The sequence below is a fragment of the Phyllobates terribilis genome, unplaced genomic scaffold (genome assembly GCF_046119375.1).
Source record: "Phyllobates terribilis strain yellow unplaced genomic scaffold, ASM4611937v1 Scaffold_665__1_contigs__length_859303, whole genome shotgun sequence".
Taxonomy (NCBI): Eukaryota; Metazoa; Chordata; class Amphibia; order Anura; family Dendrobatidae; genus Phyllobates; species Phyllobates terribilis.
Window position 1 is genome coordinate 500218 of NW_027363425.1, and position 144179 is coordinate 644396.

At 46.1% G+C, this 144179-nt stretch overlaps 1 pseudogene; it reads left to right on the plus strand.

Annotated features, from left to right (window-relative positions):
* The first annotated feature begins 551 nt into the window (after window positions 1-551).
* Window positions 552-65086, plus strand: LOC141235438 (uncharacterized; annotated as a pseudogene).
* Window positions 65087-144179: the final 79093 nt, after the last annotated feature.

Consider the following 144179-nt stretch of genomic DNA (forward strand, 5'->3'; position numbering starts at 1 on the left):
CCGTCCTCCGCTGGCGGTGTAGTTACCACGGTGGCCGTCCTCCGCTGGAGGTGGAGTTACCACGGTGACCGTCCTCCGCTGGAGGTGGAGTTACCACGGTGACCGTCCCCCGCTGGAGGTGGAGTTACCACGGTGACCGTCCCCCGCTGGAGGTGGAGTTACCACGGTGACCGTCCCCCGCTGGAGGTGGAGTTACCACGGTGACCGCCCCCGCTGGAAGTGGAGTTACCACGGTGACCGTCCTCCGCTGGAGGTGTAGTTACCATGGTGACCGCCCCCACTGGAGGTGTAGTTACCACACTGACCGTCCCCTGCTGGAGGTGTAGTTACCACGGTGACCGACCTCTGCTGGCGGTGTGGTTACCACAGTGACTGTCCTCCTACGAGGCTGATAATGAACGGTCAGGTCGGCGGAGGAGGCCGCGGTGGAGTTTGTGGCTTTTCCTCCAGATTCTTCCTGATAAATGTCGGATATTTGGGGCAGAATTCAGTGATTGTCGTTATATCGTCCCTGTGATCTCCATCTTCTCGTTTATCATGAAGGCGCCGGCAGGACGAGATCCCTCCAGCTGATCCAGTGTTCATCCCTCCTTCTCCTGAATGACCCCCCGAGGATGGACGAGGACGAGACCACCAGAAGATTATTACACTTCACCCTGGAGATCATCTCCCTGCTGAGCAGAGAGGTAACTCCTCTACATTTCTATCAGCTTTATTGTGTTATGTAACAAGTCCGACATCGGGAAGAGGAAATCCAGAGGAGGAAGAGAAGGATTCTTTACTGTAAGAGCAGTGATTGTGTGCAGCTCTCTGCCAGGAGGAGTTGTCATGGGGATTCCCTATAAGAGCTGTAGAGGGGCCTGGATGTCTGTCCTGAGTGTAATAATATTCCAGGTTATGGCCCTAGATTACTGGAGACGGTTATTGATCCCGGGATTTCTACTGATTGTCAGATCTGGAGTCGGGAAGGAATTCTTCTCCCTAAGTGTCTCTCTCCATACACAGGATTACACAATAGTGAGGAAGACACCAGGGGAGGGTGTGACTCCCATCATCCATCTCCAGGAGTCAGGAGGGCGGAGCCCGGACCCCATCACAGAGCCTCCCCCGCACCCCCCGATACATGAGAGGAAGAAGAAGAAGATCCTAGAGCTCAGCAACAAGATGATTGAGCTGCTGAGCGGAGAGGTGACTGCTGGGACATTATACAGGACAGCACTGGAGGATTCTGGGTAATGACCCGAGAGGTGACTGCTGGGACATTATACAGGACAGCACTGGAGGATTCTGGGTGATGACTGGAGAGGTGACTGCTGGGACATTATACAGGACAGCACTGGAGGATTCTGGGTGATGACCGGAGAGGTGACTGCTGGGACATTATACAGGACAGCACTGGAGGATTCTGGGTGATGACCGGAGAGGTGACTGCTGGGACATTATACAGGGCAGCACTGGAGGATTCTGGGTGATGACAGGAGAGGTGACTGCTGGGACATTATACAGGACAGCACTGGAGGATTCTGGGTGATGAGTGGAGAGGTGACTGCTGGGACATTATACAGGACAGCACTGGAGGATTCTGGGTGATGAGCAGAGAGGTGACTGCTGGGACATTATACAGGACAGCACTGGAGGATTCTGGGTGATGAGCAGAGAGGAGACTGCTGGGACATTATACAGGACAGCACTGGAGGATTCTGGGGGATGAGTGGAGAGGTGACTGCTGGGACATTATACAGGACAGCACTGGAGGATTCTGGGTGATGACTGGAGAGGTGACTGCTGGGACATTATACAGGACAGCACTGGAGGATTCTGGGTGATGACCGGAGAGGTGACTGCTGGGACATTATACAGGACAGTACTGGAGGATTCTGGGTGATGAGCGGAGAGGTGACTGCTGGGACATTATACAGGACAGCACTGGAGGATTCTGGGTGATGAGCGGAGAGGTGACTGTTGGAACATTATACAGGACAGCACTGGAGGATTCTGGGTGATGACCGGAGAGGTGACTGCTGGGACATTATACAGGACAGCACTGGAGGATTCTGGGTGATGACCGGAGAGGTGACTGTTGGAACATTATACAGGACAGCACTGGAGGATTCTGGGTGATGACCGGAGAGGTGACTGCTGGGACATTATACAGGACAGCACTGGAGGATTCTGGGTGATGAGCGGAGAGGTGACTGCTGGGACATTATACAGGACAGCACTGGGGGATTCTGGGTGATGAGCGGAGAGGTGACTGCTGGGACATTATACAGGACAGCACTGGAGGATTCTGGGTGATGAGCGGAGAGGTGACTGCTGGGACATTATACAGGACAGCACTGGAGGATTCTGGGTGATGAGCGGAGAGGTGACTGTTGGAACATTATACAGGACAGCACTGGAGGATTCTGGGTGATGACCGGAGAGGTGACTGCTGGGACATTATACAGGACAGCACTGGAGGATTCTGGGTGATGAGTGGAGAGGTGACTGCTGGGACATTATACAGGACAGCACTGGAGGATTCTGGGTGATGACCGGAGAGGTGACTGCTCGGACATTATACAGGACAGCACTGGAGGATTCTGGGTGATGACTGGAGAGGTGACTGCTGGGACATTATACAGGACAGCACTGGAGGATTCTGGGTGATGAGCGGAGAGGTGACTGCTGGGACATTATACAGGACAGCACTGAAGGATTCTGGGTGATGACCGGAGAGGTGACTGCTGGGACATTATACAGGACAGCACTGGAGGATTCTGGGTGATGACCGGAGAGGTGACTGCTGGGACATTATACAGGACAGCACTGAAGGATTCTGGGTGATGACCGGAGAGGTGACTGCTGGGACATTATACAGGACAGCACTGAAGGATTCTGGGTGATGAGCGGAGAGGTGACTGCTGGGACATTATACAGGACAGCACTGGAGGATTCTGGGTGATGAGCGGAGAGGTGACTGCTGGGACATTATACAGGACAGCACTGGAGGATTCTGGGTGATGAGCGGAGAGGTGACTGCTGGGACATTATACAGGACAGCACTGGAGGATTCTGGGTGATGAGCGGAGAGGTGACTGCTCGGACATTATACAGGACAGCACTGGAGGATTCTGGGTGATGAGCGGAGAGGTGACTGCTGGGACATTGTACAGGACAGCACTGGAGGATTCTGGGTGATGACCGGAGAGGTGACTGCTGGGACATTATACTGGACAGCACTGGAGGATTCTGGGTGATGAGCGGAGAGGTGACTGCTGGGACATTATACAGGACAGCACTGGAGGATTCTGGGTGATGAGCGGAGAGGTGACTGCTGGGACATTATACAGGACAGCACTGGAGGATTCTGGGTGATGAGCGGAGAGGTGACTGCTCGGACATTATACAGGACAGCACTGGAGGATTCTGGGTGATGAGCGGAGAGGTGACTGCTGGGACATTGTACAGGACAGCACTGGAGGATTCTGGGTGGTGACAGGAGAGCTGACTGCTGGGACATTATACAGGACAGCACTGGAGGATTCTGGGTGATGGTGGTGTCGTTGTTGTCAGGTTCCTATAAGGTGTCAGGACGTCGCTGTCTATCTCTCCATGGAGGAGTGGGAGTATCTAGAAGGACACCAGGATCGGTACCAGGAGGTGATGATGGAGGAGCTCCGGCCTCTGACATCACCAGGTGAGAGGAGACTCTTGTTGGCTCCGGTGGATGTGATGACGTCTCTCGGCCTCGTCCTATAATAGATGATTTTTCTCCAGACTTGCTCTGGTTTTCTCTACATTTTCTCACAGCTTTCATTCCCTGATTCTTCTCTTCTGATCTGTGAGTCGCGGTTTCTCCCCTGTCGTCTTCATCAGTCTTGAGTCTTCGTCCTCGGCGGCTTCTTTCAGAATCTTTCACCTTCCTTAGAGCATCGGTCACATTTTGTCTGCAGATGTCCCAGCGCTTCTGTCCGTTCTCTCCTGTGAGATCTTTCGGTACCTGAGTCTGTCGTGGATTGTTACTCAGCAGAGTCGGGGTTAATTTACTGATGATTTTCCTCCTAATCCGCTGTCGCTCGTCTGTCCCTCAGAATCGGTGCCGGCTCAATGTCGTCATCAGTCGTGGTCGGGCGTCCGGCTCCTCCCTCTTGGCTGACACTTGTGTGACCTTCCTTGGTCTCCTCCGTTCATTCTTCTTCTTTGTGACAAATCACTTTCTCCGTACTGAGCACAAAGTCCTGGATAAATATCGGCACCGGACCGTCCCTCAGACCCCGAAACACGAGTCCTGACATGAAGATGGAGCGTGGTGGAGCCGATCACCCCCCAGAGCCGGACATGGAGGCTCCAGCAGTTCTCCGGCCCCCGCGTCTATTCACCACTCGCTCTGCAGGCGGAGAAGCACAGAACTTTCCGCACTGGAGGAGACGGTCTCATCACCGCGCACTCCTCTCTATAGGGGGAATGTGTCTCCTGGAGGACAGCGGAGATTCTGAGTACGGAGAGTTATAGGCCATGTAATGCCCCATGGGAAATAAGATATGCAAATTTCCTTTTGCCAGATGCAGAGAACATGGTCTCTAGCGCCATCTACAGGATTCAGAAATCCTAGGAGTCAATGTCAAAGTTTCAAACCCATCCTGATAGGGCAAATTTCCATTTTTTTCCTCCCCTTCTTCTATAGGCCATAATATTTATATTTTTCCATCCACAGATGTTTGAGCTCTTCTGTTTTTTACATGACATTTTACCATATAATGTGCTGAAAAACAGGAAAAATTCCAGATGAGGCCAAACAGTTAATAAAAAGAAAACAAAAATCCTATTCCACATTTATGTTTTGGGTTTTGTGACCTCGCTGTGAATTTCCAGGTCATTACAGTTACGGTGATTCCAAACTTCCATTTTTTTTTTTTTAGAATATATTTTATGGGTTAAATATTCAGAACTGTTCCTGACACCCAGGGCCGGCGTCAGCACCCGGGCAAGTGCTGGGGCCCTGAGCAGGCAGGGGGGCCCACTGGCGGTCGCGCACCCCGCTGGGCCATGGGCGGAGGAGAGCGGTGTCAGTGCCCACCCTTCTCCGCCGCTTGCTCAGGGCCCCGGCAGCCGGATAATTACCTCTCCCCGTGCCTCCGCAGATCCGCCGTCTTCCTGCTGTGCGCTTCCTGTGACGTCTCAGGTCAGAGGGTACGGTGACGTCTTTCCACCGGGCGCTCCCCTGAGCCGTCACAGGCAGCGCAGAGAGGGACGACGCCGGCCACGCTGGAGTCCGGACCCGAGCAGCGGCTGGAGGAGGGAGGTGAGTATTTGATTTTTTTTTTTTTTAATGTATGGAGACATGGGGCATAATATGGGGAGGGGGGTGACATCCTGCATGGGGCATAATATGGGGGGGTGACATCTTGCATGGGGCATTATAAAGAGAGGGGGGGATGACATCCTGCATGGGGCATTATAAAGAGAGGGGGGGTGACATCCTGCATGTGGCATTATAAAGAGAGGGGGGGTGACATCCTGTATGGGGCATTATAAAGAGAGGGGAGGGGTGACATCCTGCATGGGGCATTATAAAGAGAGGGGAGGGGTGACATCCTGCATGGGCATTGTAAAGAGAGGGGGGGTGACATCCTGCATGGAGCATTATAAAGAGAGGGGAGGGGTGACATCCTGCATGGGGCATTATAAAGAGAGGGGGGGTGACATCCTGTATGGGGCATTGTAAAGAGAGGGGGGGGTGACATCCTGCATGGGGCATTATAAAGAGAAGGGGGTGACATCCTCCATGGGGCCTTATATGGGGGCCAGTATTCCGTATGGAGCTTTATATGGGGGCCAGTATACTGTGTGGAGCGATTCGCTGGTTTCTGAGCTATTGTGGAATTTACAATAGATATCACTCATGTAATGTAAGAAGTGAAATCTTTGCATTGTACTATATATATATATATATATATATATATATATATATATATATATTTCTCTGCGGTATCTGTGCATCATGAATCGTGGTATGTGTTAAAGGGGCCACTGAGACTCTTTCGCCCGGGGCCCAGAAAAACCTGGAGCCGGCCCTGCTGACACCCATCACTATCTTCCTTTATCGGAGCTGTGTGAGGGCTTCTCTTCTTGAATGGCCGCTGACCTTTTTATTGGTACCATTTTAGGGGTATCTGTGACTTTTTGATCTTTGTATTTTTATTGCAGTTTTGGGGAGGTGTTTTTGAGGTTTTGATGTTTTTTTCCTTATGGCGTTTACTGTGTGGGATAAATCCTGAAGTGAAAATGCCAAATATGTTTGTTTTTTTTTAAAAAAAAAATAAATAAAATTCTTCTCATTTTGGGAGACAAAGCAAAAATAATGGCGACTTCAACCTAAGATCCTTGTTGCGGATCCGGGTGGTGGAACCTTTGTGCTGTGGTGCAAGGAGGGACCAGAGGAGCGTGACTAAGGTCGCACAGCGGCTCAGTCGACTCCGTGAACCAGGGAGGGACCGAGCAGAGGGACCAGGTGCCACTCTGGGACCGACCTTGTATGAGAGCAGGTGATTCCCACGGGTCAGATGGCAGGAACTGACCGGTACAGCGGATGAGCACAGCAGGCAGGCTGACTTGTAGACAAGCAGGCTGATTCGGCTGATAGCCAGACGGGTGCTCCAGGTAGGCAAACTGGCGGGCACAACAGGTAACTGGTAGAGACGCCGATGCTACAATCCTATTCATACCGGGCTTCATAGGAAACCCATGGAGGCAGAGACGGGGGTCTTCTGCAGGCCGCTGGTAGTCATGGCAAACCGTTGTTGGGATCCTCCGATTTATTGACTGATTGGCAGAAGAATGGGACACCCAACCACATAAAGGGAACCTGTCATGTAAAATAACACTATTAACCTGCAGATGTTCCCTAGCAGTGTTCGGTTTCCAGTCATAGTTTCGGCCGGCGCAGCTACAGTCACTGTTGAGTGTATAGAGAGCAGCTTATGTTACCGCGCCCCCGGCACTGACTGACAGCCGGGTCAACATTTGAGCTGGCTATCAGTCAGTACCTGGGGGCGCGGATTCAGTCTCTCCTCAGTATACAGTGAGCAGCGGCTGAATCCGCACCCCCGGCACTGACTGACTGCCAGCTCTAATGCTGAGCCGGCTGTCAGTCAGTGCCGGGGTGCGGTAAGTGCTGCCGCTCTCTTTACACTGAGCAGTGACTGTAGCTGCTCCGACCCAAACTCTATGACCGAAGCCAAACACTGGGGAGTGGAATAAGGTTCATTTCCTACCGGCAGCGTGGCTGTAAATGTGGGCGCCAAGCAGGTTCAAAATGCTATTAACCTGTAGATTAGCCTGATGTCTGCAGGTTAATAGCATTGTTTTACATAACGGGTTCCCTTTAAATGGCACTGTCAGGCTGTCAGCAGCAGTGAAGTGGTTAAATGGCAGCAATTGGAGCTCTCTCCACATACGTGCACCTGGCATGCTCCATGCATGAACACCAGATATCAGCAAGGGGTTAAAGAGCGTTATCACATGACATCAGAATGCGCGGGACGGGGTGTTCTCGCCTCAAGGACTCAACGATGGCAAAATGTCAGGTGGTCCGCTCCTCCTCTTCATGGGGTCTGATCAGAACGATATAAGTGGGATGATGACGCAGGTGTTGGCCCTGCAGGAACATCGGGCAGCACAAGGGTGGTAATAATAAGTGTAAGTCTCCCTTACAGGGATGTTTGTTCAGAAGAATATGTATTATGGAGCTTTTCTGTGGAGTCTGACCAGACAATCTCTCCTTGGCTCCCCGTGTGCATCAGTAAGCGCCCATGACCCCGGTGCCTGCTCTCTAGTTGTCCTTTCTACACATTGATGGGCACTAACCGCTGTGTACCGGGTGCTCCCCACAACACCGTCCTTCCGGGCGCTGTGACTTCATCCGTCAGCCGTACATGTGCCTTTTTTCCTCCTTTAGAGACAAACGCTGCACTTGCTGCCTATTTTAGTGTTTATATCGAGGCGGATGTTGAGATTTATCTCTATTTAAAGAAGAATAAAAAAGCGGTAACTTATCTTTTAATAGGAGGATGTCAGGTTCTCTCCTCTTAGTGATCCCAGAGGATCCTGTCCAGGAGGGAGGCCACATCCACATAGTGACATTGTGAGCTCTCAAAAAAACAATCACTGGTAAATGGTCACCGTCCTTCCCCCAATCTCCATAATGGCGAATTAGGAAAGGAACCGATGGATAGAAGTGTGGAGCTTTCTCCAGCTCCTCTGTGGTTCCATCCCTGGTGGAGATGAATCTTGGAGAAGTTGTGTTTCTTAGTACGGCTCCTCCATCTGACTGACGAGGGTCTTCTCCAGGGCTGTGGAGTCGGTAAGCCAAACCTCCGACTCCTCAATTTCCATGACTCCGACTCCCTCATACACGGCTCATGTTTAAGTGATAAATTTACTGTAGCACAGATTCATCTCATCTAAAAGTCTAGACCCTTAGATCAGGAATAGGACGGACATTTATAGGACATTTCATAACTTTCCCAAATTCTTATGAAAAAATATTTCCCACAAACTGCATTGAACTACTGTACCCAATTTATTATATATTTTAGGAGTCAGTCGGTCCATTTTATATCGACTCCAGCAAAATGGGCTCCAACTCCACAGCCCTGATCTTCTCTGTCCCTCTCCTCAGGGTCCTCATCCTCCGAGTGCAGAGCAGAGAGCATTAGGCTTTGGCCTCGCTGATTATCACTTCATACTTGAGGCCCACAATGTGCTGGGACCTCTGTACCGGTGGTGAGGACCACAACAATGTAATTTAGTCCCTGATACATAAATATAGAATTACCGGTTCTGAGAGACGAGTCTCATATATAGACCGATACACGGCAGGTCATGTATTCAGTCTGTGTGTCTCCACAGATGGATCCAGGAGGAGAAATCCACCAGAGAGATGTCCCCGTCCTCTGTATCCCCAGGACTGTCCAGAGGAGAATCACAACATCCCGGAGGATCATCAGGTAGATGACACTGAAGTCCCCACAACATCTGACCATGAAGTGATGGGACCTGAGCTCATCTTACATTGTTCTTTTTAGGGTGAAGATCTGATTGATATTAAGGTTGAGGTTATACATGGAGTAAAAGAGGCGACTGCAATATGGGCCGATCAGCAGGGTGAGGAGGGAGACTATCATGTCTGTTCTGCGGTCAGCTACTACTACTCCCATCATCACATGACACAATCTGCAGTGTCATGTAAAAGTTCGGTCACCCCTGGTCAAAATGACTTATTGTGAACAGTTAAGCAAGTTGAAGATGAAATGATCTAAATGGCCTAAAGTTAAAGATGACACATTTCCTTTGTATTTTAGGAAAAAATAAGAAATATTGTCATTTTTTACAGTTTAAAAACTACTAAAAGGAAAATGGGCTGATGTAAAAGTTTGGGCGCCCTTGGAGATTTGTGTGCTCAGATGACTTCAACCAAGGTCTCAGACCTTACTTAGCCTGTTAGGGTTATGACTCGTTCACTATCATCGATAGTAAAGACCAGGTGATGCCAATTTCTTAGCTTTATAAAAACCCAGCCTCCTCTAACATTGTGCCAAAACCAGCAGCCATGGGTTCTTCTAAACAGCTGCCAAGTACTCAGAAAATGGTGGAGGCCACAAAGCAGGAGAAGGCTATAAGAAGATAGCAAAGCGTTTTCAAGTTGCCCTTTCCTCAGAAATGTAATTTAGAAATAGCAGTTACCAGGCACAGTGGAGGTCAATATAAGGTCTGGAAGACCAAGCAAAATTTCAGTGAGAGCTGCTCGTAGGATTGCTAGAGAGGCAAATCAGAACACCCAGCTGACTGCAAAAGACTTTCACAAAGATTTAGCAGACTCTGGAGTTGAGGTACATTGTTCTACTGTTCAGAGACACCTGCACAAATATGGCCGTCATGGAAGAGTCATCAGAAGAAAACCTCTCCTGCATTCTCACCATAAAATTCAGTGTCAGAAGTACAAAAGAACATCTAAACAAGCCTGATGCATTATGGAAGCAAGTTCTGTGGACTGATGAGGGTAAAATAGAAAATGATCAGAGGTATGTGTGGAGGAAAAAGGGCACAGAATTTTAGGAAAAGAACATCTCGCCAACTATTAAGCATGGGGGTGGATCAATCATGCTTTGGGGTTCTGTTTCAGTCAGTGGCACAGGGAACATTTCACGGGTAGAGGGAAGAATGGGTTCAATGAAATTTCAACAAATTCTTGATGCAAACATAACAGCATCTGTAAAAAAGCTGAAGGTGAAAAGAAGATGGCTTCTACAAAAGGATAATGATCCTAAAAACAGGTCAAAATCCACAATAGAAGACCTGAAAAGGCGCAAACTGAAGGTTTTACAATGGCCCTCACAGTCCCCTGATCTGAACATCTTGAAAATCTGTGGCTAGACCTCAAAATAGCAGAGGAGGCAAGACGACCCAAGAATCTCACAGAACTGGAAGAATTCTCAAAGGAAGAAAGGATGAAAATCCCTCAAATAAGAATTTGGCCAAAAAAGGGTTTACAAGCTGTGATACTTGCAAAAGGGGGCGCTACTAGGTACTAACCATGCAGGGTGCCTAAACTTTTGCATTATTTATTTATTATTTGCCTAAAATACAAAGGAAATGTGTCATCTTTAACTTTAGGCCTTTTAGAGATCATTTCATCTTCAACTTGCTTGTTCACAATAACAGTAATTTTAACCATTGGTGCCCAAACTTTTACATGTCACTGTATTCTGTCACTATGTGTTTCCTACAGATGGACTCATGGAAAGAAATCCACCAGAGAGATGTCCCCGTCCTCTGTATCCCCAGGACTGTCCAGAGGAGAATCACAACATCCCGGAGAGTCATCAGGTAGACGGTGCTGAGCCCTGTACCGGATCTGTATATGGGGGAACATTTCTGATCGAGGTCATAGATGTCACAGATTTTGGTGGTTTCTTGTATTGTGCTGATTGTTGCATCTGATATATCAGGAGGAAGATCCAACTAAGAATAAAGAGGAGGACGAGACAGAAGAAGAAGCGATGACGAGGGGGGATCAGCCGTGTGTGAATGACGGGAAGGAGGAGATTCCGGTAGATGTTTCCACAGGTGTGTAATAATGTCCAGTGTATAATAATTACTGGCTTTAATATTACTTCCATCCTTTACTTCCATATTGTTCTTACACAAGTCCCGTGCTGCCATGTAAATGATTGAGCTTGTGATTCAGACAGACAGATTCCCTATAATGAGGCAGATGGAGACATTGTGGACGCCGTCTGACCTGTGATCCGTCGGTGTCCGTCTTTTTAAGCGTGCATAAAAGCACGGTCCGCCACAGCTTTGTGCACTTTTGAAAAAAAGGACACCGCTGATCAGAGCCAACACAGACTCCAATGTAACTCTGCTGCCTCATTATATGAATGGATCCCTCGGAGGTGTCATCTGAAACACGTATTTTGTAAATATTGATTGAAGCCCCGATGTAAGTGCTCAGCGTAGAGCACAGGATAAATGTGATCCAAAATGCCACCAATAAAAGCTTCTACTCAACCCACAAAAAACAAGTCCCTACTCAGGTTCATCATCTGTTAACAGAAGTATAGGGGGCATCCATATTACTGGTAGAACAAAGGCTCTGGAAAAGTGACGTGGCTCCCACTAAAAGAAATCCAGCAAAATCTGCGCTCCCAAATCCAAATACCCCCCTCCTCCTAGGCCCCACAGTGTGCCAAAACCGCTGTTAGCGTCCACATGTTTGTCATTAATGTAGATAGAAGAGCCCACTTAATTTCCAGGGTGTGTGACTCCATAAGCACGAGCCGGGCATAATGTACTGGGCGCTACAAAGTACTGAGCGCTACAAAGTACCGGGCACGACAATGTACCAGTCACTACAATGTACCAGTCACTACAATGTACCAGGCACTACAATGTACCAGACACTGCAATGTACCAGGCACTACAATGTACCAGACACTACAATGTACCAGGCACTACAATGTACCAGGCACTACAATGTACCAGGCACTATAATGTACCAGTCACTACAATGTACCAGTCACTACAATGTACCAGGCACTATAATGTACCAGGCACTATAATGTACCAGTCACTACAATGTACCAGTCACTACAATGTACCAGTCACTACAATGTACCAGTCACTACAATGTACCAGGCACTACAATGTACCAGACACTACAATGTACCAGGCACTATAATGGCATATTTGCATTTTCACTTGGCAACATTCATTGCTGATAGTTTCTGGAAAACATTCATGGAGTCAAATTCATCACTACAATAGTAGATAAATTCTTAAAGGGTTATAATTTTCAAAATAGGGTCACTTGAGGGGGGATTCTGCTCTTCTGCCACTTAGGGGCTCTGTATATGGAGTCTGCAAATTATTCTATGAAAATTTGTTCTCCAAGAGTCAAATATTGCTCCTTCCCTCCCGAGTCTCACCATGTGGCTAAGCAGTACAGTACAGACACATATGGGGTATTGCCCCGTTTAGCAGAAATTGTATAACAAATTATGTGGTCATGTTTGCCCATTTCCCCTTGTGAAAATGTAAAATCTGGGGCTAAAACAACATTTTAGTGGTAAATATGTCATTTTTGTTCTTCTCCGTTCAATGGTATAACATTTTGTGAAACACATATGGAGTCAATATGATCACTGCACCCCTGGATGATTTCTTTGTGAAAATGAAAAATTCGTGGCTAAAACAACATTTTTGGAGAAAAAACATAATTTTTAATTTTCACAGTCCAATTTCTTAAAATTTTGTGAAACACCTGTGGTTTTAAAATGTTCACCATACCTTTAGATAAATTCCTTGAGCGTTGTAGTTTCCAAAATGGGGTCAGTTGTGGGGGGTTTCCACTGTTTAGGCACATCAGGGGCTCTGCAAACGTGACATGGCGTCCGCTATCTATTTAGACGATTTTGTACTCCAAAAGTCAAATGGCGCTCCTTCCCTTCTGAGCCCTGCCATGCACCCAAACAGTAGGTTTTCCCCCACATATGGGGTATCAGTGTACTCAGGAGAAAGTGCACATCAAATTGTATGATGCATTTTCTCCTTTCATTCTTGTAAAAATGCAAAATCTGGGGCTAAAGCAACATTTTTGTGGGAAAAAAATAATTTTTCATTTTTCTCTTCCACATTGCTTTAATTCCTGTAAAGCACCTAAAGGGTTAATAAACTTCTTGAATGTGGTTTTGAGCAATTTTGATTGGTGCAGTTTCTCAAATCGTGTCACTTTTGGGTATTTTCTGTCACACAGGCCCCTCAAAGTCAAACATGATGTGGTCCCTAAAAAATAGGTTTTGTAAATATTCTTGTAAAAATGAGAAACTTCTGATAAATTTCTAACCCTCTAATTTCGTAACAAAAAATATATTTGTTTTAAAAATGACTCTGATGTAAAGTAGACATGTAGTAAATGTTAGTTTTACCACCAAAAATAGTTAATAAATATCTGGTTTAAAGGCATAAAAATTCAATGTTGGAAAATTGCAAAACTCTCAATTTTTTTGGGTGAAATTTTTGATATTTTCATAAATGCAAATAATAACGACCAAAATTTACCACTAACATGAAGAGCAATGTGTCACGAAAAACATTCTCAGAATCGCTGGGATGTGCGGAAGCTCCAGAGTTATTACCACATAAAGTGACGCCGGTCAGAATTGTAAAATGAGGCCGGGTCATTAACATACAAAGTGGCTCGGTCCTTAAGTGGTTAATGTGTCTTCAGTGCTATTGCAGTCTTCTAAGGTTTCCTATCATGCTGGTAGACATACTGTGGACATGATTACTGATAAGAGATAAAGTAAATCCAACTCACCTGTGTGGTTCATGATTGGAGCTCGGGAGAAGGTGCTGATCAAAACGTGATGAATAGCCAAAGAAGATGTGGTATCCAGCTCCAAGTAAAAACATGCGTTTAATTAGTCCATGTGTAAAAATTACATCCATGGGGCGTGGCCGGACATGTGAGTGGAAGTGTGCTAGGAGAGCCCCTGGGATAACTAGCCTGCCGGAGGATCCATTGGTCCCCTAACGTAATAAAAAGCGGTATTACCCCTTTTATACATGTCATAGCACTTACCGGTGTGCATAGGAGGAGCCATCATGGCCAGAGGAGCAGCAGCGAGACGACGGGGAGCAGGAGGGAATGGAGGCACCCAAGATGGCGCAGGCTCCTCTGCAGCAGGTAACAGAACAGGGAAGTCAGTGGCTGCAGGCACAGCACTGAGGCTGGCTGGATGTGTTAGAGCTTCAGACACAGGAGCCTGCACTGACAATGAGGCACAGACACAAATCATTGAGGTGTCTAATCCATTCTCTGTGCTTTCAGAGGAATTCAATAACACTGCTGATAAGGTCTCTGCAAGTTCCCGTGCCCGGCAGCCTCAGCCAGAAATCACTGCTTCCCACCATAATACTGATCAGAACATTAATGACCCCACGATAAAGGATGTGTTTGTGGCTGTAACACAGTATGAAGCTGCTTTAGCCTCACTTAACAGTCAGATGGGAGAGATTAAAGAGGAACTTTGTTTTATGAGGCAAGGGCTACAAAAGGTTAACGACCGCACTACAGCAGCAGAGGGCAGAACCAGTGATCTGGAGGATAAACAGTCTCAGATATCACAGGACAGCCACAGACATGGACAGCCGATCATGACCCTATTACCTAAAACTGATGATTTGGAGAACAGACTCCTGCAAAATAATATAAGAGTGATGGGTGTCCCTGAAAAAACTGTGAGCAATAATCTGAATGAGTACTTTGAGACATGGTTACGTTGTTTGGGGCTGATTGCCTGTCTGCCTTCTTTGCTGTGGAAAGGGCGCACAGGGTGCCAACCCGGCCACTGTCACCAGGGTCCCCTCCACGTCCAGTATTAATAAAGCTGCTGCACTACAAAGACAGAGATGCCACCCTTAAGGCCGCCCGTGATAAAGGGGACATCTCTATTAACGGCCAAAGAATTTCTTTTTTCCGGATTACCCCATTGAAATTTCAAAACGTAGGGCGCAGTTTCTTGATGTAAACTGAACTCTGCGTAGTCTGCAAACCTCATACTCCATGATTTACCCTGCGAAACTTAGAGCGGCGGCTCTGGGAGAGACTTTCTTTTTTGAACATCTGAAAGACGCACTCCGCTGGATTGATCTGAATGAGCCGAGGAACCATCAAAATCAGTAACTTTGAACCTGGATAATTAAAGATATATACGATCAGAGTTTCCCGATTGACTGTTGGGGTCATATCCTTTACTGCCTAGCCCACGGCCCAGTGGACACAACTATCCTGAGCTATATCTGAATATTGCAGGCCCCCAGGAAGTGTTTAACCCTTTTCGTTTTAGGTTGATTGTTCGCTTGCCTTGAATACGGCTACAGGATGGACTGGTGCCTTTCTTCATTCGCTTGCCTTGTATACGGCTACAGGATGGACTGGTGCCTTTCTTCATTCGCTTGCCTTGTATACGGCTACAGGATGGACTGGTGCCTTTCTTCATTCGCTTGCCTTGTATACGGCTACAGGATGGACTGGTGGCTTTCTTCATTCGCTTGCCTTGTATACGGCTGCAGGATGGACTGGTGCCTCTCTTCATTCGCTTGCCTTGTATACGGCTACAGGATGGACTGGTGGCTTTCTTCATTCGCTTGCCTTGTATACGGCTACAGGATGGACTGGTGCCTTTCTTCATTCGCTTGCCTTGTATACGGCTACAGGATGGACTGGTGACTTTCTTCATTTGCTTGCCTTGTATACGGCTACAGGATGGACTGGTGACTTTCTTCATTCGCTTGCCTTTTATACGGCTACAGGATGGACTGGTGGCTTTCTTCATTCGCTTGCCTTGTATACGGCTACAGGATGGACTGGTGACTTTCTTCATTCGCTTGTCTTGTATACGGCTACAGGATGGACTGGTGGCTTTCTTCATTCGCTTGCCTTGTATACGGCTACAGGATGGACTGGTGCCTTTCTTCATTCGCTTGCCTTGTATACGGCTACAGGATGGACTGGTGACTTTCTTCATTCGCTTGCCTTGTATACGGCTACAGGATGGACTGGTGACTTCCTTCATTCGCTTGCCTTGAATACGGCTACAGGATGGACTGGTGACTTTCTTAATTCGCTTGCCTTGTATACGGCTACAGGATGGACTGGTGACTTTCTTCATTCGCTTGCCTTGTATACGGCTACAGGATGGATTTGTGGCTTTCTTCATTCGCTTGCCTTGTATATGGCTACAGGATGGACTGGTGCCTTTCTTCATTCTCTTGCCTTGTATATGGCTACAGGATGGACTGGTGGCTTTCTTCATTCGCTTGCCTTGTATACGGCTACAGGATGGACTGGTGACTTTCTTCATTCGCTTGTCTTGTATACGGCTACAGGATGGACTGGTGGCTTTCTTCATTCGCTTGCCTTGTATACGGCTACAGGATGGACTGGTGACTTTCTTCATTCGCTTGTCTTGTATACGGCTACAGGATGGACTGGTGGCTTTCTTCATTCGCTTGCCTTGTATACGGCTACAGGATGGACTGGTGCGTTTCTTCATTCGCTTGCCTTGTATACGGCTACAGGATGGACTGGTGACTTTCTTCATTCGCTTGCCTTGTATACGGCTACAGGATGGACTGGTGACTTCCTTCATTCGCTTGCCTTGAATACGGCTACAGGATGGACTGGTGACTTTCTTCATTCGCTTGCCTTGTATACGGCTACAGGATGGACTGGTGCCTTTCTTCATTCGCTTGCCTTGTATACGGCTACAGGATGGACTGGTGGCTTTCTTCATTCGCTTGCCTTGTATACGGCTACAGGATGGACTGGTGCCTTTCTTCATTCTCTTGCCTTGTATATGGCTACAGGATGGACTGGTGACTTTCTTCATTCGCTTGCCTTGTATATGGCTACAGGATGGACTGGTGCCTTTCTTCATTCGCTTGCCTTGTATACGGCTACAGGATGGACTGGTGGCTTTCTTCATTCGCTTGCCTTGTATACGGCTACAGGATGGACTGGTGCCTTTCTTCATTTGCTTGCCTTGTATATGACTACAGGATAGACTGGTGCCTTTCTTCATTCGCTTGCCTTGTATACGGCTACAGGATGGACTGGTGCCTTTCTTCATTCGCTTGCCTTGTATACGGCTACAGGATGGACTGGTGGCTTTCTTCATTCGCTTGCCTTTTATACGGCTACAGGATGGACTGGTGCCTTTCTTCATTCGCTTGCCTTGTATACGGCTACAGGATGGACTGGTGACTTTCTTCATTCGCTTGCCTTGTATACGGCTACAGGATGGACTGGTGCCTTTCTTCATTCGCTTGCCTTGTATACGGCTACAGGATGGACTGGTGACTTTCTTCATTCGCTTGCCTTGTATACGGCTACAGGATGGACTGGTGACTTCCTTCATTCGCTTGCCTTGAATACGGCTACAGGATGGACTGGTGACTTTCTTCATTCGCTTGCCTTGTATACGGCTACTGGATGGACTGGTGACTTTCTTCATTCTCTTGCCTTGTATATGGCTACAGGATGGACTGGTGACTTTCTTCATTCGCTTGCCTTGTATATGGCTACAGGATGAACTGGTGCCTTTCTTCATTCGCTTGCCTTGTATACGGCTACAGGATGGACTGGTGGCTTTCTTCATTCGCTTGCCTTGTATACGGCTACAGGATGGACTGGTGCCTTTCTTCATTTGATTGCCTTGTATATGTCTACAGGATGGACTGGTGCCTTTCTTCATTCGCTTGCCTTGTATATGGCTATAGGATGGACTGGTGCCTTTCTTCATTCGCTTGCCTTGTATACGGCTACAGGATGGACTGGTGACTTTCTTCATTCGCTTGCCTTGTATACGGCTACAGGATGGACTGGTGACTTCCTTCATTCTCTTGCCTTGAATACGGCTACAGGATGGACTGGTGACTTTCTTCATTCGCTTGCCTTGTATACGGCTACAGGATGGACTGGTGACTTTCTTCATTCGCTTGCCTTGTATACGGCTACAGGATGGACTGGTGGCTTTCTTCATTCGCTTGCCTTGTATACGGCTACAGGATGGACTGGTGCCTTTCTTCATTCTCTTGCCTTGTATATGGCTACAGGATGGACTGGTGACTTTCTTCATTCGCTTGCCTTGTATATGGCTACAGGATGGACTGGTGCCTTTCTTCATTCGCTTGCCTTGTATACGGCTACAGGATGGACTGGTGGCTTTCTTCATTCGCTTGCCTTGTATACGGCTACAGGATGGACTGGTGCCTTTCTTCATTTGCTTGCCTTGTATATGACTACAGGATAGACTGGTGCCTTTCTTCATTCGCTTGCCTTGTATACGGCTACAGGATGGACTGGTGCCTTTCTTCATTCGCTTGCCTTGTATACGGCTACAGGATGGACTGGTGGCTTTCTTCATTCGCTTGCCTTGTATACGGCTACAGGATGGACTGGTGCCTTTCTTCATTCGCTTGCCTTGTATACGGCTACAGGATGGACTGGTGACTTTCTTCATTCGCTTGCCTTGTATACGGCTACAGGATGGACTGGTGCCTTTCTTCATTCGCTTGCCTTGTATACGGCTACAGAATGGACTGGTGGCTTTCTTCATTCGCTTGCCTTGTATACAGCTACAGGATGGACTGGTGGCTTTCTTCATTCGCTTGCCTTGTATACGGCTACAGGATGGACTGGTGGCTTTCTTCATTCGCTTGCCTTGTATACGGCTACAGGATGGACTGGTGCCTTTCTTCATTCGCTTGCCTTGTATACGGCTACAGGATGGACTGGTGCCTTTCTTCATTCGCTTGCCTTGTATACGGCTACAGGATGGACTGGTGACTTTCTTCATTCGCTTGCCTTGTATACGGCTACAGGATGGACTGGTGGCTTTCTTCATTCGCTTGCCTTGTATACGGCTACAGGATGGACTGGTGCCTTTCTTCATTCACTTGCCTTGTATACGTCTACAGGATGGACTGGTGCCTTTCTTCATTCGCTTGCCTTGTATACGGCTACAGGATGGACTGGTGGCTTTCTTCATTCGCTTGCCTTGTATACGGCTACAGGATGGACTGGTGCCTTTCTTCATTCGCTTGCCTTGTATACGGCTACAGGATGGACTGGTGACTTTCTTCATTCGCTTGCCTTGTATACGGCTACAGGATGGACTGGTGACTTTCTTCATTCGCTTGCCTTGTATACGGCTACAGGATGGACTGGTGGCTTTCTTCATTCGCTTGCCTTGTATACGGCTACAGGATGGACTGGTGCCTTTCTTCATTCGCTTGCCTTGTATACGGCTACAGGATGGACTGGTGGCTTTCTTCATTCGCTTGCCTTGTATACGGCTACAGGATGGACTGGTGGCTTTCTTCATTCGCTTGCCTTGTATACGGCTACAGGATGGACTGGTGGCTTTCTTCATTCGCTTGCCTTGTATACGGCTACAGGATGGACTGGTGCCTTTCTTCATTCGCTTGCCTTGTATACGGCTACAGGATGGACTGGTGCCTTTCTTCATTCGCTTGCCTTGTATACGGCTACAGGATGGACTGGTGACTTTCTTCATTCGCTTGCCTTGTATACGGCTACAGGATGGACTGGTGGCTTTCTTCATTCGCTTGCCTTGTATACGGCTACAGGATGGACTGGTGCCTTTCTTCATTCACTTGCCTTGTATACGTCTACAGGATGGACTGGTGCCTTTCTTCATTCGCTTGCCTTGTATACGGCTACAGGATGGACTGGTGGCTTTCTTCATTCGCTTGCCTTGTATACGGCTACAGGATGGACTGGTGACTTTCTTCATTCGCTTGCCTTGTATACGGCTACAGGATGGACTGGTGGCTTTCTTCATTCGCTTGCCTTGTATACGGCTACAGGATGGGCTGGTGCCTTTCTTCATTCTCTTGCCTTGTATATGGCTACAGGATGGACTGGTGACTTTCTTCATTCGCTTGCCTTGTATATGGCTACAGGATGGACTGGTGCCTTTCTTCATTCGCTTGCCTTGTATACGGCTACAGGATGGACTGGTGGCTTTCTTCATTCGCTTGCCTTGTATACGGCTACAGGATGGACTGGTGCCTTTCTTCATTTGCTTGCCTTGTATATGACTACAGGATAGACTGGTGCCTTTCTTCATTCGCTTGCCTTGTATACGGCTACAGGATGGACTGGTGCCTTTCTTCATTCGCTTGCCTTGTATACGGCTACAGGATGGACTGGTGCCTTTCTTCATTCGCTTGCCTTGTATACGGCTACAGGATGGACTGGTGGCTTTCTTCATTCGCTTGCCTTGTATACGGCTACAGGATGGACTGGTGCCTTTCTTCATTCGCTTGCCTTGTATACGGCTACAGGATGGACTGGTGACTTTCTTCATTCGCTTGCCTTGTATACGGCTACAGGATGGACTGGTGCCTTTCTTCATTCGCTTGCCTTGTATACGGCTACAGGATGGACTGGTGCCTTTCTTCATTCGCTTGCCTTGTATACAGCTACAGGATGGACTGGTGGCTTTCTTCATTCGCTTGCCTTGTATACGGCTACAGGATGGACTGGTGGCTTTCTTCATTCGCTTGCCTTGTATACGGCTACAGGATGGACTGGTGCCTTTCTTCATTCGCTTGCCTTGTATACGGCTACAGGATGGACTGGTGCCTTTCTTCATTCGCTTGCCTTGTATACGGCTACAGGATGGACTGGTGACTTTCTTCATTCGCTTGCCTTGTATACGGCTACCGGATGGACTGGTGGCTTTCTTCATTCGCTTGCCTTGTATACGTCTACAGGATGGACTGGTGCCTTTCTTCATTCGCTTGCCTTGTATACGTCTACAGGATGGACTGGTGCCTTTCTTCATTCGCTTGCCTTGTATACGGCTACAGGATGGACTGGTGGCTTTCTTCATTCGCTTGCCTTGTATACGGCTACAGGATGGACTGGTGCCTTTCTTCATTCGCTTGCCTTGTATACGGCTACAGGATGGACTGGTGCCTTTCTTCATTCGCTTGCCTTGTATACGGCTACAGGATGGACTGGTGGCTTTCTTCATTCGCTTGCCTTGTATACGGCTACAGGATGGACTGGTGCCTTTCTTCATTCGCTTGCCTTGTATACGACTACAGGATGGACTGGTGCCTTTCTTCATTCGCTTGCCTTGTATACGGCTACAGGATGGACTGGTGGCTTTCTTCATTCGCTTGCCTTGTATACGGCTACAGGATGGACTGGTGGCTTTCTTCATTCGCTTGCCTTGTATACGGCTACAGGATGGACTGGTGACTTTCTTCATTCGCTTGCCTTGTATACGGCTAAAGGATGGACTGGTGCCTTTCTTCATTCGCTTGCCTTGTATACGGCTACAGGATGGACTGGTGCCTTTCTTCATTCGCTTGCCTTGTATACGGCTACAGGATGGACTGGTGACTTTCTTCATTCGCTTGCCTTGTATACGGCTACAGGATGGACTGGTGACTTTCTTCATTCGCTTGCCTTGTATACGGCTACAGGATGGACTGGTGCCTTTCTTCATTCGCTTGCCTTGTATACGGCTACAGGATGGACTGGTGGCTTTCTTCATTCGCTTGCCTTGTATACGGCTACAGGATGGACTGGTGGCTTTCTTCATTCGCTTGCCTTGTATACGGCTACAGGATGGACTGGTGCCTTTCTTCATTCGCTTGCCTTGTATACGTCTACAGGATGGACTGGTGCCTTTCTTCATTCGCTTGCCTTGTATACGGCTACAGGATGGACTGGTGGCTTTCTTCATTCGCTTGCCTTGTATACGGCTACAGGATGGACTGGTGGCTTTCTTCATTCGCTTGCCTTGTATACGGCTACAGGATGGACTGGTGACTTTCTTCATTCGCTTGCCTTGTATACGGCTACAGGATGGACTGGTGACTTTCTTCATTCGCTTGCCTTGTATACGGCTACAGGATGGACTGGTGCCTTTCTTCATTCGCTTGCCTTGTATACGGCTACAGGATGGACTGGTGCCTTTCTTCATTCGCTTGCCTTGTATACGGCTACAGGATGGACTGGTGCCTTTCTTCATTCGCTTGCCTTGTATACGGCTACAGGATGGACTGGTGCCTTTCTTCATTCGCTTGCCTTGTATACGGCTACAGGATGGACTGGTGCCTTTCTTCATTTGCTTGCCTTGTATACGGCTACAGGATGGACTGGTGACTTTCTTCATTCTCTTGCCTTGTATATGGCTACAGGATGGACTGGTGGCTTTCTTCATTCGCTTGCCTTGTATACGGCTACAGGATGGACTGGTGCCTTTCTTCATTCGCTTGCCTTGTATACGGCTACAGGATGGACTGGTGCCTTTCTTCATTCGCTTGCCTTGTATATGGCTACAGGATGGACTGGTGGCTTTCTTCATTCGCTTGCCTTGTATAAGGCTGCAGGATGGACTGGTGCCTTTCTTCATTCGCTTGCCTTGTATATGGCTGCAGGATGGACTGGTGCCTTTCTTCATTCTCTTGCCTTGTATACGGCTACAGGATGGACTGGTGGCTTTCTTCATTCGCTTGCCTTGTATACGGCTACAGGATGGACTGGTGCCTTTCTTCATTCGCTTGCCTTGTATACGGCTACAGGATGGACTGGTGCCTTTCTTCATTCGCTTGCCTTGTATACGGCTACAGGATGGACTGGTGCCTTTCTTCATTCTCTTGCCTTGTATACGGCTACAGGATGGACTGGTGGCTTTCTTCATTCGCTTGCCTTGTATACTGCTACAGGATGGACTGGTGCCTTTCTTCATTCGCTTGCCTTGTATATGGCTGCAGGATGGACTGGTGCCTTTCTTCATTCTCTTGCCTTGTATACGGCTACAGGATGGACTGGTGGCTTTCTTCATTCGCTTGCCTTGTATACTGCTACAGGATGGACTGGTGGCTTTCTTCATTCGCTTGCCTTGTATACGGCTACAGGATGGACTGGTGCCTTTCTTCATTCGCTTGCCTTGTATACGGCTACAGGATGGACTGGTGCCTTTCTTCATTCGCTTGCCTTGTATACGGCTACAGGATGGACTGGTGCCTTTCTTCATTCTCTTGCCTTGTATACGGCTACAGGATAGACTGGTGGCTTTCTTCATTCGCTTGCCTTGTATACGGCTACAGGATGGACTGGTGCCTTTCTTCATTCGCTTGCCTTGTATACGGCTACAGGATGGACTGGTGCCTTTCTTCATTCGCTTGCCTTGTATACAGCTACAGGATGGACTGGTGGCTTTCTTCATTCGCTTGCCTTGTATACGGCTACAGGATGGACTGGTGGCTTTCTTCATTCGCTTGCCTTGTATACGGCTACAGGATGGACTGGTGCCTTTCTTCATTCGCTTGCCTTGTATACGGCTACAGGATGGACTGGTGCCTTTCTTCATTCGCTTGCCTTGTATACGGCTACAGGATGGACTGGTGACTTTCTTCATTCGCTTGCCTTGTATACGGCTACCGGATGGACTGGTGGCTTTCTTCATTCGCTTGCCTTGTATACGTCTACAGGATGGACTGGTGCCTTTCTTCATTCGCTTGCCTTGTATACGTCTACAGGATGGACTGGTGCCTTTCTTCATTCGCTTGCCTTGTATACGGCTACAGGATGGACTGGTGGCTTTCTTCATTCGCTTGCCTTGTATACGGCTACAGGATGGACTGGTGCCTTTCTTCATTCGCTTGCCTTGTATACGGCTACAGGATGGACTGGTGCCTTTCTTCATTCGCTTGCCTTGTATACGGCTACAGGATGGACTGGTGGCTTTCTTCATTCGCTTGCCTTGTATACGGCTACAGGATGGACTGGTGCCTTTCTTCATTCGCTTGCCTTGTATACGACTACAGGATGGACTGGTGCCTTTCTTCATTCGCTTGCCTTGTATACGGCTACAGGATGGACTGGTGGCTTTCTTCATTCGCTTGCCTTGTATACGGCTACAGGATGGACTGGTGGCTTTCTTCATTCGCTTGCCTTGTATACGGCTACAGGATGGACTGGTGACTTTCTTCATTCGCTTGCCTTGTATACGGCTAAAGGATGGACTGGTGCCTTTCTTCATTCGCTTGCCTTGTATACGGCTACAGGATGGACTGGTGCCTTTCTTCATTCGCTTGCCTTGTATACGGCTACAGGATGGACTGGTGACTTTCTTCATTCGCTTGCCTTGTATACGGCTACAGGATGGACTGGTGACTTTCTTCATTCGCTTGCCTTGTATACGGCTACAGGATGGACTGGTGCCTTTCTTCATTCGCTTGCCTTGTATACGGCTACAGGATGGACTGGTGGCTTTCTTCATTCGCTTGCCTTGTATACGGCTACAGGATGGACTGGTGGCTTTCTTCATTCGCTTGCCTTGTATACGGCTACAGGATGGACTGGTGCCTTTCTTCATTCGCTTGCCTTGTATACGTCTACAGGATGGACTGGTGCCTTTCTTCATTCGCTTGCCTTGTATACGGCTACAGGATGGACTGGTGGCTTTCTTCATTCGCTTGCCTTGTATACGGCTACAGGATGGACTGGTGGCTTTCTTCATTCGCTTGCCTTGTATACGGCTACAGGATGGACTGGTGACTTTCTTCATTCGCTTGCCTTGTATACGGCTACAGGATGGACTGGTGACTTTCTTCATTCGCTTGCCTTGTATACGGCTACAGGATGGACTGGTGCCTTTCTTCATTCGCTTGCCTTGTATACGGCTACAGGATGGACTGGTGCCTTTCTTCATTCGCTTGCCTTGTATACGGCTACAGGATGGACTGGTGCCTTTCTTCATTCGCTTGCCTTGTATACGGCTACAGGATGGACTGGTGCCTTTCTTCATTCGCTTGCCTTGTATACGGCTACAGGATGGACTGGTGCCTTTCTTCATTTGCTTGCCTTGTATACGGCTACAGGATGGACTGGTGACTTTCTTCATTCTCTTGCCTTGTATATGGCTACAGGATGGACTGGTGGCTTTCTTCATTCGCTTGCCTTGTATACGGCTACAGGATGGACTGGTGCCTTTCTTCATTCGCTTGCCTTGTATACGGCTACAGGATGGACTGGTGCCTTTCTTCATTCGCTTGCCTTGTATATGGCTACAGGATGGACTGGTGGCTTTCTTCATTCGCTTGCCTTGTATAAGGCTGCAGGATGGACTGGTGCCTTTCTTCATTCGCTTGCCTTGTATATGGCTGCAGGATGGACTGGTGCCTTTCTTCATTCTCTTGCCTTGTATACGGCTACAGGATGGACTGGTGGCTTTCTTCATTCGCTTGCCTTGTATACGGCTACAGGATGGACTGGTGCCTTTCTTCATTCGCTTGCCTTGTATACGGCTACAGGATGGACTGGTGCCTTTCTTCATTCGCTTGCCTTGTATACGGCTACAGGATGGACTGGTGCCTTTCTTCATTCTCTTGCCTTGTATACGGCTACAGGATGGACTGGTGGCTTTCTTCATTCGCTTGCCTTGTATACTGCTACAGGATGGACTGGTGCCTTTCTTCATTCGCTTGCCTTGTATATGGCTGCAGGATGGACTGGTGCCTTTCTTCATTCTCTTGCCTTGTATACGGCTACAGGATGGACTGGTGGCTTTCTTCATTCGCTTGCCTTGTATACTGCTACAGGATGGACTGGTGGCTTTCTTCATTCGCTTGCCTTGTATACGGCTACAGGATGGACTGGTGCCTTTCTTCATTCGCTTGCCTTGTATACGGCTACAGGATGGACTGGTGCCTTTCTTCATTCGCTTGCCTTGTATACGGCTACAGGATGGACTGGTGCCTTTCTTCATTCTCTTGCCTTGTATACGGCTACAGGATAGACTGGTGGCTTTCTTCATTCGCTTGCCTTGTATACGGCTACAGGATGGACTGGTGCCTTTCTTCATTCGCTTGCCTTGTATACGGCTACAGGACGGACTGGTGGCTTTCTTCATCCAGATTGAACGGATGGATTAATATTTACTTGTTTAAATGTGTTTGTGGGGTTTTTGTTTCTATAACTTGTTGTTTGCTTCTGCAAATACTAGTGGTCAAGCCGACTAAGTGGAAATACTGTAAAGAGGGTTATAAAAGGGAAGAGAAAGGCGAGATACCTTACAAGTCACCTGTATTTTTCAATCCCTTATAGCTATATATAATGGCTGATAAAGTAAAATTCCTTACATGGAATGTCAGAGGTCTGGGGGACTCCTTAAAGAGAGCGGCGGTCATGGAGTATATCCGGGATCACCTGCCTGCAGTGGTGCCATCCTTAAGGCTGCCCGGGTCAGAGGTCTGGGGGAATCCTTAAAGAGAGCGGCGGTCATGGAGCATATCCGGGATCACCTGCCTGCAGTGGTGCCATCCTTAAGGCTGCCTGGGTCAGAGGTCTGGGGGAATCCTTAAAGAGAGCGGCGGTCATGGAGCATATCCGGGATCACCTGCCTGCAGTGGTGCCATCCTTAAGGCTGCCCGGGTCAGAGGTCTGGGGGAATCCTTAAAGAGAGCGGCGGTCATGGAGCATATCCGGGATCACCTGCCTGCAGTGGTGCCATCCTTAAGGCTGCCTGGGTCAGAGGTCTGGGGGACTCCTTAAAGAGAGCGGCGGTCATGGAGCATATCCGGGATCACCTGTCTGCAGTGGTGCCATCCTTAAGGCTGCATGGGTCAGAGGTCTGGGGGACTCCTTAAAGAGAGCGGCGGTCATGGAGCATATCCGGGATCACCTGTCTGCAGTGATGCCATCCTTAAGGCTGCCCGGGTCAGAGGTCTGGGGGACTCCTTAAAGAGAGCGGCGGTCATGGAGCATATCCGGGATCACCCGCCTGCAGTGGTGCCATCCTTATGGCTGCCCGGGTCAGAGGTCTGGGGGACTCCTTAAAGAGAGCGGTGGTCATGGCGCATATCCGGGATCATCTGCCTGCAGTGGTGTCATCCTTAAGGCTGCCCGGGTCAGAGGTCTGGGGGACTCCTTAAAGACAGCGGCGGTCATGGAGCATATCCGGGATCATCTGCCTGCAGTGGTGTCATCCTTAAGGCTGCTTGGGTTGGAGGTCTGGGGGACTCCTTAAAGAGAGCGGCGGTCATGGAGCATATCCGGGATCATCTGCCTGCAGTGGTGTCATCCTTAAGGCTGCCCGGGTCAGAGGTCTGGGGGACTCCTTAAAGAGAGCGGCGGTCATGGAGCATATCCGGGATCATCTGCCTGCAGTGGTGTCATCCTTAAGGCTGCCCGGGTCAGAGGTCTGGGGGACTTCTTAAAGAGAGCGGCGGTCATGGAGCATATCCGGGATCATCTCCCTTCAGTGGTGTCATCCTTAAGGCTGCCTGGGTTGGAGGTCTGGGGGACTCCTTAAAGAGAGCGGTGGTCATGGCGCATATCCGGGATCACCTGCCTGCAGTGGTGCCATCCTTAAGGCTGCCCGGGTCAGAGGTCTGGGGGACTCCTTAAAGAGAGCAGCAGTCATGGAGCATATCCGGGATCACCTGCCTGCAGTGGTGCCATCCTTAAGGCTGCCCGGGTCAGAGGTCTGGGGGACTCCTTAAAGAGAGCGGCAGTCATGGAGCATATCTGGGATCACCTGCCTGCAGTGGTGCCATCCTTAAGGCTGCTCAGGTCAGAGATCTGGGGGACTCCTTAAAGAGAGCGGCGGTCATGGAGCATATCCGGGATCACCTGCCTGCAGTGGTGCCATCCTTAAGGCTGCCCGGGTCAGAGGTCTGGGGGACTCCTTAAAGAGAGCGACGGTCATGGAGCATATCCGGGATCACCTGCCTGCAGTGGTGCCATCCTTAAGGCTGCACGGGTCAGAGGTCTGGGGGACTCCTTAAAGAGAGCGGCAGTCATGGAGCATATCTGGGATCACCTGCCTGCAGTGGTGCCATCCTTAAGGCTGCTCGGGTCAGAGATCTGGGGGACTCCTTAAAGAGAGCGGTGGTCATGGAGCATATCCGGGATCACCTGCCTGCAGTGGTGCCATCCTTAAGGCTGCTCGTGTCAGAGATCTGGGGGACTCCTTAAAGAGAGCGGTGGTCATGGAGCATATCCGGGATCACCTGCCTGCAGTGGTGCCATCCTTAAGGCTGCCCGGGTCAGAGATCTGGGGGACTCCTTAAAGAGAGCTGTGGTCATGGAGCATATCTGGGATCATCTGCCTGCAGTGGTGCCATCCTTAAGGCTGCCCGGGTCAGAGGTCTGGGGGACTCCTTAAAGAGAGCGGTGGTCATGGAGCATATCCGGGATCACCTGCCTGCAGTGGTGTTTGCAGCAAACGCACTTTGGGAAAAACAGTGTTGTGGGCATGAAATACTCATGGATCGGCCACAGCTTCCACTCTACCTTGTCCACATACTCTAGGGGGGTCAGCATCCTAGTACATAGGACTATCCCTTTTGAATTCATTGATTCCAAGATAGATGGATGGAGATTTGTGGGGATCCACTGTAAAAATATTTACAAAAGAAATTCTACTTGTGGCCGTCTATGTTCCTCCTCCATATAACAACATTAGTGTGAAAAATATGGCTTCACTAATGAATAAGAGACCGGGAGTTCCAGTCCTTTGTATGGGAGATTTCAATAATGGTGTTCATCCATATTGGGATAGAGATAAATCAGACACTGCTACAAAAACTGCCCCATAACTAAGTTAGGAGAAATAATATCAGAACTATCATTAGTGGACAAATGGCGTCTCACATATCCTAACACTAGACAGTTTTCTTGCTATTCTAAGACACATAAAACATTATGGCGTATTGATCTGGTATTGAGCACAGAACATATTTCCCCCTTGGTGAGAACAGTGGACTATCTGCCCAGACGCTATCAGATCATTCACCCTCGCTGACTACTCTCTGTTTGTTACCCAGGCCGCTGGATTCTCTGACTATATCGGCCATGAATCCCTTCTGGCTTCAAATTATAGATATTACACGGATCACATCGACCTTAGAACATTATTATAAGGAAAACGACAAACGAGTGTCGCAAACACATTATGGGATGCCATGAAAGCGGCTTACGAGGAGTCTTAATACAGGCCAATAACAGATCCAAAACTAAGACAAAACAGTTTGGGGAGTTTTTACAGGATAGAGTTAGATCTACAGAAGAGAAATTTGTACTAACCATGTAAAAGAGGACCTGATGGAGTGGGGAGAGGCACAAGAAGCATACACCACACATATTAGGAAAAAAGCTAAAAACAAACGCATGTTTCACCCAGACACACTTCATCGAGGAGGGGGAGAAGGCAGGAGACTTATTGGCCATGATGGCAAGAGCCCAGACGGGGAGGGCTTTTATTGGTGCTGAAGGACTGGGAAGGAGCGGTAGTAAACCAGACTGACCAGATCTCAAACACTCTGCTAGAATTTTATAAAGATTTATATACACCCAAACAGCAATTTAATAGAGAACAAATCTTATCTTACTTGAGGGAAATCAAACGACCGACATTCAGCGGTAAAGATCAAGAATTATTAAACAGACCACTACAGCTGGAGGAGGTACAAATGGCAGTAGCCTCTATGGCTAATAACAAATCACCAGGACTAGACGGGCTTCCCACAGAAATATATAAGAAATTTGGAGATATTCTACTTCCCCACTTACTGGCTACCTGCGGAGACGGTGAGGGGGTAAAACCCTACCCCATTCAATGCTAGAGGCGGTGATAGTAGTCATACCTAAGCCAGGTAAAGACCCTTTAATCCCTGACTCATACAGACCCATATCTTTATTGTCAACTGACGTTAAAATCATTGCGAAGGTTCTGGCGTCTAGATTGAATACAATAATTTCTACAGTAATTCATACCGACCAGTCAGGCTTCATGCCGGCTAGATCCACAGCTGTTAATATCCGGAGATTGTTTCTTAATCTTCAGTTGCCGGTGGATGGTGATGGGGACAGAGCTGTATGTTCTCTGGACGCCGCTAAGGCGTTCGATTCTGTTGAGTGGGAATATTTATGGGCGATGTTGGAGAAGTTTGGTATAGCACATAGTTTTATTTCATGGGTTAAATTGCTGTATGGTAAGCCGGTGGCTAGAATACGGGTAATTGGACACCTCTCCCCGGCTTTTGGACTGAGTAGAGGTACGAGGCAGGGGTGCCCATTGTCCCCCCTGCTCTTTGCACTGGCCATTGAACCCCTGGCATCGGTTATCAGGGAACATCCAGGAATAGTTGGGTTTCGTAGAGGGATCAGTGAAGAGAAGGTCGCTTTATTATACGCTGATGACACTTTATTATTTCTGGCTAAAACTTCTGAGTCCCTTCCTATAGCAATGGAAACGATAGAAATATTTGGAAAATACTCCGGTCTGAAGATAAACTGGAGCAAATCAGTCATACTTCCATTGGACAATACAGATGAGAATGCTTCCCACTACATTAACTCGGGTTCACAATTGGTGTCGGAGTTTAAATATTTAGGCATCAATATATCGGCAAAAATAAATGATTATGAGAAGTTGAACCTTGACCCCGTCTTGATTGAATTTAGAGGTAAACGAGGTGCCTGGTCTAAGTTACCGTTGTCGGTGGTGGGCCGTGCTAACCTGGTCACACTGATCCGGATGCCACAACTGCTGTATGTTCTACACAACCCCCCAATATGGATAAATCAGAGGCTTTTCTTTAAAGTCGGTCAGGAGTTTAGAAAATTAATATGGGGCAAACAGACTCCGAGAATTAAACTGAAAACATTGCAAAGAAACTAAACAATGGGAGGGCTTGCAGTTCCTAACCCATGGGTGTATTATCCGGCATCTCAGCTTCAACCTATCCGGGGATGGGACGACCCTGGGGGAGGGGGGGCTCAGCGTATGTGGAGATGGGACGACCCTGGGGGAGGGGGGGGCTCAGCGTATGTGGAGATGGGACGACCCTGGGGGAGGGGAGCTCAGCGTATGTGGAGATGGGACGACCCTGGGGGAGGGGGGGCTCAGCATATGTGGGGATGGGATGACCCTGGGGGAGGGGGGGCTCAGCATATGTGGGGATGGGACGACCCTGGGGGAGGGGGGGGCTCAGCGTATGTGGAGATGGGACGACCCTGGGGGAGGGGGGGGCTCAGCGTATGTGGAGATGGGACGACCCTGGGGGAGGGGGGGGCTCAGCGTATGTGGAGATGGGACGACCCTGGGGGAGGGGAGCTCAGCGTATGTGGAGATGGGACGACCCTGGGGGAGGGGGGGGCTCAGCGTATGTGGAGATGGGACGACCCTGGGGGAGGGGAGCTCAGCGTATGTGGAGATGGGACGACCCTGGGGGAGGGGGGGCTCAGCATATGTGGGGATGGGACGACCCTGGGGGAGGGGGGGCTCAGCGTATGTGGGGATGGGACGACCCTGGGGGAGGGGGAGCTCAGCGTATGTGGAGATGGGACGACCCTGGGGGAGGGGGGGCTCAGCGTATGTGGAGATGGGACGACCCTGGGGGAGGGGGGGGCTCAGCGTATGTGGGGATGGGACGACTCTGGGGGAGGGGGGGGCTCAGCTTATGTGGGGATGGGACGACCCTGGGGGAGGGGGAGCTCAGCGTATGTGGAGATGGGATGACCCTGGGGGAGGGGGGGCTCAGCGTATGTGGAGATGGGACGACCCGGGGGGAGGGGGGGTCTCAGCGTATGTGGGGATGGGACGACCCTGGGGGAGGGGGAGCTCAGCGTATGTGGGGATGGGATGACCCTGGGGGAGGGGAGCTCAGCGTATGTGGGGATGGGACGACCCTGGGGGAGGGGAGCTCAGCGTATGTGGGGATGGGATGACCCTGGGGGAGGGGGGGCTCAGTGTATGTGGGGATGGGACGACCCTGGGGGAGGGGGGGGCTTAGCGTATGTGGGGATGGGACGACCCTGGGGGAGGGGGGGGGGCTCAGCGTATCTGGGGATGGGACGACCCTGGGGGAGGGGGGGCTCAGCGTATGTGGGGATGGGACGACCCTGGGGGAGAGGAGCTCAGCGGATGTGGGGATGGGACGACCCTGGGGGAGGGGGGGCTCAGCATATGTGGGGATGGGACGACCCTGGGGGAGGGGGGGCTCAGCGTATGTGGAGATGGGACGACCCTGGGGGAGGGGGGCTCAGCGTATGTTGCTACAGCATTATTTCCAATCAGATAAACTCTATGAGGTATTGGAGGCGCATAAGTTTGGGACACTTGGAGGCAAAATACCGACTATGCTGTTATGTCACAAACTTTGGGGGACGGTGAAAGAATTACAAGGAATAGAAGGTGTTTCGCAATTTTCTTCATTATGGAACACTCCATGCCTTCCAAATCTACAGCAAGTGGTGGGATTTAACTCCTGGAGCTCCAAGGGTTTAAACAGACTTAATCAATCAAGTGCTGATAGGTGATGTGATTAAGGAATTCTCACAGCTGCACAATGAATATGAGTTACCTCCTCTGAATTCTATAGATACTTACAATTTAGGCACGCGTATCGGGGGGAAGGCATTGTTCTGGAAGGAGGGATACCCCGAAACTCAATAATACAGAGAATAGCTAATCTACACAGTTCTCGTGGACTGATCTCATTACTTTATAACATTATATTGACAAACCAGCCGACGCGATGAAAAGAGAAATGGGAGAGTGTAATGGGACCATAGAGGAAAATCACTGGTCAGATCTACTGGAAAGAGTTCCACAATTGTCTGTAAGAGAATCCCATAGACTGTCCCATATATATGTGATACACCGGGTATACAGGACACCTCAATTCTTATTAAACATCGGATTTCGTTCAAGTCCCCACTGTCCTAGATGCAAAACTACCATAGCAGAGCTGCTTCATATGATGTGGAACGGTCCTAACCTGGTGTCCTTCTGGAAGAGTGTTGTAGCAATGGTTAACAGGGTTTATTCAGTTGACGTAGAGCTTTCCCCATTACTATGTATACTGGGATATGTTGAAGATCTGACTATTGAGGAGTACGGCAAAATTGCCGTGACATGTATGTTATATATGGCAAGAAAATAGATAGCAGATGAGGAGCCCATGATATCAGAATGATAAAGGTAACTGGCTAGTAAACTTATACTAAAGGCATATACCTAAAAGGAGATGCTGTCTGTAAATGTGACAAGATCTGGGGTCTATGGAGTGACGGCTCTGGTCTGACATCTAGAGACCTGAGGGGCTTTCGCTTGCTTTGAGTTACGTTTATACGATGCCTCAAATGAAACTTCTTTGAAAATTAATATAAATGTTATTATCACTTCCACCGGTTATATGTAATTGGACGGAGTATTGTTACTATCTTCAGATGTCTCTTCATCTAATTCTGCTGGTTTTGCGGAGCCGATGTCGGTGCATCTTACATTCCATTGATAATGACAAACCGGTGCTGATGTATCAGACGGTTAGGCGCGTCCACAGACGCCATCACTGAGAAGAAACCCGCATGGATTCCGGAACAGTGTGTCAGCGCAGCCTGAATGCTCTCAACGAGCTGCAGACTGGCATCTAAACATTTAATGTCTCCACATAATAGACAGATCTCATCTTTACGTGTTATGGGTATAGAAGGAGTTATTACATCTACCCGGGGCGGCGATCGTATGAGACGACTGTGCACCACAGAAGCCTTCTGGAGTTACAGTTTGGGCTCGTGTGTTCCCCGGTCTGAACCTGCGCAGAGAGGTAATGCTTCACTACTCAATAATCCAGAGAGGTAATGCTTCACTACTCAATAATCCAGAGAGGTAATGCTTCACTACTCAATAATCCAGAGAGGTAATGCTTCACTACTCAATAATCCAGAGAGGTAATGCTTCACTACTCAATAATCCAGAGAGGTAATGCTTCACTGCTCAATAATCCAGAGAGGTAATGCTTCACTACTCAATAATCCAGAGAGGTAATGCTTCACTGCTCAATAACCCAGAGAGGTAATGCTTCACTGCTCAATAATCCAGAGAGGTAATGCTTCACTACTCAATAATCCAGAGAGGTAATGCTTCACTGCTCAATAATCCAGAGAGGTAATGCTTCACTACTCAATAATCCAGAGAGGTAATGCTTCACTACTCAATAATCCAGAGAGGTAATGCTTCACTACTCAATAATCCAGAGAGGTAATGCTTCACTACTCAATAATCCAGAGAGGTAATGCTTCACTGCTCAATAACCCAGAGAGGTAATGCTTCACTGCTCAATAATCCAGAGAGGTAATGCTTCACTACTCAATAATCCAGAGAGGTAATGCTTCACTACTCAATAATCCAGAGAGGTAATGCTTCACCACTAAATAATCCAGAGAGGTAATGCTTCACTGCTCAATAATCCAGAGAGGTAATGCTTCACTACTCAATAATCCAGAGAGGTAATGCTTCACTACTCAATAATCCAGAGAGGTAATGCTTCACTGCTCAATAATCCAGAGAGGTAATGCTTCACTGCTCAATAATCCAGAGAGGTAATGCTTCACTACTCAATAATCCAGAGAGGTAATGCTTCACTGCTCAATAATCCAGAGAGGTAATGCTTCACTACTCAATAATCCAGAGAGGTAATGCTTCACTGCTCAATAATCCAGAGAGGTAATGCTTCACTGCTCAATAATCCAGAGAGGTAATGCTTCACTGCTCAATAATCCAGAGAGGTAATGCTTCACTACTCAATAATCCAGAGAGGTAATGCTTCACTACTCAATAATCCAGAGAGGTAATGCTTCACTACTCAATAATCCAGAGAGGTAATGCTTCACTACTCAATAATCCAGAGAGGTAATGCTTCACTACTCAATAATCCAGAGAGGTAATGCTTCACTGCTCAATAATCCAGAGAGGTAATGCTTCACTGCTCAATAATCCAGAGAGGTAATGCTTCACTGCTCAATAATCCAGAGAGGTAATGCTTCACTGCTCAATAATCCAGAGAGGTAATGCTTCACTACTCAATAATCCAGAGAGGTAATGCTTCACTACTCAATAATCCAGAGAGGTATGCATCTCTCCTCTGTATGTTTCTCCTTAGATGGGGTTTTTGGATGTTTTTTTATACTCATTCCCATTTTTCATTGTATATTTGTTTTTCACTTTTTGTATTTGCACTTATTCTCAGTGGATAGCACTGCACGGTGGCTCAGTGGTTAGCACTGTATGGTGGCTCAGTGGTTAGCACTGCACGGTGGCTCAGTGGTTGGCACTGCACGGTGGCTCAGTGGTTAGCACTGCACGGTGGCTCAGTGGTTAGCATTGCACGGTGGCTCAGTGGTTAGCATTGCACGGTGGCTCAGTGGTTAGCACTATATACGGTGGCTCAGTGGTTAGCACTGCACGGTGGCTCAGTGGTTAGCATTGCACGGTGGCTCAGTGGTTAGCACTATATACGGTGGCTCAGTGGTTAGCATTGCACGGTGGCTCAGTGGTTAGCATTGCACGGTGGCTCATTGGTTAGCACTATATACGGTGGCTCAGTGGTTAGCACTGCAGCCCTACAGCACTGGGGTCCTGGGTTCAAATCCCACCAAGGACAACATCTGCAAGGCATTTGTATGTTCTCCCCGTGTTTGTGTGAGTTTCCTCCGGGTTCTCCGGTTTCCTCCCACACTCCAAAGACACACTTATAGGGAATTTAGATTGTGAGCCCCAATGGGGACAGTGCCCATAATGTCTGGAAAGCGCTGTGGAATTAGTGGTGCTATATAAGTGAGCAAAATAAATAAAAAATGTGAACTAATTATTTCACCGGTCTGCAGTTGTTGTTAGATCCTTCAGGATGCGCTGACACACTGTTCCGGAATCCATGCTGATTTCTTTTCAGTGATGAGGTCTGTGGACATGGCGAACCATCTGATTAAATCACACACTGTTCCAGAAGCTGTGACAAAGAACGCCAGATCGTTAAAAACGCGTAGCACTGTCCACCTAACCCCCATACCCTTTCCTCATGGGTGTAATTTTTAACATGGAGTAATTAAAAGCATCTTTTTCCTTGGAGCTGGATACCACATCTTCTGTGACATCATTACTGAGGCCGGAGCTCCACTGCTCCTGGATGTGCGGCCGCCTTTGTGATTAGTCAATCTCATTTATATATGATACTGAAATATTAAAAAGTAATTTTTAATTGCGTGGACACTTTTCTACACTGAGGGCGAGATAGGAAGCTTGAGACAGTGAAATGTCACTGGTGCTACATTAAGGGGTAAATGCTGATGACAGGTTCCCTTTAAGAACTGTCTATTTGCTGTCTAATCTCTGCCACCCCTGACTTGTGCCAATGTCACCAGTTTATAAGTGTTATTCACTTTACCTGTCATTGTGTTAATGTTATGGCATGTAGTTGTCCCCCTTATTACCGGTACTTTCACTGACGAGGGTCTTCATTGTGAGCTCCATAAAATACATTCAGAAATCTCCTTTGTGTTGAAGAAAAAAATCACATCTAATCTGTCTTTCATCCTAATAGGAAATCCTTGTGAGAATAACGGTTCATCACTAAATTGTAAAAAAGAAGATATTAGGAAGCACTCTAATGGAGGAAACCTCATCACCCTTCCTGCACCTCCTGGACTTCACAGCACTTCACCTTCTTATAATCCTCCTGATCATGAGGAATCCTCTCCTGAACAATCTCACATTGTTACCACAACTCCAGGTGACACAGATACAAGATTTCAGTGTGACAAGCAACTTACTAAAAGCTCAGATTCTTTAACACAAAGAAAACACAAAGGAGAAAAGCCATACTCCTGTTCAGAATGTGATAAATCCTACCCAGATAAAGGGAATCTTACTACACATCACAGAATTCATACAGGTGAGAAGTCGTATTCATGTTCAGAATGTGGGAAATGCTTTAGAGATAAATCAGATCTTATTAGACATCAAAAAACTCACACAGATGAGAAACCATATTCATGTTCACTATGTAGGAAATCCTTCACAGGTAAGGGGCATCTTAATAGACATCAGAGCATTCATACTGGAGAGAAGCCATACTCCTGTTCAGAATGTGGGAAATGCTTTAGAGATAAATCAGATCTTATTAGACATCAGAGAATTCACACAGGAGAAAAGCCATTTTCATGTTCAGAATGTGATAAATCCTACCCAGATAAAGGGAATCTTACTACACATCAGAGAATTCATACAGGTGAGAAGTCGTATTCATGTTCAGAATGTGGGAAATGCTTTAGAGATAAATCAGATCTTATTAGACATCAAAAAACTCACACAAATGAGAAACCATATTCATGTTCACTATGTGGGAAATCCTTCACAGGTAAGGGGCATCTTAATAGACATCAGAGCATTCATACTGGAGAAAAGCCATATTCATGTTCAGAATGTGAGAAATGCTTTAGATATAAATCAGATCTTGTTAAACATCAGAGAATTCACACCGGGGAGAAACCATATTCATGTTCAGAATGTGGGAAATCTTTTATATATAAATCAGTCCTTGTTGCACATGAGGAAATTCATACAGGAGAAAAATCATTTTCCTGTTCAGAATGTGGGAAATGTTTTATATATAAATCAAATCTTGCAACACATGAGAAAATTCATACAGGAAAGAAGCCATTTGCATGTTCAGAATGTGGGAAATGTTTTGGAAGTAAATCAGAGCTTGTTAAACATCAAAGAATTCACACAGGGGAAAAACCATTTTCATGTTTAGAATGTGGAAGGTGCTTTGCCGATAAATCACATCTTGTTAGACATCAGAAAATCCACACAGGACAGAAGTCATATTCATGTTCACTATGTGAGAAGTCCTTCACAGATAAAGGAAGTCTTATTAGACATCAGAGAATTCACACAGGAGAGAAGCCATATTCATGTTCAGAATGTGGGAAATGCTTTACATATAAATCAAGTCTTGTGATGCACGAGAGAAGTCACACAGGAGAGAAGCCGTATTCATGTTCAGAATGTGGGAAATCTTTTATACATAAATCATATCTTGTAAAACATGAGAGAAGTCATACAGGAAAAAAACTGTAATTATGTTCACTGTGTTTCATAAATTTAATAAACATTGCTCAGCATAAATAAGTACACCCCCTTTGATAAGTAAGATTGTATTTAATATCTCACTGAATAAATTTCTAAAATTTTGCCACCACTGAATTTCATTGAACATTTTTTTTGTAATCAAAACATGAAAGTAAGGTTAATAATATAACTCATTACAAAATCTTCAGTTTTACTCAAATTAGTTGGTGTAAAAATGAGTACACCCCACATCAAAAGCTACTACATCTAGTATTTTGTATGGCCTTCATGATTTTTTAAGGACGGCACCAGCCTGGATGCTGGATGGAGTGATGACAACTTGTCTCTTCAAAATTCCCCATAGGTGTTTGGTTGGGTTCAGATCAGGAGACACTTGGCCACTGAATCACTGTCACCCTGTTCTTCAGAAATGTAACAGTGGCCTTAGATGTGTGTTTTGGATCATTGTCGTGTTGGAGAAGTGCAGGTCTACCAATGGCACGGAGTGATGGCAGCATCTTCTCTTCCACTATAGAGTAACGCTGATGCCGGCGCCCTCACATGGTGTCTTCTTCTCCCTCCATGCAAAGACGCTTTCTCACCGCTCCGGCCGTGGACTTGGTTCCTGGCGCTCTCCTTGTCCTCTGTTCCTGTGACTGCATCCCGGCGGCGTCTAGTACACGCTTGTTTCCCTGTTCTTAAAGGGGCAGCGTGCGCCTTATGCTAAATGCCTCAGCTGGTTGCTGAGAGGCATTAGCTTAACTAGTACACCTGCAAGATGGCTCCCAACCAATAGCTGGGAGGCAGCTTGTATAAAAGACTCACTCTCCCCTTACTAAGGTGTACTGCTTGTGACTTGTGAGGTCTCCTGGTCTTGGCGTGGCCAGGGTCCTGAGTCCGTAAACCCTTGGTCCCCCTGTGGCCAGAGTCCTGTACCTGAATCACTGGTCCTAGAGTAGCCCGTGCTGAAAACCTCGTCCCCTGGTCCTGGAGCAGCCAGTCCCTGAACCCTTGCCCCCTGGTCCTGGAGCGGCCAGTGCCTGAACCCTCATCCCCTGGTTCTGGAGTGGCCGGTACCTGTACCATCGTCCCTTGGTCCTTGAGAGATCAATGCCTGTACCCTTGTCCCCTGGTTCTGGAGAGACCAGTGCTGGTACCCTCATCCCCTGGACCTGGAGAGGCCAGTGTCTGTACCCTCGTCCCGTGGTCCTGTAGCGGCCAGTGCCTGAACCCTCATCCCCTGGTTCCAGAGCGGCCAGTGCCTGTACTCTTGTCCCTTGGTCCCGGAGTAGTCAGTGCCTGAACCCTTGTCAAATGGTCCTGGTTCGGCCAGAGCCCTGAACATTGTTCCCTGGTCCTAGTGTGGCCATTCCTGTTCCTGAAGTCCCCTGGTCACAGTGCATCCAGTGTCTGAACATTCCCCTAAGTCTCCGTGTCAGTGATCCTGGACTGTATTTACTGAGTCTGAATGGAGCTGTAATCAGTGTCAGCTAACCTGACCCCTGGGGTCAGCAGCTACTGCCGGACACCACCCTGGAGTTGTACTTGGCAGCTACCTGCCGCACAAGCCTGACCTCACCACTAGAGGCTCCAGTGAACACCAAAGTAGCTGCTTAGTTACGCCCCTCCAGGGTCGGCCCGGTGGGTCCAGAAGTCCACTTGCACCACCAGTGGGCGTAACAAAGCAGAACATCTATGAATTCATGATGTCATCAATGACCTGTAGCTCCCCGACACCAGCAGCGCTCATGCAGCCCCACATAAGGACACGGCCACCACCAGGTCTCACTGTAGACACCATGCATTCTCATTGTATTCCTCACCTCTTCAATGTCATACAGTTTTGAAGCCATCAGTTCCAAAAAAAACCTTTATCTTGGTCTCATCACTCCAGAGTATAAAGTCCCAGGAGTCTTCATATGTTTCCGCATGTGTCCTGGCAGATTGTAGGGCGGCTTTTTTGTGTATGGGATTTAGGAGAGGCTTTCTATGTGGACAACACCCATGTCTGCCATTCCTCTATAGAAAACATTGTCTGCTTTCAGCTCATCTCTCAATGCTTGGATGAAAAATCACAGTTGGGAAGGAATGGACGGGACAAAGAAAGTTACTGATAATCCAGCACTTGTTTTCCAGTGTGAATAAAAACAAAAACTTATATGGAAACATACAAATTAAAATCATAGAAACATTAAAAAGCAATGTGCACACTGTGCGTCTTTGATGTGTTTTCGCTGCGTTTTTTCCGCTCGGAAATGCACCAAAAACGCTAGGTAATCCGTGTGCCAGCTAATGCAATGACAATCCTGAAGTGCTGTGCACATGATCAGGAATTATCTTGACCGGATTGTCATTGCGTTTAAATCTGCAGCATGTCAATTCTTTGTGCGTTTCTGCAGCGTTTTTCACCCATAGACTTGAATTGAGTCAGTCAAATCTGCAACAAAAACTTCATCTACACTGTGTTCCAAATTATTATGCAAATAATATTTTCTCAGATTTTCCCAAATTACCTATATGAATTGCAGTCATTGTAATTTTCCAGTCATATAACTATTAGAGTACAATTGAAAGGTTTTTGTACAAACTGCCTATGATAACAGGATATTTTTAAAAAAATAAAAAACTCAAACTGCACTCAAAATGCATGTTCCACATTATTATGCACAGCAGAGTTTTCAACCTTTTCATTTTAATAAAGAACAAAAAAATGGTCATTTTTTAAATTATAAGCATTAGCAGGTTATTACACACTGAAATCAAACAGTTTTCACCTCAAAACTTTATTCTAGGTGATGTTACATTTGCACATAGGACCGCTTGTTCGAAAGGAGCTTCTGAACTCTCTCGTCCATTGAATTTGTCAGGTTTTGGATGGTTTCTGCTTTAATTGTTTTGCATGAGGACAGAATACCCTCCCAGAGCTGTTGCTTAGATGTGAACTGCCTCCCGCCATCATAGACACTCCTTTTGATGATGCTCCAGAGGTTCTCCATGGGGTTGAGGTCAGGGGAGCATGGGGGCCACACCATAAGTTTGTCCCCTTTTATGCCCATAGCAGCCAGAGATGCAGATGTGTTATGTGCAGCATGAGACGGGGCATTATCATGCATGAAAATGATCTTGCTGCGGAATGCACGGTTCTTCTTCTTGAACCATGGAAGGAAGTGCTGTTTGAGAAACTCAACATACATTATGGAGTTCATCTTTACCCCTTCAGGAATCCTAAAAGGGCCGACAATCTCTCTCCCCATGATTCCAGCTCAAAACATTACTCCACCTCCTCCTTGTTAGCGCCATAGCCTTGTTTGCATGGGGTGTCCATCAACCAGCCATCCTCCACTCCATCCATCTGGACCATCGAGATCATTTTCATGCATGATAATGCCCCGTCTCATGCTGCACATAACACATCTGCATCTCTGGCTGCTATGGGCATAAAAGGGGACAAACTTATGGTGTGGTACCCATGCTCCCCTGACCTCAACCCCATGGAGAACCTCTGGAGCATCATCAAAAGGAGTGTCTATGATGGCGGGAGGCAGTTCACATCTAAGCAACAGCTCTGGGAGGGTATTCTGTCCTCATGCAAAACAATTAAAGCAGAAACCATCCAAAACCTGACAAATTCAATGGACAAGAGAGTTCAGAAGCTCCTTTCGAACAAAGGGTCCTATGTGCAAATGTAACATCACCTAGAATAAAGTTTTGAGTTCAAAACTGTTTGATTTCAGTTTGTAATAACCTGCTAATGCTTATAATTTCAAAAATGACCATTTTTTTGTTCTTTATTAAAATGAAAAGGTTGAAAACTCTGCTGTGCATAATTATTTGGAACATGCATTTTGAGTGCAGTTTGAGCTTTTTATTTTTTTAAAAATATCCTGTTATCATAGGCAGTTTGTACAAAAACCTTTCAATTGTACTCTAATAGTTATTTGACTGGAAAATTACAATGACTGCAATTCATATAGGTAATTTGAGAAAATATTATTTGCATAATAATTTGGAACACAGTGTATAAATATATTTGTGGATTTACTGCGGATGTTTGCTGCATATTTGACTGACTCAATTCAAGTCAATGAGTCAAAAACGCCGCAAAACCGCACAAAGAATGGACCACGGAAGACTACTCCTCCCATCATCCGATGGCCGATCCCGCTGATAACAGCGGGAGCAGGCGCAGCTGAGGGGAGAAGTAGTCTTCTCAGCTGGCGTCTGTGCGCAGGGTAAAAAAAAAAAAAGTAAAAAATCAATATTAAATAAAAACACTGTATTCTCACCTGTCCGCCATCCTCCCGATGTCTCACGGCAACCCGACCACCCGACAATCGCTCTCGGCAGTGTACATCGCTGTGCTTCTGGGAATGAGTTCACCAGAGTTCATCAGCTGAGATCATCTGACGAGCTCCGGTGACCTCACATGCGGCATCAGTGCTGCTTGGGAGTTTTGCCACGCAACACTGATGCAGTGTATGAGGGCACCAGGGCTTATCAGCTGATCTTCAGCTGATGAACTCAGGTGAACTCAGTCCCAGCAGCGCAGCGATGTACACTGACAGGAGTGATTACACTCCTGTCAGTGTATACAGAGCTGTCTTCTACAACAGTCACATCAGTGATTGATGTGGATGCTGTAGAAGTTAACCGGATTGCCGTGGGACACTGGGATTAGATCATGAAGGCAGGTAAGGGATATGGTTGTTTTTTATTTTTGGTTTCTTACAGGAGACAAGGGCTTCAGGGACTGGGCGTTAGGTGAGTATCCACTGTTTTTTTATTTTCAAATAAAAGATTAAAACCGTGTAATTTTATTTCAATAAAACACATTATTCTAGCTGTGTCTTTATTGTAAAATGACAAAAACATTACTACGGTGTTAGTAATGGGGGCGTCTATAACCTGGGCTTCATGTCAGCTGTCAATACAAGGCTGACATGAACCCCGCGCCAGTTCTGGGGCAGCTGAGAGCTGATATTATTAGCCGCGGAGGGGGCCAGGATCCATGGCCCCTTCCCTGGCTTTTAGTATCAACCCGCAGATGTCTGTATAGCCTTTGCTGGTTAGATTTTATAGGGGACCCTACGTCAATTTTTTTCTGGGGTCCCCCTGTAATCTAGCCAGTAAAGGATAAGCAAATAGCTGTGTGCTGTTAATAGCCAGGAAACATTTTTGGCTAATGGCCCCTTCCCCGGCTACTAATATCACCTCACAGCGGTTGGCTTTCCTTTGGCTGATTATGAAAATAATGGATCCCACGCCATTTTTTTTTTTAATATAAGGCTATGTGCCCATGGTCCGGACGTGGCAACACTTTGGACGCAACATATGTTTGCTGCGTCCAAAACACTGCTTCTATTGAACGCAGGTAAGTCCGCATGTGTTCACTGAATACAATACAATACATTCTAGTGGTCAAATTTATGTTGCGGAGACAAGCGACTCCACAGGAGAATTTGACATACTGCGGTCCTGAAAAACACACCGCATGTCAGTTTCCGCAGCCTCAGATGCACACATAGTGGAAATAGGATTTCTAGAAATCCCATCCACTATGCTGTAACATCTGAACACTGCGGGTTTGACACTGCATAAATACACAGCTCCAAACCCACAGCGGCTCCTGATCATGGGCATACCCAAATTCACCTGCAGAAAATCAATTTCTGGGTCTCCGCTGCAGATTTTGACTGATTGAAATGTCATTATATGCGGTGGATCCGCATGTATTGAGAACAAAAGTGCGGCTTTAGAACACAGGGTTTTGGGGGACGTAGCGGCTAAACAAACAACTGTGAGCTGTTATTAATAGCCAGGGAACATGGTTGCCTAATGGCACCTTCCTAGGCTAAAAAGAGCAGCTCTCAGCTGCCCCAGAAATGACATGAATGGGAATACTAATGGGATTAACCCGTATGGGATTAGCTGACACCTAGCCCTTTTGTTTAGTGATGAAAAAGTGTCAATCAGGCCATCTCATTACTAAACTTAAGTAAAGAGCTAAATAAACCCACACACAGAGTAAAACACTTTATTTGAACTACAACTGACACATTCTTTAATCATTTAAATTAACCAATATACAGGTCTGACAGTAATCCAAGGGTTAAAGCGATGTCCCACATTTCTTTTTTCAAATATCTTTATTTGGCTCCAAAAAGGATTTATTGCTGTACAAAACGCATCAAAATAGCTGTAAAACGCGTGTTTTTTTCTGCAGTGTTTTTCCTGCCAAGAGATGCAGAAACCTGAAGGAATTTTCTGCATTCAAATCCTGAACGTGCGCACATAGCCAAGAACAGGATCTCCTGGGGAAAGTCGCAAAAGCTACGTGTTTAGAACTGTTATATGTGTTTGATTCATAGTCATGGAACAAAAAATAACCAGTAACCGGCTTCTTATACACATCATAGTGTCTAATGCACAGTGGAGACCCCCAGCCCCAAATGGACATGTGCAAGTATGTCTACATTACCCCTATGGATGATCATATGTCCACAACAAAAAGCATCCGTGCAATAGAAGAATGAAGTGTCTGCATCTATAATGTGTATATTATGTATAATTACTATAAAAGAGGAAAAAACACAATTCAGTAAATGGATACAAGGTCTGAAGGAAGATTCATATCACTGGGGAATCTGGGGTCCAATTCCAGAATCCACAAGGCTTCTCGGGGGTGTACTTTTTATACCAATCTCCCCCCTTAGCTGGTCTGGTGACATATTCAATACCCACAACTGTAAAGTGATTAATCCCTATTGTGTTGTATGAGATGTTGTGATGCAGCAGATGTATTACGTGTTGTGGGGCCAAGAACGTCCCTAACGTGTCCCCCAATGCGGTGACTAGTGATGTGTAGCTCCTGAACGAGCCGGCTCTTTATAGTGAATGATATGAGTCGTCTCCTGGCAGGGAGCAAATTGAAATGTAAACGGCTCTTTGCCAGTTCACGTTCCACAGTCAGTCCCCTCTGGCCCCTCCCGGCAGTAGTCACTCTGATCTTATCCAGGAGACTGAGGATGCCTGCTCCTCCTGCTGCTGCACATAGCACTGACTCACAGCCCCGCCCCTCCTCCCCTCTGGCCCCGCCCCTCCCGGCCCCGCCCTCCCGGCAGTAGTCACTCTGATCCTGAGGATGCCTGCTCCTCCTGCTGCCGCACATAGCACTGACTCACAGCCCCGCCCCTCCTCCCCTCTGGCCCCGCCCCTCCTCCCCTCTGGCCCCGCCCCTCCTCCCCTCTGGCCCCGCCCTCCCGGCAGTAGTCACTCTGATCCTGAGGATGCCTGCTCCTCCTGCTGCTGCACATAGCACTGACTCACAGCCCCGCCCCCCTCCAATCTGTGACAAGCAGCAGTCAGGCAGTCAGGCACTTTATTAAAGGAACACTGACATCTGGATTTAGCCTGATTATAGTTATTTACCGCCAGCTGAGCGAGGGAGAAACAGCGGATGTAAATGTGCGTCCCTTGTTCTCTCTCATTCACTTGAATGGAAGAGAACAAATGATCCAGCGATGCATATGGGCAGATCAGGATCTCCTCTGCAGACACCATCGCTGGATTGAGCATCACTGGAGCGCAGGCTCGGGGGCTGCATGCTCCATGCGCTCAGTCAGCGAGCGCTGCCCGACAACATGGTCGCATCCTGAATAGGGCTCCGGCACAGGACGACTTCCATGGAAACCCGTGTAAACAGTTCCATAGGGTTTTATGGAATACCAGCAGGATTGAAGCAGAATTTTTAAAATAAGTCTATGGAGAATAAACCTATTGTACAAAGTTCTCTTCAATTAATGGCACTAATGCCCATGTGATCCAACCCCTTTAATGACATTATATTAGTGATGGCAAAAGACATTGCTCCTTGATGGGACCCCAAAAAAACAGATAATAACAGAGGAAATAAACGGCGTCAGTCCATCCAAGCGATGGCACTGAGTTTATCCAATGGGCCCTGCAGACAATTCTAGGCGGCGTTCACACTGTGTGGATTTGCAGCGCAGTTTCCCTGCAGATCATCAGCCTGGACGTTCCACGGCATTTACAGAAGCCGACAGCGGCCATGGTCTCTACCCAAAACACATTCTCACTTCCTGGAAAAACTCAGCATCTGCCATGAGGTGTGAAATGGTCTTCAGCAGCAGCGTGTGAATATGTGCCGAATATCCGAGCTGCGGAATTCATTGCAGTCAATGGACGGGTGAATCCGCCTGGATGCAGATGCCACAGTTCACACTGCAGACGGCCCACAGCCAACCTGCCCAGTGTGAACGCAGCTTTACAATGTGGCGCTGATCATTACTAGCTTGTTGCTATTTTGCATCTTCATTTTGTGTTTGTTAAAGTTTTTACAGCAAATAATATAAAATCCGGTTATTCTGGAAACTATTCTGTTTTATGTCAGAAATTGTCAGATGTGGAGATTCTACTAAAAGGCTAAAACATCCCAGAATATGGCTTCAAACGTAAAGCCAAAGGGAACAGGAAATGAGGAGCCGGCTCCCCAAAAATCACACTTTACCCATCACTAGCGGTGACGTAAGGGTCTGAACGTGCCCCCCACATATTGCAGCAGACGTCACCACAGGTCCTTCACGTCTCTCCTGAGCTCCGCCCCCTGATCACATGGCGTTGACGTCACCACAGGTCCTTCAACACTTCTCTCCTGAGCTCCGCCCCCTGATCACATGGCGTTGACGTCACCACAGGTCCTTCACCTCTTCTCTCCTGAGCTCCGCCCCCTGATCACATGGCGGTGACGTCACCACAAGACCTTCACCACTTCTCTACTGAGCTCCGCCCCTGATCACATGGCGGTGACGTCACCACAAGACCTTCACCACTTCTCTACTGAGCTCCGCCCCTGATCACATGGCGGTGACGTCACCACAGGTCCTCCCGCTCTCAGTGCAGCAGCTCCGTCCTGGTTGTGCGCAGCTCTTGCTCTCTGGTATCAGCCAGCAGCAGGTTTCCGCTTCCCGCCATTCCGGTGAGATTACAGGGAGGGTTTGTGGTGAATCTGTGAGAGGAGAGTGTGGGGTGAGATCAGAGCTGTTCCTGTGGAGGCTCCTGCTCCATGTGACTGCGGCTCCTCAGTGTTGTATGGGGGATGTGCAGCGGCTCCTCCTCACCTCACCGCCCCCGCTGGAGGTGGAGTTACCACGGTGACCGCCCCCGCTGGAGGTGGAGTTACCACGGTGACCGCCCCCGCTGGAGGTGGAGTTACCACGGTGACCGCCCCCGCTGGAGGTGGAGTTACCACGGTGACCGCCCCCGCTGGAGGTGCAGTTACCACGGTGACCGTCCTCTGCTGGAGGTGGAGTTACCACGGTGACCGTCCCCCGCTGGAGGTGGAGTTACCACGGTGACCGTCCCCCGCTGGAGGTGGAGTTACCACGGTGACCGTCCCCCGCTAGAGGTGGAGTTACCACGGTGACAGTCCCCGCTGGAGGTGGAGTTACCACGGTGATCGTCCTCCGCTGGAGGTGGAGTTACCACGGTGACCGTCCCCCGCTGGAGGTGGAGTTACCACGGTGACCGTTCCCCGCTGGAGGTGGAGTTACCACGGTGACCGTCCCCCGCTGGAGGTGGAGTTACCACGGTGACCGTCCCCCGCTGGAGGTGGAGTTACCACGGTGACCGCCCCCCGCTGGAGGTGGAGTTACCACGGTGACCGCCCCCGCTGGAGGTGGAGTTACCACGGTGACCGCCCCCGCTGGAGGTGGAGTTACCACGGTGACCGCTGGAGATGGAGTTACCACGGTGACCGCCCCCCCGCTGGAGGTGGAGTTACCACGGTGACCGTCCCCCGCTGGAGGTGGAGTTACCACGGTGACCGCCCCCCGCTGGAGGTGGAGTTACCACGGTGACCGCCCCCCGCTGGAGGTGGAGTTACCACGGTGACCGCCCCCCGCTGGAGGTGGAGTTACCACGGTGACCGCCCCCCGCTGGAGGTGGAGTTACCACGGTGACCGTCCCCCGCTGGAGGTTTAGTTACCACGGTGACCGCCCCCACTGGAGGTGTAGTTACCACGGTGACCGTCCTCCTACGAGGCTGATAATGAGCGGTCAGATCGGTGGAGTTTGTGGCTTTTCCTCCAGATTCTTCCTGATAAATGTCGGATATTTGGGGCAGAATTCAGTGATTGTCGTTATATCGTCCCCTGTGATCTCCATCTTCTCCTTTATCATGAAGACGCCGGCAGGACGAGATCCCTCCAGCTGATCCAGTGCTCATCCCTCCTTCTCCTGAATGACCCCGAGGATGGACGAGGACGAGACCACCAGAAGATTATTACACTTCACCCTGGAGATCATCTCCCTGCTGAGCGGAGAGGTAACTCCTCTACATTTCTATCAGCTTTATTGTGTTATGTAACAAGTCCGACATCAGGAAGAGGAAATCCAGAAGAGGAAGAGAAGGATTCTTTACTGTAAGAGCAGTGATTGTGTGCAGCTCTCTGCCAGGAGGAGTTGTCATGGGGATTCCCTATAAGAGCTGTAGAGGGGCCTGGATGTCTGTCCTGAGTGTAATAATATCCAGGTTATGGCCCCAGATTACTGGAGACGGTTATTGATCCCGGGATTTCTACTGATTGTCAGATCTGGAGTCGGGAAGGAATTCTTCCCCCTAAGTGTCTCTCTCCATACACAGGATTACACAATAGTGAGGAAGACACCGGGGGAGTGACTCCCATCATCCATCTCCAGGAGTCAGGAGGGCGGAGCCCGGGCCCCATCACAGAGCCTCCCCCGCACCCCCCGATACATGAGAGGAGGAAGAAGAAGATCCTAGAGCTCAGCAACAAGATGAATGAGCTGCTGAGCGGAGAGGTGACTGCTGGGACATTATACAGGACGGCACTGGAGGATTCTGGGTGATGAGCGGAGAGGTGACTGCTGGGACATTATACAGGACAGCACTGGAGGATTCTGGGTGATGACCGGAGAGGTGACTGCTGGGACATTATACAGGACAGCACTGGAGGATTCTGGGTGATGACCGGAGAGGTGACTGCTGGGACATTATACAGGACAGCACTGGAGGATTCTGGGTGATGAGCGGAGAGGTGACTGCTGGGACATTATACAGGACAGCACTGGAGGATTCTGGGTGATGAGCGGAGAGGTGACTGCTGGGACATTATACAGGACAGCACTGGAGGATTCTGGGTGATGAGCGGAGAGGTGACTGCTGGGACATTATACAGGATGGCACTGGAGGATTCTGGGTGATGACCGGAGAGGTGACTGCTGGGACATTATACAGGACAGCACTGGAGGATTCTGGGTGATGACCGGATAGGTGATTGCTGGGACATTATACAGAACAGCACTGGAGGATTCTGGGTGATGACCGGAGAGGTGACTGCTGGGATATTATACAGGACAGCACTGGAGGATTCTGGGTGATGACCGGAGAGGTGACTGCTGGGACATTATACAGAACAGCACTGGAGGATTCTGGGTGACTGCTGGGACATTATACAGGACAGCACTGGAGGATTCTGGGTGATGAACGGAGAGGTGACTGCTGGAACATTATACAGGACAGCACTGGAGGATTCTGGGTGATGACCGGAGAGGTGACTGCTGGGACATTATACAGGACAGCACTGGAGGATTCCGGGTGATGACCGGAGAGGTGACTGCTGGGACATTATACAAGACAGCACTGGAGGATTCTGGGTGATGACCGGAGAGGTGACTGCTGGGACATTATACAGAACAGCACTGGAGGATTCTGGGTGATGTCCGGAGAGGTGACTGCTGGGACATTATACAGGACAGCACTGGAGGATTCTGGTGATGACCGGAGAGGTGACTGCTGGGACATTATACAGGACAGCACTGGAGGATTCTGGGTGATGACCGGAGAGGTGACTGCTGGGACATTATACAGGAGAGCACAGGAGGATTCTGGTGATGACCGGAGAGGTGACTGCTGGGACATTATACAGGACAGCACTGGAGGATTCTGGTGATAACCGGAGAGGTGACTGCTGGGACATTATACAGGACAGCACTGGAGGATTCTGGGTCATGATCGGAGAGGTGACTGTTGGGACATTATACAGAACAGAACTGGGGGATTCTGGGTGATGACCGGAGAGGTGACTGCTGGGACATTATACAGGACAGCATTGGAGGATTCTGGCTAATGACCGGAGAGATGACTGCTGGGACATTATGCAGGATGGCACTGGAGGATTCTGGGTGATCAGCGGAGAGGTGACTGCTGGGACATTATACAGGACGGCAGTGGGGAATTCTGGGTGATCAGCGGAGAGGTGACTGCTGGGACATTATACAGGACGGCACTGGAGGATTCTGGGTGATGACCGGAGAGATGACTGCTGGGACATTATGCAGGACGGCACTGGAGGATTCTGGGTGATCAGCGGAGAGGTGACTGCTGGGACATTATACAGGACAGCACTGGAGGATTCTGGGTGATCACCGGAGAGGTGACTGCTGGGACATTATACAGGACGGCACTGGAGGATTCTGGGTGATGACCGGAGAGGTGACTGCGGGGACATTATACTGGACAGCACTGGAGGATTCTGGGTCATGACCGGAGAGGTGACTGCTGGGACATTATACAGGACGGCACTGGAGGATTCTGGGTGATCAGCGGAGAGGTGACGGTTCGGACATTATACAGGACGGCACTGGAGGATTCTGAGTGATGACCGGAGAGGTGACTGCTGGGACATTATACAGGATCGCACTGGAGGATTCTGGGTGATGACCGGAGAGGTGACTGCGGGGGACATTATACAGGACAGCACTGGATGATTCTGGGTGATGAGTGGAAAGGTGACTGCTGGGACATTATACAGGACCGCACTGGATGATTCTGGGTGATGAGTGGAAAGGTGACTGCTGGGACATTATACAGGACAGCACTGGAGGATTCTGGGTGATGAGTGGAGAGGTGACTGCTGGGATATTATACAGGACAGCACTGGAGGATTCTGGGTGATGACCGGACAGGTGACTGCTGGGACATTATACAGGACAGCACTGGAGGATTCTGGGTGATGACTGGAGAGGTGACTGCTGGGACATTATACAGGATGGCACTGGAGGATTCTGGGTGATGACCGGAGAGGTGACTGCTGGGACATTATACAGGACGGCACTGGAGGATTTTGGGTGATGAGTGGAGAGGTGACTGCTGGGACATTATACAGGACAGCACTGGAGGATTCTGGGTGATGACCGGAGAGGTGACTGCTGGGACATTATACAGGACAGCACTGGAGCATTCTGGGTGATGAGCGGAGAGGTGACTGCTGGGACATTATACAGGACGGCACTGGAGGATTTTGGGTGATGACCGGAGAGGTGACTGCTGGGACATTATACAGGACAGCACTGGAGGATTCTGGGTGATGACTGGAGAGGTGACTGCTGGGACATTATACAGGACAGCACTGGAGGATTCTGGGTGATGAGCGGCGAGGTGACTGCTGGGATATTATACAGGACAGCACTGTAGGATTCGGGGTGATGAGCGGAGAGGTGACTGCTGGGACATTATACAGGACAGCAGTGGAGGATTCTGGGTGATGACGGTGTCGTTGTCAGGTTCCTATAAGGTGTCAGGACGTCGCTGTCTATCTCTCCATGGAGGAGTGGGAGTATCTAGAAGGACACCAGGATCGGTACCAGGAGGTGATGATGGAGGAGCTCCGGCCTCTGACATCACCAGGTGAGAGGAGACTCTTGTTGGCTCCGGTGGATGTGATGACGTCTCTCGGCCTCGTCCTATAATAGATGATTTTTCTCCAGACTTGCTCTGGTTTTCTCTACATTTTCTCACAGCTTTCATTCCCTGATTCTTCTCTTCTGATCTGTGAGTCGCGGTTTCTCCGCTGTCGTCTTCATCAGTCTTGAGTCTTCGTCCTCGGCGGCTTCTTTCAGAATCTTTCACCTTCGTTAGAGCATCGGTCACATTTTGTCTGCAGATGTCCCAGCGCTTCTGTCCGTTCTCTCCTGTGAGATCTTTCGGTTCCTGAGTCTGTCGTGGATCGTTACTCAGCAGAGTCGGGGTTAATTTACTGCTGATTTTCCCCCTAATCCGCTGTCGCTTGTCCGTCCCTCAGAATCGGTGCCAGCTCAATGTCGTCATCAGTCGTGGTCGGGCTTCTGGCTTTTTGGGTTTTGTTTCTCAGCATTTATTGGGTGGTAAGAACGACGTTGCTGCCATTTTCAGAATTGTTCCTGACACCCATCGCTTTATCTTCCGTTATCGGAGCTGTGTGAGGGCTTCTCTTCTTGAATGGCCGTTGACCTTTTTATTGGTGACTTTTTTTGATTGTTGTTTTTTCATTGCAGTTTTGGGGAGGTGTTTCTGATGTGTTTTTTTCTTTTGGCATTTACCGTGCAAGATAAATCCTGACATGAAAATGCCAAATAATATAATATATATATATGTGTGTAGATAGTTAGATTTATTTTTATTAAAAAAAAAACATTCGTTCTCATTTTGGGAGACAAAGCAAAAATAATGGGGACTTCAATCTGAGATCCGGGTGTGGTGGTAATAAGTGTAAGTCTCCCTTACAGGGTTGTTTGTTTAGAAGAATATGTATTATGGAGCTTTTCTGTGGAGTCTGACCAGACAATCTCTCCTTGGCTCCCCGTGTGCATCAGTAAGCGCCCATGACCCCGGTGCCGGCTCTCTAGTTGTCCTTTCTACACATTGATGGGCACTAACCGCTGTGTACCGGGTGCTCCCCACAACACCGTCCTTCCGGGTTCTGTGACTTCGTACGTTAGTCGTACATGTGCCTTTTTTTTCATCCTTTAGAGACAAACGCAGAACTTGCTGCCTATTTTAGTGTTTATACCGAGGCGGATGTGGAGATTTATCTCTATTTAAAGGAGAAGAAAAACACGGTAACTCGTCTTTTAATAGATCAGGTTCTCTCCTCTTAGTGATCCCAGAGGATCCTGTCCAGGAGGGAGGCCGTGTCCACATGGTGACGTCATGAGCTCTCAAAAAAACAATCACTGGTAAATGGTCACCGTCCTTCCCCCAATCTCCATACAGTAAATCAGGAGAGGAAACCAATGGATAGAAATGTGGAGCTTTCCCCAGCTCCTCTGTGGTTCCATCCCTGGTGGAGCTGAATCTTGGAGAAGTTGTGTTTCTTAGTACGGTTCCTTCATCTGACTGATGAGGGTCTTCTCTGTCCCTCTCCTCAGGGTCCTCATCCTCCGAGTGCAGAGCATTAGGCTTAGGCCTCGCTGATTATCACTTCATACTTGAGGCCCACAATGTGCTGGGACCTCTGTATCGGTGGTGAGGACCACAACAATGTAATTTATTCCCAGATACATACACATAGAATTACCGGTTCTGAGAGACGGATCTCATATATAGACAGATACACGGCAGGTCATGTATTCAGTCTGTGTGTCTCCACAGATGGATCCAGGAGGAGAAATCCACCAGAGAGATGTCCCCGTCCTCTGAATCCGCAGGACTATCCAGAGGAGAATCACCACATCCCGGAGGATCATCAGGTAGATGACACTGAAGTCCCCACAACATCTGACCATGAAGTGATGGGACCTGAGCTCATCTTCCATTTTTATTTTTAGGGTGAAGATCTGATTGATATTAAGATTGAGGTTATACATGGAGCACAAGAGGCGACCGCAATATGGGCCGATCAGCAGGGTGAGGAGGGCAGACTGTCATGTCGGTTCTGTGGCCATCTACTACTACTCCCATCATCTCATGATCACATGATACAATCTACAGTGGCATGTAAAAGTTTGGGCACCCCTGGTCAAAATTACTGTTATTGTGACCAGTTAAGCAAGTTGAAGATGAAATGATCTCTAAAAGACCTAAAGTTAAAGATGACACATTTCCTTTGTGTTACCCTTGGACATTTGTGTGCTCAGATAACTTTGACCAATGATTCAGACCTTACTTAGCCTGTTAGGGTTATGGCTCGTTCACTATCATCGTTAGGAAAGGCCAGGTGATGCAAATTTCCAGCTTTATAAAAACACAGCTTACTCTAACATTGTGCCAAAATAACCGCAGCCATGGCTTTTTCTAAGCAGCTGTCTAGCACTCTAACAATGGTGGAGGCCCACAAAGCAGGAGAAGGCTATGAGCAAAGCGTTTTCAAGTTGCCTTTTCCTTGGTTCAAAATGTAATAAAGAAATGGCAGTTAACAGAAAGAATGGAGGTCAAGATAAGGTCTGGAAGACCAAGCAAATTTTCAGTAGGATTGCTAGAGAGGCAAATCAGAACCCCCGCCTGACTGCAAAAGACCTTCAGAAAGATTTAGCAGACTCTGTAGTTGTGGAACATTGTTGTACTCTTCAGAGACACCTGCACAAATATGGCCTTCATGGAACAGTCATCAGAAGAAAACCTCTCCTGCGACCTCACCATAAAATTCAGCGTCAGAAGTATGCAAAAGTACATCTAAGAAGGTCTGATGCATTTTGTAAACAAGTCTTGTAGACCGATGAGGTTAAAATAGAGCAATGATCAAAGTTGTGTGGAGAAAAAAGGGCACAGAATTTTAGTAAAAGAACATCTCGCCAGCCATTAAGCATGGTGGTGGATCAGTCATGCTTTTGGGTTGTGTTGCAGCCAATGGCACAGGGAACGGGTAGAGGGAAGAATGGATTCCATGAAATTTCAGCAAATTCTTGATACAAACATAACACCATCTGCAAAAAAGCTGAAGGTAAAAAGAGGATGGCAAATGATAATGGTACTAAACACACGTCAAAAGGCACAAGCTGAAGGTTTTACAATGGCCCTCATAGTCCCCTGATCTGAACATCATTGAAAATCTGTGGCTAGACCTCAAAATAGCTGAGGATGCAAGACGACCCAAGAATCTCACAGAACTGGAAGAATTCCTCCAAGGAAGAAAGGATGAAAATCCCTCAAACAAGAATTGAAAGACTATTGTCTGGCTACAAAAAGCATTTACAAGCTGTGATACTTTCAAAAGGGGGCGATACTGGGTACTAACCTTGCCAGGTGCCAAAACTTTTGCATTTATCCATTTTTCCTCATTGAAATTTTTTTTAAATGTAAAAGATGAAAATACAGTGGTGGCCAAAAGTATTGGCACCCCTGCAATTCTGTCAGATAATACTCAGTTTCTTCCTGAAAATGATTGCAATCACAAATTCTTTGGTCTTATTATCTTCATTTAATTTGTCTTCAGTGAAAAAAACACAAAAGAGAATGAAGCAAAAATGAAATCATTGATCATTTCACACAAAACTCCAAAAATGGGCCCGACAAAAGTATTGGCACCCTCAGCCTAATACTTGGTTGCACAACCTTTAGCCAAAATAACTGCAAACAACTGCTTCCGGTAACCATCAATGAGTTTCTTACAATGCTCTGCTGGAATTGTAGACCATTCTTCATTGGCAAACTGCTCCAGATCCCTGATATTTGAAGGGTGCCTTCTCCAAACTGCCATTTTGAGATCTCTGCACAGGTGTTCTATGGGATTCAGGTCTGGACTCATTGCTGGCCACCTTAGAAGTCTCCAGTGCTTTCTCTCAAACTATTGTATAGTGCTTTTGGAAGTGTGTTTTGGGTCATTGTCCTGCTGGAAGACCCATGACCTCTGAGGGAGACCCAGCTTTCTCACACTGGACCCTACATTATGCTGCAAAATTTGTTGGTAGTCTTCAGACTTCATAATGCCATGCACACGGTCAAGCAGTCCAGTGCCAGAGGCAGCAAAGCAACCCCAAAACATCAGGGAACCTCCGCCATGTTTGACTGTAGGGACCGTTTTCTTTTCTTTGAATGCCTCTTTTTTTTCCTGTACACTCTATGTTGATGATTTTTCCCAAAAAGCTCTACTTTTGTCTCATCTGACCAGAGAACATTCTTCCAAAACGTTTTAGGCTTTCTCAGGTAAGTTTTGGCAAACTCCAGCCTGGCTTTTTTATGTCTCGGGGTAAGAAGTGGGGTCTTCCTGGGTATCCTACCATACAGTTCCTTTTCATTCAGACGCCAACGGATAGTACGGGTTGACACTGTTGTACCCTCGGACTGCAGGGCAGCTTGAACTTGTTTGGATGTTAGTCGAGGTTCTTTATCCACCATCCACACAATCTTGCGTTGAAATCTCTCGTCAATTTTTCTTTTCCGTCCACATCTAGGGAGGTTAGCCACAGCGCCATGGGCTTTACACTTCTTGATGAAACTGCGCACAGAAGACACAGGAACATTCAGGTCTTTGGAGATGGACTTGTAGCCTTGAGATTGCTCATGCTTCCTCACAATTTGGTTTCTCAAGTCCTCAAACAGTTCTTTGGTCTTTTTTCTTTTCTCCATGCTCAATGTGGTACACACAAGGACACAGGACAGAGGTTGAGTCAACTTTAATCCATGTTAACTGGCTGCAAGTGTGATTTAGTTATTGCCAACACCTGTTAGGTGCCACAGGTAAGTTACAGGTGCTGTTAATTACACCAATTACAGAAGCATCACAGGATTTTTAAAAGGGTGCCAATACTTTTGTCCACCCCCTTTTTTAGGTTTGGTGTGAAATTATATCCAATTTGGCTTTAGGACAATTCTTTTTGTGTTTTTTCATTGAAGACTAATTAAATGAAGAGAATAATACCAAAGAATTTGTGATTGCAATCATTTTCAGGAAGAAACTGAGTATTATCTGACAGAATTGCAGGGGTGCCAATACTTTTGGCCACCACTGTATATATAGTTTATTATTTATTATTTTGCCTGAAATACAAAGGAAATGTAATCTTTAACTTTAGGCAGTTTAGAGATTATTTCATCTTCAACTCAACTGTTCACAATAACAGTAATTTTGACCATTGGTGCCCAAACTTTTACATGTCACTGTATTCTGTCACTATGTGTTTCCTACAGATGGACTCATGGAAAGAAATCCACCAGAGAGATGTCCCCGTCCTCTGTATCCCCAGGACTGTCCAGAAGAGAATCACAACATCCCGGAGAGTCATCAGGTAGACGGTGCTGAGCCCTGTACCGGATCTGTATATGGGGGGACATTTCTGATCGAGGTCATAGATGTCACAGATTTTGGTGGTTTCTTGTATTGTGCTGATTGTTACATCTGATATATCAGGAGGAAGATCCGACTAAGAATAAAGTGAAGGACGAGACAGAAGAAGAAGTGATGACGAGGAGGGATCAGCCGTGTGTGAGCGACGGGAAGGAGGAGATTCCTGTAGATGTTTCCACAGGTGTGTAATAATGACCGGCGTGTGATGATGATGATGACTGGCGTATGACGATGATGATTGGCATGTGACTATGATTAGCGGCGTGTGATGATGATGACTGGCGTATGACGATGGCGATTGGCATGTGACTATGATTAGCTGCGTGTGATGATGATGACTGGCGTATGATGATGATGATTGGCATGTGACTATGATTAGCGGTGTGTGATGATGATGACTGGCGTATGACGATGATGATTGGCATGTGACTATGATTAGCGGCGCCTGACGATTATGACTGGCGTATGACGATGACGATTGGCATGTGACTATGATTAGCGGCGTGTGATGATGATGACCGGCTTGTGATGATGATGACTGGCGTATGACGATGATGATTGGCATGTGACTATGATTAGCGGCGTGTGATGATGATGACTGGCGTATGACGATGATGATTGGCTTGTGACTATGATTAGCGGCGTGTGATGATGATGACTGGCGTATGATGATGATGATTGGCATGTGACTATGATTAGCGGCGTGTGATGATGATGACTGGCGTATGACGATGATGATTGGCATGTGACTATGATTAGCGGCGTGTGATGATGATGACTGGCGTATGATGATGATGATAGGCATGTGACTATGATTAGCGGCGTGTGATGATGATGACTAGCGTATGACGATGATGATTGGCATGTGACTATGATTAGCGGCGTGTGATGATGATGACTGGCGTATGACGATGATGATTGGCATGTGACTATGATTAGCGGCGTGTGATGATGATGACCGGTGTGTGATGATGATGACTGGCGTATGACGATGGCGATTGGCATGTGACTATGATTAGCTGCGTGTGATGATGATGACCGGTGTGTGATGATGATGACTGGCGTATGACGATGATGATTGGCATGTGACTATGATTAGCGGCGCCTGACGATTATGACTGGCGTATGACGATGACGATTGGCATGTGACTATGATTAGCGGCGTGTGATGATGATGACCGGCTTGTGATGATGATGACTGGCGTATGACGATGATGATTGGCATGTGACTATGATTAGCGGCGTGTGATGATGATGACTGGCGTATGATGATGATGATAGGCATGTGACTATGATTAGCGGCGTGTGATGATGATGATTGGCATGTGACTATGATTAGCGGCGTGTGATGATGATGACTGGCGTATGACGATGATGATTGGCATGTGACTATGATTAGCGGCGTGTGATGATGATGACTGGCGTATGATGATGATGATTGGCATGTGACTATGATTAGCGGCGTGTGATGATGATGACCGGCTTGTGATGATGATGACTGGCGTATGACGATGATGATTGGCATGTGACTATGATTAGCGTCGTGTGATGATGATGACTGGCGTATGATGATGATGATTGGCATGTGACTATGATTAGCGGCGTGTGATGATAATGACTGGCGTATGATGATGATGATTGGCATGTGACTATGATTAGCGGCGTGTGATGATGATGACTGGCGTATGATGATGATGATAGGCATCTGACTATGATTAGAGGCGTGTGATGATGATGACTGGCGTATGACGATGATGATTGGCATGTGACTATGATTAGTGGCGTGTGATGATGATGACTGGCGTATGACGATGGCGATTGGCATGTGACTATGATTAGTGGCGTGTGATGATGATGACTGGCGTATGACGATGATGACTGGCATGTGACTATGATTAGCGGCGTGTGATGATGATGACTGGAGTATGATGATGATGATTGGCATGTGACTATGATTAGCGGCGTGTGATGATGATGATGATTGGCGTATGATGATGATGATTGGCATGTGACTATGATTAGCGGCGTGTGATGATGATGACTGGCGTATGACGATGATGATTGGCATGTGACTATGATTAGCGGCGTGTGATGATGATGACTGGCATATGATGATGATGATTGGCATGTGATTATGATTAGCGGCGTGTGATGATGATGACTGGCGTATGATGATGATGATTGGCATGTGACTATTATTAGCGGTGTGTGATGATGATGACTGGCGTATGACGATGATGATTGGCATGTGACTATGATTAGCGGTGTGTGATGATGATGACTGGCGTATGATGATGATGATTGGCATGTGACTATGATTAGCGGTGTGTGATGATGATGACTGGCGTATGACGATGATGATTGGCATGTGACTATGATTAGTGGCGTGTGATGATGATGACTGGCGTATGACGATGATGATTGGCATGTGACTATGATTAGCGGTGTGTGATGATGATGACTGGCGTATGATGATGATGATTGGCATGTGACTATGATTAGCGGTGTGTGATGATGATGACTGGCGTATGACGATGATGATTGGCATGTGACTATGATTAGTGGCGTGTGATGATGATGACTGGCGTATGACGATGATGATTGGCATGTGACTATGATTAGCGGCGTGTGATGATGATGACGATGATTGGCATGTGACTATGATTAGCGGCGTGTGATGATGACCGGTGTGTGATATTGTATGAAGTCTCCGGTGCAGTGAAGCTTTATCCGCCGTCCACATCACAGCAGAAGCGTCCGGTGATGGCGCGGCTGCTCTTGTACAGAGTCCGGTTGCGCACCGATGAATAACTGGGCCGCATTCACACCTCTTCTTAATGATTTAATAAGCACATTTTTAATTTTCCTAATTGTGTTTTTTAATATTACTTCCATCTTTTACTTTCATATTATTCTTACACAAGTCTCTTGCTGCCATATAAATGACTGAGCTTGCGATTCGGACAGAACCCCGGGGGAAGATTCCGTATAATGAGGCGCTGTGGACGCCGTCTGGCCTATGATCCAGTGATGTCCATCTTTTTCAGCGTGCATAAAAGCGCAGTCGACCAGAGGCTAGACGGAGTCCGGTGTAACTCTGCTGCCTCATTATTCTGAATGGATCCCTCGGGGGTGTCATCTGAATCATGTATTTTGTAGATTTAGATGGAAACCCCGATGTACAGTGGGTACGGAAAGTATTCAGACCCCTTTAGATTTTTCACTCTTTGTTTCATTGCAGCCATTTTGTAAATTGTAAAAAGTCATTTTTTTCTCATTATAGTACACTCTGCACCCCATCTTGACTGAAAAAAACAAGAAATGTAGAAATTTTTGCAAATTTATTAAAAAAGAAAAACTGAAATATCACATGGTCATAAGTATTCAGACCCTTTGCTCAGTATTGAATAGAAGCACCTTTTGAGCTAGTACAGCCATGAGTCTTCTTGGGAATGATGCAACAAGTTTTTCACCCCTGGATTTGGGGATCCTCTTCCATTCTTCCTTGCAGATCCTCTCCAGTTCCGTCAGGTTGGATGGTGAACGTTGGTGTACAGACATTTTCAGGTCTCTCCAGAGATGCTCAATTGGGTTTAGGTCAGGGCTCTGGCTGGGCCAGTCAAGAATAGTCACAGAGTTGTTCTGAAGCCACTCCTTTGTCATTTTAGCTGTGTGCTTAGGGTCATTGTCTTGTTGGAAGGTGAACCTTTTGCCAAGTCTGAGGTCCAGAGCACTTTGTAAGAGGTTTTCATCCAGGATATCTCTGTGCTTGGCTGCATTCATGTTTCCTTCATTTACAACCAGTCATCCTGTGCCTGCAGCTGAAAAATACCCCCATAGCATGATGCTGCCACCACCATGTTTCACTGTAGGGATTGTATTGGGCAGGTGATAAGCAGTGCCTGGTTTTCTCCACACATACCGCTTAGAATGATCACCAAAAAGTTCTATCTTCGTGTCATCAGACCATATAATCTTATTTCTCATAGTCTGGGAGTTCTTCATGTGTTGTGAGCAAACTCTATGCGGGCTTTCATATGTCTTGCACTGAGGAGAGGCTTCCATCTGGCCACTCTGCCATAAAGGCCCGACTGGTGGAGGGCTGCAGTGATAGTTGACTTTGTGGAACTTTCTCCCATCTCCCTACTGCATCTCTGGAGCTCAGCCACAGTGATCTTGGGGTTCTTTTTTACCTCTCTCACCAAGGCTCTTCTCCCACGATTGTTCAGTTTGGCTGGACGGCCAGGTCTAGGAAGACTTCTGGTGGTCCCAAACTTTTTCCATTTAAGGATTATGGAGGCCACTGTGCTCTTAGGAACCTTCAATTCAATAATGCAGAAATTCTTTTGTAACCTTGGCCAGATCTGTGCCTTGCCACAATTCTGTCTCTGAGCTCCTTGGGCAGTTCCTTTGAGCTCATGATTCTCATTTGGTCTGACATGCACTGTGAGCGGTGAGGTCTTATATAGACAGGTGTGTGTCTTTCCAAATCAAGTCCTATGAGTTTCTTTAGACACAGCTGGACTCAAATAAATGAGTAGAACCATCTCAAGGAGGATCACAAGGAAATGGACAGCATGTGACTTAAATATGAGTGTCTGAGCAAAGGGTCTGAATACTTATGACCATGTGATATTTCAGTTTTTCTTTTTTAATAAATCTGCAAAATTGTCTGCATTTCTGCTTTTTTTCAGTCAAGATGGGGTGCAGAGTGTACTTTAGTGAGAAAAATAAATGAACTGTTTCGAATTTACCAAATGGCTGCAATGAAACAAAGAGTGAAAAATGTAAAGGGGTCTGAATACTTCCCGTACCCACTGTAAGTGTTCAGTGTACAGCACAGGATAAATATGCTCCAAAATGTTCTGTACCCCAAAATGCCACCATTAAGAGCTTCTACTCAACCCACAAAAAACAAGTCCCCACTCAGGTTCATCATCTGTAAACAGTAATATAGGGGGTGTCCATATCACTGGTAGCACAAAGGCTCTGGAAAAGTGACTTGGCTCCCACTTAAAGAAATCCAGTGACATCTGCGCTCCCAAATCCAAATGCCCCCTCCTCCTGAGCCCCACCGTGTGCAGTTAGCATCCACATGTTTGGCATTACTGTAGCGAGGAGAGCCAATTTATTTCTCCAGAAAGCACTAGCTGGGAATCATGTACTGGGCGCTACAACGTAAGGGCACTGCAATGTACCGGACGCTACAATGTACTGACCACTATAAGGAAATATTTGCATTTTCACTTCGCAACATCCATTACTGCTCGTTTCTGGAAAGCACCCATGGAGTCAAATTCATCACTATTCCTGTAGATACATTTCCATAGGGGTGTAATTTCCAAACTGGTGTCACTTGAGGGGGGATTCTGCTCTTCTGCCACTTAGGGGCTCTGTATATGGAGTCTGCAAACTGTTCTACTAAAGTTTGTTCTCCAAGAGTCAAATAGCGCTCCGTCCCTCCCGAGTCTCGCCATGTGGCTAAGCAGTACAGTACAGACACATATGGGGTATTGCCCCGTTCAGCAGAAATTGTATAAAATTATGTGGTCATCTTTACCCAGTTTCCCTTGTGAAAATGTAAAATCTGGGGCTAAAATAACATTATAGTGGTAAAAATGTAATTTTTTTTTTTCCTTCACCGTTCAATTGTATAACATTTTGTGAATCACAATTACCTTGTATTCATTGGGAAACTGAGCGGTGGATGCTGGGTGTGACGCGTGGGGAAACCCCACCCACAGCCCACCGAGTCACGCCTCACTTGACGTGACATCAGACATCAGGTGAAGCAAGAGCCGGCTGCAGCCGGGGGTCGCGTGATGCCTGTGAGTGTCCAGCGATAGCGCCGCTCACAGCCAATAAAGACAAAGCTAGGTAATTAAAAGAAATCTTCTCTCAACGGGTTAATTACATTGGGGGCATTTTTAATAGTAGTGGACAACTTCTTTAATTACGTGGACACTTTTCTATACTGAGGGCAAGATACGAAGCTTGAGAGAGTGAAATGGCACTGGAGGTACATTAAGGGAACCGGTCATCAGTAATTACCACTTAAAGAACTATTTGCTGTCTAATCTCTGCCACCCCTGACTTGTGCCAATGTCACCAGTTTATAAGTGTCATTCACTTTACCCGTCATTGTGTTAATGTTATGGCATGTAGTTGTCCTCCTTATTCCCGGTACTTTCACTGACGAGGGTCTTCACTGTGAGATCCAGAAAATACATTCAGAAATCTCTTTTGTGTTGAAGAAAAAACTCACATCTAATTTATCTTTCATCCTAATAGGAAATCCTTGTGAGAATAACGGTTCATCACTAAATTATAAAAAAGAAGATATCAGGAAGCACTCTAATGGAGAAAACCTCATCACCCTTCCTGCACCTCCTGGACTTCACAGCACTTCACTTTCCTATAATCCACCTGATCATGAGGAATCATCTCCTGAGCAATCTCACATTGTTACCAAAAGTCCAGGGGGCAAAGTGGATTCAAGATTTCAGTGTGACAAGCAATTTACAAAAAGCTCAGATTTTTTAACACACAGAAAACATAAAGGAGAGAAGCCATACTCCTGTTCAGAATGTGAGAAATGCTTTACATATAAATCACAATTTATTATACATGAGAGAATTCACACAGGAGAGAAGCCATTTTCATGTTCGGAATGTGGGAAGGCCTTTAAACATAAAGGAGATCTTATTACACATCAGAGAATTCATACAGGAGAGAAGCCATTTTCATGTTCGGAATGTGGGAAATGTTGTAGAAGTAAATCAGTCCTTGTTAAACATCAAAGAATTCACACAGGAGAAAAACCTTTTTCATGTTTACAATGTAGAAGGTGCTTTCCAGATAAATCACAGCTTGTTATACATCAGAGAATTCACACAGGAGAAAAGCCATATTCATGTTCGGAATGTGGGAAATGCTTTACATTTAAAGGGAGTCTTATTATACATCAGAGAATTCACACAGGAGAGAAGCCGTATTCATGTTCAGAATGTGGGAAGTCCTTTACAGATAAAAGGAGTCTTATTCCACATCAGCGAATTCACACAGGAGAGAAGCCATATTCGTGTTCAGAATGTGGGAAATGCTTTACAAATAAAGGGAATCTTATTACACATCAGAGAAATCACACAGGAGAAAAAACATTTTTGTGTTCACTATGTGGGAAGACCTTCACAGCTAAAGGGCATTTTAATAGACATCAGAGCATTCATACTGGAAAGTCGCCATATTCATGCTCAGAATGTGGGAAGTGTTTTAGTTATAAATCACATCTTGTTAAACATCACAGAATTCACACAGGAGTAAAGCCATTTTCTTGTTCAGAATGTGGGAAATGTTTTAAAAGTAAATCAGATCTGGTTTTACATCAAAGAATTCACACCGGGGAGAAACCGTTTTCATGTTTACAATGTGGAAAATGTTTTACAGAGAAATCATATCTTGTTAGACATCAGAAAACTCACACAGGAGAGCAGCCGTATTCATGTTCAGAATGTAGGAAATCTTTTATACATAAATATCAACTTGCTGCACATAAGAGAATTCATACAGGAGAAAACACATTTTCATGTTCAGAATGTGGGAAATCTTTTATATATCAATCAGAGCTTGTTATACATCACAGAATTCACACAGGAGAGAAGCCGTATTCATGTTCAGAATGTGGGAAATCTTTTATACATAAATCAAATCTTTCTGCTCATAAGAGAATTCATACAGGAGAGAAGCCGTATTCATGTTCATTCTGTGAGAAATGCTTTACAAAAAAAACTTATCTTGTGCAGCATGAGAGAAGTCACACAGGAGAGAAGCCGTATTCATGTTCAGAATGTGGGAAATCTTTTATACAAAAATCACACCTTGTAAAACATGAGAGAAGTCATATGGGAAAGAAAGTGTAATTATGTTCACTGTGTTTTATAAAGTTTAATAAATATTGTTCAGCATAAATGAGTACACCCCCTTTGATGAGTAAGATTTTATTTAATAGCTCACTGAACACAAGATCAATTCCTACAATTTTGCCAACACTAAGTTTCATAGAACATTTTTTTGTAATCAAAACATGAAAGTAAGGGTAATAATATAACTCTCATTAGAAAACCTTCAGTTTTACTCAATATAGTTGATGCAAAAATGAGTACACCCCACATTAAAAGCTACTACATCTATTATTTTGTATGGCCTCCATAATTTTAAAGGACGGCACCAAGTTTTCTAGGCCTGGAATGAACAAGTTAGTGACAATACTATATCTATTTTTTATCTCTTTTTCGATAACGAGCTCTTAGAGCCTGGATGCTGGATGGAGCGATGACAACTTGTCTCTTCAGAATTCCCCATAGGTGTTTGGTTGGGTTCAGATCAGGAGACACTTGGCCACTGAATCACTGTCACCCTGTTCTTCAGAAATGTAACAGTGGCCTACCAAGGGAACAGAGTGATGGCAGCATCTTTTCTGTCACTATAGAGCAGAACATCTGTGAATTCAAGATACCATCAATGAAATGTAGCCCCTCATGCAGCCGCACATAAGGACACGGCCACCACCAGGTCTCACTGTAGACACCATGCATTCTCATTGTATTCCTCACCTCTTCAATGTTATACAGTTTTGAAGCCATCAGTTCCAAAAAAAACCTTTATCTTGGTCTCATCACTCCAGAGTATAAAGTCCCAGGAGTCTTCATATGTTTCCGCATGTGTCCTGGCAGATTGTAGGGCGGCTTTTTTGTGCATGGGATTTAGGAGAGGCTTTCTATGTGGACAACACCCATGTCTGCCATTCCTCTATAGAAAACATTGTCTGCTTTCAGCTCATCTCTCAATGCTTGGATGAAAAATCACAGTTGGGAAGGAATGGACGGGACAAAGAAAGTTACTGATAATCCAGCACTTGTTTTCCAGTGTGAATAAAACCAAAAACTTTTATTGAAAAATCCAAATTAAAATCATAGAAACATTAAAAAACAGATAGGAGCAAAACATCTCTGCGTTTCTACCTGGTATTTGTGTTCAGTTCTTCTTCATGACATAATAAATCAACAGTAACCGGCTTCTTATACACATCATAGGGTCTAATGCACAGCGGAGACCCCCAGCCCCAAATGGACATGTGCAAGTATGTCTACATTACCCCTATGGATGATCATATGTCCACAACAAAAAGCATCCGTGCAATAGAAGAATGAAGTGTCTGCATCTATAATGTGTATATTATGTATAATTACTATAAAAGAGGAAAAACACAATTCAGTAAATGGATGCAAGGTCTGAACGAAGCTTCATATCACTGGGGAATCTGGAGTCCAATTCCAGAATCCACAAGGCTTCTCGGGGGTGTACTTTTTATACCAATCTCCCCCTTAGCTGGTCTGGTGACATATTCAATACCCACAACTGTAAAGGGATTAATCCCTATTGTGTTGTATGAGATGTTGTGATGTATTACGTGTTGTGGGGCCAAGAACGTCCCTAACGTGTCCCCCAATGCGGTGACGTAAGGGTCTGACCGTGCCCCCCACATATTGCAGCAGACAAGCTTCACATTGTATGGTGTCAATGACGTGTGGAGCTACAACTAATGAGATGTCGGATATTATAGGGTTTATTATGGTTAGTAGATGCAGACATTTTTGCTTTGTGCACAGACTTGCACAAACCACATTTATTTCTCCCACATTCAATGAAATCTTTGGTGTTTGTCCTCCACGTGTCAGTTGTCTTTCTTGTTGCTGGATCCTTGTCAGTGTATAACATAGGTAAATGTTTTCTGGTAATATTCACTATATTATAGGAATCTTCTCTGCAGCCAGTATTGAATGTATCTCTAGACTGATGGATGTTTCCTTCTTTGTGAGTTTTCGGTAATGTATGAAATATTGGACATTGTGGGTGATTTTCCTTTAATCGTTCTATTTGTTTGGCATTAAGTACAGCCGATACCAAACCCTCCTCCAAAAGACAATGTAAGGGGGTATTGTATGAATTAGTAGGATCTCCATCTAGAGTGCGGCATATATTAGTATCGTCATCCATGTACATAACCTCCGGCTCATACAACCCACTATCCAGAGCTGTGATCGAGCCCCCTTTATCTGCAGCTCTAATGACTTTATTAGGGCTGTGCTCAGGGCCGTATCTGGCATTCATGCTGCCCTAGGCACTTTAAGTGGTCACGCCCCCTACTGGTAACTCTTACTAGAAGTGCTCATACCCTTTAGGCCCCCTTCACACGTACCGGAGACACACACGTACACCCATTATAATCTATAGGCTGCGCACATGGTCACACGGACCGGACATGTCCGTTTTTTGCCGGCAGCTCGGACGTCAGTACGTCCTGCACACAGATGACATAAAGTGTGACATCCGCACACACGTCTGTGTGACACGTGCCGGAAGAGAGCGCAGAATAGAAATGACAGATATTTAGGTGTTAGATGTGCAAATATTGAGATAGATGATAGATATCCGTGAGATATATAATTAGTAGTGTTGAGCATTCCGATAATGAAATATCGGGTATCGGCCGATATTCGCGGTATCGGAATTCCGATACTTAATTCCGATACTTTTACAATATCGAATACCGGAATCGGAAGTTCCCATAATGCCTGCGCTCTGCAGTGTCTCTGAAGGATGACAAGCTGGATGGCAGCGCTCAGCTGAGATCCAGCCTGTCATCAGAATGCCATCCCAGCGTGAGAGAATTCTCCTGATTGTTTAACCCCTTAACAACATCTGACGTACTAATACGCGTCTGTGCCCTGGGACTTAAAAGCCAGACCCGTATTAGTACGTCATGGCGATCGCGCGCGCACACAGACTGTGCGGGCGCGATCGCCGCCGGGTGTCAGCTGATTGTCACAGCTGACACCCGATACTATGTGCAGGGAGCGGTCCTGCACCGCTCCCAGCACATTAACCGCGGCATTGCGGGGCAAGGGGAGGTGATCGGCGACACCATGTTGCGTTTGGCAAGCCCCTGTGTGCTCAAACTTTGGAGCTCCCCCACAAGTGACCCCATTTTGGAAACTAGACCCCCGAAGGCACCTATCTAGTTGCATAGTGAGCACTTGGAACCCCAGGTGCTTCACAAATTGATTCATAAAAATGAAAAAGTGTTTTTTTTTTCACTTTTTCATTTTTACTAATCAATTTGTGAAGCACCTGGGGGTTCCAAGTGCTCACTATGCATCTAGAAAGGTGCCTTGGGGGGTCTAGTTTCCAAAATGGGGTCACTTGTGGGGGAGCTCCAAAGTTTGGGCACAGAGGGGCTCTCCAAACGCAACGTGGTGTCCGCTAACAATTTGAGCTGATTTTCCATTCAATTTGTTAGCGGATATCATGTTGCATTTGGAGAGTCCCTGTGTGCCCAAACATTGGAGCTCCCCCACAAGTGACCCCATTTTGGAAACTAGACCCCCCCAAGGCACCTATCTAGATTCATAGTGAGCACTTGGAACCCCAGGTGCTTCACAAATTGATTCATAAAAATGAAAAAGTGTTTTTTTTTTCACTTTTTCATTTTTACAAATCAATTTGTGAAGCACCTTGGGGTTCCAAGTGCTCACTATGCATCTAGAAAGGTGCCTTGGGGGGTCTAGTTTCCAAAATGGGGTCACTTGTGGGGGAGCTCCAAAGTTTGGGCACAGAGGGGCTCTCCAAACGCAACGTGGTGTCCGCTAACAATTTGAGCTGATTTTCCATTCAATTTGTTAGCGGATATCATGTTGCATTTGGAGAGTCCCTGTGTGCCCAAACATTGGAGCTCCCCCACAAGTGACCCCATTTTGGAAACTAGACCCCCCCAAGGCACCTATCTAGATTCATAGTGAGCACTTGGAACCCCAGGTGCTTCACAAATTGATTCATAAAAATGAAAAAGTGTTTTTTTTTTCACTTTTTCATTTTTACAAATCAATTTGTGAAGCACCTTGGGGTTCCAAGTGCTCACTATGCATCTAGAAAGGTGCCTTGGGGGGTCTAGTTTCCAAAATGGGGTCACTTGTGGGGGAGCTCCAAAGTTTGGGCACAGAGGGGCTCTCCAAACGCAATGTGGTGTCCGCTAACAATTTGAGCCGATTTTCCATTCAATTTGTTAGCGGATATCATGTTGCATTTGGAGAGTCCCTGTGTGCCCAAACATTGGAGCTCCCCCACAAGTGACCCCATTTTGGAAACTAGACCCCCCAAGGCACCTATCTAGATGCATAGTGAGCACTTGGAACCCCAGGTGCTTCACAAATTGATTCATAAAAATGAAAAAGTGTTTTTTTTTTCAATTTTTCATTTTTACGACTCAATTTGTGAAGCACCTGGGGGTTCCAAGTGCTCACTATGCATCTAGAAAGGTGCCTTGGGGGGTCTAGTTTCCAAAATGGGGTCACTTGTGGGGGAGCTCCAAAGTTTGGGCACACAGGGACTCTCCAAACACAACATGGCGTCCGCTAATTATTCAAGCAAATTTTACAATCAAAAAGTCAAATGGCGCTCCTTCCCTTCCGAGCCCTGCCGTGCGCCCAAACAGTGTTTTTTCCCCAAATATTGGGTATCTGCGTGCCCAGGGGAAATTGCACAACAAATTTTGGGGTCCATTTTTTCTTGTTACCCCTGTGAAAATAAAAAAAATTGGGTCTAAAGTAACATTTTTGTGAAAAAAGTTAAATGTTCATTTTTTTCTTCCACATTCAAAAAATTCCTGTGAAGCACCTGAAGGGTTAATAAAGTTCTTGAATGTGGTTTTGAGCTCCTTGAGGGGTGCAGTTTTTAGAATGGTGTCACTTTTGGGTATTTTCTGTCATAAAGACCTCTCAAAGTGACTTCAAATGTGATGCGGTCCCTAAAAAATGGTTTTGTAAATTTTGTTGGAAAAATGAGAAATCGCTGGTCAACTTTTAACCCTTATAGCTCCCTAACAAAAAAAAAATTTGGTTCCAAAATTGTGCTGATGTAAAGTAGACATGTGGGAAATGTTATTTATTAACTCTTTTGTGTGACATATCGCTCTGATTTCAGGGCTTAAAAATTCAAATTTTGAAAATTGCAAAATTTTCAAAATTTTCGCCAAATTTCCGTTTTTTTCACAAATAAACGCAAGTGATATCGAAGAAATTTTTCCACAATCATGAAGTACAATATGTCACGAAAAAACAGTCTCAGAATCAGGGGGATCCGTTGAAGCGTTCCAGAGTAATTACCTCATAAAGTGACAGTGGTCAGAATTGTAAAAATTGGCCTGGTCATTAACGTGCAAACCACCCGCGGGGCTTAAGGGGTTAAAAGCTGGTGGGCGGTAAAAAGCTGGTGGGCGGTAAAAAGCTGGCGGGCGGTAAAATGCTGGCGGGCGGTAAAAATCCGCCGGCTTTTAAACAATCACACAGCCCCATACTGCTTCCCCGCAGCCTCCCACCCCGATCCTCCACTCCCCTCGCCACCTCCCATCCCGATCGTAAGTTAGGACCGGGCGGGGAGTGCAGCACCAAGGAGCGGGGAGCGAAGGACCCGGGCGGGGAAGCCGGCAGTGAAAAGACTTCACCGCCGGCTTTCCCGTTCTGTGCTGCGCTTTCCCGCCGGTTATTTCAACTGAACAGCTGAGGTATCAGGTGATGCCGATCAGCTGTTCATTGAAGTAGCCGCGGTGCCCTCAGAGGGTTCATGTGAGTTCATGCTTGACTGCATTGCATGAACTCACATGAACTTTCCCACGGCCGCACAGGGCAGCCTCACCTCCCAGACCATCAGCCCGTCATGATTGGTGTGTGTGGGTGTCTGTGCGATGTGTGCGGGTGTGCACGCTGTCTGTGCGATGTCTGCGAGTGTGTGCGGGTGTGCGCGGTGTCTGTGCGATGTCTGCGGGTGAACGCGGTGTCTGCGAGTGTGTGCGGGTGTGCGCGGTGTCTGTGCGATGTCTGTGAGGGTGTGCGCGGTGTCTGTGCGATGTCTGCGAGTGTGTGCGGGTGTGCGCGGTGTCTGTGCGATGTCTGCGGGTGTGCGCGTGCAGGCAGACATAGGCCGATGTGACACTACTACTCCCATCGGCCTATGTCTGTCCCCCGTCCACTCCTGCCAGCAGGATCAGCTCGATGGGAGCAGTAGTTCCCATCAGCCTGATCCTGCTATTTAAATTACCCTACTGTGTCCCCAATAAATTTTAAATACATGTCATTGGTGGCCAGTGGTTGCCTACAATAAATTAGTTCATACATTACCTGTCCCTGCCGATCGCCACCTAAAATAAAGTAAAAAATAAAAAACTACACCTATGCTCACCTAGACACCTAATTCCCCGAAGCCATCGATCTCCTGTAATAAAATATAAAATAATAAACCACAACCTTATCCTTACCCCTCCGTAGTAGTCCACGAGTGTCCCACGATGATCTCCAGTTTAGAGCAGCCACATAGAATATAACCGCTCTGAACCGCTGCCGCCGCTACAATGATGGGGCCGTAGAGCAGCCCCTTCATTGCATAAGCGGGTTCGCCGGAGTTCAGGCAGCGCTGCTCCGGTTAGCTCCTTTACGGCCCTGCTGTATCGTGAGAAATTCCCACGGTACAGCAGTGCCGTAAAGGAGGTCTCCGGAGCTACGCTGCCTGAATGCACTCCGGTGACCTCAGTCAGTGGCTCCCGCTGCCGGGAGCGGACGTGTTCCCGGCAGTGTGAGCTTACAGCAGCCATGCACAGCTGTCACCATCTCCAGATGTGACAGCTGTGCATGGGAGATCAGCGCAGGAACGTGGACAGGTAACTATTTTTTTTTTAGTAAACTAAGAATTAAATAAAATTGTGTGTTTTATTTCAAATAAATTATTTTTTTCTGGGTGTAGTGTGAGTTTTTTATTTTTAACACTTTGTAGGTTAGTAATGGGGGTGTCTTATAGATGCCCATCATTACTAACCTGGGCTTCATGGCAGCTGGCGCTGACATGAACCCCACCACTATTACCCCCTGCCACCGCACCAGGGCAGCGTGGAAGAGCGAGGCTAAGTGCCAGAATTGGCGCATCCTATGGATGCGCCATTTCTGGGGCGGCTGACGGCTGGTGTTTCTAGCCTGGGAGGGGGCCAATATTCATGGCACCCTTCCTGGGCTATTAATATCAGCCCCCAGCTGTCTGCCTAGCCTTTGCTAGCTATTAAAATAGGGGGGACCCCACATCATTTTTTTGGGGGGTCTCCCATTTTAATAGCTAGTAAAGGCTAGGTATTCAGCTGGGGGCTGATATTAGTAGCCTGGGAAGCTCCGTGAGTATTACCCCCTTCCCAGGCTTCAAACATCTGCCCCAGCCGTCTGCTTAACCTCCGCTAGAGACTAAAATTATGGGGGATCCCACGCCAATTTTATTTTTAATAAATCCTTTATTTTAACAGTAAATGACACTTGAGGGATTAATAAAGATGCAGTCCCTAAATTATTATTTATTTTTTAATTATTTTCTCCCAAAAATTTTGACGTGGGCTTTGCCATATTTTTGTATGCCAGCCAGGTACAGCAGGCAGGAACGGGCTGCCCCCAACTGCCAGCTGCCTATTTGTACCTGGCAGGACACAACAATATAGGGAAGCCCTTTTTTTCTAAATTATTTCATGAAATAATTAAAAAAAAATTGACGTGGGGCTTCGCCCTATTTTTGTGTCCAGCCAGGTACAACTAGGCAGCTGGGGGCTGGAATCCGCAGCGCTGGGAGGCCCAAGATTTCTGGGCCACCCCCTCTGCAAATTGCAGTCCGCAGCCACCCCAGAAAATGGCGCGTTCATAGAAGCGCCATCTTCTGGCGCTGTACCCAACTCATCCAGGGCCCTGGTGCGGTGGCTCACTGGGTAATAAAGGGGTTAGGGCAAGCTTGATATTATCAGCTGGCCCTAAGCCTGAAATTCATGGGGTCACGCCAATATTAGACATGACCACCATGATTTTCTAGTAAAGTATTTAAAAAAAACACAACACCGAGAAAAAAGTCCTTTAATTGAAATAAAGACACAACTCTTTATTGTTCTAAATTAAACCATACTTACCATCACGCCCATTCCAGCTGAAGCCAACGATCTCCTGCAATAAAAGAAAAATAATAAAGCAACCTCATCCTTACCTTTCCATGGTTCCCACGACAGCTTCAGCTCTGCTACATCGAGATGACAGGCTGGACCGCAGCAGAACGCTGCCATCCAGCCTGTCATCCCGCAGACACTGAGAAGCGCAGTGACGGCATCCAGATGAGCCGAGTTCATGTCCAATGAACTCGGCTCACCTCATGCATTTCTGAGGTGGCTGACGGCTGGTGTTTCTAGCCTGGGAGGGGGCCAATATTCATGGCTCCCTTCCTGGGCTATTAATATCAGCACCCAGCTGTCTGCCTAGCCTTTGCTAGCTATTAAATTAGGGGGGACCCCACGTCATTTTTTTGGGGGGGTCCCCCATTTTAATAGCTAGTAAAGGCTAGGTATTCAGCTGGGGGCTGATATTAGTAGCCTGGGAAGCTCTGTGGGTATTACCCCCTTCCCAGGCTTCAAACATCTGCCCCAGCAGTCTGCTTAACCTCCGCTAGAGCCTAAAATTACGGCGAACCCCTCGCCAATTTTTTTTAAAATAAATCCTTTATTTTAACACTAAATGACAAGTAGAGTAATCAACACTGTCACTGTACTTCTTATATATGTGACTGACATGTTTCTATCTATCTAATCTATGTATGATTCTCTATTCCTTCTATTCTAAATTGTCGGGTACCGCTGCTGAATTGCATTTCCGGTGACGACCTCTTGAAGCTGATCAAGAGAATGCCAAGAGTGTGCAAAGCAGTCATCAAAGCAAAAGGTGGCTACGTTGAAGAACCTAGAATATAAGACATATTTTCAGTTGTTTCACACTTTTTTGTTAAGTATATAATTCCACATGTGTTAATTCATAGTTTTGATGCCTTCAGTGTGAATGTACAATTTTCAAAGTCATGAAAATACAGGAAAATCTTTAAATGAGAAGGTGTGTCCAAACTTTTGGTCTGTACTGTACTGGTTCTCTGCGCCATCATTCCTTCTACTCATTCTCTATATGTCAACCAGGGCTGCTTCTGTCATGAGGTGAGATGAGCATCTTGCCCCAGGCGCTTGTTGGAGCTGTCTGAAAGGGGTGGCAGAATGCGGTTGCTGCTCCCTCAGAGACACTAGACACAGGCCTGTAGGCAGCTGCTGCCCCCTCAGAGACACTAGACACAGGCCTGTAGGCAGCTGTTGCCCACTCAGAGACACTAGACACAGGCCTGTAGGCAGCTGTTGCCCACTCAGAGACACTAGACACAGGCCTGTAGGCGGCTGCTGCCCCCTTAGAGACACTAGACACAGGCCTGTAGGCGGCTGCTGCCCCCTCAGAGACACTAGACACAGGCCTGTAGGCGGCTGCTGCCCCCTCAGAGACACTAGACACAGGCCTGTAGGCGGCTGCTGCCCCCTCAGAGACACTAGACACAGGCCTGTAGGCGGCTGCTGCCCCCTCAGAGACACTAGACACAGGCCTGTAGGCGGCTGCTGCCCCCTCAGAGACACTAGACACAGGCCTGTAGGCGGCTGCTGCCCCCTCAGAGACACTAGACACAGGCCTGTAGGCGGCTGCTGCCCCCTCAGAGACACTAGACACAGGCCTGTAGGCAGCTGCTGCCCCCTCAGAGACACTAGACACAGGCCTGTAGGCAGCTGTTGCCCACTCAGAGACACTAGACACAGGCCTGTAGGCAGCTGTTGCCCACTCAGAGACACTAGACACAGGCCTGTAGGCGGCTGCTGCCCCCTCAGAGACACTAGACACAGGCCTGTAGGCGGCTGCTGCCCCCTCAGAGACACTAGACACAGGCCTGTAGGCGGCTGCTGCCCCCTCAGAGACACTAGACACAGGCCTGTAGGCGGCTGCTGCCCCCTCAGAGACACTAGACACAGGCCTGTAGGCGGCTGCTGCCCCCTCAGAGACACTAGACACAGGCCTGTAGGCGGCTGCTGCCCCCTCAGAGACACTAGACACAGGACTGTAGGCAGCTGCTGCCCCCTCAGAGACACTAGACACAGGCCTGTAGGCGGCTGCTGCCCCCTCAGAGACACTAGACACAGGCCTGTAGGCGGCTGCTGCCCCCTCAGAGACACTAGACACAGACCTGTAGGCGGCTGCTGCCGCCTCAGAGACACTAGACACAGGCCTGTAGGCAGCTGCTGCCCCCTCAGAGACACTAGACACAGGCCTGTAGGCAGCTGCTGTCCCCTCAGAGACACTAGACACAGGCCTGTAGGCGGCTGCTGTCCCATCAGAGACACTAGACACAGGCCTGTAGGCGGCTGCTGCCCCCTCAGAGACACTAGACACAGGCCTGTAGGCTGCTGCTGCCCCCTCAGAGACACTAGACACAGGCCTGTAGGCGGCTGCTGCCCCCTCAGGGACACTAGACACAGGCCTGTAGGCGGCTGCTGCCCCCTCAGAGACACTAGACACAGGCCTGTAGGCGGCTGCTGCCCCCTCAGAGACACTAGACACAGGCCTGTAGGCGGCTGCTGCCCCCTCAGAGACACTAGACACAGGCCTGTAGGCGGCTGCTGCCCCCTCAGAGACACTAGACACAGGCCTGTAGGCGGCTGCTGCCCCCTCAGAGACACTAGACACAGGCCTGTAGGCAGCTGCTGCCCCTTCAGAGACACTAGACACAGGCCTGTAGGCGGCTGCTGCCCCGCACAGACACTAGACACAGGCCTGTAGGCGGCTGCTGCCCCCTCAGAGACACTAGACACAGGCCTGTAGGTGGCTGCTGCCCCCTCAGAGACAATAGACACAGGCCTGTAGGCGGCTGCTGCCCTCTCAGAGACACTAGACACAGGCCTGTAGGCGGCTGCTGCCCCCTCAGAGACACTAGACACAGGCCTGTAGGCAGCTGCTTCCCCCTCAGAGACACTAGACACAGGCCTGTAGGCGGCTGCTGCCCCCCATAGACACTAGACACAGGCCTGTAGGCGGCTGCTGCCCCCTCAGAGACACTAGACACAGGCCTGTAGGCGGCTGCTGCCCCCTCAGAGAAACTAGACACAGGCCTGTAGGCGGCTGCTGCCCCCTCAGAGACACTAGACACAGGCCTGTAGGCGGCTGCTGCCCCCTCAGAGACACTAGACACAGGCCTGTAGGCGGCTGCTGCCCCCTCAGAGACACTAGACACAGGCCTGTAGGCGGCTGCTGCCCCCTCAGAGACACTAGACACAGGCCTGTAGGCAGCTGCTGCCCCCTCAGAGACACTAGACACAGGCCTGTAGGCAGCTGCTGCCCCCTCAGAGACACTAGACACAGGCCTGTAGGCGGCTGCTGCCCCCTCAGAGACACTAGACACAGGCCTGTAGGCGGCTGCTGCCCCCTCAGAGACACTAGACACAGGCCTGTAGGCTGCTGCTGCCCCCTCAGAGACACTAGACACAGGCCTGTAGGCGGCTGCTGCCCCCTCAGAGACACTAGACACAGGCCTGTAGGCAGCTGCTGCTCCCTCAGAGACACTAGACACAGGCCTGTAGGCAGCTGCTGCCCCCTTAGAGACACTAGACACAGGACTGTAGGCGGCTGCTGCCCCCTCAGAGACACTAGACACAGGCCTGTAGGCGGCTGCTGCCACCTCAGAGACACTAGACACAGGCCTGTAGGCGGCTGCTGCCCCCTCAGAGACACTAGACACAGGCCTGTAGGCTGCTGCTGCCCCCTCAGAGACACTAGACACAGGCCTGTAGGCAGCTGCTGCCCCCTCAGAGACACTAGACACAGGCCTGTAGGCAGCTGTTGCCCACTCAGAGACGCTAGACACAGGCCTGTAGGCAGCTGTTGCCCCCTCAGAGACACTAGACACAGGCCTGTAGGCGGCTGCTGCCCCCTCAGAGACACTAGACACAGGCCTGTAGGCGGCTGCTGCCCCCTCAGAGACACTAGACACAGGCCTGTAGGCGGCTGCTGCCCCCTCAGAGACACTAGACACAGGCCTGTAGGCGGCTGCTGCCCCCTCAGAGACACTAGACACAGGCCTGTAGGCGGCTGCTGCCCCCTCAGAGACACTAGACACAGGCCTGTAGGCAGCTGCTGCCCCCTCAGAGACACTAGACACAGGCCTGTAGGCGGCTGCTGCCCCCTCAGAGACACTAGACACAGGCCTGTAGACGGCTGCTGCCCCCTCAGAGACACTAGACACAGGCCTGTAGGCGGCTGCTGCCCCCTCAGAGACACTAGACACAGGCCTGTAGGCGGCTGCTGCCCCCTCAGAGACACTAGACACAGGCCTGTAGGCGGCTGCTGCTGCCCCCTCAGAGACACTAGACACAGGCCTGTAGGCAGCTGCTGCCCCCTCAGAGACACTAGACACAGGCCTGTAGGCAGCTGCTGCCCCCTCAGAGACACTAGACACAGGCCTGTAGGCAGCTGCTGTCCCCTCAGAGACACTAGACACAGGCCTGTAGGCGGCTGCTGTCCCATCAGAGACACTAGACACAGGCCTGTAGGCAGCTGCTGCCCCCTCAGAGACACTAGACACAGGCCTGTAGGCGGCTGCTGCCCCCTCAGAGACACTAGACACAGGCCTGTAGGCAGCTGCTGCCCCCTCAGAGACACTAGACACAGGTCTGTAGGCGGCTGCTGCCCCCTCAGAGACACTAGACACAGGCCTGTAGGCGGCTGCCAGTCACAGTGTATCAGACAGAGGGGCGAGATCGCAGAGCAGAGGGGGGCGCTCCAATGCTAGCTCCATACTCAGGTGCAGCCTCGTACTGCTGAGCCTCGGACCCACCAGAGGAAATTATTCCTGGGGCCCAATATGTAACTACATAGAAATAATACAAGCCCACCAATTGTGAGATAAAATATGCTAGTATTGTGGTGTAACATAAAAACACAATGGTTCACATTTATCAAAAATGGCAGAATTTGAGCAAAATCTTTTGTACTCGCTTCAACTCCATTATTCCATATTTATCACATTTCGTCACTAATGATACATTTGGTGCAAATTATTTAAGCAGAACATTTTAAGCATGGTAGCACACGTCTCAATGCTAAAAAAGAGCTGACATCCAGTGGGTCAAATGTTGCATAGTAATATAATTTTGTACAAATTGCAACTTTTTTTGCATGTAAAAATGGTTTTAATATGAATGCATTTGTTCCGTGCCTTTTTTAAGACAGCCGGTGCCAGGGTGCTCCTGTCCCCAGGCACATACATAAAATCAATTAGAAATATATTAATCCCTTGGCACAGATGAACATACAGTACCAGTACGTCCACAGCAGGGTCCACGTGTGCGGAGTTGGCTCAGGAGTGGAGACCACTTCACACGCAACATACAGCGGGCATGTGCCTGTATGGTGACCATTCAGCTGTGCACACACAACATACAGCGGGCATGTGCCTGTATGGTGACCATTCAGCTGAGCACACGCAACATACAGCGGGCATGTGCCTGTATGGTGACCATTCAGCTGTGCACACGCAACATACAGCGGGCATGTGCCTGTATGGTGACCATTCAGCTGTGCACACACAACATACAGCGGGCATGTGCCTGTATGGTGACCATTCATCTGTGCACACGCAACATACAGCGGGCATGTGCCTGTATGGTGACCATTCAGCTGTGCACACGCAACATACAGCGGGCATGTGCCAGTATGGTGACCATTCAACTGTGCGCACGCAACATACAGCGGGCATGTGCCAGTATGGTGACCATTCAGCTGTGCACACGCAACATACAGTGGGCATGTGCCTGTATGGTGACCATTCAACTGTGCGCACGCAACATACAGCGGGCATGTGCCAGTATGGTGACCATTCAGCTGTGCACACGCAACATACAGCGGGCATGTGCCTGTATGGTGACCATTCAGCTGTGCGCACGCAACATACAGCGGGCATGTGCCGGTATGGTGACCATTCAGCTGTGCACACGCAACATACAGCGGGCATGTGCCTGTATGGTGACCATTCAGCTGTGCACACGCAACATACAGCGGGCATGTGCCTGTATGGTGACCATTCAGCTGTGCGCACACAACATACAGCGGGCATGTGCCTATATGGTGACCATTCAGCTGTGCGCACACAACATACAGCGGGCATGTGCCTGTATGGTGACCATTCAGCTGTGCGCACACAACATACAGCGGGCATGTGCCTGTATGGTGACCATTCAGCTGTGCGCACCCATCTTGATACTCCTGTGATATCCAGCATTAGGCTGGATTCATATGGGATCATTATTTCCACTATATCCTGCAATACTGTTACTGTTATATTAAAACATACAAAACAAGCAGGGGCGTAATGATCGCGGTCATAGAGGGTACAACCGGGACCAAACCCATGCTTGTGCGTGGCCCGACGACACCGATTTCACCTGGATGTGCATTCTCTGACACACATTCTGCTGAAATGTATTGTGACGCAGAGACCCGCCGGCTCCCTGCACTTCAAGACATGCTGCCAGCCAATCAGAGGCAAGCAGCAGGTGCTGGCGGCCCGCAGAAGTCAGCTACCGGCTGGGGGAACATTATACCAGGATGGCGGACCTTATACCAGGATGGCGGACCTTATACCAGGATGGCGGACCTTATACCAGGATGGCGGACATTATATCAGGATGGGAGATAAGATACCAGGCTGGGAACATTATATTAAGATGGGCACAATATACCAGGATGAGTGACATTACACCAGAAGGGGGACATGGTTATAGCATGGAGCCCACGATGGGGGACATTATATCAGTCAGGGGTGGTACAGGGTGGGCATCAGTCAGGGTTGATACAGGGGCACTCAGGGGTAATACAGGGGAGGCTCAGTCAGTCAGGGGTGAAACAAAACATTGAGGGAAATCCTCCCTTAGTGACTGAGCCCTCTCACCCTCTATCACCAATGAGTAAAGCCCCTCACTGTTGGTGTTGATGGGGGTCACTTAGTTATGTGATAATCCTGCTCAGCTACATATATCTGACCTTTGGTGAGTGGTGTAGCAGGCAGCCATCCATCTCCCTGTGCTTCTCACTGTCAGCCTGTGACACAGTTAGGGAGGAGCGCTGTTACTCAGCACATCATGGCTCATTACCTCAGCTCTGCTGTTAGCACGGGGAAGAGGCCACAAACAAAACTAACACTGATTGGCTGCGATGCTGCCAATCACTATTAGACTTACCAGCAGCAGCACCGCTCTCCCTGGTTGCTCCAGGTGCGGTATCGCAGAGGCAGAGATTCAGCATTATTGATCAGCGATCAGTCAGTCCCTGAAGTGAGCTGCTGTCTGCACTGCAGCAGAACAGATCCAGTGACTCCCGTACTCTGCCGGGATGTCTAATGCTGGGAGGAGCGGTGAATAGTAATCAGTGACACGTGTGAGCTGCCGTGCTTGCAGCATGTCATGTGCTAGTGCGCTGAGTGCTGCTGACTGCTCCTCCCAGCATTAGACATCCCGGGAGAGCAGTGCACGGGTCACTGAATCTCTCCAGCTGCAGACAGCGGATCACTCCTCATACTGACCAGAACACTGATCCATCCTGCTGGATCCTGAACACTGTGATATCGCACCTGGAACTGAATCACTGGAATCAGTAAGTCATAAAAATGCCTGAAAACCTTCTCTCTCTCTCATTATTCTGGCATTTGGCAAATATTAAAAATGATGGTAAAATCCTAATTGACCTAAAACGGGAAAGGTTTATTCTGATTTCATGTCAGATATTGAGAAAAACCTGCGTCTTTTTATATAGTGTATGGAAACTTCTGGTTTCAGCTGTGTGTGTATGTGTCCCTATAGTTATAGTTTTGGATGATTACTATTGTCCCTTCATTGTCTGCGTCGTTGCATCCAAATAACCTGTTCACAAAATCAAAGTATGTCATTGGGTTGGAAGGGGTTAAACAGGCAGTTCTGATGACATCACAAAGCACATAGACATCATAGGCATCCTATGACATCACAATTGGTATAGAATGTACAGAGTGTAACTCCTGAGCCATCTTGTGTCATTCCAGGCTGACTGCTGGAAGGTGACAAGTCCAGGTCGGGAACTCTTCACCTATGACCTCACTCATACATTGTATAGATGGGGGGCTAGTAGTCGGATTCAGAACTGCATCATTAACCTGAAAATCTCAGCAGATGGCGCTGGATCCTGTGTCCCGTGCTGGGATTGTTAGAATGAGTCTATGATTTACAAAAAAATGTTATTGAGCAGATTCCATGGAAAATCATTTGGGGGCTTTAGTAAAGCAGTGTGAGCCCGGCCTAACAGGGGCTACCAATCTGGACCAACCCTTCCCTGAATGAGGACTTGCTGGCCATCAACTGATCATGTGTCACTGGTCTTGAAGACCCTCAGCAATCGGCTGGCTTTGCCCTCTATGACACCCATGTGCTGTAATAAAAGCATATAGAAAGGGGAGCACCGGCTGACACCCCCCCATTTGGCTCCATTTTTGGGCAGCTTTGCCATTAATGTTGTCAGAACCTAGCGTTTTCAGAACATCCATTTAATAGCAGACGGGTCCAGTTCTCCATTATCCGCTCTCATGGTCCTGCTGGATCAGGAGTGACCGGGAGCTGACGGTTTATGGTGATCAGGAGTTGCAGGATGGCGCCGGTGTTTCCCTTTAGGTCATAGAGCAGTAGATGATGCGGATTAGAATAAAAGAGTGGAAATGTTTAGGTTATTATCTGCGTCATGACTCAATTAATAATGAGGCTGGTGGTTATTTGCAGCCGGTGATTTCTTTTTATTAATTCAACTCTTCCTTGATGTTGGAAACTCGATACATAACACAGCAGTGGCAGTTATTATGACATCACAGGGCACATGACATCATAGATATCACATGACATCACAGTTGGTACAGAATGTGTAAAGTTCTAATCCTGAACCATCTTGTGTCCCAGAGGCGGCATTTTGAGGAAGACAAGTCTATGTAGGTAGCTCTTCACTTAGCACTAAGGCCCTGTTCACACATTGTGTAGCTGTGCGGAGTTTGTGGTGAAGTTTAGAACTTCATCATTTACCCCTAAAAAAATCTCAGCAAACATCTCTGAGCGACGTGTTCTTTCTTATGCATCAGGATGATTCCTTAAATAGGACCTATCATGTAATCCTCTTTTTTGTAATGATAGGTGTTATGTCTCATCTAGTTCAGATGAGCGGCAGTAATGAAGCACGGACAGATGACGGCGGCGCAGCAGGATGGCCGAACAGAAACAACGGAGAACGCCGTGGCTTGATGGCAGCAGGAAGACCAGAACTGGAACCACAGGAAATCAAGAGCAGAACTGAAGCAGCGGCACCTGGTATAATAGAGGGACAGACTCTGATCAGACTTTCATCAGAGTGGTATCAGGTTTTCTCGGACATGGAGAGGAGAAAGAAAAGGTTTCTCACCTTCTCCCTTCTGCAAGTCGGTGAAAATCGGACCACACTCCGATGTCAAAGCGCCGTCCAATTTTTCCACAAGCGCATAGACTTGCATTGCCATTGCCATATTTTGCAGACTATAAGACGCACCCCAAATTTTGGGGTGGAAAATCATTTTTTTAAATGAAATGGTGGTGCCTCTTATAGTCCGTTTAACAGTAGGTTACCAGGGGGCGGCGGTGGTGGAGCGGGGTAACAGGAGGCAGGGCCACTGCTTTAGGCAGTCGGCGGCGACAGGAGTGGGGCGATGCTGCAGGCCCTGGGCTCTAATAAGATGTCGGCGCCGGTGAGCAGAGTCCCCTTTCCTATAGATTGCCCTGCAGTAGGCTTTGGGAAAATGGCTGCTGGAGGTGACGCATGCGCAGATTGAGATCTCGGGAGATGCATGCGCCGCCTCAAGCGTTCATTTTCCCAAAGCCCACTGCAAGGCAATAAATGGGAAAAGCTACTCTGCTCACCGGCGCCGACATCTTATGAGAGTCCAGGGACCGCCGACACCGGCCTCCTGTGACCGCGCTCCACCGCAACCACCCCTCGGTAAGCTACACTCAGATATTGTATATTAGATTGTAAGCTCCTAGGACAGGGTGTGCATTATTCTGCATGCCCTCAGGAGCAGTCTGTATATTGTATATTAGATTGTAAGCTGCTAGGACAGGGTGTGCATTATTCTGCATGCCCTCAGGAGCAGTCTGTATACTGTATATTAGATTGTAAGCTCCTAGGACAGGGTGTACATTATTCTGCATGCCCTCAGGAGCAGTCTGTATATTGTATATTAGATTGTAAGCTCCTAGGATAGGATGTGCATTATTCTGCATGCCCTCAGGAGCAGTCTGTATATTGTATATTAGATTGTAAGCTCCTAGGACAGGATGTGCATTATTCTGCATGCCCTCAGGAGCAGTCTGTATATTGTATATTAGATTGTAAGCTCCTAGGACAGGGTGTACATTATTCTGCATGCTCTCAGGAGCAGTCTGTATATTGTATATTAGATTGTAAGCTCCTAGGACAGGGTGCACATTATTCTGCATGCCCTCAGGAGCAGTCTGTATACTGTATATTAGATTGTAAGCTCCTAGGACAGGGTGTGCATTATTCTGCATGCCCTCAGGAGCAGTCTGTATATTGTATATTAGATTGTAAGCTCCTAGGACAGGGTGTACATTATTCTACATGCCCTCAGGAGCAGTCTGTATATTGTATATTTGATTGTAAGCTCCTAGGACAGGGTGTGCATTATTCTGCATGCCCTCAGGAGCAGTCTGTATATTGTATATTAGATTGTAAGCTCCTAGGACAGGGTGTACATTATTCTGCATGTCCTCAGGATCAGCCTGTATATTGTATATTAGATTGTAAGCTCCTAGGACAGGGTGTGCATTATTCTGCATGCCCTCAGGAGCAGTCTGTATATTGTATATTAGATTGTAAGCTCCTAAAACAGGGTGTACATTATTCTGCATGTCCTCAGGATCAGCCTGTATATTGTATATTAGATTGTAAGCTCCTAGGACAGGGTGTGCATTATTCTGCATGCCCTCAGGAGCAGTCTGTATATTGTATATTAGATTGTAAGCTCCTAGGACAGGATGTGCATTATTCTGCATGCCCTCAGGAGCAGTCTGTATATTGTATATTAGATTGTAAGCTCCTAGGACAGGATGTGCATTATTCTGCATGTCCTCAGGAGCAGCCTGTATATTGTATATTAGATTGTAAGCTCCTAGGACAGGGTGTGCATTATTCTGCATGCCCTCAGGAGCAGCCTGTATATTGTATATTAGATTGTAAGCTCCTAGGACAGGGTGCACATTATTCTGCATGCCCTCAGGAGCAGTCTGTATACTGTATATTAGATTGTAAGCTCCTAGGACAGGGTGTACATTATTCTGCATGCCCTCAGGAGCAGTCTGTATATTGTATATTAGATTGTAAGCTCCTAGGACAGGATGTGCATTATTCTGCATGCCCTCAGGAGCAGTCTGTATATTGTATATTAGATTGTAAGCTCCTAGGACAGGGTGTGCATTATTCTGCATGCCCTCAGGAGCAGTCTGTATATTGTATATTAGATTGTAAGCTCCTAGGACAGGGTGCACATTATTCTGCATGCCCTCAGGAGCAGTCTGTATACTGTATATTAGATTGTAAGCTCCTAGGACAGGGTGTACATTATTCTGCATGCCCTCAGGAGCAGTCTGTATATTGTATATTAGATTGTAAGCTCCTAGGACAGGGTGTACATTATTCTGCATGCCCTCAGGAGCAGTCTGTATATTGTATATTAGATTGTAAGCTCCTAGGACAGGGTGTGCATTATTCTGCATGCCCTCAGGGGCAGTCTGTATATTGTATATTAGATTGTAAGCTCCTAGGACAGGATGTGCATTATTCTGCATGCCCTCAGGAGCAGTCTGTATATTGTATATTAGATTGTAAGCTCCTAGGACAGGATGTGCATTATTCTGCATGCCCTCAGGAGCAGTCTGTATATTGTATATTAGATTGTAAGCTCCTAGGACAGGGTGTGTATTATTCTGCATGCCCTCAGGAGCAGCCTGTATATTGTATATTAGATTGTAAGCTCCTAGGACAGGGTGCACATTATTCTGCATGCCCTCAGGAGCAGTCTGTATACTGTATATTAGATTGTAAGCTCCTAGGACAGGGTGCACATTATTCTGCATGCCCTCAGGAGCAGTCTGTATATTGTATATTAGATTGTAAGCTCCTAGGACAGGGTGTACATTATTCTGCATGCCCTCAGGAGCAGTCTGTATACTGTATATTCGATTGTAAGCTCCTAGGACAGGGTGTACATTATTCTGCATGCCCTCAGGAGCAGTCTGTATATTGTATATTAGATTGTAAGCTCCTAGGATAGGGTGTACATTATTCTGCATGCCCTCAGTAGCAGCCTGTATATTGTATATTAGATTGTAAGCTCCTAGGACAGGGTGTACATTATTCTGCATGCCCTCAGGAGCAGCCTGTATACTGTATATTAGATTGTAAGCTCCTAGGACAGGGTGTGCATTATTCTGCATGCCCTCAGGAGCAGTCTGTATATTGTATATTAGATTGTAAGCTGCTAGGACAGGGTGTACATTATTCTGCATGCCCTCAGGAGGAGCCTGTATATTGTATATTAGATTGTAAGCTCCTAGGACAGGGTGTGCATTATTCTGCATGCCCTCAGGAGCAGTCTGTATATTGTATATTAGATTGTAAGCTCCTAGGACAGGGTGTGCATTATTCTGCATGCCCTCAGGAGCAGCCTGTATACTGTATATTAGATTGTAAGCTCCTAGGACAGGGTGTACATTATTCTGCATGCCCTCAGGAGGAGCCTGTATATTGTATATTAGATTGTAAGCTCCTAGGACAGGGTGTACATTATTCTGCATGCCCTCAGGAGCAGCCTGTATATTGTATATTAGATTGTAAGCTTCTAGGACAGGGTGTACATTATTCTGCATGCCCTCAGGAGCAGTCTGTATACTGTATATTAGATTGTAAGCTCCTAGGACAGGGTGTACATTATTCTGCATGCCCTCAGGAGCAGTCTGTATACTGTATATTAGATTGTAAGCTCCTAGGACAGGGTGTACATTATTCTGCATGCCCTCAGGAGCAGCCTGTATACTGTATATTAGATTGTAAGCTCCTAGGACAGGGTGTACATTATTCTGCATGCCCTCAGGAGCAGCCTGTATACTGTATATTAGATTGTAAGCTCCTAGGACAGGGTGTACATTATTCTGCATGCCCTCAGGAGCAGTCTGTATACTGTATATTAGATTGTAAGCTCCTAGGACAGGGTGTGCATTATTCTGCATGTCCTCAGGAGCAGTCTGTATATTGTATATTAGATTGTAAGCTCCTAGGACAGGGTGTACATTATTCTGCATGCCCTCAGGAGCAGTCTGTATACTGTATATTAGATTGTAAGCTCCCAGGACAGGGTGTACATTATTCTGCATGCCCTCAGGAGCAGTCTGTATACTGTATATTAGATTGTAAGCTCCTAGGACAGGGTGTACATTATTCTGCATGCCCTCAGGAGCAGTCTGTATATTGTATATTAGATTGTAAGCTCCTAGGACAGGGTGTGCATTATTCTGCACGCCCTCAAGAGCAGCCTGTATTTTGTATATTAGATGGTAAGCTCCTAGGACAGGGTGTACATTATTCTGCATGCCCTCAGGAGCAGTCTGTATACTGTATATTAGATTGTAAGCTCCTAGGACAGGGTGTGCATTATTCTGCATGTCCTCAGGAGCAGTCTGTATATTGTATATTAGATTGTAAGCTCCTAGGACAGGGTGTACATTATTCTGCATGCCCTCAGGAGCAGCCTGTATACTGTATATTAGATTGTAAGCTCCTAGTGCAGGGTGTACATTATTCTGCATGCCCTCAGGAGCAGTCTGTATACTGTATATTAGATTGTAAGCTCCTAGTGCAGGGTGTACATTATTCTGCATGCCCTCAGGAGCAGCCTGTATACTGTATATTAGATTGTAAGCTCCTAGTGCAGGGTGTACATTATTCTGCATGCTCTCAGGAGCAGCCTGTATATTGTATATTAGATTGTAAGCTCCTAGTGCAGGGTGTACATTATTCTGCACGCCCTCAAGAGCAGCCTGTATATTGTATATTAGATTGTAAGCTCCTAGGACAGGGTGTACATTATTCTGCATGCTCTCAGGAGCAGTCTGTATACTGTATATTAGATGGTAAGCTCCTAGGACAGGGTGTACATTATTCTGCATGCCCTCAGGAGCAGTCTGTATATTGTATATTAGATTGTAAGCTCCTACGACAGGGTGTGCATTATTCTGCATTCCCTCAGGAGCAGCCTGTATATTGTATATTAGATTGTAAGCTCCTAGGACAGGGTGTGCATTATTCTGCATGCCCTCAGGAGCAGCCTATATATTGTATATTAGATTGTAAGCTCCTAGGACAGGGTGTACATTATTCTGCATGCCCTCAGGAGCAGTCTGTATATTGTATATTAGATTGTAAGCTCCTAGGACAGGGTGTACATTATTCTGCATGCCCTCAGGAGCAGTCTGTATATTGTATATTAGATTGTAAGCTCCTAGGACAGGGTGTGCATTATTCTGCATGCCCTCAGGAGCAGTCTGTATAATATAATAATAATAATCTTTATTTATATAGCGCCAACATATTCCGCAGCTCTTAACAAAACACAGGTTCATAAACAACAGTCATAAGTAACATAGCTAAAGATAATACAATAATTACAGCAAAAATAATGGCAACCCTGCTCGTAAGAGCTTACAATCTACAATGAGGTGGGGGTGACACAAAGTACAATAGCTTATTTACAAGGATGGTCCAGCCATCTTGAGGGGATGAGGGATAGATAAAGGCTGCATGAGCTCATCACCAGCCAGTATTTCTGGTGCTTTTTGGTTCGGTGGAGAGCTGTGTGGAGAAATAAGGGATGGGTTATAAGAAGATAAAAGGACTTCGATTAGGGAAGGTGATAGGCTGCCCTAAACAGGTGTGTTTTAGGAAGCGCCTAAAACTGTGTAAATTGTGGTTCATCCTAATTTCTTGGGGTAGAGCATTCCAAAGAATAGGTGCAGCTCAGGAGAAGTTTTGAAGCAGGGAGTGGGAGGTACGAATTAGTGTGGATGTTAGTCGAAAGTCGCTTGCGGAGCGTAGAGAACGGGTAGGCCGATAAACAGAAATGAGGGAAGAGATGTAGGGTGGTGCCGCACTGTGGAGAGCTTTGTGGGTGAGAACAAGCAATTTAAATTGGATCCTATAATTCATGGGCAGCCAGTGCAATGACTGGCACAGAGCAGAGGAGTCTGAGTAACGGTTAGCCAAATAGATGACCCTGGCAGCAGCATTAAAGATGGACTGGAGGGGGGAAAGTCGAGTGAGGGGGAGGCCAATTAATAGAGAGTTACAGTAGTCGAGGCGGGAGTGGATCAGGGCAACAGTGAGGGTTTTTGTTGTTTTCAAGGTGAGAAAGTGGCGGATTCTAGAGATGTTCTTCAGGTGCAAGCGACAAGAGTGGGCAAGAGATTGTATGTGGAAGGTGAAGGAGAGATTGGTGTCAAACACAAGGCCCAGACAACGTGCCTGCTGGCTCGGCATTATTGTGGTGCCACACACGGAGAGAGAGATGTCAGATTTAGAGAGGTGAGTAGACGGCGGGAGTAGAAGAAGTTCAGTTTTGGAAAGGTTGAGTTTCAGGTAGAGAGCGGACATGATGTTAGAAACTGCAGCCAGACAGTCACTGGTGTTCTGTAGTACAGCGGGGGTAAGGTCAGGGGATGAGGTGTATAGTTGTGTGTCATCAGCATAAAGATGGTACTGAAAACCAAGTTTGCTGATGGTCTGTCCAACTGGGGCTGTGTAGAGAGAGAATAGAAGAGGGCCAAGGACTGAACCCTGAGGAACCCCAATAGTGAGAGGAAGAGGGGAAGAAGTGGAGCCAGCGAACGATACACTGAAAGAGCGGTCAGATAGGTAGGAGGAGAACCAGGAGAGAGCAGTGTCCTTAATGCCGATTGAGTGGAGCGTAGAGAGTAGGAGGTTGTGGTCAACGGTGTCAAAGGCTGCAGAGAGGTCAAGAAGAATGAGGGTCACCATTACATTTTGCTGTCAGAAGGTCATTGGTTACTTTGATGAGTGCAGTTTCTGTAGAATATAGGGGATGGAAGCCGAACTGTGATGGGTCTAGAAGAGAGTGAGTGGAGAGGTAACTGGTAAGGCGGGAGTAGACCAGGCGCTCCAAGAGTTTAGAGATGAAGGGAAGATTGGAGACTGGTCTGTAGTTGTTTGTGCAGGAAAGGTCAAGAGAGGGCTTTTTTAATAATGGAGTAATGATGGAGTGTTTGAAGTAGGAGGGGAAGATACCAGAAGAGAGGGAGAGGTTGAAGATTTTAGTTAGGCGAGTAGTGACGACTGAAGAAAGAGACTGGAGTAGATGTGAGGGGATGGGGTCAGTGGTGCATGTAGTGGGATGGGAAGAAGAGAGGACTTCGTCTTCTGTGACTGGGTCATATGTGGAGAGTGATGCAGAGGGGATGTGGGGAGGGATGGGAGTCACGGCTCTTGGTGGCTGGGAGTTGATTTCCTGATGGATGGTGTCTAATTTCTCTGTAAAGTAGGAGGCCAAGTACTCGGCACAAATGTCCGTGATGGGGGCCTGCGCTTTGAAGGGCAGAGTTATATGTTTTTAACATAAATTTGTAGAGGATAAAGTCTTCTAGTCTCTGAGTTTTCCTCCATAGGCGTTCGGCACTTCTAGAGCAATGCTGGAGAAATCGGCTTTGCGGTGTGAGCCAGGGCTGTTTTGCTCTGTGTTTAGAGGTTCTGAGGGTGATGGGCGCTACTTGGTGCAGCGTGCTTCTGAGGGTGTCATTGTAGTGGTTTACAGCCACATCAGGACAGGAAAAAGAGGAGATTGGGGACAGTGATGAGTGAAGGGAGTCTGTAAGTGTATGAGGGTTAATGGCTTGTAGAATTCTGAATGTGTGATAGGTAGGAGTGTGCTGGGGCAGGCGAGGATTTGTGAGTGTGACGGAGAGAATGTTATGATCAGAGAGGGGAGTTATTTAGGTGGGGGATTGAACTAAGCCGGACAAAGACCAGATCAAGGGTGTTTCCATCTTTGTGTGTCTCAGAAGTTGAAAGCTGTGAGAGGCCAAGAGAAGTGGTTAAAGATAGAAGCTGGGATGCGGATGAGGAGGTGGGGCTGTTTATGGGGATGTTGAAGTCTCCCAGGATAAGGGTTGGTAAATCTGAGCACATGAAGTGCGGCAGCCAGGCAGAAAAATGGTCAAGGAACTGGGTGGGTGAGCCTGGGGAATGGTATACAATCGCTACTCTGAGGGAGAGAGGATGGAAGAGCCTGATTGTGTGGACCTCAAAAGAAGGGAATGAGAGTGATGGTACTGGGGGGGATGACCTGGAAGGTTAAATGTGGGGACAGGAGTATGCCGACCCCACCAACAAGTCTGTTTGCAGGTCTCGGGGAATGGGAAAAATGCACGCCGCCATGAGAAATAGCAACAGGGAAGACAGTGTCAGAATCCTGGATCCAGGTTTCAGTGAGGGCCAGCAGATTGAAAGCATTGGTCAGAAAGTAATTCTGCAGGAAAGGAAGCTTGTTGCATATAGACCGTGGATTCCTCAGTGCGCAATTGAAGGAAGTAGATGAAGGAGTACAGCTGATGTTAATAAGGTTAGCAGGGTTTCGATGTGAGGTAAGGGAGAGGTTGAGGTTGGTGGAGGGTGGTCCGGGGCTAGAAGAGATATCCCCTGAAATGAGTAGTAGCAGTTAAAAGAGAAAGAGCAGATAGTTTTTGGATTTGTGACATGATTTCCTGTGCAATACCTTTGGATAAGATAGAGTGAGATTTTTCAGGAAGTTCAAAAGAGCATGGGAGCTGTACATAGGAGAGGGAAGGAGAGAGGGGCAGATATGGTGATGGAGGGGGGATAGGGCGGTCAATGTGGATGAAAAAAAGGACACAGGAATATGGATGCAGGAGTAAAGTACATAGTTAGAAGAGAGTATAAAGTGTCGGTTACCTGACTCCTGTCCTGAATGACTGCCATTGAAATGACTGTCAAACACTTGTTGAACAGAACACTTTGCTGAAGAGGACACGTGCGTGCACCCCTTATGATGCATCTAGATTTATAGGAAGGACTATAGCATCAGGTGAGAGGGATTGTGGGAGCTGCTTGTGACTAAATTGGCAGCTGCTCAGCTCACCAGGGAGTGGAGAGCTGATCAAAGACACAGACCTAACACACTATGCCTGACACAGTATAACATCTTTCACCATCAGATAAAGTCTACAATGATGGAAGGACAGACAGTGACTATTGAATACATTGCATCAAATAACAGAGCACAGACACAGCAAGCAGACACATTATACCATAGAAATGATTTCAAGATGAGAGGTCAGCAGATGACATAGATCCTGCAAGCAGAGATGTTATACCATAGAAATGGTTTCAAGATGAGAGTTCAGCAGATGACATAGATCCAGCAAGCAGAGATGTTATACCATAGAAATGGTTTCAAGATGAGAGTTCAGCAGATGACACAGATCCAGCAAGCAGAGATGTTATACCATAGAAATGGTTTCAAGATGAGAGTTCAGCAGATGACATAGATCCGGCAAGCAGAAATGTTATACCATATAAATGGTTTCGAGATGAGAGTTCAGCAGATGACATAGATCCAGCAAGCAGAGATGTTATACCATAGAAATGGTTTCAAGATGAGAGTTCAGCTGATGACATAGATCCAGCAAGCAGAGATATTATACCATAGAAATGGTTTCAAGATGAGAGTTCAGCAGATGACATAGATCCAGCAAGCAGAGATATTATACCATAGAAATGGTTTCAAGATGAGAGTTAAGCAGATGACATAGATCCAGCTAGCAGAGATGTTATACCATAGAAATGGTTTCAAGATGAGAGTTCAGCTGATGACATAGATCCAGCAAGCAGAGATGTTATACCATAGAAATGGTTTCAAGATGAGCATTCAGCTGATGACATAGATCCAGCAAGCAGAGATTTTATACCATAAAAATGGTTTCAAGATGAGAGATCAGCAGATGACTTAGATCCAGCAAGCAGAGATGTTATACCATAGAAATGGTTTCAAAATGAGAGTTCAGCAGATGACATAGATCCAGCAAGCAGAGATGTTATACCATAGAAATGGTTTCAAGATGAGAGTTCAGCAGATGCCATAGATCCAGCAAGCAGAGATATTATACCATATAAATGGTTTCAAGATGAGAGTTCAGTAGATGACATAGATCCAGCAAGCAGAGGTGTAATACCATAGAAACGGTTTCAAGATGCGAGTTTAGCAGATGACATAGATCCAGCAAGCAGAGATATTATGCCATAGAAATGGTTTCAAGATGAGAGTTCAGCAGATGACATAGATCCCGCAAGCAGAGATGTTATACCATAGAAATGGTTTCAAGATGAGAGTTCAGCAGATGACATAGGTCTTGCAAGCAGAGATATTATACCATAGAAATGGTTTCAAGATGAGAGTTCAGCAGATGACATAGATCCGGCAAGCAGAGATGTTATACCATAGAAATGGTTTCAAGATGAGAGTTCAGCAGATGACATAGGTCTTGCAAGCAGAGATGTTAAACCATAAAAATGGTTTCAAGATGAGAGTTGAGCAGATGACATAGATCCTGCAAGCAGAGATGTTATACCATAGAAATGGTTTCAAGAGAAGAATTCAGCAGATGCCATAGATCCAGCAAGCAGAGATGTTATACCATAGAAATGGTTTCAAGAGGAGAGTTCAGCAGATGACATAGATCCAGCAAGCAGAGATGTTATACCATAGAAATGGTTTCAAGATAAGAGTTCAGCAGATGACATAGATCCAGCAAGGAGAGATGCTATACCACAGAAATGGTTTCAAGAGGAGTGTTCAGCTGATGACATAGATCCAGCAAGCAGAGATGTTATACCATAGAAATGGTTTCAAGAGGAGAGTTCAGCAGATGACATAGATCCAGCAAGCAGAGATAATATACCATAGAAATGGTTTCAAGATGAGAGTTCAGCTGATGACCTAGATCCAGCAAGCAGAGATGTTATACCATAGAAATGGTTTCAAGAGGAGAGTTCAGCAGATGACATTGATCCAGCAACGAGAGATGCTGTACCACAGAAATGGTTTCAAGAGGAGAGTTCAGCTGATGACATAGATCCAGCAAGCAGAGATGTTATACCATAGAAATGGTTTCAAGATGAGAGTTCAGCTGATGACATAGATACAGCAAGCAGAGATGTTATACCATAGAAATGGTTTCAAGATGAGAGTTCAGCAGATGACATAGATACAGCAAGCAGAGATGTTATACCATAGAAATGGTTTCAAGATGAGAGTTCAGCAGATGACATAGATACAGCAAGCAGAGATGTTATACCATAGAAATGGTTTCAAGATGAGAGTTCAGCAGATGATATAGATCCAGGAAGCAAAGGTGTTATACCACAGAAATGGTTTCAAGATGAGAGTTCATCAGATGACATAGATACAGCAAGCAGAGATGTTATACCATAGAAATGGTTTCAAGATGAGAGTTCAGCAGATGATATAGATCTTGCAAGCAGAGATGTTATACCATAGAAATGGTTTCAAGATGAGAGTTCAGCAGATGATATAGATCCTGCAAGCAGAGATGTTATACCATAGAAATGGTTTCAAGATGAGCATTCAGCTGATGACATAGATCCAGCAAGCAGAGATGTTATACCATAAAAATGGTTTCAAGATGAGAGTTCAGCAGATGACATAGATCCAGCAAGCAGAGATGTTATACCATAGAAATGGTTTCAAAATGAGAGTTCAGCAGATGACATAGATCCAGCAAGCAGAGATGTTATAGCATAGAAATGGTTTCAAAATGAGAGTTCAGCAGATGACATAGATCCAGCAAGCAGAGATGTTATACCATAGAAATGGTTTCAAAATGAGAGTTCAGCAGATGACATAGATCCAGCAAGCAGAGATGTTATACCATAGAAATGGTTTCAAAATGAGAGTTCAGCAGATGACATAGATCCAGCAAGCAGAGATGTTATACCATAGAAATGGTTTCAAGATGAGAGTTCAGCAGATGCCATAGATCCAGCAAGCAGAGATATTATACCATATAAATGGTTTCAAGATGAGAGTTCAGTAGATGACATAGATCCAGCAAGCAGAGGTGTAATACCATAGAAACGGTTTCAAGATGAGAGTTTAGCAGATGACATAGATCCAGCAAGCAGAGATATTATGCCATAGAAATGGTTTCAAGATGAGAGTTCAGCAGATGACATAGATCCCGCAAGCAGAGATGTTATACCATAGAAATGGTTTCAAGATGAGAGTTCAGCAGATGACATAGGTCTTGCAAGCAGAGATATTATACCATAGAAATGGTTTCAAGATGAGAGTTCAGCAGATGACATAGATCCGGCAAGCAGAGATGTTATACCATAGAAATGGTTTCAAGATGAGAGTTCAGCAGATGACATAGGTCTTGCAAGCAGAGATGTTAAACCATAAAAATGGTTTCAAGATGAGAGTTGAGCAGATGACATAGATCCTGCAAGCAGAGATGTTATACCATAGAAATGGTTTCAAGAGAAGAATTCAGCAGATGCCATAGATCCAGCAAGCAGAGATGTTGTACCATAGAAATGGTTTCAAGAGGAGAATTCAGCAGATGACATAGATCCAGCAAGCAGAGATGTTATACCATAGAAATGGTTTCAAGATAAGAGTTCAGCAGATGACATAGATCCAGCAAGGAGAGATGCTATACCACAGAAATGGTTTCAAGAGGAGTGTTCAGCTGATGACATAGATCCAGCAAGCAGAGATGTTATACCATAGAAATGGTTTCAAGATGAGAGTTCAGCTGATGACATAGATCCAGCAAGCAGAGATGTTATACCATAGAAATGGTTTCAAGAGGAGAGTTCAGCAGATGACATAGATCCAGCAAGCAGAGATAATATACCATAGAAATGGTTTCAAGATGAGAGTTCAGCTGATGACCTAGATCCAGCAAGCAGAGATGTTATACCATAGAAATGGTTTCAAGAGGAGAGTTCAGCAGATGACATTGATCCAGCAAGGAGAGATGCTATACCACAGAAATGGTTTCAAGAGGAGAGTTCAGCTGATGACATAGATCCAGCAAGCAGAGATGTTATACCATAGAAATGGTTTCAAGATGAGAGTTCAGCTGATGACATAGATACAGCAAGCAGAGATGTTATACCATAGAAATGGTTTCAAGATGAGAGTTCAGCAGATGACATAGATACAGCAAGCAGAGATGTTATACCATAGAAATGGTTTCAAGATGAGAGTTCAGCAGATGACATAGATACAGCAAGCAGAGATGTTATACCATAGAAATGGTTTCAAGATGAGAGTTCAGCAGATGATATAGATCCAGGAAGCAAAGGTGTTATACCACAGAAATGGTTTCAAGATGAGAGTTCATCAGATGACATAGATACAGCAAGCAGAGATGTTATACCATAGAAATGGTTTCAAGATGAGAGTTCAGCAGATGATATAGATCTTGCAAGCAGAGATGTTATACCATAGAAATGGTTTCAAGATGAGAGTTCAGCAGATGATATAGATCCTGCAAGCAGAGATGTTATACCATAGAAATGGTTTCAAGATGAGCATTCAGCTGATGACATAGATCCAGCAAGCAGAGATGTTATACCATAAAAATGGTTTCAAGATGAGAGTTCAGCAGATGACATAGATCCAGCAAGCAGAGATGTTATACCATAGAAATGGTTTCAAAATGAGAGTTCAGCAGATGACATAGATCCAGCAAGCAGAGATGTTATAGCATAGAAATGGTTTCAAGATGAGAGTTCAGCAGATGCCATAGATCGAGCAAGCAGAGATATTATACCATATAAATGGTTTCAAGATGAGAGTTCAGTAGATGACATAGATCCAGCAAGCAGAGATGTTATACCATAGAAATGGTTTCAAGATGAGAGTTCAGTAGATGACATAGATCCAGCAAGCAGAGATGTTATACCATAAAAATGGTTTCAAGATGAGAGTTCAGCAGATGACATAGATCCAGCAAGCAGAGATGTTATACCATAGAAATGGTTTCAAAATGAGAGTTCAGCAGATGACATAGATCCAGCAAGCAGAGATGTTATACCATAGAAATGGTTTCAAGTTGAGAGTTCAGCTGATGACATATATCCAGCAAGCAGAGATGTTATACCATAGAAATGGTTTCAAGATGAGAGTTCAGCAGATGCCATAGATCCAGCAAGCAGAGATATTATACCATAGAAATGGTTTCAAGATGAGACTTCAGCAGATGACATAGATCCAGCAACCAGAGATGTTATAACATAGAAATTGTTTCAAGATGAGAGTTCAGCAGATGACATAGGTCCGGCAAGCAGAGATATTATACCATAGAAATGGTTTCAAGATGAGAGTTCAGCAGATGACATACGTCTTGCAAGCAGAGATATTATACCATAGAAATGGTTTCAAGATGAGAGTTCAGCAGATGACATAGATCCGGCAAGCAGAGATGTTATACCATAGAAATGGTTTCAAGATGAGTGTTCAGCAGATGACATAGGTCTTTCAAGCAGAGATGTTAAACCATAAAAATGGTTTCAAGATGAGAGTTGAGCAGATGACATAGATCCTGCAAGCAGAGATGTTATACCATAGAAATGGTTTCAAGAGAAGAGTTCAGCAGATGCCATAGATCCAGCAAGCAGAGATGTTATACCATAGAAATGGTTTCAAGAGGAGAGTTCAGCATATGACATAGATCCAGCAAGCAGAGATGTTATACCATAGAAATGGTTTCAAGAGAAGAGTTCAGCTGATGACATAGATCCAGCAAGTAGAGATGTTATACCATAGAAATGGTTTCAAGAGGAGAGTTCAGCAGATGACATAGTTCCAGCAAGGAGAGATGCTATACAACAGAAATGGTTTCAAGAGGAGAGTTCAGCTGATGACATAGATCCAGCAAGCAGAGATATTATACCATAGAAATGGTTTCAAGATGAGAGTTCAGCTGATGACATATATACGGCAAGCAGAGATGTTATACCATAGAAATGGTTTCAAGATGAGAGTTCAGCTGATGACATAGATCCAGCAAGCAGAGATTTTATACCATAGAAATGGTTTCAAGAGGAGAGTTCAGCAGATGACATAGATCCAGCAAGCAGAGATGCTATACCACAGAAATGGTTTCTAGAGGAGAGTTCAGCTGATGACATAGATCCAGCAAGCATAGATAATATACCATAGAAATGGTTTGAAGATGAGAGTTCAGCTGATGACCTAGATCCAGCAAGCAGAGATGTTATACCATAGAAATGGTTTCAAGAGGAGAGTTCAGCAGATGACATAGATCCAGCAAGGAGAGATGCTATACCACAGAATTGGTTTCAAGAGGAGAGTTCAGCTGATGACATAGATCCAGCAAGCAGAGATGTTATACCATAGAAATGGTTTCAAGAGGAGTGTTCAGCAGATGACATAGATCCAGCAAGCAGAGATGCTATACCATAGAAATGGTTTCAAGATGAGAGTTCAGCAGATGACATAGATCCAGCAAGCAGAGATGTTATACCATAGAAATGGTTTCAAGATGAGAGTTCAGCTGATGACATAGATCCAGCAAGCAGAGATGTTTTACCATAGAAATGGTTTCAATAGGAGTGTTCAGCAGATGACATAGATCCAGCAAGCAGAAATGCTATACCATAGAAATGGTTTCAAGATGAGAGTTCAGCAGATGACATAGATCCAGCAAGCAGAGATGTTATACCATAGAAAGGGTTTCAAGATGAGAGTTCAGCAGATGACATAGATACAGAAAGCAGAGATGTTATACCATAGAAATGATTTCAAGATGAGAGTTCAGCAGATGACATAGATACAGCAAGCAGAGATGTTATACCATATAAATGGTTTCAAGATGAGAGTTCAGCAGATGATATAGATCCAGGAAGCAGAGATATTATACCACAGAAATGGTTTCAAGATGAGAGTTCATCAGATGACATAGATACAGCAAGCAGAGATATTATACCATAGAAATGGTTTCAAGATGAGAGTTCAGCAGATGACATAGATCCAGCAAGCAGAGATGTTATACCATAGAAATGGTTTCAAGAGGAGAATTCAGCAGATGACATAGATCCAGCAAGCAGAGATGTTATACCATAGAAATGGTTTCAAGATAAGAGTTCAGCAGATGACATAGATCCAGCAAGGAGAGATGCTATACCACAGAAATGGTTTCAAGAGGAGTGTTCAGCTGATGACATAGATCCAGCAAGCAGAGATGTTATACCATAGAAATGGTTTCAAGAGGAGAGTTCAGCAGATGACATAGATCCAGCAAGCAGAGATAATATACCATAGAAATGGTTTCAAGATGAGAGTTCAGCTGATGACCTAGATCCAGCAAGCAGAGATGTTATACCATAGAAATGGTTTCAAGAGGAGAGTTCAGCAGATGACATTGATCCAGCAACGAGAGATGCTGTACCACAGAAATGGTTTCAAGAGGAGAGTTCAGCTGATGACATAGATCCAGCAAGCAGAGATGTTATACCATAGAAATGGTTTCAAGATGAGAGTTCAGCTGATGACATAGATACAGCAAGCAGAGATGTTATACCATAGAAATGGTTTCAAGATGAGAGTTCAGCAGATGACATAGATACAGCAAGCAGAGATGTTATACCATAGAAATGGTTTCAAGATGAGAGTTCAGCAGATGACATAGATACAGCAAGCAGAGATGTTATACCATAGAAATGGTTTCAAGATGAGAGTTCAGCAGATGATATAGATCCAGGAAGCAAAGGTGTTATACCACAGAAATGGTTTCAAGATGAGAGTTCATCAGATGACATAGATACAGCAAGCAGAGATGTTATACCATAGAAATGGTTTCAAGATGAGAGTTCAGCAGATGATATAGATCTTGCAAGCAGAGATGTTATACCATAGAAATGGTTTCAAGATGAGAGTTCAGCAGATGATATAGATCCTGCAAGCAGAGATGTTATACCCTAGAAATGGTTTCAAGATGAGCATTCAGCTGATGACATAGATCCAGCAAGCAGAGATGTTATACCATAAAAATGGTTTCAAGATGAGAGTTCAGCAGATGACATAGATCCAGCAAGCAGAGATGTTATACCATAGAAATGGTTTCAAAATGAGAGTTCAGCAGATGACATAGATCCAGCAAGCAGAGATGTTATAGCATAGAAATGGTTTCAAAATGAGAGTTCAGCAGATGACATAGATCCAGCAAGCAGAGGTGTAATACCATAGAAACGGTTTCAAGATGAGAGTTTAGCAGATGACATAGATCCAGCAAGCAGAGATATTATGCCATAGAAATGGTTTCAAGATGAGAGTTCAGCAGATGACATAGATCCCGCAAGCAGAGATGTTATACCATAGAAATGGTTTCAAGATGAGAGTTCAGCAGATGACATAGGTCTTGCAAGCAGAGATATTATACCATAGAAATGGTTTCAAGATGAGAGTTCAGCAGATGACATAGATCCGGCAAGCAGAGATGTTATACCATAGAAATGGTTTCAAGATGAGAGTTCAGCAGATGACATAGGTCTTGCAAGCAGAGATGTTAAACCATAAAAATGGTTTCAAGATGAGAGTTGAGCAGATGACATAGATCCTGCAAGCAGAGATGTTATACCATAGAAATGGTTTCAAGAGAAGAATTCAGCAGATGCCATAGATCCAGCAAGCAGAGATGTTGTACCATAGAAATGGTTTCAAGAGGAGAATTCAGCAGATGACATAGATCCAGCAAGCAGAGATGTTATACCATAGAAATGGTTTCAAGATAAGAGTTCAGCAGATGACATAGATCCAGCAAGGAGAGATGCTATACCACAGAAATGGTTTCAAGAGGAGTGTTCAGCTGATGACATAGATCCAGCAAGCAGAGATGTTATACCATAGAAATGGTTTCAAGATGAGAGTTCAGCTGATGACATAGATCCAGCAAGCAGAGATGTTATACCATAGAAATGGTTTCAAGAGGAGAGTTCAGCAGATGACATAGATCCAGCAAGCAGAGATAATATACCATAGAAATGGTTTCAAGATGAGAGTTCAGCTGATGACCTAGATCCAGCAAGCAGAGATGTTATACCATAGAAATGGTTTCAAGAGGAGAGTTCAGCAGATGACATTGATCCAGCAAGGAGAGATGCTATACCACAGAAATGGTTTCAAGAGGAGAGTTCAGCTGATGACATAGATCCAGCAAGCAGAGATGTTATACCATAGAAATGGTTTCAAGATGAGAGTTCAGCTGATGACATAGATACAGCAAGCAGAGATGTTATACCATAGAAATGGTTTCAAGATGAGAGTTCAGCAGATGACATAGATACAGCAAGCAGAGATGTTATACCATAGAAATGGTTTCAAGATGAGAGTTCAGCAGATGACATAGATACAGCAAGCAGAGATGTTATACCATAGAAATGGTTTCAAGATGAGAGTTCAGCAGATGATATAGATCCAGGAAGCAAAGGTGTTATACCACAGAAATGGTTTCAAGATGAGAGTTCATCAGATGACATAGATACAGCAAGCAGAGATGTTATACCATAGAAATGGTTTCAAGATGAGAGTTCAGCAGATGATATAGATCTTGCAAGCAGAGATGTTATACCATAGAAATGGTTTCAAGATGAGAGTTCAGCAGATGATATAGATCCTGCAAGCAGAGATGTTATACCATAGAAATGGTTTCAAGATGAGCATTCAGCTGATGACATAGATCCAGCAAGCAGAGATGTTATACCATAAAAATGGTTTCAAGATGAGAGTTCAGCAGATGACATAGATCCAGCAAGCAGAGATGTTATACCATAGAAATGGTTTCAAAATGAGAGTTCAGCAGATGACATAGATCCAGCAAGCAGAGATGTTATAGCATAGAAATGGTTTCAAGATGAGAGTTCAGCAGATGCCATAGATCCAGCAAGCAGAGATATTATACCATATAAATGGTTTCAAGATGAGAGTTCAGTAGATGACATAGATCCAGCAAGCAGAGATGTTATACCATAGAAATGGTTTCAAGATGAGAGTTCAGTAGATGACATAGATCCAGCAAGCAGAGATGTTATACCATAAAAATGGTTTCAAGATGAGAGTTCAGCAGATGACATAGATCCAGCAAGCAGAGATGTTATACCATAGAAATGGTTTCAAAATGAGAGTTCAGCAGATGACATAGATCCAGCAAGCAGAGATGTTATACCATAGAAATGGTTTCAAGTTGAGAGTTCAGCTGATGACATATATCCAGCAAGCAGAGATGTTATACCATAGAAATGGTTTCAAGATGAGAGTTCAGCAGATGCCATAGATCCAGCAAGCAGAGATATTATACCATAGAAATGGTTTCAAGATGAGACTTCAGCAGATGACATAGATCCAGCAACCAGAGATGTTATAACATAGAAATTGTTTCAAGATGAGAGTTCAGCAGATGACATAGGTCCGGCAAGCAGAGATATTATACCATAGAAATGGTTTCAAGATGAGAGTTCAGCAGATGACATACGTCTTGCAAGCAGAGATATTATACCATAGAAATGGTTTCAAGATGAGAGTTCAGCAGATGACATAGATCCGGCAAGCAGAGATGTTATACCATAGAAATGGTTTCAAGATGAGTGTTCAGCAGATGACATAGGTCTTTCAAGCAGAGATGTTAAACCATAAAAATGGTTTCAAGATGAGAGTTGAGCAGATGACATAGATCCTGCAAGCAGAGATGTTATACCATAGAAATGGTTTCAAGAGAAGAGTTCAGCAGATGCCATAGATCCAGCAAGCAGAGATGTTATACCATAGAAATGGTTTCAAGAGGAGAGTTCAGCATATGACATAGATCCAGCAAGCAGAGATGTTATACCATAGAAATGGTTTCAAGAGAAGAGTTCAGCTGATGACATAGATCCAGCAAGTAGAGATGTTATACCATAGAAATGGTTTCAAGAGGAGAGTTCAGCAGATGACATAGTTCCAGCAAGGAGAGATGCTATACAACAGAAATGGTTTCAAGAGGAGAGTTCAGCTGATGACATAGATCCAGCAAGCAGAGATATTATACCATAGAAATGGTTTCAAGATGAGAGTTCAGCTGATGACATATATACGGCAAGCAGAGATGTTATACCATAGAAATGGTTTCAAGATGAGAGTTCAGCTGATGACATAGATCCAGCAAGCAGAGATTTTATACCATAGAAATGGTTTCAAGAGGAGAGTTCAGCAGATGACATAGATCCAGCAAGCAGAGATGCTATACCACAGAAATGGTTTCTAGAGGAGAGTTCAGCTGATGACATAGATCCAGCAAGCATAGATAATATACCATAGAAATGGTTTGAAGATGAGAGTTCAGCTGATGACCTAGATCCAGCAAGCAGAGATGTTATACCATAGAAATGGTTTCAAGAGGAGAGTTCAGCAGATGACATAGATCCAGCAAGGAGAGATGCTATACCACAGAATTGGTTTCAAGAGGAGAGTTCAGCTGATGACATAGATCCAGCAAGCAGAGATGTTATACCATAGAAATGGTTTCAAGAGGAGTGTTCAGCAGATGACATAGATCCAGCAAGCAGAGATGCTATACCATAGAAATGGTTTCAAGATGAGAGTTCAGCAGATGACATAGATCCAGCAAGCAGAGATGTTATACCATAGAAATGGTTTCAAGATGAGAGTTCAGCTGATGACATAGATCCAGCAAGCAGAGATGTTTTACCATAGAAATGGTTTCAATAGGAGTGTTCAGCAGATGACATAGATCCAGCAAGCAGAGATGCTATACCATAGAAATGGTTTCAAGATGAGAGTTCAGCAGATGACATAGATCCAGCAAGCAGAAATGTTATACCATAGAAAGGGTTTCAAGATGAGAGTTCAGCAGATGACATAGATACAGCAAGCAGAGATGTTATACCATAGAAATGATTTCAAGATGAGAGTTCAGCAGATGACATAGATACAGCAAGCAGAGATGTTATACCATATAAATGGTTTCAAGATGAGAGTTCAGCAGATGATATAGATCCAGGAAGCAGAGATATTATACCACAGAAATGGTTTCAAGATGAGAGTTCATCAGATGACATAGATACAGCAAGCAGAGATATTATACCATAGAAATGGTTTCAAGATGAGAGTTCAGCAGATGACATAGATCCAGCAAGCAGAGATGTTATACCATAGAAATGGTTTCAAGAGGAGAATTCAGCAGATGACATAGATCCAGTAAGCAGAGATGTTATACCACAGAAATGGTTTCAAGATGAGAGTTCAGCAGATGGCATAGATCCAGCAAGCAGATTTGTTAAACCATAGAAATGGTTTCAAGATGAGAGTTCAGCAGATGACACAGATCCAGCAAGCAGAGATGTTATACCATAGAAATGGTTTCAAGAGTAGAGTTCAGCAGATGACATAGATCCAGCAAGCAGAGATGTTATACCATAGAAATGGTTTCAAGAGGAGAGTTCAGCAGATGACATAGATCCTGCAAGCAGAGATGCTATACCATAGAAATGGTTTCAAGATGAGAGTTCAGCAGATAACATAGATCCTGCAAGCAGAGATTTTATACCATAGAAATGGTTTCAAGATGAGAGTTCAGCTGATGACATAGATCCAGCAAGCAGAGATGTTATACCATAGAAATGGATTCAAGATGAGAGTTCAGCAGATGACATAGATCCAGCAAGCAGAGATGTTATACCATAGAAATGGTTTCAAGATGAGAGTTCAGCAGATGACATAGATCCAGCAAGCAGAGATGTTATCCATAGAAATGGTTTCAAGAGGAGAGTTCAGCAGATGACATAGATACAGCAAGCAGAGATGTTATACCATAGAAATGGTTTCAAGATGAGAGTTCAGCAGATGACATAGATCCAGCAAGCAGAGGTTATACCATAGAAATGATTTCAAGATGAGAGTTCAGCATATGACATAGATCCAGTAAGCAGAGATGTTATACCATAGAAATGGTTTCAAGATGAGAGTTCAGCAGATTACATAGATCCAGGAAGCAGAGATGTTATACCATAGAAATGGTTTCAAGATGAGAGTTCAGCAGATGACATAGATCCAGTAAGCAGAGATGTTATACCATAGAAATGGTTTCAAGATGAGTGTTCAGCAGATGACATAGATCCAGCAAGCAGAGATGTTATACCATAGAAATGGTTTCAAGATGAGAGTTCAGCAGATGACATAGATCCAGCAAGCAGAGATGTTATACCATAGAAATGGTTTCAAGATAAGAGTTCAGCAGAGGACATAGATCCAGCAAGCAGAAATGTTATACCATAGAAATTGTTTCAAGATGAGAGTTCAGCAGATGACATAGATCCGGCAAGCAGAGATGTTATACCATAGAAATGGTTTCAAGATGAGAGTTCAGCAGATGACATAGGTCTTGCAAGCAGAGATGTTAAACCATAAAAATGGTTTCAAGATGAGTGTTGAGCAGATGACATAGATCCTGCAAGCAGAGATGTTATACCATAGAAATGGTTTCAAGAGGAGAGTTCAGCAGATGACATAGATCCAGCAAGCAGAGATGTTATACCATAGAAATGGTTTCAAGATAAGAGTTCAGCAGATGACATAGATCCAGCAAGGAGAGATGCTATACCACAGAAATGGTTTCAAGAGGAGTGTTCAGCTGATGACATAGATCCAGCAAGCAGAGATGTTATACCATAGCAATGGTTTCAAGATGAGAGTTCAGCTGATGACATAGATCCAGCAAGCAGAGATGTTATACCATAGAAATGGTTTCAAGAGGAGAGTTCAGCAGATGACATAGATCCAGCAAGCAGAGATAATATACCATAGAAATGGTTTCAAGATGAGAGTTCAGCTGATGACCTAGATCCAGCAAGCAGAGATGTTATACCATAGAAATGGTTTCAAGAGGAGAGTTCAGCAGATAACATTGATCCAGCAAGGAGAGATGCTATACCACAGAAATGGTTTCAAGAGGAGAGTTCAGCTGATGACATAGATCCAGCAAGCAGAGATGTTATACCATAGAAATGGTTTCAAGATGAGAGTTCAGCTGATGACATAGATACAGCAAGCAGAGATGTTATACCATAGAAATGGTTTCAAGATGAGAGTTCAGCAGATGACATAGATACAGCAAGCAGAGATGTTATACCATAGAAATGGTTTCAAGATGAGAGTTCAGCAGATGACATAGATACAGCAAGCAGAGATGTTATACCATAGAAATGGTTTCAAGATGAGAGTTCAGCAGATGCCATAGATCCAGCAAGCAGAGATGTTATACCATAGAAATGGTTTCAAGAGGAGAGTTCAGCAGATGCCATAGATCCAGCAAGCAGAGATGTTATACCATAGAAATGGTTTCAAGAGGAGAGTTCAGCAGATGACATAGATCCAGCAAGCAGAGATGTTATACCATAGAAATGGTTTCAAGATAAAAGTTCAGCAGATGACATAGATCCAGCAAGGAGAGATGCTATACCACAGAAATGGTTTCAAGAGGAGTGTTCAGCTGATGACATAGATCCAGCAAGCAGAGATGTTATACCATAGAAATGGTTTCAAGATGAGAGTTCAGCTGATGACATAGATCCAGCAAGCAGAGATGTTATACCATAGAAATGGTTTCAAGAGGAGAGTTCAGCAGATGACATAGATCCAGCAAGCAGAGATGTTATACCATAGAAATGGTTTCAAGATGAGAGTTCATCAGACGACATAGATACAGCAAGCAGAGATGTTATACCATAGAAATGGTTTCAAGATGAGAGTTCAGCAGATGATATAGATCCTGCAAGCAGAGATGTTATACCATAGAAATGGTTTCAAGATGAGAGTTCAGCAGATGATATAGATCCTGCAAGCAGAGATGTTATACCATAGAAATGGTTTCAAGATGAGCATTCAGCTGATGACATAGATCCAGCAAGCAGAGATGTTATACCATAAAAATGGTTTCAAGATGAGAGTTCAGCAGATGACATAGATCCAGCAAGCAGAGATGTTATACCATAGAAATGGTTTCAAAATGAGAGTTCAGCAGATGACATAGATCCAGCAAGCAGAGATGTTATAGCATAGAAATGGTTTCAAGATGAGAGTTCAGCAGATGCCATAGATCCAGCAAGCAGAGATATTATACCATATAAATGGTTTCAAGATGAGAGTTCAGTAGATGACATAGATCCAGCAAGCAGAGATGTTATACCATAAAAATGGTTTCAAGATGAGAGTTCAGTAGATGACATAGATCCAGCAAGCAGAGATGTTATACCATAAAAATGGTTTCAAGATGAGAGTTCAGCAGATGACATAGATCCAGCAAGCAGAGATGTTATACCATAGAAATGGTTTCAAAATGAGAGTTCAGCAGATGACATAGATCCAGCAAGCAGAGATGTTATACCATAGAAATGGTTTCAAGTTGAGAGTTCAGCTGATGACATATATCCAGCAAGCAGAGATGTTATACCATAGAAATGGTTTCAAGATGAGAGTTCAGCAGATGCCATAGATCCAGCAAGCAGAGATATTATACCATAGAAATGGTTTCAAGATGAGAGTTCAGCAGATGACATAGATCCAGCAACCAGAGATGTTATACCATAGAAATTGTTTCAAGATGAGAGTTCAGTAGATGACATAGATCCGGCAAGCAGAGATGTTATACCATAGAAATGGTTTCAAGATGAGAGTTCAGCAGATGACATACGTCTTGCAAGCAGAGATATTATACCATAGAAATGGTTTCAAGATGAGAGTTCAGCAGATGACATAGATCCGGCAAGCAGAGATGTTATACCATAGAAATGGTTTCAAGATGAGTGTTCAGCAGATGGCATAGGTCTTTCAAGCAGAGATGTTAAACCATAAAAATGGTTTCAAGATGAGAGTTGAGCAGATGACATAGATCCTGCAAGCAGAGATGTTATACCATAGAAATGGTTTCAAGAGAAGAGTTCAGCAGATGCCATAGATCCAGCAAGCAGAGATGTTATACCATAGAAATGGTTTCAAGAGGAGAGTTCAGCATATGACATAGATCCAGCAAGCAGAGATGTTATACCATAGAAATGGTTTCAAGAGAAGAGTTCAGCTGATGACATAGATCCAGCAAGCAGAGATGTTATACCATAGAAATGGTTTCAAGAGGAGAGTTCAGCAGATGACATAGTTCCAGTAAGGAGAGATGCTATACAACAGAAATGGTTTCAAGAGGAGAGTTCAGCTGATGACATAGATCCAGCAAGCAGAGATATTATACCATAGAAATGGTTTCAAGATGAGAGTTCAGCTGATGACATATATACAGCAAGCAGAGATGTTATACCATAGAAATGGTTTCAAGATGAGAGTTCAGCTGATGACATAGATCCAGCAAGCAGAGATTTTATACCATAGAAATGGTTTCAAGAGGAGAGTTCAGCAGATGACATAGATCCAGCAAGCAGAGATGCTATACCAGAGAAACGGTTTCTAGAGGAGAGTTTAGCTGATGACATAGATCCAGCAAGCATAGATAATATACCATAGAAATGGTTTGAAGATGCGAGTTCAGCTGATGACATAGATCCAGCAAGAGAGATGCTATACCACAGAATTGGTTTCAAGAGGAGAGTTCAGCTGATGACATAGATCCAGCAAGCAGAGATGTTATACCATAGAAATGGTTTCAAGAGGAGTGTTCAGCAGATGACATAGATCCAGCAAGCAGAGATGCTATACCATAGAAATGGTTTCAAGATGAGAGTTCAGCTGATGACATAGATCCAGCAAGCAGAGATGTTTTACCATAGAAATGGTTTCAATAGGAGTGTTCAGCAGATGACATAGATCCAGCAAGCAGACATGCTATACCATAGAAATGGTTTCAAGATGAGAGTTCAGCAGATGACATAGATCCAGCAAGCAGAGATGTTATACCATAGAAATGGTTTCAAGATGAGAGTTCAGCAGATGACATAGATACAGCAAGCAGAGATGTTATACCATAGAAATGATTTCAAGATGAGAGTTCAGCAGATGACATAGATACAGCAAGCAGAGATGTTATACCATATAAATGGTTTCAAGATGAGAGTTCAGCAGATGATATAGATCCAGGAAGCAGAGATATTATACCACAGAAATGGTTTCAAGATGAGAGTTCATCAGATGACATAGATACAGCAAGCAGAGATATTATACCATAGAAATGGTTTCAAGATGAGAGTTCAGCAGATGACATAGATCCAGCAAGCAGCGATGTTATACCATAGAAATGCTTTCAAGATTAGAGTTCAGCAGATGACATAGATCCAGCAAGCAGAGATGTTATACCATAGAAATGGTTTCAAGATGAGAGTTCAGCAGATGACATAGATCCAGCAAGCAGAGATGTTATACCATAGAAATGGTTTCAAGAGGAAAGTTCAGCAGATGACATAGATCCTGCAAGCAGAGATGCTATACCATAGAAATGGTTTCAAGATGAGAGTTCAGCAGATAACATAGATCCTGCAAGCAGAGATGTTATACCATAGAAATGGTTTCAAGATGAGAGTTCAGCAGGTGACATAGATCCTGCAAGCAGAGATGTTATACCATAGAAATGGTTTCAAGAGGAGAATTCAGCAGATGACATAGATCCAGTAAGCAGAGATGTTATACCACAGAAATGGTTTCAAGATGAGAGTTCAGCAGATGGCATAGATCCAGCAAGCAGATTTGTTAAACCATAGAAATGGTTTCAAGATGAGAGTTCAGCAGATGACACAGATCCAGCAAGCAGAGATGTTATACCATAGAAATGGTTTCAAGAGGAGAGTTCAGCAGATGACATAGATCCAGCAAGCAGAGATGTTATACCATAGAAATGGTTTCAAGAGGAGAGTTCAGCAGATGACATCGATCCTGCAAGCAGAGATGCTATACCATAGAAATGGTTTCAAGATGAGAGTTCAGCAGATGACATAGATCCAGCAAGCAGAGATGTTATCCATAGAAATGGTTTCAAGAGGAGAGTTCAGCAGATGACATAGATACAGCAAGCAGAGATGTTATACCATAGAAATGGTTTCAAGATGAGAGTTCAGCAGATGACATAGATCCAGCAAGCAGAGGTTATACCATAGAAATGATTTCAAGATGAGAGTTCAGCATATGACATAGATCCAGCAAGCAGAGATGTTATACCATAGAAATGGTTTCAAGATGAGAGTTCAGCAGATTACATAGATCCAGGAAGCAGAGATGTTATACCATAGAAATGGTTTCAAGATGAGAGTTCAGCAGATGACATAGATCCAGTAAGCAGAGATGTTATACCATAGAAATGGTTTCAAGATGAGTGTTCAGCAGATGACATAGATCCAGCAAGCAGAGATGTTATACCATAGAAATGGTTTCAAGATGAGAGTTCAGCAGATGACATAGATCCAGCAAGCAGAGATGTTATACCATAGAAATGGTTTCAAGATGAGAGTTCAGCAGAGGACATAGATCCAGCAAGCAGAAATGTTATACCATAGAAATTGTTTCAAGATGAGAGTTCAGCAGATGACATAGATCCAGCAAGCAGAGATGTTATACCATAGAAATTGTTTCAAGATGAGAGTTCAGCATATGACATAGATACAGCAAGCAGAGATGTTATACCTTTGTGAAGATAGAAGAGATGGATGGACGTTAGTCGCTTGCCATTGAAATTACTGTCAGACACTTGTCGAACAGGACACTTTGCTGAAGAGGACACGTGCGTGCATTCCACACTGTATTAGATTGTAAGCTCCTAGGACAGGGTGTACATTATTCTGCATGCCCTCAGGAGCAGTCTGTATACTGTGTATTAGATGGTAAGCTCCTCGGACAGGGTGTGCATTATTCTGCATGCCCTCAGGAGCAGTCTATATATTGTATATTAGATTGTAAGCTCCTAGGACAGGGTGTGCATTATTCTGCATGCCCTCAGGAGCAGTCTGTATACTGTATATTAGGCTTTAAGCTCCTAGGACAGGGTGTGCGTTATTCTGCATGCCCTCAGGAGCAGTCTGTATACTGTATATTAGATTGTAAGCTCCTCGGACAGGGTGTCCATTATTCTGCATGCCCTCAGGAGCAGCTTGTATATTAGATTGTAAGCTCCTCTTCAGCAGGGTGTATTTGTCTTTTCCTTTGCCTTAGCTTATAATACATGTAGATATACAGCAATATGCAGCAGGACAGACATGATCCAGGGAAATATCCGATCGCCACCACTGGGGTCAGGAAGGAATTTTTTTCCCCCCTGAGGCAGAGCTCTCCGGGGGGTTTCTTCGCCTTCCTCTGGATCTCTGGCTTCAATGGCTCTCAGCCAGTCCTCAATGACCACAGCCAGTTCTGTGGTCTCTATGGAGTCTGATCTGAGAGTCATTGTGATCAGAGTTTAATTTCTTAAGGGGCCAGTAATATTTTTATTACAATGTTGCTTATTGCTATTCCAATAAAAAAATAAAAAGAAAGAAAATAAAAGTGTCATGTGAGTTTTTTTGTCTTGACTTTTTTTTATTTAAACAGTTACAATGATGGAAGTGACCATTACTACCCTCAATATTCCTGAAGTAGAACCAGGAATTATGGGGGCGCCATTTACAGACGGCAGACCACGTCTATCTCCACCCATTGTGGTATCATAATGTCAGCTCCTGTCCCAAGTTACATTACAAGTGTTATGGGGGTCGATCTCTGTGATGGGGGCAGGGCACTAAAATAGTATATGTCCTACACAACAAACTACCTGATCGAAGACTGAAGACCGGACACAGAGCCGCCGAGTACAAGAGACACAAGCAGAGTCTGACTGTGGTGCCAAGTGGCCCCCCACTATCCAACTCCAGGGCCCCACGTTTCAGCTTCATGCAAATATGACGTTATTCTCAATTACAAATATATATAACAATGAACGGGGTAGATTGGTAAATGAATAAGATTCTGTCTTTGTCTCTACATAGTGAGTCAATTATATTGTGCCAAGTGCTGCTCATATAAGAGGGTGGTGGACACTCTTGCAGGGCCGGCTCCAGGTTTTTCTGGGCCCCGGGCGAAAGAGTCTCAGTGGCCCCTTTAACACATACTACGATTCATGATGCACAGATACCGCAGAGAATATATATATATATATATATATATATATATATATATATATATATATATATATATAGTACAATGCCAAAGATTTCACTTCTTACATTACATGAGTGATATCTATTGTAAATTCAACAATAGCTCAGAAACCGGCGAATCGCTCCACACAGAATACTGGCCCCCATATAAGGCCCCATACAGGATACTGGCCCCATATAACGCTCCATACAGAATACTGACCCCCATATAACGCTCCATGCAGGCTGTTCCCACCACATAATGCCTAATGCAGGCTGTTCCCCCCACATAATGCCCCACACAGGCTGTTCTCCCCTTATAATGCCCCATGCAGGCTGTTCCCCCCCTTATAATGCCCCATGCAGGATGTCACCCACCCTTATAATGCCCCATGCAGGATGTCACCCCCCTTATAATGCCCCATGAAGGATGTCGTCCCCCTTATAATGCCCCATGCAGGATGTCACCCCCCTTATAATACCCCATGAAGGATGTCGCCCCCTTATAATGCCCCATGCATTATGTCACCCCCCCTTATAATGCCCCATGCATGATGTCACACCCCCGCCCCTTATAATGCCCCATGCAGGATGTCACTACCCCCCCATATAATGCCCCATGCAGGATGTCACACACACCCTCCCTTATAATGCCCCATGCAGGATGTCACTCCCCCCCTTATAATGCCCCATGCAGGATGTCACTCCCCCCCTTTAATGCCCCATGCAGGATGTCACCCCCCTCCCTTATAATGCCCCATGCAGCCATACATTTTAAAAAAATGAAATACTCACCACACTTCTCACCTGCTGCCACTGCTCCAGACCCCTCACCCGCGTCGCCGGCGTCTTCCTTCTCTGCGCTGTGACGGCTCAGGAGAGAGCGCGGTGGAAAGCGGTCACCACGCCCTCTGACCTGAGACATCACAGTCAGAGGACGCAGAAGAGACAGGAGCTGCTGCAGAGGCTTGGGAAGAGGTAAGTATTGTGACGCCGGCTGCCGGGGCCCTGAGCACGCGAGGGGGAGCGTGCACTGACACCGCTCTCCTCCGCTCACGGGTCCCATAGCGCAGCAGGGTGCCCGACAGCGAGTGGCCCCCCCGCCTGCTCAGGGCCCCGGCACTTGCCGGGGTGCGCCAGGTGCTGACGCCGACCCTGCACTCTTGCACAAGGGCCTACCGGAGGATTCTCCTGTTCTCCTGTGGGCCAGTCCAAGCCTGACTGTGCTATATATAATAAGGCTACATTCCTGCATTGAGCATGTCCTATTCTGATCCTCAAAATCAGATCACAACTGGACATTCTCTGACCCTCACAGATCTTATTCTCAGATCCATGATTTTCATGGATTTGTGAATGGACCTATAAAACTCTACGAGTCTGTGGACCATCCAATAAAAAAATCTTTCAACACATGGACATTTCACACAAATGTGAGAATGCAGCCTAAGGGATTTTACAGATAACATTATCACTCCAAGTCACACAGTGCAGATACAGAATAATATTTACATCCAGGCACTTACCGCTGTCGTCTCATCTGATCAGAGTCGGTTTCTGCTGCTTCTTCTCCATCTGGTCAGACCTTCATGTCAACATCTCCCAGCCACGACTCGTCTTGTCATGATGATCTCCAGTCTAGAAGATAACAAGGTCACATATATTGTATATATACACGTGTTTCCCCCACACTGCGCCCCTGAATACAGATATGTAGACCCCCCCCCCCATTAATATACTAGTAGCCACTTAGTAATCAAAATATAAAGTGATAAGCAGCACTGTGTCCCCCATTAACTATAATCTCCACCGGCCAATAGTATAAATTATTCAGTCTCTGTGACTCTCCCCAATTAACTGTAAGGCTATGTGCACACGGAAAATATACCAGGTTTTACAGTACAAGCAATGTGAGACCCCCATCACTGCTCTCTCCCAGCACCCCCATCATTGCTCTCCCCCAGCACACCCATCACTGCTCTCTCCCAGCACCCCCATCATTGCTCTCCCCCAGCACACTCATCACTGCTCTCTCCCAGTACCCCCGTCATTGCTCTTTCCGGGCACCTCCATCATTGCTCTCTCCCAGCACCCCCATCATTGCTCTCTCCCAGCACCCCCATCACTACTCTCCCCAAGTACTCCCATCATTGCTCTTTCCGAGCACCTCCATCATTGCTCTCTCCCATCACCCCCATCATTGCTCTCTCCCAGCACCCCCATCACTGCTCTCCCCAAGTACTCCAGTCATTACTCTTTCCAAGCACCCCCATCATTGCTCTTTCTGAGCACCCCATCATTGCTTTTTCCCAACACCCCCATCATTGTTCTCTCTCAGCACCCCTGTCATTGCTCTCTCCCAGCACCCCCATCATTGCTCTTTCCCAGCACCCCATCATTGTTCTCTCCCAGCACCCCCATCATTGCTCTCCCAGCACCCCCATCATTGCTCTCTCCCAGTACCCCATCATTGCTCTCTTCCAGCACTGCACCCCATCATTGCTCTCTCCCAGCAACCCCCATCTTTGCTCTCCCCAGCACCATCATTGCTCTCCCAATCCCCACCATTCTCACCATCCCCATTATTGCTCTACCCATCCCCACCATCCCCATCATTGCTCTCCCCTTCTCCACTATCCTCATCATTGCTCTCCCATCCCCACCATCCTCATCATTGCTCTCCCCATCCCCACCATCCCCATCATTGCTCTCCCCATCCCCACTATCCTCATCATTGCTTTCCCCGTCCCCATCATTGCTCTGCTCATCCCCACTGTCCCCATCATAGCTCTGCCCATCATTTCTCTCCCCATCATTGCTTTGCCGATCACTGCTCTGCCCATCATTGCTCTCCCATCATTGCTCTCCCCATCATTGCTCTGCCCATCACTGCTCTGCTCATCACTGCTCTTCCCATCACTGATCAGCCCATCATTGCTCTGCCCATCACTGCTCTGCTCATCACTGCTCTGCCCATCACTGCTCTCCCCCCACTTCCCCTCATTCTCCTGTTCCTCTCCCCAGTGTATCAGTACAAAAAAAACAACAAAAAAAACCACAACTTACCTCTCAGCACACTCCCGCAGCATCCTCCTTGTTGCCGGAAACTTCCTCCCTTACACAGGCCCGAGCTTCTTGATGACGTCATCAAGCTGTACGAGCCTGTGTCAGGGAGGAAGTGCCGGGCAGGAAGCAGAGGACAGATCCCTCAGCTCCACTGCCATTTTCCTTCTGTCAGCAGCGGAGCTGGAGGGATCGCTTGCTGCTCGCCGCACATGAGAGGGCAATCTGGCTATGGGCCCCCCCAGAGCCTGGGGCTCCGAGAAGCAGGCCAGATTGCCCTCAATATTAACCGTCCGGTAAGGGTCCCCCTGCACCCTTGCACGGCAAGGCTCCGGTGCAGCTGCACCAGCGGTAGGTCCGCCCCTGTCTCTGAACTAATCTGCTGATATCTCCCACCATGTAATCTCAGGTCCTCCCAAGACCTCCTTCTCTCCTCCACAATCGTACGTTCGTCATCCAATCGCCTGCAAGACTTCTCCCGAGTATTCCCCATCCTGTAGAATTCTGTGGCCCAACACATCTGATTATTCCCTCATTTGGAACTTTCAAGCGGAACTTGAAAACCCATTTCTTCAAAACAGCTTACAGCCTGCAATGACCCCACTGCCACCTTACCAACAGCAGAGCTGTTGCACCCCCCAATACTACTATCCTTCCCCATTATCCTGTAGAATGTAAGGCCGCAATGGTAGGGTCCTCTCCCCTTTGTACTTGTCCGTCACTATTAGTTTGTTCATTGCAATTTCTATTTGTGTTTGTATCTAAGTCCTCCTCATGTACAGCACCATAGAATCAATGGTGCTCTAAAAATAAATAATAACAATAATCCCCCACATGATGTTCCCCCCAGTCTTCACCCCTGCCCTCCATGCCGGTGTGCACACTGCAGGAAGCTGCAGCAGCAGTTGGCACAGTGTTTCATCGTCAGCATCATCAGAGATGTGCTGCAGCGGTCTGCTGACCGTTTACACTACCCATCCCACGTACTCATCCTCCAACAAAACAAGTGGTTGGGCATCAGTGCACTCAATCTCTTCCAACTGTTGGCCAGGGCCAGATGGATGGCCCACGGAACCACAGCCAGCAGTCATCAAAAAGCAGAAGACACCGCTGCATGACTTGGGGCTCAGACTGCTTGCCTGGGGGTGAGGTGGAAGACAGATGCCCATGAGCCGCAGGTGCCAAATCTGCGCTTTCAGCAGGGGATTAGGTGGAAGACAAAGCAATGGGACTGAAGGCACTCTCAGCCAACCAACCTAAAACCACTTCTACTTGTTCTGGCCTCACCATTCACCCAACGATACTCGGGCCTACGAAATTACACAGAGCATCCTGTCGCCTACTTGCAGCAAAGGAAGGTGTTTCATTTGGGCACATAGCCGACACAGATCGACCACGGCCTTTCTCTCCCTGCAGCAGCTACATTCACCACCACCAGCAAAACAGACACATCTATTTGATGCTCTCCGCTTTGTTTTCAACCCAAAAAATTGCAGAATATTACACGGCCTGTATTCAGAGAGAGAGTGGCTCGCAGATTATTACACTGCCTGTTTTCAGAGTACCCCCTAAAAAAACAAAACCAAAAAATACAGTTTTGGCTACCTACTCCTCCTCCACTTTTTCCACCTACACCTACACCTCCACCTCCTCCTCCTCCTCAACCTCCTGCTTCACTTGGACCTCTGCCTCCTGGTTCAAGATTATAATTGTTTCTTTTTTTTTATTATGTTATTTTAAGTCATTTTCCTATCAACATTTGTTTTCAGGGCAATTGTCCTGCACTTACCCCCATTTGGCTTCCTTTTGCAGCCCCTTAGCCCTTACTATGAACATTTTACAGCCCTTTTTAAGCACTGAAGTTAGGGTCCCTATTGACTTCTATTGGGTTCAGGGTCAAGTTCGGTCCAAAACCAAACTTTTAACTGTAGCTTGGTAGAATCTGCTGAACCTGAACATCCATGGATCCACACATCCCTATCAGTAACACATCATTGTCTGCACATAGACGGTCATTTTTCTTGACATCTCTTGCTTACAGGACGATATAATTCTGAGAATGATTCTTTTTAAGCTTAAAGAGGTGGTCCGCTACATTCTATAATGCCCCCTTCCATCCAGTATCGGTCCAAAATCAAGCGCGCGCTTTCCCTCTCTCCTCTGCTTTCATCGGCCGCAAGCGCTCTCTGGATTTTGGGATGTTCACGATTACAATAATTGTCCTGCCCCCAGCTATAGAGCGAGGGGCCGGTGGAAGGGCGCTGCAGACCCCACAATCACTAGAGGATAGAAACTTCCACCGCACACTCAGGAGATCCAATGCAAAAGATTTAATGATATTTAGAAAAACCTGCAAGTGGCGACAAAAAACAGTTCTTTAGTTTAGAGGCGACTTTTACGTTTCGGTCCGCTCCTGGGCCTTGCTCACATAGTCGCTCTGAGTAAGGCTGTGATGGTCCAAACCATATGAGAGAGATCCCAGTGGGGATGCATATTCAGTGGAGTCCTTATGGGGAATGGCAGTAAGGGCGCTCCTGCACTTCCTGTGTGAAGGCCTTTTGGGATGTGACGTGCGGTGAAACGCCGTTCACAACCCAGTCAATCATGGCGGGGGGGCTTAGTGCGTGCGACTGGGTCATGCCTAGGTGAATCCAAGAAATCCGGAAGTTGAGGTGACATCAGCCGAGGTCACGTGATGTGGACTGAGCAAGAAGGGATAGCGCCACCCACAGGCACATCTGGCTACATAAGGTATTTCCAAAAATAGTTAGTTAAAAGGTGTAAATGGATGGGGGCATTTTACAATGTGGCGGACCACCTCTTTACACTTGTTCATTGGGTGATTGGCAGCAGTTTACACTGCACAGTTATTGGGAAACATAAGAGTATGTGATGAATGATTAGTGCCGGTCGTCATGGTGACTGTCTGTGACAATAAACCATAGGGAGCAGCGAGCATGGTGAATGGCATAGAATGGATGATAGCTGACAATGATGTTACTATGGTAATAAACTGGGGGGGATGGTATGGATGATTACTGCAATCATTACACTGCTTATAATCTGGAGGGGAGATGATGAAGGATTCCTGCAATATTTACTGTAATGACGTATGTGCTTTATTCACAGCGGCCTGCTGATATATATTTATGTACCGTATATAGTCTTTTAATTGCTAGATGAAAGCAGAGGAGAGGGAGAGCGCGCGGTGGATGCTGGGCTGTGACAGGAGGTGGCGCCACTGGGTCACGCCGGCATGAATCTGGAATGTGACATGACCTCAGCGGGGTCAGAGCCGGCTGTAGCCGGGGTCAGAGACGCCCAATGAGCCGTCAGCGATAGCGCCCCTCACAGACCCTTATAACAACCAAAGGGAATCACAAAAAAACTTTTTTCCACATTGAAATGGATGGGGGCATTATTGATTGCAGAGGACGACCTCTTTAATAAACCGTCCTGATATTTAGTAACAATTCTTTATAAAGGGACAGTGAACACTTCTGACTAATTGTAACTTATAATTTGTGGGGTCCTGTAAATGAAGAGGTTCCTGCACACGGCCCCCGCTCAGCAGACAGCAGACGGGTCACTCACCAGCACCTTTAGGAAGGCAGCTTTTCTAAGAAAAATAAAAGTAGCATGCCAAAAATGTATATAGAAATCCATGTAGCAGCCTTATGGCAGCTTTACATTCTAGCTGTAATTCCGGCTTATCTCGTCTTTTGGGTTTTATTTTGATTTTTCTACTTTTCTCTTTTCTACAACTACAAATCTGTCGGCTTTCTAATATCGGCTCGTGGACCTGTTGGTTCAACCACATTCACCGTCTCCTATTACTAAATCAGGATCATCACAGTCCAACGTTGTATTAAAATAATTTAATGTCGTCAAACAATAATGAGAATTGCATGAACAGGATGTGGAGAGGAGAGTTTCAGAATCGGGTGGATTCAGTCCTCTCTTCCTAGACTTAGACCCGGCGATATAACACAAGAAGCAGAATCATTAGAGCTGCGTCACTTACACGGCAGACAGGAAGTGTGATATAACACAATCATTAGAGCTGCGTCACTTACACGGCAGACAGGAAGTGCGATATAACACAATCATTAGAGCTGCGTCATTTACACGGCAGACAGGAAGTGCGATATAACACAATCATTAGAGCTGCGCTCACTTACACCGCAGACAGGAAGTGCGATATAACACAATCATTAGAGCTGCGTCACTTACACGGCAGACAGGAAGTGCGATATAACACAATCATTAGAGCTGCGCTCACTTACACAGCAGACAGGAAGTGCGATATAACACAATTATTAGAGCTGCGTCACTTACACGGCAGACAGGAAGTGCGATATAACACAATCATTAGAGCTGCGCTCACTTACACGGCAGACAGGAAGTGCGATATAACACAATCATTAGAGCTGCGCTCACTTACACGGCAGACAGGAAGTGCGATATAACACAATCATTAGAGCTACGCTCACTTACACCGCAGACAGGAAGTGCGATATAACACAATCATTAGAGCTGCGTCACTTACACGGCAGACAGGAAGTGCGATATAACACAATCATTAGAGCTGCGCTCACTTACACAGCAGACAGGAAGTGCGATATAACACAATCATTAGAGCTGCGTCACTTACACGGCAGACAGGAAGTGCGATATAACACAATCATTAGAGCTGCGCTCACTTACACGACAGACAGGAAGTGCGATATAACACAATCATTAGAGCTGCGTCACTTACACGGCAGACAGGAAGTGCGATATAACACAATCATTAGAGCTGCGCTCACTTACACCGCAGACAGGAAGTGCGATATAACACAATCATTAGAGCTGCGCTCACTTACACGGCAGACAGGAAGTGTGATATAACACAATCATTAGAGCTGCGTCACTTACACGGCAGACAGGAAGTGCGATATAACACAATCATCAGAGCTGTGCTCACTTACACGGCAGACAGGAAGTGCGATATAACACAATCACTAGAGCTGCGTCACTTACACGGCAGACAGGAAGTGCGATATTCCTTTAAACATTTAAAGCTGCTTAGATTAAAAAGGTTATTCCAAAAATCGTAATTTATTCCCTATGGGACTGTAGGGAATAGTCGGGGCTGTAATCTGACAGTCTTATAGACAATGAATAAAGTTGTGGTCTAGCATGTACACCTCCACTCCATTCACTACAGGGCTATGCAGAGCCTGGTTCCTGGGATCTAGGGACCCATTGTCTGGATTGCTAAGGGGGCCAGTGGTTGGACCCTAAACGATTAGTAAGTTTTATTATTCATATGGGACAACTTAGAATTTGGGGAAAAACCCTTTAGTTTTGTAAGAGTTAAGGCTGTGTGGCACCCCAGAGGGTCTGGCTGCCACAGTGGTAGTAATACCATGTCTGGGAGCAAAACAGGGGTTTCCTGGTCAGGAACACAGTACCAGCAACACCTCCTGCCCCAGACCAGAAAGGGGAGGATCCTGCCCTTTATAACTGGGTCTGGAGGCGGGGTTAGAGCAGTCTAGTCTAGGCAGTCTAGTCTAGTGTGAGGAGTCGAGTGGGACACGCAGGGGCAAGAAGCCAGGGACTGGAGCTGGAGATAGCTCGTCCTGGACGGTTTACACAGAGGACCGGACACTGGAGTCCGAGGCTGTGGGGATTGCATACCCAGCAGCAGATACCGCAGGGCAGGAGATTGCAGGTCTCCTGGCCCCATCAGAAGCCCGGAGGCTCAGCCACACGAAAGGACCAATACCGCCACAAAGGAGCGAGGAATACACAAGGCCCGAGTCGCCAGCCATACGGGTGAGCAGAGCACGTTACACTCAGGGACATGGGCCACAACGCGACTATAAGCGGGATAGCCAAAGAGTACAGTCAGAACGGCAGGCCTACAACTCCACCTGGCCAGGAGAACTCTAGGATTGCTCCCAGACTGATCAGGCCTTTATCACTAGCCGGTACTCCCGTTGAGGCCCATATAATTGCCAATAGTAAAGACCCTGGGACTGCACTGCAAAAACTCCGTGTTGTCATTACTGATACTTTGCACTACTACCATCATCATCCACACACACTGCCCTGAAGCAACACTCTTCCTGTGGGGAGTTATACTACCCTGCTGCCAAACCATCAGCTTCAGAGGACTGTTTCGCACCGGCGGTCTCTATTGACTGCACCTGGGTCACGGACCGGGTCACCGCCACGGTGACTACAACCCCCAGCATCTACAGGCCCTGCTCCGGGTACCCCACAGCCCAGGGGCGCGTTAGCTGTATGTATATATATATATATGGATTAGAATGTATATAAGTGGATTACATGAAGTGATAACATTCTATAATATATATATATACACAGTATAGACACATATATATATATAATTAAATCCTCTTATATTTAGTGAAATACTTTTCCACAATTAGACGTCAGAAGCAGAAGCCGTTGTATCATTTCAGTTTCTATTGTTCTTCTCTTTATGACTCTTTACATTCTTATCGGCATATATGTATCAGTACATTACAGCTGGAGATGATTTATTGCCGTTCATGTGATACAAATTAGGCAATGTCTGGAATCCCACTAATGGTTGGACTAGGACGGCCATTATATTAGTGGTCTGCAGGTTCTGAGCCTATAACTCAGATACAACCAGGGGGGAGTACGGGATTTCCAGGGGGGCCGCAGGCAGAACACTTGTATTTCTTACAATATATGATAAACTGTTCTCCGCTGTTTCAGCGCAGTAATAGCCGGGTATTATAGAAAGCCGACTGCTGACTGACACACAAGGTGACATCAATGGTCTCAAGGATTGAAAGTTGATCGTTCCATTCTCAGGGGGTCTTGTGTGTAAGGCTATGTTCACACATCATGTTATTTTCTGCAGCAAAACCTGATCTCTTGCCAGATGTTTGTTCAGGATTTTTCTTGCTGTTTTGCTTATTTTTTGGTGCATTTTTGCTGCGTTTTTTTCACTGTCCTTTTGTCTCTTATATGTTTGTACTTAACGTTCAGTGAAAAAAAGATAAAAATTTCTGGTTTTGGCGCAAAAAACATTGAAAAAAAACACTGAAAAACCTGACACCTGCATTTTTGGTGCGTTTTTCAGCGTTTTTTTCACCACTCATTACTTTCAATGGGTAAAAAAACACTGAAAAAAACGCTGAAAGAAGTGACATGCTCTATTTTGCAAAAAAAACCATGATGTGTGCAGGAGATTTCTGGAATCTCATAGACTTTGCGGGTACTGCAAAACGCAGCTGAAAATTTGCATAAAAAAACGCATTAAAAAAAGCGCTGAAAAAAAACATGATGTGTGAACATAGCCTAAAGGTTGGTAAACACTTAAACATAATGCAATGAAGACTCGTCTGATCCTCACAGTCCTCCACTTCTGAGATTTGTAGAATCTCATTCACACCTTCACTCAAGTGTAGGTACAAAACAGGGATCCAGGTCTCTAATAAATCCACACCTCATCCACCATGAAACTCCAGCTGCCTTCCGTCCAGCACCGGACTGGGGAGTCTGGGGCCCACCAGGGACATTGACTCCAGGGCAGGGCCGGCTCCAGGTTTTTCTGGGCCCCGGGAGAAAGAGTCTCAGTGGCCCCTTTAATACATACCACGATTCATGATGCACAGATACCGCAGAGAAAAATATATATATATATATATATAGTACAAGGCCGAAGATTTCACTTCTTACATTACATGAGTGATATCTATTGTAAATTCCACAATAGCTCAGAAACCAGCGAATCGCTCCACACAGAATACTGGCCCCCATAAAATGCTCCATACAGAATACTGGCCCCCATATAATGCTCCATACAGGATACTGGTCCCCATATAACTCTCCATACAGGATACTGGTCCCCATATAACTCTCCATACAGAATACTGACCCCCATATAACACTCCATACAGGATACTGGCCCCCATATAATGCTCCATACAGGATACTGACCCCCATATAACACTCCATACAGGATACTGGCCCCCATATAATGCTCCATACAGGATACTGACCCCCATATAACACTCCATACAGGATACTGGCCCCCATATAATGCTCCATACAGAATACTGGCCCCCATATAACTCTCCATACAGAATACTGACCCCCATATAACACTCCATACAGGATACTGGCCCCCATATAATGCTCCATACAGAATACTGGCCCCCATATAACTCTCTATACAGAATACTGGCCCCCATATAATGCTCCACACAGAATACTGGCCCCCATAAAATGCTCCATACAGAATACTGGCCCCATAAAATGTTCCATACAGAATACTGGCCCCCATATAAGGCTCCATACGGAATACTGGCCCCCATATAAGGCTACATACGGAATACTGGCCCCCATATAAGGCCCCATACGGAATACTGGCCCCCATATAAGGCTCCATACGGAATACTGGCCCCCATATAAGGCCCCATACAGAATACTGGCCCCCATATAAGGCCCCATACGGAATACTGGCCCCCATATAAGGCTCCATACGGAATACTGGCCCCCATATAAGGCCCCATACGGAATACTGGCCCCTATATAAGGCTCCATACGGAATACTGGCCCCCCCATATAAGGCCCCATACAGAATACTGGCCCCCATATAAGGCCCCATACGGAATACTGGCCCCCATATAAGGCCCCATACAGAATACTGGCCCCCATATAAGGCCCCATACGGAATAGTGGCCCCCATATAAGGCCCCATACGGAATACTGGCTTCCATATAAGGCTGCATACGGAATACTGGCCCCCATATAAGGCTCCATACGGAATACTGGCCCCCATATAAGGCTCCATACGGAATACTGGCCCCCATATAAGGCTCCATACAGAATACTGGCCCCCATATAAGGCCCCATACGGAATAGTGGCCCCCATATAAGGCCCCATACGGAATACTGGCTTCCATATAAGGCTGCATACGGAATACTGGCCCCCATATAAGGCTCCATACGGAATACTGGCCCCCATATAAGGCTCCATACGGAATACTGGCCCCCATATAAGGCCCCATACGGAATACTGGCCCCCATATAAGGCTCCATACGGAATACTGGCCCCCATATAAGGCCCCATACAGAATACTGGCCCCCATATAAGGCCCCATACGGAATACTGGCCCCCATATAAGGCTCCATACGGAATACTGGCCCCCATATAAGGCCCCATACGGAATACTGGCCCCTATATAAGGCTCCATACGGAATACTGGCCCCCATATAAGGCCCCATACAGAATACTGGCCCCCATATAAGGCCCCATACGGAATACTGGCCCCCATATAAGGCCCCATACAGAATACTGGCCCCCATATAAGGCCCCATACGGAATAGTGGCCCCCATATAAGGCCCCATACGGAATACTGGCTTCCATATAAGGCTGCATACGGAATACTGGCCCCCATATAAGGCTCCATACGGAATACTGGCCCCCATATAAGGCTCCATACGGAATACTGGCCCCCATATAAGGCTCCATACAGAATACTGGCCCCCATATAAGGCCCCATACGGAATAGTGGCCCCCATATAAGGCCCCATACGGAATACTGGCTTCCATATAAGGCTGCATACGGAATACTGGCCCCCATATAAGGCTCCATACGGAATACTGGCCCCCATATAAGGCTCCATACGGAATACTGGCCCCCATATAAGGCTCCATACGGAATACTGGCCCCCATATAAGGCTCCATACGGAATACTGGTCTCCATATAAGGCTCCATACGGAATACTGGCCCCCATATAAGGCTCCATATGGAATACTGGCCCCCATATAACGCTCCATACAGGATACTGGTCCCCTTATAATGCTCCATACAGGATACTGGCCCCCATATAATGCTGCATGCAGGCTGTTACCCCCCACATAATGCCCCATACAGGCTGTCCCCCACCTTATAATGCTCCATGCAGGCTGTTCCCCCCACATAGTGCACTATGCAGGCTGTCCCCCCCCCTTATAATGCCCCATGCAGGCTGTCACCCCTCCTCTTTATAAGGCCCCATGCAGGATGTCACCCCCTCTGTTTATAATGCCCCATGCAGGATGTCATCCCCCTCTCTTTATAATGCCCCATGCAGGATGTCACCCCCCTCTTTATAATGCCCCATGCAGAATGTCACCCCCCCTCTCTTTATAATGCCCCATGCAGGATGTCATCCCCCCTCTCTTTATAATGCTCCATGCAGGATGTCACACCTCCCTATCTTTATAATGCCCCATGCAGGATGTACCCCCCTCTTTATAAGGCCCCATGCTGGCTGTCACCCCCCCTCTCTCTATAATGCCCCATGAAGGATGTCACCCCCTCTCTCTATAATGCTCCATGCAGGATGTCACCCCCTCTCTCTATAATACCCCATGCAGGATGTCACCCCCTCTCTCTATAATGCCCCATGCAGGATGTCACCCCCCCTCTCTTTATAATGCCCCATGCAGGATGTCACCCCCATATTATGCCCCATGCCAGGCTCCATACATTAAAAAAATAAAAATAAAAAAAAATCAAATACTCACCTCCCTCCTCCTCACCTGCTGCCCGCTGCTCGGGTCCAGACTCCAGCGTTGCCGGCGTCTTCCCGCTATGCGCTCCCTGTGATGGCTCACCGCGCTCTCTGACCTGAGACGTCACAGGGAGCGCAGAGCAGGAAGACAGCGGATCTGCGGAGGCATGGGGAGAGGTAAGTATCCGGCTGCCGGGGCCCTGAGCAAGCGGGGAAGAAGGGCGGGCGCTGACACCCCTCTCCTCCGCCCATAGCCCAGCGGGGTGCGCGACCGCCAGTGGGCCCCCCTGCCTGCTCAGGGCCCCGGCACTTGCCCGGGTGCGCCGGGTGCTGACGCCGGCCCTGCTCCAGGGGCCCACCCACCCGGGCCAACCCACCCTTCAGCTATTTGCAAATACCTGTTAGCCGTTATCCCCATTATATTGGCGGCTCCTGCCCATCACTGTGCGCTCACCAGAAATGCCACGTACAATTACTGGAGTTTGCATTAAAGGGTTTTTATTGGTGAAGTTCTCAGCGATGCACAGGTTGGGAAGGGGATCACTTATTTATTGGTGGAATCTGCACTGTCAGGAGATTGTGGCACTAAGAGTATTTGGTGAGATTTTTACCTCAGTATTTATAAGACAAATCCAGGAGTGGAGCGATCTGAGGTCATGTTTTATGCATTTCTCACCCACTCCTGGTTTTGTCTTATAAATACAGAGGTGAAAATCTCACCAAATGCCAACTTGCTTTCTCTGGTGAACCACTGTAACTGCATCTCTGCTGCTGTGTAATAGTCACAGGACAGGGAGGGGTTAAACATCCTAGTATTTAATATCTATTGGAAATAAAGAGGTTTCCCCTTATTGATATCAGATAAAACAAATGACCAACCACAATCCACTCTGCCAAGACCAATATTACCAGATAGAAGGCAGAAATACCACCACACCGTGACCAGATCACATATTACCACCACATAGTGCCCAAATAATGCCACATACAAGGCACAAATACCGCCACACCATGACCAAAGCACATAATACCACCACATAGTGATCAAATGCTACCAGATACAAGGTATAAATATTGACACACCATGAGACCACATACTACCACCACATAGTGACCGAATAATACCACATACAAGGGACAAATATCGTCATGTCATGACCAAAGCACATAATGCCACCACATGACAAATAATACTAAAATAATAAAAAAAGCTCTGTATATTGGGTCAGTATACAGTGATCACCAGTGACATTATACACAGGAGCTCTGTATATAGTGTATAGTGTACAGGTGATACAGTGATCACCAGTGACATTATACACAGGAGCTCTGTATATCGTGTCAGTGTACAGGTAATACAGTGATCACCAGTGACATTATACACAGGAGCTCTGTATATAGTGTATAGTATACAGGTAATACAGTGATCACCAGTGACATTATACACAGGAGCACTGTATATAGTGTCAGTGTACAGGTAATGCAATGATCACCATTGATATTATACACAGGAGCTCTGTATATAGTGTGAGTGTACAGGTAATACAGTGAACACCAGTGACATTATACACAGAAGCTCTGTATATAGTGTCAGTGTACAGGTAATACAGTGATCACAATTGATATTATACACAGGAGCTCTGTATATAGTGTCAGTGTACAGGTAATGCAATGATCACCAGTGACATTATACACAGAAGCTCTGTATATAGTGTCAGTGTACAGGTAATGCAATGATCACCAGTGACATTATACACAGAAGCTCTGTATATAGTGTCAGTGTACTGGTAATACAGTGATCACCAGTGACATTATACACAGCAGCTCTGTATATAGTGTATAGTGTACAGGTAATACAGTGATCACCAGTGACATTATACACAGGAGCTCTGTATATAGTGTCAGTGTACAGGTAATACAGTGATCACCAGTGACATTATACACAGGAGCTCTGTATATAGTGTATAGTGTACAGGTAATACAATGATCACCAGTGACATTATACACAGGAGCTCTGTATATAGTGTCAGTGTGCGTGTATAGGTAATACACATACTCACAGGTTCTTTATCTGCCGCTGACCGATATATCACATCTTCTATGCAGGACTTATCTCTGCAGGAAATAACATAGTTAGCTATAACTGATCACTTCCAGAGCACAATACACACTTTTCCCAAGATTTCTATACTACATGAAATGACAAAAAAGCAACATATTGCGGCACTCCACAGTAACAGTGCTCCAGTGTCATTCTGTGCCGGCTCATCTGTCAGCAGACATACTCGTCTGATGGCGAAGATGTAGCAGAGCTGAAGACAGAAGATCCGTGGATTACGTTGGAGTGAGGATTTTTCTTTATTAAAGATGGAGTCCCTAAATGTGTTTTATTTTTAATAAAAAAAAAAAATTCTGTCTTTTTTTTTCTTTCTGTTTACTAGAAATTCATGGTGGCTATGTCTAATTTGGCGTGACACCATGAATTTCAGGCTTAGTACCAGCTGATAATACAAAGCTGGCCTGGTACTAACCCTATTATTACCCAGAGTGCCACTCACTACCAGGGCCGCTGGAAGAGCCGGGTAAAGCACCTGGAAATGGTGCTATGATGAATGCGCCATTTTCAGGGGTGGCTGCGGGCTGCAGTCTTCAGCGTGGGGGGCCAGGAACGCTTGGGCCTTACCATGCTGTGAATCCCAGCCCCCAGCTGCCTTGTTTTATCTGGCTGGCGATCAGCATATGGCGGGAGCCCACGCATTTAAAAAAAAATAAATGTTAAATAAGTTTAAAACAAATATTCGGCTTCTCTGTCTTTTGATCGCCAGCCAAGGTAAAGCCGGGCAGCAGGGGGGGGGCAGGCCGTAGCTGTCTGCTTTATCTGCGCTGAGAATCAAAAATTCTGCGGAGCGCTACATCGTTTTAAAAATTTCTTTTCACACTTCTATATGTGACAGACCCAACAGCCAATCGCAGATGCTGTCAAAGTGGATGAGCGTCTGTGATTGGCTGTTCGAGTAATGTACAATTAGCCCATATATTCTAGTATGCTACTATGTATGGGCTGCTTTCAGGTTGCTCAAGCAGCCAATCACAGACGCTCATTCTCTGTGTCAGCGTCTGTGATTGGCTGTTGGGACTGTCACACATATAGAAGTGTGAAAATAAATAAATAATAAAACAAAAATGACATAGCGCTCCGCAGAATTTTTGATTCTCAGCGCAGCTAAAGCAGACAGCTACGGGCTGCCACCTCCAGCTGCCTGGCTTTACCGTGGCTGCTGATCAAAAGTCAGGAAAGCCCTAAGGTTTTTTTTTTATTTAAAAAAATAATTAAAAAAAAAATGCATGGGCTCCCGCCATGTTTTGATCCCCAGCCAGGCAAAACCAGGCAGCTGGGGGCTAGGATTCGCGTCCAGATGAGCTGCAGGCCTGCGCTGCCTGGGGCGACGCCGGGTCCGTCCTCCACAGTGCGCAGAGGAAGCAGTCCCAGGGCGATGACCCCATCACCCTGAGACTGACCTCCTGCGCACGTGTGGCGCCCCTGAGGGTTCGGTCGCCACAGAGGTATTGCACCTCAACCAGAGGTGTGGTATCTCACTCTCAGGTAAGGAAGGAGTACAGCCCAGGACCCTAACACTATATCCACTACACCACATTTACGGGGGACAGGGCGAGATTGCTCCTACGGGAGAGCACAGTCCCTGATCCCTGTCTGGAGTGGGGAGGAACCACTTAGAGAGGGGGAACTATGTAGTGGATGGGTGGAGGACGTAGATCCTGGGAGCACTGTGGTAGGAGGTATAATAGGAAGGAACCATCTTGGTTCAGTCAGTCAGTGGGGAAGTTCCAGTCAGTCAGACTGAGGTGCAGGCAGGGGGCAGAGCCTCTGTATGAGCTCTGCTCCATAGGCAGGCCCTGCCAAGAGGCCTGAGCCTGGAAAGAGAGAAGAGAGGAAAGGGGAGCAGGAAGGCTCCAGGAACGAGGAGAGAAGGGACCCTAGGGGTACAGGCCATGAAGCAAGCCACCCGTACGCCCGCTGCTGCCAGGAGGTAGGGGGGTCAGGCCAAAGAAGTGGAACCGGGTCCCCCAACCAGCAGAGACAACAAGGCTCAACTGGGAACCGGAGGCTGCAGCACTTCAAGTACAGCAGGCCGCCCACACCAGCCACCAGGAAAGTAGCCACATAGGGCCAGGGGATGGAACACAAGTCGCCCGCCAAGGCCCGAGGACACTGGACAGAGGTGCCGCTAGGTGTGAGGTTCAAGGAGAGAGGCCAGAGAGGACACACAGAAGGGGGTCCTGCTAAGTGCTCCAGAGCTACCTGGGAGTCGACTGAGCCCCTCACTCGGTGAACACAGGACGACGCGGGAAGTTATAAACCTGCAGTGATAACGTGGAGTGAAAGAACTGTGAGTAAAGACCCTGAGACTGCATTGCAAAGACTCCGCGTTGTCACTACTGATTCCCTGCACTATCTCCACCATCATCTCTACACGCTGCCCTGAAGCTACACTCCACCTGTGGGGAGTCACATCACCTAGCTGCACATACCACCAGCCTCAGCGGACTACCAATAACCGCAATCCACAGGTGGCGTAGTCGGACATTGACATTAGTGCACATAGACTACTACCCTGGTTTGACCGCCCTGGGTCACGGACCGGGTCACCACCATGGTGACTACAACCCCCAGCATCTACAAGGCCCGGCTCCGGGTGTGCCCAAGGCCCAGGGGGCGCATCACACGCGCCGGCAGTATCGTGCTGCACAGAGGAGGCAGAGGGGCACTGCAGCAGCAGGCAGAGCAGGGAGATCGCTCTCCCTGCTTTGCCGCTGCAGAGGGCCCATCACTAATCATATCAGCAGTGCTGCCGATATGATTAGCGAACCGGGGGGGCCCTCTGTTCTCTGTACAGGTCCCAGGGGGGTAGGGGGTGGGGCTTGGGGGCGTGACCATTTGGACCCGGGGCCCACTGGGGGTTTTTCCGATCCTCCGGTGGGCCAGTCCGCCCCTGCTTCCGTCTCACCTACCACAAAATGATATAGCAGGAAGACATGTGCTCCCAATAGTGAAGCTCTGTGGAAAGCTTCTCTTATACTTACAGAATAAAGCCTTTTTTACCTAGCCTACTAGAACTCCTGTTTTGCAATGAGGGTCAAATACCCTAAGATATGTGTTATTTCATCAAATCAAGGAGTGTAAGTATAAAATGATGTCATATTAAGATTCAATTGATTCTTTAATAAGTTATTTCTAGAGTACCTCTGTTTAATATATTCATGAATTTATTTAATTTCTATTTATACTTCTTAATTCTATTAGTTTTATTACAATTTTTGAATGAGATTCCTATGACTGAAGTAGTGGCGGAATTTTTTTTTTTAAATAATATTTTTTATTGATTTTAACATATAACATAAGTATGTAAATGTACATTCCAATGCATTATTCTTAGCTTAAGTATTCATCATTTCAGTTTTGATTATCACCTTACTAATTGTATGGTCTAAGTACAAAGTAAACATTGAAGAAAAAAAACAAAACCCCTCCCCATTGCCGTCCCTCTTCCCCAACATGCAGGAAACACTTGTATATTTCTTGTGTGCACCTCTCCTTTCTTTTCGTCTTCTTCTTAATCCCTTAAACATTATTGAATATTTAGTCTGTATCCATATTTTATACTACATCTTAACCTGTATCCCTTCCACCTTTTCCATCAACATTCAGATCAACTATTTTCCACTTCCCCAATGTTCCACCCAAGTCTTCCAGTATGGACCAACTGGTCTGTTCAAAGGGTTTCATAATTCCCTGAAGTTCTTGGTTTGTGTAATGTCTAAGTAAGAAGCTTTTCCATTTCATTATGAGCGATTTTATACTCTTTTCCTTGTTACGCTCGGCTTCCAACCATTCTAAGTGAAACAAAGTTTTCATTTGTGCCATTATAACTTTCCGATTTGGAAAGGAATCGCTCAACCAATCCTTTAATAGGCTTCTTTTGGCTATCATACAAATTAAGTGGAACATTGGAGTTAATGTGTCCTTTCCTTTTTGTTGTGGGGCTTCTTCTCCTTTCCAGTAATGGAAGAGGAACGGTAATGGGTGCAATGATATGTTCCCAATACCTATATTTTCCATCATATGTTTTATATCTTCCCAGAATTCCTGTACTTTAGGGCATCCCCAGAGTCCATATAACAGATCAGATTTTCCGAGTTTGCATTTTGGACAATGTACCAGACGATCCCTCATTGTTCTAGATACTGGTATGTTGAAGGCCAGTACAGCTCTGTGCAAAATCCTAAATTGTGTGTCTCTCCAGACCTCACTTAAGATGTTTTTCCGTACTGCCTGCCAACCCGCCAGCATTTTTTTCCCGATTTCCTCACCCTCTATTTGTTTGGCCCAGGATCTGAATGTTTTCTCTATGTCTATTTTTCCAAGGATGCCTTTCAGATTTCTGTATATTGCGGATATATCGCATGTACCTGTTCGGTCAAATAATAGATTATCCATTGCATTCCTTCTCGTCTCTTCACTCACATTTATCAAATGCGTCATAATTGTCCCTTTTATTTGTCCGAATTGTAGGAATTGTTGTTCACTTAGCTTGAATTTTAATATTACCTCTTCCCTACTCAGCCACCTATTTTCTTCTTCATGTAGTAGATTAGCTATTTTATGGATCCCCCTCACCCTCCATTCCTGAAATAGTTTGTTCTCTGCTATTTGTTGGAACACAGGATTTCCCCCTATGGGTAAATCTCTCGATATTCTCCATGAGAATTTAAGTTTTCTCCTAAGTTCCTTCCATGTAGCTATTGTATCCCGAAACACTATTGAGTTTTTTATTTTTTTAGGCATTAGGCTTTGTGGCGTGTGTAATAAGGCGATTAAGTTCCACGGGTACGCATACGATTTTTCCAGGACCGTATCAGAGAACCCACTAGTGTCTTTAAACCAATCTACTATGTGACGGGAAATACACGCTAGATTATATCCTCTTATGTCTGGCAAGTTTACCCCTCCCTCTTCCCTGGAAGCCATCAGTGTATTCAGTTTTATACGAGGTCTTCGACCTCTCCATATAAATTTCCTAATAGCCGAGTATACTTTCTGCACATCTACATGTTTTAGGAGAACAGGAATGGTCTGCAGTGGATACATGAGTTTCGGAAAACTCATCATTTTTAAAAGGTGAATCCTGCCCAATAGACTCAAAGGCAAATTTTGCCACCGTTCTAATTCCTGTTGAATTTTGGAGATGACTGGAGGAAAGTTTAAGTTATATATCGACTCTGGTTTTCTCCCCAGCTTGATACCCAGATATGTTATATGTGTTTTGGATATTGGAATACTGCACATTTCCTTTTCCACCATACTACTTCTGCCTCTATTTGTTAAGTGGAGAATTTCGCATTTGCTTTTATTTAGAGTGAATCCCGAATACCTACCAAAATTTTCCATAAGATCCAGGACCCCTGGCAGATCTCTTGCCACCTCAGCCATGTAAAGTATGATATCGTCTGCGAAATACGAGGCCTTAAGCTTCATGCCCCCTATTGGTATCCCTTCATACACTTCATGTTGTTCTAGGTATCGCGCAAGGGGTTCTAATGCCAGATCAAACATTAGCGGGGACAAAGGACATCCCTGACGTGTTCCCTTTTCAAGAGGGAAATTTGCCGATAAATGACCTGGGGTTTGAATTCTTGCTGCGGGGTTAGCATATAGGGCTTTTATAACATTTCTGAAGTTTCCCACAAGCCCAATTTGTCCAAAACTTGACCTACCCAGCTCCACTTCACCTTATCAAAGGCCTTCTCTGCGTCTAGTGTAACCAGAGCCGGCTTACCTCGACTGTTTTCTTCTTTATTTATTGCATCTATGGCTAACAATGTACGTCTTACATTTGTAACTGCACTCCTACCTTTCACAAAGCCCACCTGTGCGGGTGTTACTAATGTTGGGACTATCTCTGCTAATCTGTTTGCCATGAGTTTGGATATTATTTTAACATCTTGATTTATCAAGGATATAGGTCTATAAGATGCTGGGTCCTCCACATTTTTCCCTTCTTTTGGTATTAAGCTAATATGAGCCACATTAGTGCCCACCAACAGATCCCCCCCCTGTAACAATTCGTTATACCATGCAGTCAAAGTAGGGGGTATTTGTTGGGACATGACCTTATAAAAATCGCCCGTGAACCCATCCGGCCCAGGTGCTTTTCCAGCTGGCAATCCCCCAATGGTACTCTTCACTTCCCCCTCTGTAATGGGAGCATTTAGCATATTGAACTGTGGCTCTGAGACACAAGGTATGTTCATTTTTTTTAGAAAGTCCTCACCCTACTTGTGCCCTTGGCCTCTTCTAAATATAAGTTATCATAATACTCCCGCAGGGTTGAGTTTATTTCCCTAGGGTTATCCACCATTAAACCATCTCTTGTCTTAAGCTTTAAGATATTACTCTTTCCCTTCTTGCCCTTTGCCAAGTTTGCTAATAGCTTTCCTGCTTTATCTCCAAATCTCCTCAACTCTATTTCCATTTGCGTCTTTCTAAATAATTCTCTTTTTTCCGCCCATATGTCAAAATCCCTTTTGGCCTCCCTTCATTCATCCCTATTTTTAGCTGTTTTTTGTTGTTGAAAGTGCAAGCATTTCTCCCTTCATTTCCTACTAAATTCCTCATATTTAGTGTTGGTTGGTTTTTGTAATGTATGCACATACGCTATTAGTTGCCCTCTCAGGACCGCCTTTCCTGCTTCCCAGTATGTTTGTGGTTTCAGACCATCCACCGAATTGTGGTAAGAATACTCCTCCCACCATTGCTGTAATATCACTTTAAATCGCTCGTCTCCAAGAAGAAACGATGGGAATCTCCATATGTAGTCCGTTCCCCTTGGATATTGCTCAATTAAATTTAGAGAGATTGGCGCATGATCCGAAATCACCATTTCCTCAATTTTTGACTTTTTGCATCTGTCTAGTAGCCCTCTACTCACCAATATATAGTCAATTCTAGACCAAGTTTGATGTGGGTGGGAAAAGTGTGTAAATTCTCGTTAATTGGGTGATTCCAACCTCCAAATATCCGACAAATCTGTGTCCTCTATGAACTCTGCCAATAGAGTTGATTTCCCACTAGCTTTCCCCCTCTTGTCCTCACGTGACTCAGTCGATCTTCCTCTATAGACTGTGTGTTGTTGTAATCTCCTCCTACTATCATGTTCTTTGTTGTGTTTTGTAATATCTTAAAACGTAGTTGTTAAAAAAAGTTTTTTGCTCTGTGTTGGGCGCATATATATTGATTACACCAATTTCGTCCTCATTTCTTTCTAGCTTTAGCATTATGTACCTTCCATCTGTATCCCGTTCTACCTGCGTTACTTTGTACGGTAGATTTTTGTGCAGCCATATTAGAACACCTGCCTTTCTTCCCACCCCCTCTGAACCATACACCTCTCCCACCCACAATTTTTTCATCCTAAACATATCTTCATTTCTCAAATGCGTTTCCTGCAATAATGCAATATCTGCTTCTAGTTTCTTTACATGTCGCAGAACCATCATTCTTTTAGTCGGGGCTCTAAGCCCCTTTACACTCCATGATACAATGTGCATACTATGATATTTTCATTTTTGATTATATGTTGGCTGCTCACACCAAATAATCACAATTTTGCTCTGACTTACATTGTGTTCCTGCATGTCTCCCCTTTGAACAAAAAACAAGTTAACAACCAACAACAAACAATCACTCAATAGCATTTTTCTGTGACTTCCTTTTTCTGGCTTATTCCCCCACAAGCTCCTCCCCGGCAATATTTCTTTCGTTAAACCACCTCTAAGTTCTTTAAGTGGTCACCCCCTCAAGTGACTACAAATAGGAGAGTCCTTGGGTCGCCAGTCTTATTAAAGTGTCCTTCTCCCTGCTTTATCCCCTCCATAGTGTATTACTTATCTGCTTCAATATCCACTTCCTGGATTATCTTGTGATGTCTGGGTGTTCTTTGCCTTTGGGTCTGTGGGCTCATCCTCCAATTTTCGGATTCCTCTTCTCCCTCTGTACTTTGTTCTGCTTTTCTCCCCTGCTTCGGCGATGTTCCGACCTCTGTTTCATCTTGTCCGTTTTTCCTCAGCAGCTTCGATATGTACTCTTCTGCATCCTTCGGATTTTGAAGGCTTTTTGTTGAGCCATCTGTGTGCCTTACTTTCAATATGGCCGGGTACAGTAATTGGAACTGTATATGATTTTTAAATAGTCTGGAACAACAGTCACTGAACATTCTGCGCCGTTTATTAACCTCCACAGAATAGTCATTGAAAATGATAATTTTGTGTCCTTGAAAAGTTAACGGCTCTCTTCGACGTCTAAACGCTCGCAGAATGTTTTCCTTATTGTTAAAGTCCAAGTACTTGGCTATTGCTTGCCTTGGTCTCTGGTTTGTCTCTGGCGTATTGTTCGGTCTTTGAGGGCCTATTCGGTGCGCCCTTTCTACCCTCCTGTGAGAGGTTATTCCCAGAGCCTCTGGTAAATCATCTTCAAATATTCTCTGAAGTTGTCTGGGCTTGATAGTCTCCGGGAGTCCAACGACCCTTAAATTATTCCTACGTGATCTGTTTTCAAGATCTTCAATGCGATCTACCAAAATATGAACTTGCTTCTGCAGTAAACTGATGTCTTTATCAGCCTGTTCATTTATATCCTCCAGGCGCCCAATTCTGCCTTCTGCCTCCTCTATTCTCACTTCATGTTGTGAGATGTCTTCTTTAAGACCCATCAGCGTCTGTTTCATTACATTCTCAAGGGAAACTCTTATCTGTGGGGTGAGGTGTTCGATTACTGATTCAGTAAGTTCTTTGTAGTTTATACTGCTGAAGTCTGCCTGCGTCTCTCCCATTAGCTGGCCAGACTCTCTCTGTCCTCTCCCATCTTCTCTCACCCCCATCTCCTGCTGGGAGTCTGTACACAATTCCTCCCCTCTTGGCTTCTGTGCTGGCTTCTGTGATAAGGGCAAGGCACACTGAGAATCTTCATTGGTGGCCATTTTGGATGTCTCCTGAATCTCCCCTGTCATACCACTCACCGGGGTTTTACTGCTGCGGAGGAGATAACGTTCCATCGGCTGGTTAATCTGCTTCTCACTGTTCTGTGCTTTTGATCCTATGTTTTCTTAACAGTTTTTACTGCTTTGAGGGGGTGAAATCTGCCGGGGCTGCGGAGGTATTTCTTCTTATCGCCTCTCAGCCAGGGCCTGACCCGGAAGTCAAAGTCGAGTTATATTTTATCGTCCACCGGTTTTCGCATGGATCCGGCAAAAATTCAGGAGGTACTGGATTGGAAGCGTCCTGAGGATTTAAAGGCGTTACAAAGGTTTTTGGGTTTCGCCAACTACTACCGCAAGTTCATCAAAAACTTTTCTGTAGTAGCCAAACTTCTGACGGATAGGACCAGGAAAGGGACAGACTATTCTAAATGGTCCAGTCCAGCCAGGGAGACATTTAATACCCTAAAGGAGTGTTCTGCATCTGCGCCGATTCGCATATGGCCTGACGTCACTCAGCCATTCATTGTAGAAGTTGACGCGTCTGAAGTGGTGGTGGGGGCTGTTTTGTCGCAGGGTGCGTGTCCTGGTAAATGACATCGCCCGCTGAGAGAAATTATGACATTGGTAACAGAGAACTGTTGGCAATCAAGTGGGCTTCTGAGGAGTGGCGTCATTTTTTGGAGGGGACATTTCATCCGGTTATGGTAATCACGGATCATAAGAATCTGGTATATCTAGGGTCTGCAAAACGTCTAACGCCCAGACAAGCAAGATGGGCGTTATTCTTTACTAGGTTTAACTTTTTTGTCACTGTCACGTAAAGGCTGGGGAACAAGGGCATTAAGGCGGATGCCTTATCTCAATGTTTTCCTGGAGGTGGAGATAATTGTGAACCGGTTCCTATACTTCAAAAAGGGGTTGTGGTTGCATCTACAGGTGCTTCTCAGAAAATTAGAATATCATCAGAAAGTAAATTTATTTCAGTTCTTCAATACAAAAAGTAAAACTCATATATTATATAGTCATTACAAACAGAGGGATCTATTTCAAGTGTTTATTTCTATTAATGTTGATGATTATGGCTTACAGCCAATGAAAACACAAAAGTCATTATCTCAATAAATTAAAATAATTAACAAAAAACACCTGCAAAGGTTTCCTAAGCGTATAAAATGTCCCTTAGTCTGTTTCAGTAGGCTCCACGATCATGGGGAAGACTGCTGACTTGACAGATGTCCAGAAGGCAGTCACTGACACACTCAAGGAGGGTAAGCCACAAAAAGTCATTGCTAAAGAAGCTGGCTGTTCAATGTTCATAGAGTGCTGTATCCAAGCATATTAATGGAAAGTTGAGTGGAAGGAAAAAGTGTGGTAGGAAAAGGTGCACAAGCAACCGGGATAACCGCAGCCTTGAAATGACTGTTAAGAAAAGGCCATTCAAAAATGTGGGGGAGATTCACAAGGAGTGGACTGCTGCTGGAGTCATTGCTTCAAGAGCCACCACACACAGAGGTATCCAGGACATGGGCTACAAGTGTCACATTCCTTGTGTCATGCCACTCATGACCAATAGACAACACCAGAAGCGTCTTACCTGGGCCAAGGAGAAAAAGACCTGGACTCATGCTCAGTGGTCCAACGTGTTGTTTTCAGATGAAAGTAAATTTTGCATTTTATTTGGAAATCAATGTCCCAGAGTCTGGAGGAAGAGTGAAGAGGCCAAAATCCAAGCTGCTGGAGGTCTAGTGTGAAGTCTCCACAATCAGTGATGGTTTGGGGAGCCATGTCATCTGTCGGTGTAGGTCCACTGTGTTTTATCAAGACCAAAGTCAGCGCCGCCGTCTACCAGGACATTTTGCAGCCCTTCATGCTTCCCTCTGCCAACAAGCTTTTTGGAGATGGAAATTTCATTCTCCAGCAGGACTTGGCCCCTGTCCACACGACCAAAAGTACCAATACCTGGTTTACACACAACAGTATCACTGTGCTTGATTGGCAGCAAACTCGCCTGACCTTAACCCCATAAAGAATCTATGGGGTATTATCAAGAGGAAGATGAGAGACCCCAGAGCCAACAATGCAGACGAGCTGAAGGCTGCTATCAAAGCCACCTGGGCTTCCATAACACCTCAGCAGGGCCATAGGCTGATCCCTCCATGCCACAGGCTGATCGCCTCCATGCCACATTGCCGCATTGATGCACAAGGAGCCCCGACCAAGTATTGAGGGCATTTGCTGAACAGACATTTCAGTAGGACAACATTTCGGATTTTAAAATCATTTTTCAAGCTGTTGTTATAAAGTATTCTAATTTACTGAGATAATGACTTGTGTGTTTTCATTGGCTGTAAGCCATAACCATCAACATTAACAGAAATAAACACGTGAAATTGATCACTCTGTGTGTAATGACTCTATATAATAGATCCTTCTGTGTGTAATGACTCTATATAATAGATCACTCTGTGTGTAATGACTCTATATAATAGATCCCTCTGTGTGTAATGACTCTATATAATAGATCACTCTGTGTGTAATGACTCTATATAATAGATCCCTCTGTGTGTAATGACTCTATATAATAGATCACTCTGTGTGTAATGACTCTATATAATAGATCCTTCTGTGTAATGACTCTATATAATAGATCCCTCTGTGTGTAATGACTCTATATAATAGATCCCTCTGTGTGTAATGACTCTATATAATAGATCACTCTGTGTGTAATGACTCTATATAATAGATCCCTCTGTGTGTAATGACTCTATATAATAGATCCCTCTGTGTGTAATGACTCTATATAATAGATCCCTCTGTGTGTAATGACTCTATATAATATATGAGTTTCACTTTTGTATTGAAGAACTGAAATAAATTACCAGATTTTTCGGACTATAAGACGCACTTTTTTCCACCAGAATTTTGGAGGAAAGTGGGGGGGTGCGTCTTATAGACCGATATACATAAATACTGTTGCTGTGGGTGGTGGGGTATGTAGGGGAAGCGACAGCGGCGGAGTAGTGAGGCACAGGAGGCAGCAGCCTGCAGCAGCCTACACTGTGCCCGCTACTAAAGAAAATGAATATTCAGGAGCAGTGAACATTCATTTTCCTTAATAGCCGGAACACTGTGCCTGTAGTGCGACTCCTGGTATGTATGGCCCCCCTCATCCTGGTATGCTTGGCACCCTGTGATCCTCGTAGCACTTCACAGAAAAAAAATAAACAATTACACTCACCTCCTCTCTCCTCCAGCGCTGTGTCCCACTCTGTCCTGGAATAGTCACTGCTCCCCATGAGAGAATATTTTGTGTGCCTGGAGTTTTCTGTTTATCCCTGTCTGTGCTGCCCTGTTTGTCGGGTGGGTGTACTTCGGTGCACAGTAGCGCCCCTCTTCCCTGAGTGGGGGAGAACAAGCGGAGGGCTAACTCAGGAGTTAGAGCGAGGGTGGAGGCCTCGGCATCCTCACCTTCAGAGGTATCCCGGGGAATAGGGTGAGCTAGGGTGCCCCCTAGTGTTAGGGTCAGGATAGGAGCCCCTGATCCCTGGTCACCTGACAGCTGTGTCGTGACATGGATCCTTTAACTAAGGCTCTGATCACATCGACAAAATGACACCAACCACGACTGATGGATCCTGTAACTAAGGCTCTGATCACATCTACAAGACGTCACCGGCCATGACCGATGGATCCTGTAACTAAGGCTCCGATCACATCTACAAGACGTCACCAACCACGAGCGATGGATCCTGTAACTAAGGCTCCGATCACATCTACAAGTTATCACCGACCACGAGCGATGGATCCTGTAACTAAGGCTCCGATCACATCTACAAGACGTCACCGACCACGACCGATGGATCCTGTAACTAAGGCTCCGATCACATCTACAAGACGTCACCGACCACGACCGATGGATCCTGTAACTAAGGCTCCGATCACATCTACAAGACGTCACCGATCACGACCGATGGATCCTGTAACTAAGGCTCCGATCACATCTACAAGACGTCACCGATCACGACCGATGGATCCTGTAACTAAGGCTCTGATCACATCTACAAGACGTCACCGGCCATGACCGATGGATCCTGTAACTAAGGCTCCGATCACATCTACAAGACGTCACCGACCACGACCGATGGATCCTGTAACTAAGGCTCCGATCACATCTACAAGACGTCACCAACCACGACCGATGGATCCTGTAACTAAGGCTCCGATCACATCTACAAGACGTCACCGACCACGACCGATGGATCCTGTAACTAAAACTCCGATCACATCTACAAGACGTCACCAACCACGAGCGATGGATCCTGTAACTAAGGCTCCGATCACATCTACAAGTTATCACCGACCACGAGCGATGGATCCTGTAACTAAGGCTCCGATCACATCTACAAGACGTCACCGACCACGACCGATGGATCCTGTAACTAAGGCTCCGATCACATCTACAAGACGTCACCGACCACGACCGATGGATCCTGTAACTAAGGCTCCGATCACATCTACAAGACGTCACCGATCACGACCGATGGATCCTGTAACTAAGGCTCCGATCACATCTACAAGACGTCACCGATCACGACCGATGGATCCTGTAACGAAGACTCTGATCACATCTACTAGACATCATAAAATCACTAGTTTATAAAGGATTACACCTCGGAAGTGACATCATATGTAAAACAAAAAAACGACCTACCCAATAAAATTCTTTATGCATAAATCTCGTATAACATAATTAAAAAATACATAAAACAAAACTATATATATATTTTAGATTATTCACAGCTACATAGATATTATTGCATTAAATACAATTAATCAAAGCTATATTAATGAATCATATACTACTATACAGAAAGTTTTTTTCCTTAGAATATAATAGTGCATCAAATCTATTCTATTAGTTCTTTTTAAATTAATCCTCCTCTATTAGATAAAATTTCATATAATGCCATAAGTCCCCACAGTCCCTCTTCATATCTACTCAACTCTCCTCCTCCAAAACCAGCTTCTCCGCCATCACAGAAGATCAACTTTCCTCTCCAAGTAACATCTCACCACCTGTGAACTTGACCCAATCCCGTTCCACCTCATCCCAAACCTGCAGTCTTCATCCCAACCCTAACCCACCTCTTCAACCTGTCACTAGCAACTGGTGTCTTCCCCTCATGCTCCAAACATGCCTCGATCACACCCATCCTCAAAAATCCATCCCTTGACCCACCCTCTCTGTCTAGCTATCGTCCCATATCACTTCTCCCCTATGCCTCAAAACTACTGGAACAACACGTCCATCTTGAGGTGTCCTCCCACCTCTCCTCCTGCTCCCTCTTTCACCGCCTCCAATCTGGCTTCCGACCGCACAATTCTACTGAAACGGCCCTGACTTACGTCACCAACGACCTACTGACCGCCAAATCCAAGCGACACTACTCTGCCCTTCTCTTTCTGGACCTGTCATCTGCCTTTGACCCAGTAGACCATTCCCTCCTACCAGGGGTGGATTAAGAGTAGTCAGGGCCCCGGGCAGTTTAGAAGGCGTGGGTCCCCCCGGGCACCTGATGTATCACGTGACATGTCACATGATCCCTTTTGATAGATCATGTGATAGGTCATGTGAGTAACACACAGTTGCTTTGATCACATCTGTAGACGGAAAATTACGGAATTTTTTTCCATTATGTACAGCACTATACATAACATAGCGCTATACAGAATAGAGCAGCAGTGGTAGATTATTTTTCCCAAGGGGCCACAAGAGAGACCATGACTGTTGTGGAAGCCGAACCAATAGGCTGAAATTAATTCTGCTCCATATTAATAATATTAATAAAATAATAAAAAATAATATTAATTGTATGACATAATATTGAGCAGTTTTAAGTATGCTGACATCCCCCTATATACTGTATGAGCCCCCATATAGCTTCCTAGATACAGTATGAGCCCCTACACAGCCGTATACATACATTTTGAGCCAACACACAGCCCCCTACACACAGTATGAGCCCCCGTACTGCCACCTACATACAGTATGAGCCCCCACATAGCCTCCTAGATACAGTATGAGCCCCCACATAGCCCTCTATATACAGTAAGAGCCCGCACATAGCTCCCTATATACAATAGGAGCCCGCACATAGCTCCCTTTATACAGTATGAGCCCCCACATAGCTCCCTATATACAGTAAGAGCCCGCACATAGCTCCCTATATACAGTAAGAGCCCGCACATAGCTCCCTATATACAATAAGTGCCCGCACATAGCTCCCTATATACAGTATGAGCCCCCACACAGCCTCCTAGATACAGTAAGAGCCCGCACATAGCTCCCTATATACAATAGGAGCCCGCACATAGCTGCCTTTATACAGTATGAGCCCCCACATAGCTCCCTATATACAATAGGAGCCCGCACATAGCTCCCTATATACAGTATGAGCCCCCACATAGCCCTCTATATACAGTAAGAGCCCGCACATAGCTCCCTATGTACAATAGGAGCCCGCACATAGCTCCCTTTATACAGTATGAGCCCCCACATAGCTCCCTATATACAGTAAGAGCCCGCACATAGTTCCCTATATACAATAGGAGCCCGCACATAGCTCCCTATATACAATAAGTGCCCGCACATAGCTCCCTTTATACAGTATGAGCTCCCACATAGCTCCCTATATACAGTAAGAGCCCGTACATAGCTCCCTATATACAGTAAGAGCCCACACATAGCTCCCTATATACAGTAAGTGCCCGCACATAGCTCCCTATATACAGTATGAGCCCCCACATAGCCCTCTATATACAGTAAGAGCCCGCACATAGCTCCCTATATACAATAAGTGCCCGCACATAGCTCCCTATATACAATAAGTGCCCACACATAGCTCCCTATATACAATAAGTGCCCGCACATAGCTCCCTATATACAATAAGTGCCCGCACATAGCTCCCTATATACAATAAGTGCCCGCACATAGCTCCCTATATACAATAAGTGCCCGCACATAGCTCCCTATATACAATAAGTGCCCGCACATAGCTCCCTATATACAATAAGTGCCCGCACATAGCTCCCTTTATACAGTATGAGCCCCCACATAGCCCTCTATATACAGTAAGAGCCCGCACATAGCTCCCTATATACAATAAGTGCCCGCACATAGCTCCCTATATACAATAAGTGCCCACACATAGCTCCCTATATACAATAAGTGCCCGCACATAGCTCCCTATATACAATAAGTGCCCGCACATAGCTCCCTATATACAATAAGTGCCCGCACATAGCTCCCTATATACAATAAGTGCCCGCACATAGCTCCCTATATACAATAAGTGCCCACACATAGCTCCCTATATACAATAAGAGCCCGCACATAGCTCCCTATATACAATAAGTGCCCACACATAGCTCCCTATATACAATAAGTGCCCGCACATAGCTCCCTATATACAATAAGTGCCCGCACATAGCTCCCTATATACAATAAGTGCCCGCACATAGCTCCCTATATACAATAAGTGCCCGCACATAGCTCCCTATATACAATAAGTGCCCGCACATAGCTCCCTATATACAATAAGTGCCCGCACATAGCTCCCTTTATACAGTATGAGCCCCCACATAGCCCTCTATATACAGTAAGAGCCCGCACATAGCTCCCTATATACAATAAGTGCCCGCACATAGCTCCCTATATACAATAAGTGCCCACACATAGCTCCCTATATACAATAAGTGCCCGCACATAGCTCCCTATATACAATAAGTGCCCGCACATAGCTCCCTATATACAATAAGTGCCCGCACATAGCTCCCTATATACAATAAGTGCCCGCACATAGCTCCCTATATACAATAAGTGCCCACACATAGCTCCCTATATACAATAAGAGCCCGCACATAGCTCCCTATATACAATAAGTGCCCGCACATAGCTCCCTATATACAATAAGTGCCCGCACATAGCTCCCTATATACAATAAGTGCCCGCACATAGCTCCCTTTATACAGTATGAGCCCCCACATAGCTCCCTATATACAGTATGAGCCCGTACATAGCTCCCTATATACAGTAAGAGCCCATAC